Raw genomic sequence first — 144,179 nt, forward strand, 5'->3', positions numbered from 1 at the left:
AGGTCATGCCTGACCAACATGGCTGTCTTCTATGATGAGATAACTGGCTCTGTGGATATGGGGAAAGCGGCGGACGTGACGTACCTTGACTTTAGCAAAGCTTTTGATAAGTTCTCCCACAGTATTCTTGCCAGCAAGTTAAAAAAGTATGGATTGGATAAATGGATTATAAAGTGGATAGAAAGCTGGCTAGATCGTCAGGCTCAATGGGTAGTGATCAATGGCTCGATGTCTAGTTGGCAGCCAATATCAAGCAGAGTGCCCCAGGGGTCAGTCCTGGGGCCAGTTTTGTTCAACATCTTCATTAATGATCTGGATGATGGGATGGATTGCACCCTCAGCAAGTTCACAGATGACACTAAAATGGGGGGGAGAGGTAAATATGCTGGAGGGTAGGGATAGGGTCCAGAGTGAAGTAGACAAATTGGAGGTTTGGGCCAAATGAAATCTGATGAGGTTCAGCAAGGACAAGTGCAGAGTCCTGCACTTAGGATGGAAGAACAACATGCACTGCTACAGGACAGACTAGCTAAGTGGCAGTTCTTCAGAAAAGGATCTGGGGATTGGAGGAGAAGCTGGATATGAGTCAACAGTGTGCCCTTGTTGCCAAGAAGGCTAATGGCATGTAGGGCTGCATTAGTTGGTGCGCTGCCCTCAGATCGAGGGAAGTGATTATTCCCCTCTATTTGGTGCTGGTGAGGTGACATCTGGAGTATTGCATCCAGTTTTGGGCCCCCCACTCCAAAAGGATGTGGACAAGTTGGAGAGAGTCCAATGGAGGGCAACGAAAATTATCAGGGGGCTGGAGCACATGATTTACGAGGAGAGGCTGAGGGAACTGGGGTTATTTAGTCTGCAGAAGAGAAGTGAGGGGGGATTTGATAGCAGCCTTCAACTATCTGAAGGGAGGTTCCAAAGAGGATGGAGCTAGTCTGTTCTTAGTGAAGGTAGATGACAGAAGAAGGAGCAATGGCCTCAAGTTGCAGTGGGGGAGGTCTAGGCTGGATATTAGGAAAAAAACTATTTCACTAGGAGGGTGGTGAAACACTGGAATGGGTTACCTAGGGAGGTAGTAGAATCTCCATCCTTGGAGGTTTTTAAGGTCAGGCTTGACAAAGCCCTGGCTGGGATGATTTAGTTGGTGTTGGTCCTGCTTTGAACAGGGGGTTGAACTAGATGACCTCCTGAGGTGTCTTCCAACCCTAATCTTCTAAGATTCTATGATCCACTTGCATAGATCCAGCTGCAGGATCAGGGCCATAATGTGAAATTTACCCCAATGTAGATGGCTAGTAGAAGGCCAATGTACTGCTTAAAACCTACATAAGCCCACAAAGCAAGGCTTTTAAGTAGGATTTAATAGTGGGATATCAGAAGAAAGCAATAATGCTGTTTGTTTTACTTAATATCACAATATTATATCAAGAACAAGTTTCTAAAAATCAAAATAGTAGAAACAATGGCACGCTACCCTGCTAGCTGTTTTGCCTGGCCACAGGGGTCCATCCACCCAGTAGTCAATTATGATTCTGTTGGAAAGGTTACAGCAATAACCTGTTGCTCTATATTGAATTCAGTATAGAAGCTGATGCTTGCTGTGTGGATTGTATCTCCGCAGCCATTCCCCCTGTCCTGCATGCACTCTGACAGCATGACTCCATTAGAACTCTCCTGTTGGGGCTTCCCCAAACTGCTCCTGCTCCCGGACTTTGTGCAGAAGGACGGCAGAAGGAATGCTACAGTGAGGTCCAGGGAAGTTGGGGACAGAGCCACAGAGCTGGCTGACCCCTTATCTCTACATAGGCAGGGAATATCCACATGGAGGGACCTTCTGTGCCTTTACTACCAGCCAAACATTAGGTTCTTCATCTGTAAAATGGAGATGTTATTACCTGCCCACCTCTGTAGGTTGTGTGTCCCTACATCATTTAGCACTAGACTAACTTTAGCATCTGCCCTGTTCAGTCACAGTTCCTTCCCTCACCTGCCTTTGCTTCCAGGAAGGGCAAATTGCCTCACTCCTTACTCTGTTGTGGATGTGTGGCTGGCAGCCACTGCTCCTTCCACTCTCTATGCCTGTCTATCACCTTCCCCACTCTATCTGGTGGGATTATCGGCCCGTTCTCCTCCCTCTGCTGGTATTGCAGTCCAAAAAAGGCTGGGCAGGGGAGTTTACTCCCCTCTGCAGCTGAGGAAAGGCTGTGACAGTTCAGCCCATAAAGACTGTAAAGTATTTGGAGGCTGGTGGATGAAATGAGACCTATGTGAACAATTATTATTTATTATTAGATGAATAATAGTCAAACATTTTTAATTAATCATTTTTTATTTTAAAAATGTTAAAACACAGACAAAATCCACTTAGGGTGTCGCTAAGCAATAGTGGTGCAGAGAGCAAGTGTTCACTGCAATACATTTTCCAGGTGATGCATCTCTCATTTGGGAAAATGTAAATAAAGTCATTGTAATAGAATGATGTCACAGCATCCAGGTTTCTTGAAAATTAAGATCTTCAGTTCAGTTTCAATTTGACATTTCCCATTAATAGTGGTGATTTAGCAGCAGAGACCCATTTATGTCTCACATTCCATTCGTATTAGAATCTGAATCAGGAAAAGGTAGGGCTATAAAGGACCTCAGGAGGTCATCTAGTTCAGCCCCTGTGTGCTGAGGTTGGACCAAATATACCAAGAGCATCCCTGACAAGTGTTTGTCTAACCTGTTCTTAAAAACTTCCAATGAGGGTAATTCCACCACCTGCCTTGGTAACCCGTCCCAATGCTTTACTATCCTTATAGCTCTTGAAAAGATCCAAATAAAATTGGAAATGCTTGTTAACAAAGGCAACTAGTAGGCATCCTCCATACCATTGTGTCTAACACCCAGTAGTATCTGTGTTCACCATCACTAAACACTATACTGATGTGGATGAGGAGAACGGGCTAGTGTATAGTGCATCCTGCCAAGTGCATGATAGTTAATGCCACAGCATGAAACTTCAATCTACTCTGGATGACAATTAAGACAAAATCACCTTCTAATGATGATATGGTCTATTTTAGGTTTGATTTATTTAATTCGGATTAAGAAGATTCACTTAGTCCTGCCACTTGAACCAATCCCGCTCACACTGACCCTGCACCATTAAACACAGGTTTCAGAGTAGCAGCCGTGTTAGTCTGTATTCGCAAAAAGAAAAGGAGTACTTGTGGCACCTTAGAGACTAACAAATTTATTAGAGCATAAGCTTTCGTGAGCTACAGCTCACTTCATCGGATGCATCCGATGAAGTGAGCTGTAGCTCACGAAAGCTTATGCTCTAATAAATTTGTTAGTCTCTAAGGTGCCACAAGTACTCCTTTTCTTTTTGCACCATTAAAGTCATTGAGCGCTTTGTGGACACAAGATCAAGTCCATTAAACGCAATGGGATTTATGCCATTGCCTTCAATGGGAGCGAGATTGGGGTACTTATCTTTTAATGATTTGTTTGTAGTTTTTCCAATTCATTTTTGTTTTGAACCATATTGGCTGAGATCTTATGATGGACATCATATAGGAATGCAGATAAGGCATTAAGTAATTCCCTTTATTTGGTTATCCTTTCTCTGTCTATATTTAATCAACCCATAAAGCTTGAGGAGGAAAGTAAAGATCTCCCATAATGCACCTTGTTAACTAATCAGTTATGCATATTTGAGAGAGATTACTTCCTGTTCTCTGTAGGTCTTCATCCGCGTAGCTTGCAGAACTACATACATTAATATGGGTCTAAAATTATTCAGCTCTTTAAAAAACGGCTTATAAACTAGGCAGGAGAAAAGCTGAGCACCTGGTGCCTATCTAAACATGCTTTAATTAAACTTGTCTCATAGGTGTTCAGGCAGTAGATTAATTTGAAATCTTAGGAACATATCTGTCCATTCAATTAATTTCTTGATGCGTGCATTTAAAGATTTCAATCTTTATTTGCTATGGGGTTTTCTTTTACTTCATTTAATGCTGCATTATCCACTATCAGCTCCTTTTTACATAATTGGCTGTACATCTGCCTTTCTATCCATCCTTTTGGCTTTATATTTTCAATAGGCTTCCTCTTTCTATTTAACCCCTTTCAGAATCTTCATCATCTGCACAGGCTTTACTTCATTCCAATTTTTTTATTGCTATTATGCCCCCTCCTTTCCTGTCACCCACCTGCACCCTCCTTCTACAGCCTTCCTCTCTCTTATTTTAGGCAGCGCAATACAAGTGCCACGTTCTGCCAGGCCCTCCTGATCAGTGCCTTTCTTCTTGTCTGTTTTGCTTTCATTTTTGTCCTAATCCCAAATCTACTGCAGCAGCATTTGTCATCACTGTTTGGTAACTTCTTTTCTTCTTTTAATCTGTGTCTTCTCTCACACTCTCCATATTGTTTCAACACAGCTACACTTGTGTTAGTGGAAAGGCTCAGGGTTGAACCGTACTTGTATGTATGTGCTGGTCGATGAGGGGGAAAGAGTCTGGGAGACATTAGCTTCATCTTGAACTTTTAAAACCCATTGCTTCATCCCAAAATGTGAGGTCAGAAAAGTTTTCCATTAAAACCTTACCATTCAGGGGTGATTTGCTGTTTGTTTTCTTGAAAGTCTCCTCGTTTCAAGTAATTGATCATTCCACTGTCATTTCAGGTCATAGATTTTTATTTTAAATGGTGGTGGTTCTCACTGTGATGGAGCTTAATTTATTTTTCACACAAGTTGTCAAATGGGAGTAGGATGTTTTCAGTTTGTAAGGTTTGTTTTAGATAAGAATCAACTAAGGGTCATCAAAAGCCCATTGGAGTCAAATCACTGATTTCACTGAGCTTTGGCGCAGGATCTAATATGATAGAGAGCTAATGTACTTTATACCTTCATTTACAAAGTAGTTAGTAACTGCTGCCATTTAGGCCCCAATCCAGCCCAGCACTTAAGCACGTGCTTAATTGTAGGCGTGTTTATAGGGTACAAAATTAGTATGTGCTTAAGTTCTTTGCTAGGTCAGGGCCTTGCTAGTCACAGATTTACCATATTTTACAAAAATATTTATTTCATTTGTATTTATTTCAGTTTAATAGCCACTTTGGTGAGGAGCCAAGGCCTATATTCTCATGGGGGATTTAGGTGCCTAGCTGTCCTTTTAAGCACCTAATCCAATATTTAGGGCATGGCTGGCATTCCCAAAAACCCTGCTCAGCTGCCACCCAACCCTGTCGGTGCCTAAATTCCATTGGAAAAGTCTTCCAGATGCCTACATTTCTGTCAGTGGGTAAATGCACAGCCACCTAAGTCCTGACACTACTGAGCTGCTCAGTGCCTAATGCACACCGCAACCCTATCAGGATTCACAAACAAGGCATTTCCCCACCTATCTCAAGTGCTGGACACAAGCTACTTGGTGCGCTCAGAGCACATCTAACATGTGCAAAATTTGGTGACACTAGTGTCTCCCACTGGTTAAAGCACTTACACATGATGTGAGAGATGTAGGTTCAAATCTCCACTCCGCCAGAGCCCAGCTCCCTCCCTGCTACAGTGAGCACCTCAAGCAGTAGAATACTCTGAGGTGGTCCCCTCTCCTTGTTGAAGCAGTTCCAGTTTATGGGAAATACTTAAACATTAATTGAGCCAGAAAAGTGGTACCCTGCTCAGTATTCTGGCATCTGTGAATCCCTAACTCTCCCTATGCAGTGAGTGGGAAGCCTGGGCACCCAACTCAGAGTTGTGAATTCCACAAGGCAGCAAGGCACCTACAAGTTAGATGTTGCAATGCTGAGCAATTCAGTGTTCCTATGTCATAGAATATTAGGGTTGGAAGGGACCTCAGAAAGTCATCTAGTCCAACCCCCTGCTCAAAGCAGGATCAATCCCCAATTTTTGCCCCAGATCCCTAAATGGCCCTCTCAAGGATTGAACTCACAACCCTGGGTTTAGCTGGGTTTAGTGACATTAATGTCACTAAATTCCCCTTGTGAAACTAGCCCCACCTCTTCCTGTGTGTACAATACCTAGCACAATAGGGTCCTAGCCCTTACTTGCACCATTGGATGCTACTGCTGCATTTTAAGTCTCTGATCCTTCAGCTGCTAGCAACCAGGTGGCCTGCTGCACACACATGGAGCCACAGTAAAGCCAAGGGATAAAATCATAGAAGGACTGGTGTGCTGTCAGTTGCAGGACTGGGGCCTGTTTGTCATTATTAATGAGTGAAGTAGCTCCTTTCATCTTAGTTTTACCATGGTTTCAGCTCCTAACTAGGTGCTATGCTCTGCATTTACAGTAAGAGAATTCTGGAGATGTAGCCAAGGATTGCTTTAGACAAGGGCAAGCCCAACTTGACCCAGAAAAGATACAGGTCAAGATACTGCAGGTCCAGTGTGATGGTGAGTTTCAAGTGTTGAAAGTGGGTGGTTTGGTTTTTGGGTTTTTTAACAGATTTTTGTGTTATAATCAAATACAATAGACCCAAAAATAAAGGACACAGATACCCCAAGAAGCCCCCAAACCACTCTTTTTCTAATAATAATACCAGAATAATTTATAACAAGATCCCTCACCCTCTGGTATCGGTATCTTTAATCCAGGGGTTCTCAAACTGGGGATCAGGAGGTTATTATGTGGGGGGGTCACGAGCTGTCAGTCTCCACCCCAAAACCCACTTTGCCTCTAGCATTTATAATAGTGGTTAAATATATAAAAATGTGTTTTCAATATATACGGAGGTTCACACTCAGAGGCTTGCTATGTGAAAGGGGTCACCAGTACAAAAGTTTGAGAATCACTGCTTTAGTCCTTCTTAGACAGTATTATTTTCCCCCTCTAATTGCCCAGTCACAAATACCATTTAAGGCTTAAATTCCACTCTTTTTACAGGGGGGTATATTTCCCAGCATGCTCTGCTGGGGTAGCTGGCACTTTATATCCAGAAGAAAGGCTAAAATGGCAATTTTTATATTCCTGTAGCTGACTAGTATACCAAGTGTCAGAGGGGTAGCCATGTTAGTCTGTATTCACAAAAACAACGAGGAGTCTGGTGGCACCTTAAAGACTAATACATCTGAAGAAGTGGGGTTTTTACCCACAAAAGCTTTTGCCTAAATAAATCTGTTAGTCTTTAAGGTGCCACCGGACTCCTGACTACTATAGGTTCTAGCTCCTTTCTCTCCAAGTATAAGCAGAATGGCTTTTTTTTTTCTGGTTTCTTGCTATCTTTTCAGCAATGCTCATTCCTTTAAGAGTGAATGTATTACTCCATAAATTCACCATACACTATAATCCCCTCACTAACTCCTCTTTGTTCATGGCTAGTGAGGGGTGAGGGGAATGAAAGTGAGGGGAAAAGATAATAGAAGAGGATTTATGTATCAAGCAGAGAATAAAGAAGAATATCCAGCATTTCAAAAATCATCCTTGACGTAGAAGGAATGTACAAGAACATCTTGGGTAGGTATTTCGTTCAGCTAAATGGCACACCCTTAGAGGCAGGGAACTGGGCTAGTTTCAGCTGGTAGAAATTCTATAGGAAGAAGCGGGTGGGGATGTAGAGGATTCAGCCTTCTAAATCTGTGTCCATCTGCATGGATCCACTGTGGAAAACTAGCATTAGCCCATACAGTACAAGAGCTGCAAAAAGAAAAGGAGGACTTGTGGCAACTTAGAGACTAACAAATTTATTTGAGCATAAACTTTCGTGAGCCACAACTCACTTCATCAGATGCATTCTCACAAAAGCTTATGCTCAAATAAATTTGTTAGTCTCTAAGCTGGCACAAGTACTCCTTTTCTTTTTGCGGATACAGACTAACACGGCTGCTACTCTGAAACCAGTATAATAGCTGTGGATTGATTTGAGTTCATACCAGAGGACTGGACTCTGTCACCCATTTATTTCCTGTTTCAGTGGGATTATTTGCAGAGTAAAATACTGCTGATCCTGAGTAAGAGGGGCAGAATCTAGCCCTCTGACCTCACTGTGCCTCAACCCACCAGTTTTATGTAGAGTAAGATGGAAAGTTGCAACCCTGCTAGTCCCCAGACCTTCAAAGCCCAGGAAGCTCATACCTGCAAGAGATCTGCTGAGAGGTTTTTCATGGGACAAGGAAAGGGGGAGCAGATCAGACACTCATTCCTCTCCCATTTCTGTGCCTCTCGTTCCAGATGCTCTTGAAATGAGTTCCTTTGGTGCACAATGGAAGGAGTTCCGGCATATCTTTGAGTCTATTTTGGATCAACTTTATAAATGTTATCTGCATGCTTGTGAGCCAGACCTTGGAAGCATGTACATTTCAAGGACTATTCTACTGAGATGGTCCAAACAATATCGGTTTGTAGAATATTCATAGACCTTTGCATCAATCCATGTTGTATTTGTGCATTCCTGCTCACTGAGTGGGTTCCCTGTGGAATATGGAATCAGGTGTGGGTGAGTGATGCAAAATCCCAAGGCTGTTTATGCAGAGACCCAGCCTTTGAAGCTCTACCCCCTGGGGGAAAGGGGCCATGACAGGTTCTCTCTCTTCCAGGAAGACTGAGACCAAAAGTCCTAAAGAATATAGAAGTGTTAGCCTAAGCTGACAGAGGGGTATCCTTCTTGATCTGCAAACTGACATGAACCCTTAACCAAAGGGGCTAACCCAGCTCAAAGGGATATAAGGGCTGGAACTTGCCAGAGTTTCCATGTGGAAGATGGTTGACCTTAGGTAAGCCTAACTTGTTTAGACCTTTTTATTGGTTTTGATATGTTTTCTCTATATGGCTTTTGTCCTCAAACAAGGATACTTTGCTTTGCGAAAGCTGGTTGGTCGCTGAGATTCAGTGTCAGAGCTGTTGAGAGAGCAAACTGCAGGTGCAGAACTAGGTTCAAACCTGCTGGGATAAATCACAGTAAATTGCAGGGGAACTGCAGCCTAAATCTCTGGTCAGGAGGTAATGCGATGTAGTTCCCTGCCTACAGTGAGCTGACAGCTGAAGGCATGAGATCTAAGTGAGGCATCACTTGAGCAGACCACAGAGAGGTCAGAGCTGCAGTTACCCTGAAACTGTGGCCATGTACTTCACTAAAAATACATAGAATGCCCTATAAAACTACTCTGACTGCAAGGAGATCATAGAATATCAGGGTTGGAAGGGACCTCAGGAGGTCATCTAGTCCAACCCCCTGCTCAAAGCAGGGCCAATCCCCAACTAAATCATCCCAGCCAGGGCTTTGTCAAGCCTGACCTTTAAAACCTTTAAGGAAGGAGATTCTACCACCTCCCTAGGTAAACCCATTCTAGTGCTTCACTACCCTCCTAGTAAAAAAGTTTTTCCTAATATCCAACCTAAATCTGCCCCACTACAACTTGAAACCATTATTCCTCATTCTGTCATCTGGTACCACCGAGAACAGTCTAGATCCATCCTCTTTGGAACCCCTTTTCAGGTAGTTGAAAGCAGCTATCAAATCCCCCCTCATTCTTCTCTTCTGCAGACTAAATAATCCCAGTTCCCTCAGCCTCTCCTCATAAGTCATGTGCTCCAGCCTCCTAATCATTTTTTGTTGCCCTCCGCTGGACTCTTTCCAATTTTTCCACATCCCTTTTGTAGTGTGGGGCCCAAAACTGGACACAGTACTCCAGATGAGGCTTCACCAATGCCAAATAAAGGGGAATGATCACGTCCCTCGATTTGCTGACAATGCTCCTACTTATACAGCCCATTATGCCATTAGCCTTCTTGGCAACAAGGACACACTGTTGACTCATGTCCAGCTTCTCATCCACTGCGACCCCTAGGTCCTTTTCTGCAGAACTGTTGCCTAGCCGCTCGGTCCCTATTCTGTAGTAGTGCATGGGATTCTTCCGTCCTAAGTGCAGGACTCTGTACTTGTCCTTGTTAAACCTCATCAGATTTCGTTTGGCCCCCAATTCTCTAGTTTGTCTAGGTCCCTCTGTATCCTATCTCTACCTTCCAGCGTTTCTACCACTCCTCCCAGTTTAGTGTCATCTGCAAGCTTGCTGAGGGTGCAATCCATGCCTTCATCCAGATCATTAATGAAGATATTGAACAAAACCGGACTGACCCTTGGGGCATTCTGCTTGATACTGGCTGCCAACTGGACATGGAGCCATTGATCACTACTCATTGAGCCCGATGATCTAGCCAGCTTTTTATCCACCTTATAGTCCATTCATCCAGCCCATACTTCTTTAACTTGCTGGCAAGAATACTGTGGTAGACCATATCAAAAGCTTTGCTAAAGTCCAGGAATAACACATCCACTGCTTTCCCCTCATCCACAGAGCCAGTTATCTTGTCATAGAAGGAAATTAGATTAGTCAGGCATGACTTGCCCTTGATGAATCCATGCTGACTGTTCCTGATCACTTTCCTCTCCTCTAAGTGCTTCAGAATTGATTCCTTGAGGACCTGCTACATGATTTTTCCAGGGACTTAGGTGAGGCTGACTGGTCTGTAGTTCCTCAGATCCTCCTTCCCTTTTTAAAAGATGGGCACTATATTAGCCTTTTTCCAGTCATCTGGGACCTCCCCTGATCGCCATGAATTTTCAAATATAATGGCCAATGACTCTGCAATTACATCAGCCAACTCCTTTATCACTCACAGATGCAGCGCATCCAGCCCCATGGACTTGTGCTCATCCAGCTTTTCTAAATAGTCCTGAACCACTTCTTTCTCCACAGAGGGCTGGTCACCTCCTCCCCATACTGTGCAGCCCAGTGCAGTAGTCTGGGAACTGACCTTGTTCGTGAAGACAGAGGCAAAAAAAAGGATTGAGTACATTAGCTTTTTCCACATCCTCTGTCACTAGGTTACCTCCCTCATTCAGTAAGGGGCCCACACTTTCCTTGAGCTTCTTCTTGTTGCTAATATACCTGAAGAAACCCTTCTTGTTACTCTTAACATCACTTGCTAGCTGCAACTGCAAGTGTGATTTGGACTTTCTGATTTCACTCCTGCATGCCTGAGCAATATTTTTATACTTCTCCCTTATCATTTGTCCAATCTTCCACTTCTTGTTAGCTTCTTTTTTGTGTTTAAGATCAGCTAGGATTTCACTGTTAAGCCAAGCTAGTCGCCTGCCATATTTAATATTTTTCTACACATCAGGATGGTTTGTTCCTGCAACCTCAGTAAAGGATTCTTCTGAGATCATAATGCCAGACAATTTCCTCAGGCCTTCCTTGGAACATTTGCCTTCATGGACAGAGCTGAGCTATAGCCAGTTTTTAGGAATGGAATTTAGATTATTCTAGCACAATATCCATTGTCACTAATGAAAACACTGAGTTCATTATTTAAATAATTTAGATTAAATAATCTAATAACAAGCATATAAAAGATTACACTAAGTACAGAAACTAAAAGAAACAGTATATTCATGGAGCCATTATAAATTGGTTTTCTAATGTGATATATGCATCAGTCAACACGGGCACAGCCCTATTAGACTTGTAATTATTTAGTGAGCTCTGTCTTAGCCGTTATAATTTTTCACCTGTCATATTTTGAGGGTGGGGTGGTCTTTTTCCTATTTTTTAATTGAAAAGCAAAATTGGGGGGGGGAATCCTTTCTAAAACTTAGGATTTTAGAAGAAGACCCTGCTGAGGAAGTGTTCCAAATGCCAACTACTTTTTTACTTTAAAAAGGCAGATGAATACACTGTTTGTTATTTCAAAACGCAGTTGAACAGAGTTAAGAATTTACATTATGCCCTTGGAAATATTAGGATTTATTTATACGATGCTGTGTCCCAGTATAAGATAAAATTACATTCACTGCATTCCTAAGAAAAAGCAAGGTCAAATAATAACCTAAATCAAACCTTATTGATTTATTAAGTCTGTTTTCCCATGTATGGCTCTGCATGTAGCAAAGGGCAGGTGAGAGCTTAAATGAAAACTTAGTGCTGGAGCTTACTGAGAAGGCAAATGCCTTAAATGGATGCAAAAACAGTACACCTCTGTTCCTTCATTTGTCTCTTAAAAGCATAAATTGTACAGTTTGACACTACAGAATAACAGTTCTAAGCAAGAAAGACATTGCAAGAATTAGTAAAGCTGTATTACAAAAGAGCATATACACAAATATCAGGAAAAACCTACTGGTTCAGTGTATTGTTGCTGTGACTGGCTGGCAAGGTAGTTTCATATCAGCAAAACCAGAATAAATGCCAGTTTGCAAATGTTAAGATTTATTAAAGAAATGCTTTCCAGTAACTGAGACAGATTCAGAAAGACTCCGGCTGGCATACTTCATAGCATATTTGAAGCTATACTCATGGAACTTTATGCTTCCAATAAAATATTTGTATTTACAAGGCATATTCAACCGTAACAGGAACACAATCTTGATTCATCCCCAGAGCAGGTCCATTCTGTGCACTGAATGAGGCATGGGTCCTATGGGAAAAGATCTCATGTAATCATGTAACTAAAGACTGTATCATAATTCATACACACGAAGGGCCCAAGCTGGCATAGAAGACACAGTCTTAATTCTGGTATTTCCTAATTTTTTGAGTGCTTGGCTTTGCAATCTTAATGTATCACCACTGCTAAATATATAGATATAGATATAGTGACAGGGTCAGGCCAGATGGCTACAGGAGAGTAATAGAAGGCAGATATATTAGCCCCAGACTAAGTAGGTCCCTTTTCCCTGGGTAAGGTAACAGGGAAGGTTCCAGAACAATCAGGAACCTTCTGGAGATAATTAAGACAGGCTGATTAGAACACCCGCAGCCAATCAAGAACCTGCTAGAATCAATTAAGGAAGGCTAATCAGGGCACCTGGGTTTTAAAAAGTTTGTGGTGTGCATTTGAGGAGCTGGGAGCAAGAGGAACTAGGAGCTGAGAGCGAGAACGTGGACTGTTGGAGGACTGAGGTGTACAAGCATTATCAGACACCAGGAGGAAGGTCCTATAGTGAGGATAAAGAAGGGTTTGGGAGGAGGCCATGGGGAAGTAGCCCAGGGAGTTGTAGCTGTCGCACAGGAGGCACTCTAGACAGCTGCATTCCACAGTAGAACCCAGTAGAGGGCAGGCCTGGGTTCCCCCCAAATCCTCCCAACTCGTGGTCAGACACAGGAGGAGTCGACCTGGACTGTAAATTCAGAAAACCGGCCAAGCTGAGGGCTGCCGTGAAGCTCCAAGGCGAGCAAATCTGCCAATAATGCAAGACCCACCAAGGTAGAGCAGGAACTTTGTCACAATTATATATGTGTATATCTATATATACACACACACACACACATACATAATATGTATATATAGATATACACACACACCTGAAGATAAAAGAATCTGACCTTTGATATATGTTGACACTTGAAAGATTTGATAAATATTTTAGGTACTGTGTTATTTAGTAATCTGACCATCATATTAAAACCAGTTGTTCATGGATTAATAATGAAATGATGAACTTTATATGAGTTTGTGGAGTCCAGGTGGTTGCTGGGCAGTACAAGTGATACATTTCTGAGGGGCAAGTCTGAGACTGGGAGTTTGCTGGTGTTGCCCTGCAGTGTAATTACTGAGTGGCTGGCTATAGCACTCATACAGTATAGCTGGGAGTGATTTACATGCTGGAAGCTGTGTGTGAGCAGACCAGAAGTGGTTGTTCTCTCAGCGAAGCAAGGTAATAGGCACCCCAGCTGGGAAAATTAAAGGGACATAGCTTTCCATCTATCCAGATTGTATCCTGGGTAATGTCACAATAGGTTAATAGCACTTAGCTCTTGGAGGTTGACTCTATGTGTCATATACCTGCTAAGAAGCGCTACACATTTTGAGCACTCAGGCTGTATTTCATCTTGCTTTCTGTTCAGTGGGTCTAATTCTGCCCACTTTTAATCCCAATAAATTTCCTAAAGCCTTTAAAATGTTTAGATGGTCTAATGAGATTTTGTTCACAAGCTCACACTGTCTTTATTTTCAACTGCGGTATTCTACATGGGCTTGAGGTCTTTCCTCTGTTTTAGTCTGCTTTATGATTTTTCTGACAAGCACTGCTCCTTTTCCTTCCATCTGTGGTATCTTCAGACAGATTTGTCAGTTATTTCCCTTTATTTACTCTAATGCAGTTCTCAGTTGAGAAAGTTTGAAATTAGATTATCCAAGTGTTCCTGGATTACTGCTTTTCACAAAAAGAAAATGCATCCGATGAAGTGAGCTGTAGCTCACGAAAGCTTATGCTCTAATAAATTTGTTAGTCTCTAAGGTGCCACAAATACTCCTTTTCTTTTTGCGAATACAGACTAACACGGCTGCTACTCTGAAACCTGCTTTTCACAATATCTCCTCTTCTTCTTCGTCAAATATTCATTCCATACTCTGTTTCCACTGTACTTAGTTAAAATTTCATAACATCTTTTGCTGTCTACTTACCCTTTTTCTTCAAGTCCATTTTGTCAATTTCAATTGCTTTCCTTCTTCAGAACTATTGTATCATCTTGAATCTTGCTTCCAATTGGCACCTTTCATTAAGTTGATGTGTGTGTTTATATTATAGGCAGGTCTGGTAGCACCATCTATTATTTAGATTTACTGACACTTCCCATTATAAGACCCTATTTTCAATTGTTTATAACTTTGCCAGACTTTAACTCTTTGGGCTGAAATAGTCTATACCAGGTGGCTGCCTCAAACTGTTTTTAGAAAGCTTCAGCCAAAATGGTTCAGCTGTTTCTGAGAACAAGGGGAAAATACCTAATATTGCAAAATAATGTAAAGGAAATATCTGTATTTTGTTTTCTTAAAAAGGGGGCCAATCTTAAAAAAAAAATTAGCACCCCCATGCTTTGGAGAAGGGACTTGAAATTTGTCAGAAAGGAGGCTTTTGTATTATGGATATGGCTTTTGCTGTTCTTGTAAAAAGGCACATCAATTTGGACAAATTATAAGATTTGGAAAATATCTCAATTTGCACATGCTCAATAGATACTTCTTACAGTTTAGCAGCTAAAAATCTCCAAATCTCCAGCCTTCCTGGGCATACTTCATCTTCTCACAGCTACCTACATGCAAATGTGCAGTCTGGTCAGCAATTATCATAGAGCAACAGAACATATACTCCATCCCCTCACATCTCCTATGTGTAATTGGATGGGTGCCTGTGTCATCCCCAGAGTATGCTTGTATCCCCTGGGTGGAATCTGGCACTAGTCTTGAGAGCAGGGAACCTCTCTTTGTGCTCTCAATGCCAACCTCCACCCTTATTAACTCTCAGGAAGCCTGAAGGAGAAAGCTGCCAAACTTGAATGCAGATGGGACAACATCTGGACTGGGAAGGAAGGAAGGGAGTACAGCAGATTGAGACAAGGAGTCTGGTGAGAATGGAACTAGAAAAGTGAGGGGAGAAAAAAAAAACCCTGATGGATCTGGGGGAGTAGGACTGGGAGAAGACTTATTTACACACAAATACTTGCTTATATATTGTGTGAAATGATTATAATGGGCCAGATGTTCAAATTTCTCAGCACCCAGTAGCTGCCATAGTTCTTATGAGCTGTTAGGAGCTGACCACTTCTAAAAAATCTGGCTCTAATATTGCATTTCCCCATCTTCAGACATAACAGTCATAGGGTGGTGTCCCCTGATTGCAAAACAAATGGAAAACACTACATATATGTGCAGTATATGAATAGACTTACTGGTAAATATTTTGAGTTTCTAATCTTTTTTTACTCAGTTTCCACTGTCTTGCACATACTTGATGGAACAATCACATGGCTAGAGTAACATTTGAACTTTAAAATAACACTTACAAATGCATTAATCATTATACAAACATAGAAAATGCTTTACTCCCAATGATGGTACACTTATACAGTTGTCACCTTTGAGCTTTCTTCCCCACCACCTTTTTTATTTAGAACCTCCTCCCTATCCTGGTGCATCAAGCACTCTCATCACTAATACCCTTTCTTAAGAGATATATTTTCTGCCAAGCTCCTTAAGCAATAATCCACCAAAGAGCTGTGTTAAAAACAAATCTGGAAAAATGTTTTAAAAATAACTCTGTAAAAATTGCAAAATCCTCTCATTCCTTCCCTTTAAATTTGAATATTAATTTAGGCTGAAGTTACCCTGTGCTTGTTATGGCTCAAATCCTATAACTTGGATAAACCAGATAATGACTGTGAAGGACCAGACTTGGTTTATGTAACACTACTGGAAAAGTCTCAATAATCCAATTATTATATTTTATTTTGCAGATAAGATTGTGTGCCCTTGTTGTTTTGTGTAAAAGCCAGCCTCATTTCATCTAATTTATACAGAAATTGTCAGTCTGCACCTGAAATGCTAGATTAGCTCTTATTTCATTGTCCCTTTACTTGACACTTGCAGTCTCTAATGGTCTCTGCAATACAGAGTCTTGCCTGAATAACTCCCTGACTTAAATCAGTGACTGTATGTAGAATACTATGTCAAGTTAGTGGCTGACATCAATTCCCTGTCACTTCCTCCAATATGTCAGTTTGCAATAGTCTAATCATAGCATTAAATAGTCATGCTAGCTGCATTCAGTAGCACTGAAGGTTCCCCCCCATGGGCAATGGGTATCTAACTCCAGGGAAGGCTGAGCCTGCCCAAACAGCTTTGCATGGCCCCACCCACGCTCTGCCCCCTTGGCCCTTCCTGCTTCCCGGTGCTGTGCTATGCGGGGGCTCTTCTCCTGTGGCCAGGGACCCAGGCTGGGGCTAATACAGTAGTGCAAGTGGAATCCATTTCTCACTGATATGGAAGGAAGTACAGAGAGGCACACGACTTCCTCATGTGAGCCTCCATGTGACTCCTCCTCGCCCCAGCCCAGGGTCCCCATGCTCTCCCCAACCCCTTCCCATGATTTACCCCCCTTACCGGGGCGGGGGGGGGGGGGCTCTGTTCTCTTCCTGAGGTGCTGGAGACTTCGGAACCACAGTGGTGAAAGGAGCCGAACGTAGGGCTGCTGGGCAGCCCCATGCCCACAGCTCCTCTGGCGTGGCTGTACCACCCCAGCCGTTCCACGCAGGGTTTCTTCTGTCTGTACAGCAGCCAGCCCCACCAGAGGACAGGGCAGGGAGGGGATAGGTCTGGGACAGTACAGCCATGCTGGAGGAGCTGCCAGCGTGGGGCCGCCTGGTGGCCCCAGGTTCTGCTCCTTTCCCCACTGTGGTTCTCGGGAGAGCCCTGCAGTTCAGGGAGGCAGCAGCGGGGCAGCACCTGCAGAGCTACCTGGCCACTTCTACACCTTAGAGCCCGAGGGATATGCCAGTTGCTTCCAGGAGCCGCCCGAGGTAAGCGCCACCCAGCCAGAACCTAGACCCCTCCCACATCCCAACCCCCGCCCCAGCTCTGAGCCCCCTCCCACACCCAAGCTCCCTCCCAGAGCCCACACCCCTCACCCCCTCCTGCACCTCTGCCCCATCCCTGAGCCCTCTCCCACACCCAAACTCCCTCCCAGTCCCCACTCCCCCTCCTGCACCCCAACCCCCACCCCAGGCTCAGCCCAGAGCCCCCTGCCACACTCCAAATCCCTGCCCAAATCCTGAGGCTGTTACTGCTACACTTCTCTTTGCCTTCTCCTGGGTCTTCTTCCCCAACCTCTTCCAGCTACTGGTCCACCTGAATCCCAACATCCTCCCCATCTTCAAATCCATTTCCTGCTCTCAGAAGTCTTCTGAAAAAAGAAAAGGAGGACTTGTGGCACCTTAGAAATTTATTTATTTAAATTTATTTGAGCATAAGCTTTTGTGAGCCACAGCTCACTTCATCAGATACATTTGGTGGAAAATACAGTGGGGAGATTTATACACACACACACGCAACATGAAACAATGGGTTTTATCATACACACTGTAAGGAGAGTGATCACTTAGGATGAGCCATCACCAGCGGGGGGGGGGGGGGGGGGAGGAGGAAAACCTTTCATGGTGACAAGCAAGGTGGGCTATTTCAAGCAGTTAACAAGAACGTCTGAGGAATAATGGGGGGCGGGGTGGGGGGGAGGGGAGAAATAGTTTTACTTTGTGTAATGACTCATCCACTCCCAGTCTCTATTCAAGCCTAAATTAAATTGTATCCAGTTTGCAAATTAATTGAAGTCTTCTGGTTTACTAGTTGCAAGAACTCCCTTTGGTGGGGCAGGCTCCCCAGAGAACCCTTTGCCCCACCACTAGGCTTTGGAGACAGGCCCCTTCTCTCCTGCCCAGCCCTTGTGGACTGTCCTATGCTGCTCTCCATAACCACCCCTTGGTGGCCTTGCACAACTGAAACCAGTCCCAATTCTTCTTTCTGTCCTTCCTCCCTCCTTCTTCCTCAACTCCTTCTCTCCCCCCTCTCCGTTGAACAAGAGCCTTGCAGGAGGGAATCAGACCTTTCCTGCAAATCCCCTGGGTCTCCATGTTGGACCTGCAGAGTTGTCACAGAACATCCTGACTCAGCAACCATCTTTCCCCTCTCAGCCAAGTCCACAGCTGGCACTCTGAAGGAGTCTGAGGCCTAGCCTACCTGTCAGAAACTCTACAAGGGGGAATAAGGCAGTTCAAGTTCACCTGGGAGAAGTTAGATCTATATTATTCCAAGGTGCTTCCCTGCCTAATTAACTGCCTCCCAGTTATTCAGTGAGTTAAGGACCTCGGTTAGAGAGGGATTGTAGATAAAGGATCCTGCCACCAGCAGCCTGGTGGAAAACTGCCAGATGAACCAATGCTCCAAAGGAGGAATTATAGTTGGGTGGCAGCTACAGACTTTTCTGTCAAATTTGCTTTGCCATAAAAAAAGAACAATAGAAAAGAATGAGGGAAAAGTAGAGCAAGAGGCCGAGGAAGCTGACAGAGGTAAGAAGTAGCTCAGAGAGCAGCAAGGGACTGAGAAGAACTGGCTCCGATTGTTCCAGACAAGGAATCTGAGCTGGATCCAGTAAAAGGGGTGGTTCTGGGTTCCCCTACTGCTCCCCCCACCCCCCCAACTAAGAAGGGAAGCTTAGGTGTCAAAAAGGAAGCCAAGAATGGCAAGTGCCAGAGAGTGGCCTGAAGGTCATTAGATATTTGAGTTTCATATTTTCTGGACTTTTCTGTTAATCCCTAGAAGGAGAATGGTCTGAGCAGTGCCCTGGCTGGAGGGCTAGCTCACATATGTCCACAGTCCGTTGTGGCACCAGCATAATTAAAGAGGATGCTAGACTGAGAAACCCCCTGCAATCCCACACCCAAGCAGTGTGGAGGTGAAACAACAGAATCTCATGATGTTTGGGTTTCTTTTCTTAAAGCCCCAGTTACTGCAGTCTTGTGATTATGGGAGACTCCCTGCTTTCATTTTTTTAAGGAAAGCTTTTAGCCCTCATGATTGTAGGGAGAAGCTTTAAAAAGTGGGCCCCAGAGGCTCAAAAAGCAGAAAGTAAATGAAAAAAAGACCCAGAATCATAAGGTTTTGTTTATTTTTTTAATCTCATTTTGGGGGCAGCTGACCCATGGTTTTTGAATTCTTGGCACTAACAATAGCAGCCCCCTATCAGGGAGTAGAACCCCCACTGTAACTGTGGGGGTAGAGAACCAGCAACAGATTAGTCAATGGGGGGGACCACACAGTTTACTGACAAAGTACAAAATATATGATTATGCATGTCTTCTGGATAATCGTTCCTTGTGACCCTACAACGGGAGACACAGACCACCTGCTATGATAAAGAATTGGTCTGTCACTACCTGTGTATCTGGTGCCATGCATACCAGCTACAAAGCTGAAGGATTTTACCACACACAGATTAATTTTAGTGAGCTCTGAAAAGCATGGAAAGACTCGTTTTTTCTAGTACTCAACAGGGAACAATAGAATAGAGAAAACAGTATTAATCCTACACATTCTCTCTCTCTCTCTCCCCCCCCCCCCGGCCCCTCATTTCACTACAGAACTTCTGCATCCGATCTTCTCCAACCCCTCCTTCTGCCCTGGCTTCCTGCTGCAGCTTTAAAAAAAAAAAAAACAGTATACAGAGTCTGTCACCCTGCCTGTCCACTCACCAGCTCCAGTCCAGCCAAACATACATCCCGTCACACCTTCCACAACCTCTACAACTGGACACCACCCACCATCTAGAGACACCCATGCTTTTCCACCATGCCACAATTACATGATCTCTGTGGCAGGAAACAATGGGAAGTTTGGGGTGTTTATTGGCGATGTTCTTTGCCTTTAGAAACAAGAGTGAATACATTATTTTTATTTAAAGATGAACTAAACAATGAAATCCAGAGCCTCCTGTTCACCACAGCCTGAAGTTCATGCTGATCTCTCTGCAGCACAGAGCCCGTCTCCTGAGATGGAGAGTAACGTTCGGTTTCTACAACCTTTATATGTCAACTGCCACCTCCATGCACCATTTGAGAAATGATGGAGAAAGAGAGCCATGTCCTGCTGAAATTAATGTAATTTAGTCCCAAAGCAACTTCAGCTGCAAGTCTGAAATATCCCCCTCCCGCAGCATTGGTAGGAACATAACACCTAATAGTGTTTCAAAAGCACATCAAAAAGCTATGCCAATATAGTTGGATGGAAAGGCAGTTTAAAATCTAAAGTTCACAAAATTCCTTTCCCAGCTCTCACCCTTCAGATTTAAACATGTAGCTGTAACTGCATTTGCCAATGGCTCTTTAACTGTGTGCTGTTCCTCGTACAGTACAGTCATTGAATGTCTTGCTTTTATCCATATAATATAACACAAAATAGGAAAGAATGTTGATTCTTTGGGTTCAATGACCACCTAGGGGGGGTAAAGGCCCCCTTACTTCTACAGGTTACCTATATTGTCAGAAACTGGGAGGAGGAAAGGTGGAAAGAGCAACTATTTCTGGGCTGCTACTTCTCCTTCCTGTACCAGTGAGAAGCAAGTGGGTGGTGTGATGGTTCTTGAGGTACACAGGATGGGAGTCACCTTTTTATTCCCTGCCTCCAGCACGAGGGAATCTTGCCCATGGTGTCCGAGTGTCCGCTCCCTAATACCACCAGCCTTTCAGCCACTCAAACACTCTCCATCTTGGCTATGCCAGCCCTGACTTTGCCTTGCTGGTTAACAAAAGGGGCACCCCAGGCTCCAAGTCCCTTTGAATTTTTCCCCCTGATCTATCCAATCCCCAATGCTAGCTATGCAAGGAAATCCCAGCTCCTCTGCTCCCAAAGGAGCACTATAGTTTTGCCTTAAATCACCGCTTCTTTAAAATCACACTGCACTTGTGATAGAATAAAAGCTTTATTTAAGGAAGTACATAGATTCTACTCAAGACAAGTGGCTACAATTCAAAACAAAATAAAATGTGAACCTGGGTCTACACTTATTATTATGTAACTTTCCTATCTAATAAAATCACTTTCCCTTCCGAAGTTCAGTCTGCTGCAGAGCTGGCTGGCTGGCTTCACAGAAACCAGGGATCAATTTTTCAATATCTCCACTCCCAAAGCATCTCTTCAGTGAAAAATTGAAAACCATTTCCTCCCCTGTGTTATACTGAAATGGACTTTTGTTTCTATTCCTAGACACAGCAAAGCCTGGTCTTGTTGTAATGGTCCTTTTTTACCTGCAGATGGTTTTGATTGTTTGCAGCTGCTTCTGCTGTTTTTCCATTGATAGTCTATTGAGCAAAGCTGAACAATTAAGCCTTAAGTTGCATCACCAGCTACACAGGGTACAGTGACAAATCCCTCCTGCTTGAATGGGCCATCATTGAAACATATTATCCCCTAGTAACTAACTTTACTCCAAGTCCATAAAGCATACTTTCAATATAATTATATTATTCTTTGAATATTATCCATACACACATCTTGCCATGATTATGAATCTTTTCAAGTTAAAAGCTTTCTGTAGATACCTCACGTTACTCTCTATGAATAACTATCCTGCAAGATGTTTGGTGTAGTGAGTTTGTCAGGTCTGTGGTCAGAGTTGTTTGCCAATGGGCCTCAATAACACAGGGGAACAGAGGTATGGAGCTTGTTCCACTCTGCCAACATGCCACCCAAAGCAGCTGAGCTAAGGTGGTGCAGAGAGGAAGGTAAACTAGGTCAGGAAGAATGGTGATGCAGCTCCCCATGGATCAAAGGCAGTCCGTACTTGACTCCTGGGGCAATGAAACTATGTGCTGTCACATAATCAGGCTGGATAGCAAGCCCAGCCCTTTGTCATTACCACATTGGCACAAATTTTTGCCCTTTTCTTCCAGATTTTCCCCTTTCAATAATCTCTTGTCTCCAAGATACTGAACCACTTTAGCCCAGATCTTACATTCTTAACTCATGTAAAACTCCCATTGAAGAATCTGTGCATTAATGGTTTCAAAGAAGACTCTTGATTAAATAAAGAGTGCAGGATCAGTCCATTTCTCACTACAGTATAGTTTTCTTCAGAGTGAGCTTCTCTAAAGGAAGTTCCATAATCACCTTGAAAAAAAAAAAATTATTGCAAATGGGGGAGGGAGGAAAAGAGTGGGAAGCTTTGCAACTGGAACTTTTGTAATCTGTACAATGTGGTTCTGTAAGGCATGTACTTTATTCTCAATTGTCTAGAGGCCTGAGATGGTAAATCAATGTTAGATTTTATATGTATTTATAAAGCCTTCACTTTCTGGCCATGATGGTCTAATAATATATACGTTTGTAATGCATTGTTCCTTCCTTCAAATATTTTAGCAGACGGGGGCTCAGGATATTGTATAGATGATAGTAAGCATCAGACATTATTAGAACCTCTCCTCTGGTCAGTTCATGTTTAGAGTAAGCATCTGAAAACCATCTTTCTGGTTTAGGCCACCAATGGGAATTATTCCTTCTCCAGCTTTAAAAGCCACATGAAATATTCATCACTTCATACAATTGGCTTTGCCAAAGAATTTGCATTTTCTGGAGTAGGTTTATTTCTGCATGTTTGTTGGGGGAGAAGAGAGGAAGAACATATTTCAGTGTAATTGAAAACAATTGGTGAAAGGAAGAGTGAGTCTGATTCAATGAAAACATACCTTAGGGAGAAAAGGTGCAAAGACAATTTATTTCCACATCCACTTTTGCTAACTGACCGATATAATAGAAGTGTCACAGAAATGCTGTGTGATAGAAATTAAAACTAAGACAGCTCAACTGAGACTTCTGTGAGAAGGCCAAGAGAAATAGAAGAGAAAGCTTCCTTGAAAAGAACAGTTAATCTGAGGAACGGTGGGGTGGGGGGGAGAAATAACATGGGGAAATAGTTTTACTTTGTGTAATGACTCATCCATTCCCAGTCTCTATTCAAGCCTAAATTAATTGTATCCAGTTTGCAAATTAATTCCAATTCAGCAGTTCAACCCACCCCCCACTGTTCCTCAGATATTCTTGTTAACTGCTGGAAATAGCCTACCTTGCTTGTCACCATGAAAGGTTTTCCTCCTTTCCCCCACCCCCTGCTGCTGGTGATGGCTGATCTTAAGTGATCACTCTCCTTACAGTGTGTATGATAAACCCATTGTTTCATGTTCTCTGTGTGTGTATATCAATCTCCCCTCTGTTTTTTCCACCAAATGCATCCGATGAAGTGAGCTGTAGCTCACGAAAGCTTATGCTCTAATAAATTTGTTAGTCTCTAAGATGCCACAAGTACTCCTTTTCTTTTTGCGAATACAGACCAACACGGCTGCTACTGTGAAACCAGTTAATATGTTGATTGTGCTTGGAAAAAAAACACAGTCATGATAAAAGGCAGGCAGTACTGGCTGCCAGAACAGTGATTGGTTCTGAAGGCCTGAAGGTCAGGGGCAGCAAAAACGGGGCAGGAGCAGGATAAAAATAATTACTACTTTTTTGTTTAAAAAAAAAATCATATGGGAATAATACATCCTTTGCAAAGTGCTCTGAGATCTGTAGATGAAAAATGCTATAAAAGCTGTCTTAAGCTACAGTATATTAAGTAATAGTACTTAATAATACTTTCAAACAAAAAAACACACATTTAGGATCAGGCTGTCAGTGTAGCTGTCATCTTACAAATAATTGTGCCTGTAATTTTTTTTTTTTAAGCACATGCTGGATAAAAGGAGGCTGAATCAAGATCTCCTTGATATTAAATAACTTAACATTTTAAAATCAAATGCAGAGTCTGATTGAAACTACTGAAAGTTCAGAATGAAGGCTGAAGCTCAATCCATTGTGAGCTGAATTACAAAGATCTCTGAGTGGTTTGAGAAAGATTGTGATCAATATAGTCTTACATGTTAAAAAAAATCTTTATGCACTTAGACGAAAGTAAAATATTGTTAAGTAGGAGTATAAGAAATCTCCATATACATAGAGTGCGTAAAGTTCATTGAAAAAGAAAAGGAATAAAAGAAGTCCAACATGAAAGGGCCATACACAGGAGTAGATCAAGGGTATGACAGAAATTAGAGATAAAGGAAGACCTATTAGATCATCAAGTTCATCCTCTGCAAATGTTGGATCAGTCTTTACAGCATATTTATTAGTTCTGTGCAGTATGGTGTTAAATGTTCCCCATGGAGGGACTGCCATCACTTCTCTTGGGAGATGGTTCTGCAGACTAATTGATCTACAAATGCAGCCACCCAGCCCACTCATTCAAAAACACATGGCTGTTGCATTTGCTGACATATTTATGGATTTGCTATTACTCTATTTTGGTATTAAAGACACAGGTTCTTTTTACTTATGGAGGGAGGTAGTATCACAGACAGGATGAGCCCACCAGGATACCAATTCTAGTCAGATATGCAGCAACCTGGCTGTAGGGTGATGCCTAAGGAACAGCACCAACACAAACTTATGTAGTGATTCTTTTAGATGAGGTTAATATACTCAAGTACACCAGAATTTGGGTCAGCATGCACTTGGGAAAATAAATAGTGAAGCAGTTTCTTTAAAACACAACAGAGAGAGAGCAGTCCATGTGGAGTTCTGAACTTGGAATCATTGCTGCAAAGCTTTGCTATTACTTAAGGTGACCAGGAACTGTATTCATATAGTGTGACTAAAATAAGACTCAGGAAGCATATCCTCCTGAATCTTTCCAGTGATTTCTCACCCAGTGACGAATTAACTCACTAGAGTCTGTTTTCCCTGAGCAGTCTGAAGCTGTGAAATGCTAATTTAATTACCCAGGATTTCAGTCCCGAGCATTACATAATTATTACCTTGAAAAGTCAAGAAGGACAAGGAGCCAACATCTGGTGAGGTGAGTCTTGCTAAAACCCATAATGCTGTGATGTCCACCCCTCTCCCTACACAAGAGCTGACAAGGTTAAGGTGGCTAGGTGGGCCAATTAACTGCCCAGGCTGCACCTAAAGGAGGAGGAGGGAGCAGGGATTAATTAGATGAGGCTCAGCTGGACAGGAACAGACAGCACCTGTTTAAAGCCCCAGAGCTAAGAACAGCTGGGGGCTGTATGGAAGTAATCTGCAGTCATTATCTGGGATGAGGGTGTTTGGTCTGGCTAAACCCAGAGAGTTAGAAAGGCTCAGGGGAAGAACAGCAAGGTATAGGATAGCGTAGACCAAGCCACAAATCAGAGGATCCCTGAACTGGAACCCAGAGTAGAGGAAAAGCCTGGTTTCCCCTGCTAGCCATAGAGTTGCCAGGTATCTGGTTTTTGACTGGAATGCCTGGTCTAAAAGAGACCCAGGGGGCTCCGGTTGGCACTGCAGACTGGGCCGTTAAAAGTCCAGTTGGTGGCACAGTGGAGAGCCTGGGCTATGGCACGCTTCCTACTTGCCCTAGTTCTGTGTGGGTCCCAGAAACAGCTGCCAGGTCCCTGCAGTCCCTAGACACTTGTGTGGCCAGGGAGGCTCCGGGTGTTGCCCCTGCCCTGAGGATCAGGTCCATAGCTCCCATTAGCCAGGAACTGCGACCAATGGCACCTGTGGGCGTGAGAGCAGTGTGTGGAGCCTTCCTGGCTGCCTAAGTGTCTAGTGGCTGTAGGGACCTGGAAGCTGATTCCCAGGAGCCATGGTAACCACTGCTGGAACCCCACACCCTCTCCTGCACCCCTGCCCCAGCCTGGAGTCCCCTCCCACACCCAAACTCCCTCCCAGAGCCCGCAGCCACACACCCTCACACCGTGCCCAACCCCAGCCCTGAGTCCCTTCCTGCACCCAAGCCCCTCATCCCTGGCCACACCCCGGAGCCTGCACCTCAGCCAGAGCCCTGACCTCACCCTGCACCCTAACCTCCTGCCCAGGCCTGGTGAAAGTGAGTGAGGGTGAAGGAGAGCGAGTAGCGGAGAGAGGGGGGATGGAGTCAGTGGGGGAGGTTGCCTTGGGGAAGGGGCAGGGCCGTTCAGTTTTGTGCGATTAGAAAGTTGGCAACCCTAACCAACCACTGGGGAAGTAGCACAGAGCAGGCGCTGGATAGCAGACAGCCTGGGACAGTTCACTGTAGAAGACTTTGATATGCTGGAAGGGGAGGACTACAGTGACCTGGCTGGAGGGCAAAGTCATGAAGAGGAAGCTGGAGCAAGTGGGGCAGCGAGGAGGATGTGTGGAGATATCGGAGGAGGGCACGGCACCTGAAAGGAGCTAATCCCCAGAGTGGCCAGGAGGTCATAGAATATCAGGGTTAGAAGGGACCTCAGGAGGTCATCTAGTCCAACCCCCTGCTCAAAGCAGGACCAATCCCCAATTTTTGCCCCAGATCTCTAAATGGCCCCCTCAAGGATTGAGCTCACAATCCTGGGTTTAGTAGGTCAATGCTCAAACCACTGAACTATTCCTCCCCCACTGCACCCCTAGCAGCAAGTGTACTCTGTGACAGTTCCTATAATGATCTGCTACCTAAGTCACTGTCACTGCACCTTGACATATTTCTGGTTTAGCGGCGTTGTGAGTCAAGCACAGAACTGAGGATTGGAAGTTAACAATTCTGTTCCTGGCTCTGCCACAGAATTCCTGTCTAACGGTAGGCAAGTCATTCAAGATCTCTGTTGCTCAGTGTCCCACCTATACTAACACTTCCCTACCTTCCACAGGCATTGTGGTGTTTCATTAATGTTTGTAAAGTGCTTTGAGATTTCAGTCAGAAGTACAAAGTGTTACTGTAATCACTTGATTCCCCCCCACCCCGTTTTGAGCATTTCATTTTTACTTTTGTGGCACTAGCACAGTGTCCCTTAACCAGAGAATGAGAGTGTACTATATCCCATAATGCAGATCCTGCTACCAAATCAATCTCATTTTCTGTACACTGTATACTTCCACGCCCACACGCTACCAAGAAAAGATTAGGAAAAACAGCAGAATAACATGCCAAAACTTAAATTCCCAACATGTACAGTAGAACTTCAGAGTTGCAAACTGACTGATCAGTCACACACCTCATTTGGAACCAGAACTATGCAATCAGGCAGCAGCTGAGACCAAAAAAAAAAAAAAAAAAAGCAAATAGAGTACAGTACTCTGTTAAATGAAAACTACTAAAAATGAAGGGAAAGTTTAAACAGAGATTTGACAAGGAGAGGAAACTGTTTCTGTGCTTGTTTCATTTAAATTAAGATGGCTAAAAGCAGCATTTTTCTTTTGCATAGTAGAGTTTCAAACTTGTATTAAGTCAATGTTCAGTTGTAAACTTTTGAAAGAACCACCATAACGTTTTGTTCAGAGTTACGAACATTTCAGAGTTATGAACAGCCTCCATTCCTGAGGTGTTTGTAATTCTGAGTTTCTATTGTAGTTCTTTGTGATCTGAGGAGAAAACCTATTACTAATGCAGGCAACTTTTATGTATTGAAAATATTTTTACTTCTAGCAGATAGCACTGATCTTCTTCTGTGCCCTCAGAAGTAATCTGATTAAAGTAATTTTGTTTTGTTGTGATAAATTAGTCTTGATCTCTACCTTATGTAGCATGCAATTATTTTACAATAAGTTGATGCTAGTGGCTAATATGTTTCTAATTTTCATGTACTATATTTTTAGGAACAGCACTAAATATAGGGCTCCAGATTCTCATCTGATTTAAACAGGTGTAAATTGGGAGTAACTCCATTGAAGTTCATGAAACTGCACCAGTGCAAAAGAAGAATCAGACCGAAAGGGGTGAGTTCAGCAAGCAATCCCTTCCTATGTCTGTCTGAAGTATGCTGCATTACAAAAGCTTCCTGTGCCCCATACTGACATTAAATCAATACGTACAACATTGTCATTCCTAATTTGAGAAGATACTGAAGAAGACAAATACCCTTAAACATTTTTTGGTAGGATATTCTGGTGGTTTGGGAACGTGGTCCTTTAGAGCATTTCCCCTACAGCTAGTATTTGCTATATGGTATATTATAGACTGTATGTATTTAGTAAGTATTTGATAGTATAGATATGTATAATCTACTTAATGATTATGAAACTGACATATTTAATGACAATAAGAGGCAGCGCTTCCAGCCTCCACTAAGGTTGCCTGACTTCCCTTTATAAGACCTTGTTTTCAGTTGCTTATAAGTTGCCAAAATTTAATAATTTGGGCTGAGGATTCCAGGTCAGGTTCTGCCTCAGGCTGATTACTTTTGGAAAGTTTCAGCAACGTGGTTCACCCATTTAGGGGAAAATTCATTGTTTTGCCCATGTTAAATTCTTCACACTTTTTCTTTGAGCACCTCTGGGGACACACCATGATTTGGAACAGGGATGTGAAAGTTTGGCAGGGCGGTGGCCTTTGTGTCAATGATGTGCTTTTTGTGTGGTTCTTGGGCAAAATCCACCCAAATTTAGCTAAGATATAAGACTTTGCAAAATTGTAGTTCGCACATGTTCAGTAGAGATCTTCAGTTTTAGCAGTTAAATCTTGAAAGAGTCCACCCTCACTGAGCAATGCTTGGAGCTTTCACAGTTCCTAGTACTGACCAAACTGCATGCTTGCTCTGAGGAGGATGGCACCTGTGCATGCTCAGACTCAGAATAGGGTTGCCAACCCTCCCAGTTTCACTGAGAGTCTCCCAGAATTGGGCTCTATCTCCCAGAGGATACTGAAGCCAAACCAGGAGATTTTAGGTCGCACAGCTCCCAGAAGTGGCCATCACATCCCTGCAGCCCCTGTGGAGGGGCAGGGGGTCTCAGCGCACTGACCGCGCCCCGAATGTTGACTCCACAGCTCCCATTGGCTGGGAATTATGGCCAATGGGAGCTGCAGGGCTGGTGCCTGCAGGCAGGGGCAGCTCACAGAGCCCCGTGGTCCCCTCCCAGGGGCTACAGGGACATGCCGGCTGCTTCAGTGAGTGGCACGGGGCCAGGGCAGGCAGGGAGCTTGCCTTAGCCCTGCTGCACTGCCACACGAGGTAAGTGCTGCCTGGCCAGAGCCCTCACCCCCTCCCGCACCCCAACCCCCTGCCCCAGTCCCCTCCCACACCCAAACTCCCTCCCAGAGCTTGCACCTCGCACCCCCATTACACTCCAACCCATGCCCCAGGCTCAGCCTGGAGCCCACTCCCACACTCTAAACTCCTCAGCCCCAGCCCAGAGCCCCCCCGCCCCCCCCAGACCCCTGCCCCAGCTGGCTGAAAGTGAGTGAGGGTGGGGGAGAGTGAGGGATGGAGGGAGGGGGGATAGAGTGAGTGGGGTGGGGAAAGAGTGTTTGGGTTTGTGTGTTTAGGGACCCTAGCTACAGGGGTGGGGTGGGTGCAGGCACTGGACATGAGAACAGGGAACCTATTTCTTCTTTACTCTCAGCGACCTCCCTGCAGGTTCACAGAGTGTGGAGGAGGAGGCTGCCTGATTAGAATTTGAATTCTAGGAGTTTGGGGCAGAGCCTGAGACTAGCTGGGCAAGGAGACTGGAAGCAGGTGTGGCGGGGAGCTACATGGCTGGCTTGGAATGGGGAGTGCAGTACTGAGACTGAATAAGAATCTTGTGTGCGGAGACTGGGACTGGCCAGAGAGGGGGGAAACGAACCAATGAGCCAGGGAGGAGATGGGGAGAAGACTGAGCCAGGGAGCTGATGAGGAGACCAGAGAAGGAGACTAGGACTGAGAGTTAGTGGTGGGTGAAGTGACAGATCAGACGAGGAGCAGGGAACTGGGATTGGCTGGGCAAGGGAAGAAGGGTTGGGACTTGAACAGTGAGCCTGGTAGGGGAGAGTTGGACTGGCTGGGCAAAGCAGGTGGGACTGGGGAAAGAAGCCTCTGTAGTGGAGACTGGGACTGTGCAGGCAAAGAGACTAGGATTGGGGTAAGGAGCTAGGAGTACACAAGAGACAGGACTGGGTCAGAAAAAGTGGGAGGGGGAAGGGCAAAAGGGATTAAGTTTGGAGGAAATGGGCAGAAGAGCTTAAACACACTGGAGCGCACTCTCCTCCAAAGCCTAAAATGGAACCCAAAATTCCTGGGTCTCACCATTCCTCTGTTGTCAGCAAACATCTGTTAGACTCACTGGCAAAGCAGGTGTCTCCTCCCCCTTTAGCGCTGGTCTACATGAAGGATGACAACCTACTATCAACAAGCTGTCCTTTTAACATATAAAGTGCTATACAAGCCTATGTGTTCTGAAAAATCAGGTCTAGTAATTTCTAATTGGGCACCCAAAATTACTGGATAGTTTGACCTTAATCTCTCAGTGCCTCAGTACCCCAGCCATTAAATGGGTATAACACCATTTACCTCACCGGGGTTACTGTTTGTGAAGCACTCTGATACTAGAGTGATGCGCACCATAGGTTCATGGGCTTTTCTATCTACTCCTCCGTTGTCAGACGGAGTTGAATATTCTGTCTGGGAAAACAGTTTTAACCACACAAACCAAATTTGTGTTCTCCAGGTGTTTAAACTCCTGGAAAACAGAACTTGGAGTATACTGTTATTTTCTTTGTCCCTCAGTTCAAGCACAGTTAAACCTGAAGGCAATGTGCCATCAACTCTCTCTTTCTTAATGAGCTGATTATGCTATTGGCTAGTTGATATATGGATTTTATAGGCTTTGGAAATTCGTTTGGTGTCTGGTGATTTAAGAACTGTGGTGACTTCACCTTTAAGGCTGGAACATTTTGGACTGGAAGAGTTCAAGACTTGTAAATTGCAGCTGGAGTTGATTGGAAACAAAAGATCAGGTCTTTAGCTGATGGTGATCAGCGAATTCTGTTGATTTCAGTGGCTATACTGATTTATGCTATCTGAGGAGCTAGTTATGGACCTAAAAGGAACCATAGCTTTCAAATAAGAAATGCTATCGCTGTAGTAATTCAGATAATTTTTGATTGTTCTCATCACCTCATTTTGAAGTCATTTCAGCCAGGACATATAACAGTTTAGGCTGTCTGACTAGTAAAATGTAGACCTAAGTGCTTTAGTACCTCACCGTGGCATTTGGGAAGCAGCAGGTAGGGTAACCATTATTGAGGTACATCTATTTCAAAACTTCCAAACTCAGATTGTAGTTCTTTCTTTTGCAACTAACAATAATGCTTCTGCCCCATCCTTTCAAACTCAGCTACATAGCTCTTTAATAACGCAAACATTACTGACTAACTCAATCTGTCAGTGCATTGCACCTGCGCAGGAAACAGCGGATTGGAATAGTTTCAGCTTTCATAGGATGTGAAATGAAGACTTTAGGATTAGGGCAAACCAACAACAGTTCAACTCAGGTTTGTCTCTGCACCACAAAGTTTGGCAAACCTGAATTTGAATCCCGTTCAGGGGCAGATGTTTTTGGCCCAGCTGCTCGAGTAACTGCTGTTACCTCTGGCAGCCTTTTCTTCAAGATGAAAGATGGCATTCTCTGCAGTGCAGGCTGGAGGGATGGAGTCCTAAAACATGGGCTTTTCTGAGTCAGGCCTTCCCATGGACGCAGCCTTGCCTTACCACTCAGCGTATGGAGCATCTTGATGCTTTTGTTGCAGAGTTGTAACCAGAACGGTACAAATAACTGTTTCTTTTCTGGTTTGCTGGATGTTCCAAGCAAATCAGAAAAAATCATTTGGGGTCAAACGACATCTTTTTGTCACCCAAAACAAAACCTTTCATTTTTGAGTTGTTTTCAACATTTTAATTCTTAAATAAAACAGAAATAGATTTTGAAATGAAAAGTGGATTTTAAAATGTCAACATGAAACATTTTGATTTTTTAGGAATTTTTAAAGGTTTTTTTCCGACTGAAACAATTAGGTGAAATCAACAGGTTTCAGAGAAGCAGCCATGTTAGTCTGTATTCGCATCCGATGAAGTGAGCTGTAGCGCACGAAAACTTATGCTCAAATAAATTTGTTAATCTCTAAGGTGCCACAAGTACTCCTTTTCTTTTTGTGAAATCAACAGAAATTCACAAGTTTTCAGTCAACCTAAATCTGCATTTTTCGGTGAAAACATTTCCGGGCAAAAAATTTTGCCCAGCTATAGTTCTACCACAACACCATCAGATTATGATGCAGGCTTCTGCCAAACTAAGCCTTCAGAGCTCATTCAGCAGGCTCAAACGTAGCTAAATTGGAGCAAGTACATATTGCTACCTAAATCATTTACCTAGCTCTGTTCAGAATAGTCGGCATTGAAATCACATAATTCGATGCACTGGTATCCTAGAAACATAAGTGGTCTAATGATGTTAGTCACAGTTCAGGCTGGATCTTTCCATATAAAACCTACACAAATAATTTTTTATTTGCTATGTTCCCCAAGCCCCACATTACAAAGAAACTAGCTGTATAATGGCAATCTGATAAAGAGGGTCATGAGACTGATGCCAAAGACATAATTTCTTAAAATTAACTCAGCTTTGTACTGTGTGTGTGGGGGTGGGGTGGTTAATTTTCACTTTCTAATAAATCACTATTTTAAATTTCAGGCCATTGAGAAAGCATTGCTTTTAAATCTTTTAGCTTCAGTCTCACACATAAGCCCCACTAGGCTCAGTTCCTTATCTGTTTTCAAAGTGCACTTCACTAGCCTGATCTGGCTGGCACCTGCTGGCTCCTCTCCAGTCCTATACCGGATTCTGGAGTCAGAAGGTCACTATCCCAGCTGTCCAGGCTGTCATGAACTGTTGGGAGCTTGGTGAGGTACACAGCACCTGTGTCAAACCTCCTGTAATGATGGGGGAGATCCCAGAGGTGCAGTTTTCATCCCTGGCTTTCCAGCAATCATTCTTGAGCTGCTTAAATCACTCCCTGCACCAGTCTCTGGTCCGGTGAATCCAGTTTCTTCACTATTTCCTGGTACGTGTGGTCATGCCTGGAACTCTTGCTCACCTCACACCAGAAATAAACCAAAACCTAGCTGTGCTCCCTCAGCCAGACAGCAGTGCGCTTGGCAAAGGATGACTTCCTGTCAGTGGTCAGGAGAAGGTTCACTCTGCTTGCAGCTCAACAGTCTGAATAAAATGAAAGGGTTAAATGCCGAGCAGCTGTACTTGAACCGGGAGGGGGGGGGGGAGGGAGGGGTTGGGGGAAGGGATGCTTCTGTTTCCTGGAAGCTGGTTGGCTAGTCTTGGGATAGAAAGGACAGGGAACACTGATCCATAGGATTGTGGGATAGCATTGGAGGACTCTCAGGACTGAGTCTGGGCAACCCAAACCTGAGCTGTGTGTGCGCTGCCAAACCCAGACCTGAGCTGTGTCTCTTTTTGCAGTATAGACATACCCTGATGGTATTTCTACACTTCACCCTAAGACCAGGCTCTGACTCAGTTTTGAGCCCAAGCCCCCGCTTCCATTCACACACACATCAGTCTGACCTGGGATCTAGAGCCCTGATAGGGGTGCTGGCAAGAGCCCAAGACCCGCTGCAACTCAGGTTCAAGCCCTGTTCAAGATGCAGACCTGAGGCAGTAGGTCTGCATAGTGTAGTATGGACAAAGTAGCCTGACTGTGAAACCTGGGTCCAGCAATTGTAAACCCTGGTTTACAATGCATTGTGGATGTTCAGGCATGGGCTTGGAAACACAGAGTGCAATGTAGACGTACAGTGTGAGGGAGTGGTTCAGGCAGTTTGGAAATAGGCTGAGAGAGAGAGAGAGAGAGAGAGAGAGAGAGAGAGGTACTGGAGAAAGTGGAGGGAAACAGGAGACCTAAAAAATAATATATCTAGAGTAAGAGGAGTTTTCAGCTGCTGCCCCACCCCAATACTGTGGAGCAAGAGCAGGAAAGGGGAAGCCAGGTTACCCCACAGTACCATCCTGCTGAGGAGCAGATGTGATCATGAGGCGGAAGATTACATTTTTAAAAAATAATAGAACAACTTGCTAAGCAGTAGAACTGTGCAGATTGTTAATAACAGAGCCTGAAAACAGGAAAATTTCACTTAGTTTTAGGTTTCCTTAATAATTTGAGGTTTCAGAGTAGCAGCCGTATTAATCTGTATTCGCAAAAAGAAAAGGAGTACTGGTGGCACCTTAGAGACTAACAAATTTATTAGAGCATAAGCTCTAATGCATCCGATGAAGTGAGCTGTAGCTCACGAAAGCTTATGCTCTAATAAATTTGTTAGTCTCTAAGGTGCCACCAGTACTCCTTTTCTTTTTAATAATTTGAAACTCAGTCCAGGTTTAAAAACGCTTTACGCTCATCATGGCTTTGCCCCAGGTTATCTGAACCCAAATCCAAACCATCCCAGAAGTTCATTTTGAGTTGGAGTTCCAGTTCAAGCTCAAACCCAACTGGAAGTCAGAAATTGAGATAGTGAGCGCTTGTGTAATCATGTGAATTTCTGTACAATGAAGGCTGTAAAACAAGCTATGATTCCCAGTCATGGTACAAACTATGAGGAATTACCCACTGCATTATGATATGGATTGTGGTGTTAAACTTTCTTTCTGTTGTTTTCAGTAACATTTCTAAGTGGTGCTGTTCATATGTTTGCAACATACAAAAACTACTTTGCTTCAGATCTCATTACAAACTTGAGATTTAAACTAAATCCCTAGTCCTGAAAATTTATGTATGCATTTAACATCATGCTCTGTAGAGAGTCCCACCGAAGTTAATGGGATTACACGCTTTGTGTAAAATTAAGCTTGGTCATAAATCTTTGCAGAATTGGGGCCCAGCTTTGTCAAAATGTTAACTTTTTTCAGAGGGGAAAATTGTATGGGTTTCACAGGGTTTTAATACAGAGATATGTGTAATTGAGGCTTGCACTGAGTTTTGTTTCGAGATTTGGGGATATAAACCCATATGAATTGACAACAAAGGAAAACATCCCCAGAAACCATTGGGAAGTTAACCCACTCAATTTTGCACATCTCCGATGAGATCCTCACCCCTGCTCTGTCCCTTTCCTATGGGGTGAAAGAGCTGGATCAACATAAATGGACCCTAAAAGCCCCATATTTAGCCAGGGGCAAGGATTTCCCTGGTGCAAGCACAACAGAAGACAGCTGTAAGGCTGTCCTCTGAGAACCTGCTTGCAAGCCCTGGTCTGTGACATTTCTTGACTTCTGCTATTTTTCAGTTGCCCGCATCTTCCAGGTTTCAGAAGAACTTGACTTCCCAGGCAAAGAAAGATCTGATTACAATAGAACTTGTGAGATAATTGCATCTTATTGTCTAATAATGTTATAATCTGAGCATGAAAGAGTTTATTGCAAAAAGTCACAATTTTCCTTGCATAAATGTTGAAATCCTTTAGACACTGACATGTTTTCAGTACAGTGCTATTACATGTTTACTTGACAGGTTTCAGAGTAGCAGCCGTGTTAGTCTGTATTCGCAAAAAGAAAAGGAGTACTTGTGGCACCTTAGAGACTAACAAATTTATTAGAGCATGTTACCCAACTCGTAGTCACTATTGTTGGGAAATTCTGAAAAGCAAGATATCAACAAGAACTGTTTACAGTCTACCAGCACTAATCAAATGTGCAAGACTGAAGCATCAGAATTGTCAATGTCTGAAGCAGAGTTGGACATTTGGGGCTGTGTGATTGCAAGCATATATTCCAAGGTGATTTCATTTTCAGCACATGCAATTTTTAGTCCTCTGTGGAAAGGGCAATGCTGTGTGATGAGAATGCAGTGTTAAAGGCAGAGAAGGGAGAATGGGCAATACCTTCAGAAAATGTTCTGTAACAGGCAGGAATAAGAAGCATTGGCTCTGAAACCTGTCATTATGCAAGGCACTGAATTTAGCTGTATGGAATAGAAATCCATCAACTTCATGAAAAAACTCGTACAGATACAGACAGACATCATCTTCCTTTCCAAATGCATACCATCATACCAAAAGGACTAAAGGTAAAAAAATCCATTACAATCTACATATCACACAGACTATGCTAGGAGATTGTGCCACACACTCTCAAAGAAACTGCAAAACCACCTGATTAACATCCTTGTGATGGGGCAGAGTGGCCCCGCACTGGTACTGCAGGGGTTAACCCTTCTTTCCTGGAAGAGAGAGCCCCGTCCCGGAAGCCCTGCTGGGCATGCTCCAACTGGAGACTAGGTATAAAAGCCTGCAAAGGTGCTCAGTCTGGGCTGACACTGGAGGAGAAGGAGGCACACCGCTAGCTCCTGAGGATGGATAGCCAATGATCCAGGAGCCAGCCAAGCTGGGGGACACACGGCGTCCCAGACGGAGGTCTCGACAGGAGGGGATGGACCAGAGGACACCCCTCCCCACCCCCCAGAGTGGAGAACACAACATTGAGGGTAGGGAAACTTTAGAGACAAGCAACATTAGAGTGGCACTGACATTCGGCGTGTTGCGGGCTGATCCTCACTGAGCTAAGCGCGAGGGAAAACCCTGCCAATAGGAGAGCCCTGGGTCAGGACCTGGTGGAAAGGGCGGGCCCAGGTCCCCCTACCACTCCGACCACTGGGATACACTTCACCGCCTGAGAGGGGGAAGGGTATGGACTCTGGCCGCTGGGCCACACTGCTCTGATACGCGGGGCGAGTTGCATGGACTCTGGCCGCTGGGCCACACTGCCCTGATATGCAGGGCGAGTTGCATGGACTCTGGCCGCTGGGCCACACTGCCCTGGTACTCGGGGCGAGCTACATGAATTCTGGCCATTGGGCTACACTGCCCGGATATTCAGGGCGAGCTACATGGATTCTGGCTGTTGGGTCACGCTGCCCTATATTTGGGGTGCAACACATGGACTCAGACCATTAGATCCTGCCACCCCGACCTAGGGGCGAGCACGGGAAAACTGGCCATTGGGCCACATTGGAACGTCCGTAAAGGGACGGGCGTGGGAACTTAAGAGTGGAGAGGCCCCGACACCCCATCCACCCCTGCCACAAAGGGGCACTGTGGTGCCGGACCTGTCAATCCTATACAGCAAACAGGGAAAGATTAAGAATGAGCTCTCAAAACTGGATACTCTCATAAAAAAAACAACCTTCCATACAAACTTCCTCATGGATAGATTTTACAAAAACTAGATAATCCATTTACAACACAAACTTTGCTTCTCTACAAAGGAAAAAGGACACTAAACTATCTAAACTGCTACATGCCACAAGGAGCCACAACAGTAGTTCCTTTAACCCACCCAACAATATTGTTAATCTTTCCAGCTATACTCTTAGCCTAGCAGAAGAGTCTGTCCTATCTCAGGGCCTCTCCTTTTGTCCCTCCAGGCCCACGGACATAATACAGTTCTGTGGTAACTTAGAATCCTACTTTCGACATCTCTGACTCAAAGAATATTTCCAACACACCTTTGAACAACATACTAACCCACAGAATCCTTCCTACCAACACTACAAAAAGAAGGATTCTGCGTGGACTCCTCCTGAAGGTCGAAACAACAGACTGGACTTCTATATAGAGTGCTCCCATCGATGTGCACAGGCTGAAATTGTGGAAAAGCAGCATCACTTCCCCCATAACCTCAGCTGTGCTGAACGCAATGCCATCCACAGCCTCAGAAACAACTCTGACATCATAATCAAAAAGGCTGACAAAGGAGGTGCTGTCATCCTCATGAATAAGTTGGAATATGAACAAGAGGCTGCTAGGTAGCTCTCTAACTGCACATTCTACAGGCCATTATCCTTTGATCCCACTGAGGATTACATCTGCTCAAGAAACTCCCTGAAAAAGCATAGGTACAGATCTGTGCAGACACGTGCCTAGAACCCCGACCAGGGGTATTCTATCTGCTTCCCAAGATCCATAAACCTGGGAATCCTGGACACCCCATCATCTCAGGCATTGGCACCCTGACAGCAGGATTGTCTGGCTATGTGGACTCTCTCCTCAGGCCTTATGCTACCAGCACTCCCAGCTATCTTCTAGACACCACTGACTTCCTGAGGAAACTACAATCCATCGGTGATCTTCCAGAAAACACCATCCTGGATGTAGAAGCCCTCTATACCAACATTCCACACAAAGATGCACTACAAGCTATCGGGAATGGTATCCCTGATAAATGTCACGGCAAACCTGGTGGCTGACCTTTGTGACTTTGTCCTCACCCACAACTATTTCACATTTGGGACAATATATACCTTCAAGTTAACGGCACTATTATGGGTACCCGCATGGCCCCACAGTATGCTAACATTTTTAAGGCTGACTTAGAACAATGCTTCCTTAGCTCTCGTCCCCTAATGCCCCTACTCTACTTGCACTACATTGATGACATCTTCATCATCTGGACCCATGGAAAAGAAGCTCTTGAGGAATTCCACCATGATTTCAACAATTTCCATCACACCATCAATCTCAGCCTAGACCAATCCACACGAGCAATCCATTTCCTGGACACTACTGTGCTTATAAGTGATGGTCACATAAACACCACCCAATACCGGAAACCTACTGACCACTAAACTTACCTACGTGCCTCTAGCTTCCATCCAGGACACACCACACAATCCATTGTCTACAGCCAAGCTCTAAGATATAACCGCATTTGCTCCAATACCTCAGACAGGGACAAACACCTACAAATTCTCTATCAAGCATTCTTAAAACTACAATATCCACCTGCTGAAGTAAGAAAATAGATTGACAGAGCCAGAAGAGTACCCAAAAGTCACTTACTACAGGACAGGCCCAACAAAGAAAATAACAGAACGCCACTAGCTGTCAACTTCAGCCCCCAACTAAAACCACTCCAGTGCATCATCAAAGATCTACAACCTATCTTGAAAGACAATCCCTCACTCTCACAGATCTTGGGAGACAGACCAATCCTCGCTTACGGACAGCCCCCCAACCTGAAGCAAATACTCACCAGCAACCACACACCACACAACAAAAACACTAACCCAGGAACCTATCCTTGCAACAAAGCCCAGTGCCAGCTCTGTCTATATATTTATTCAAGTGATACCATCATAGGACCTAATCACATAAGCCAATCCATCAGGGGCTCGTTCACCTGCACATCTACCAATGTGATATATGCCATCATGTGCCAGTAATGCCCCTCTGCCATCTACATTGGCCAAACCGGACAGTCTCAACGCAAAAGAATAAATGGACACAAATCTGACATCAAGAAACATAACATTCAAACACCGGTAGGAGAACACTTCAACCTCTCTTGCCACTCAGTAAAAGATTTAAGGGTGGCAATTTTGCAACAGAAAAACTTCAAAAACAGACTCCAATGAGAAACTGCTGAGCTTGAATTAATATGCAAACTAGATACCATTAACTTGGGTTTGAATAGAGACTGGGAGTAGCTGGGTCATTACACATATTGAATCTATTTCCCTAAGATAAGTATCCTCACACCTTCTTGTCAACTGTCTAAATGGGCCATCTTGATTATCACTACAAAAGTTTTTTTTTTTCCTGCTGATAATAGCTCATCTTAACTAATTAGCCTCTCACGGTTTGTATGGCAACTTCAAACTTATCTGTATGTGTATATATTGTGACAAAGTTCCTCCTCTACCTTGGTGGGTCTTGCGCTTATTGGCGGATTTGCTCGCCTGGGAGCTTCACGGCAGCCCTCAGCTTGGCCGGTTTTCTGAACCCACAGTCCAGGTCGACAACTCCTGTGTCTGACCAGGAGTTGGGAGGATTTGGGAGGGAACCCAGGCCCGCCCTCTACTCCGGTTTCCAGCCCAGGACCCTGTGGAATGCAGCTGTCTAGAGTGCCTCCTGGAACAGCTGAGCGATAGCTACAACTCCCTGGGCTACTTCTCCATGGCCTCCTCCCAACACCTTCTTTATCCTCACTATAGGACCTTCCTCCTGGTGTCTGATAATGCTTGTACACCTCAGTCCTCCAACAGTCCGCGTTCTCACTCTCAGCTCCTAGTGCCTCTTGCTCCCAGCTGCTCACATGCACACACAAACTGAAGTGAACTCCTTTTTAAAACCCAGGTGCCCTGATTAGCCTGCCTTAATTGATTCTAGCAGCTTCTTGATTGGCTGCAGGTGTTCTACTCAGCCTGTCTGTCTTAATTGTCTCCAGAAGGTTTCTGATTGTTCTGGAACCTTCCCTGTTACGTTACCCAGGGAAAAAGGACCTACTTAGCCTGGGTCTATATATATCTGCCTTCTGTTACTCTCCTGTAGCCATCTGGCCCGACCCTGTCACAATATATATCTTCTTACTATATGTTCCATTCTATTCATCCACAGAAGTGGGCTGTAGCCCATGAAAGCTTATGCTCTAATAAATTTGTTAGTCTTTAAGGTGCCACAAGTACTCCTGTTCTTTTTGTGGATACAGACTAACATGGCTGCTACTCTGAAACCTGAATATTGAAAGAGCGACTCAAATCAGATTTCTTTTTGCAATAAACCACTACCAGATTTTACAAAATATAGAAAATGTGTCAAAATGTATTGGGACAATGAAAGAGATTTCCTTCCAAAACAGAATTGTGTATAATTTTCTTATAATCTGAATTATGATTATTGGATTTTTAAGGAAAGTTGCATTCCTTCTGGGCAGCCCAATGAGTCCACCAGAATGCCTCTAGGGGCTTACTTTGCTGAATAGTTCCTCTGCAGCTCTCCTCTTTAATGTGGGCTCTGTCTTAAAAGTTTTAGTATAGTCATTAATTTGTTTCCCTATGGAAAAGCCTGTTAACACACGTGTTAGCAAACAGCATCTTCTCTTCAAGAGCTTAGTCATCTGCATCAAGTGATTACTAAATTGATAGCCACTAACAGATGTCCATGCCACTCAGCACACAGTGATAACTTGATCAGCTCATAGATCTTCAGTGTTAAGATCCTCAGTGTTAATAGATCTACAGAGTTAAGTATATGCTCTCAAATATTGATGTGAATCCATTTTATTATGGATGGAATAATAATAATGTGGAAACTAACTTTCATTATTTAGATATTCAGATAATAGTTACACAGGCAAAGGTTTCTAAATTATTTAAGAATGTAAATGCAACACATCTGAGGCTAGGGATCACTGATCTTGAAAGGGGGAATGTTTTAAAAGATACCAGATAAATAGAATAGTTGTCAGTTGATGACTGCTGTGCAAAAAGTAGACATCATAGTTCCTGGTTGGATTTATCCTTTTTCAAGATGAGATACCCTCCCCAGTCCAATGGGTAGTATTGCATAATTGGCTTAGGAGCATGTGTGGGGCTTTCCCCTCTCTTGGAAGCCACTATTGGCATCTGACAGAAGTAGAATACTAGACTGGATGAATACTAGAATACATACTGATCTGGTATGGCACATTTCAGCGAACCAGCTGAGCGGCAGCGAACCAGCGGAGCAGCGGGGACAGCAGAGCAGCTCACAGCAGGAGTTTGCCTGGGACTGGTAAGTATCCGAGTGTGTGTGTTTGCTTGCTGAGGAAGTATCCGAGCGTGTGTTTGCTGGGAGGGAGCCTGAGTGAGTGTCTGATTGGCTGCTAGCCTGCAGGGGGCGGGCATTAGGGTGTCTGTGTGTTTGCGTCAGGGAAGCCTGGCTGTTTAAAAATAGCCAGAGCCTCGCGAACCAGCTGAGCAGCGGGGACAGCAGAGCAGCTCACAGCAGGAGTTTGCCTGGGAGTTCGCCTGGAGTGAGCCCAGTGAGGCTTACATCTTGCCAACGTCTCTGAGGAAGCTCATAGTAGGTAGGTGATATGGAAGGGGGGGGTTCAGCTGTTGTGACCTGCACTGGATGTGCCATGTTTGTCTTTCTTCCACAGGACAGAAGCGACTTTGTCTGTACAAAGTGCAAGCTGGTCTCCATATTGGAAGAGAAGATTGAAGGTCTGGAGCAACAGGTAACGACCCTGCGTTGTATACGAGAGACTGAGGATTTTCTGGACCAAACTCAGGATAGCCTTCTAGGGGCACAAAGCTCTAAAGATATAGAGCAGGTTGCACAGAGGAGCCGAGAGGCCAGTGAAGAAGCTTGGCAACATGTGACCTCCAGAAGAGGTAAGCGGAATGTCCGGGTTCCAGTAATACAGACACAGGTAACTAACCGCTTTCATGTTCTCTCCACAGGTACCATTGCGGAGAGTGGACCAGATGATATGTCTGGGGGGAGAAAGCAGAAGGAGACTCCGCTGGTTGGGAGGCATGAGATGCGATGTCCTGAGGTTGGGGGTTCCACGACCACCACTCCCAAGAGGAGAAGGCGGGTGGTGGTGGTCGGGGACTCTCTCCTCCGGGGGACTGAGTCATCTATCTGCCGCCCTGACCGGGAAAACCGAGAAGTCTGCTGCTTGCCAGGGGCTAAGATTCGTGATGTGACGGAGAGACTGCCGAGACTCATCAAGCCCTCGGATCGCTACCCCTTCCTGCTTCTCCACGTGGGCACCAATGATACTGCCAAGAATGACCTTGAGCGGATCACTGCGGACTACGTGGCTCTGGGAAGAAGGATAAAGGAGTTGGAGGCGCAAGTGGTGTTCTCGTCCATCCTCCCCGTGGAAGGAAAAGGCCTGGGTAGGGACCGTCGAATCGTGGAGGTCAACGAATGGCTACGCAGGTGGTGTCGGAGAGAAGGCTTTGGATTCTTTGACCATGGGATGGTGTTCCATGAAGGAGGAGTGCTGGGCAGAGACGGGCTCCATCTTACGAAGAGAGGGAAGAACATCTTTGCCAGCAGGCTGGCTAACCTAGTGAGGAGGGCTTTAAACTAGGTTCACCGGGGGAAGGAGACCAAAGCCCTGAGGTAAGTGGGAAAGCGGGATACCGGGAGGAAGCACAGGCAGGAAGGTCTGTGAGGGGAGGGCTCCTGCCTCATACTGGGAATGAGGGGCGATCAACAGGTTATCTCAAGTGCTTATATACAAATGCACAAAGCCTTGGAAACAAGCAGGGAGAACTGGAGGTCCTGGTGATGTCAAGGAATTATGACGTGATTGGAATAACAGAGACTTGGTGGGATAACTCACATGACTGGAGTACAGTCATGGATGGTTATAAACTGTTCAGGAAGGACAGGCAGGGCAGAAAAGGTGGGGGAGTAGCACTGTATGTAAGGGAGCAGTATGACTGCTCAGAGCTCCGGTACGAAACTGTGGAAAAACCTGAGTGTCTCTGGATTAAGTTTAGAAGTGTGTGCAACAAGAGTGATGTCATGGTGGGAGTCTGCTATAGACCACCGGACCAGGGGGATGAGGTGGATGAGGCTTTCTTCCGGCAACTCACGGAAGCTACTAGATCGCATGCCCTGATTCTCATGGGTGACTTTAATTTTCCTGATATCTGCTGGGAGAGCAATACAGCGGTGCATAGACAATCCAGGAAGTTTTTGGAAAGCGTAGGGGACAATTTCCTGGTGCAAGTGCTAGGGGAGCCAACTAGGGGGAGCGCTTTTCTTGACCTGCTGCTCACAAACCGGGTAGAATTAGTGGGGGAAGCAAAAGTGGATGGGAATCTGGGAGGCAGTGACCATGAGTTGGTTGAGTTCAGGATCCTGACGCAGGGAAGAAAGGTAAGCAGCAGGATACGGACCCTGGACTTCAGGAAAGCAGACTTTGACTCCCTCAGGGAACAGATGGCCAGGATCCCCTGGGGGACTAACATGAAAGGGAAGGGAGTCCAGGAGAGCTGGCTGTATTTCAAGGAATCCCTGTTGAGGTTACAGGGACAAACCATCCCGATGAGTCGAAAGAATAGTAAATATGGCAGGCGACCAGCTTGGCTTAATGGTGAAATCCTAGCGGATCTTAAACATAAAAAAGAAGCTTACAAGAAGTGGAAGGTTGGACATATGACCAGGGAAGAGTATAAAAATATTGCTCGGGCATGTAGGAAAGATATCAGGAGGGCCAAATCGCACCTGGAGCTGCAGCTAGCAAGAGATGTCAAGAGTAACAAGAAGGGTTTCTTCAGGTATGTTGGCAACAAGAAGAAAGCCAAGGAAAGTGTGGGCCCCTTACTGAATGAGGGAGGCAAGCTAGTGACAGAGGATGTGGAAAAAGCTAATGTACTCAATGCTTTTTTTGCTTCTGTTTTCACTAACAAGGTCAGCTCCCAGACTGCTGTGCTGGGCATCACAAAATGGGGAAGAGATGGCCAGCCCTCTGTAGAGATAGAGGTGGTTAGGGACTATTTAGAAAAGCTGGACGTGCACAAGTCCATGGGGCCGGACGAATTGCATCCGAGAGTGCTGAGGGAATTGGCGGCTGTGATTGCAGAGCCCTTGGCCATTATCTTTGAAAACTCGTGGCGAACGGGGGAAGTCCCGGATGACTGGAAAAAGGCTAATGTAGTGCCCATCTTTAAAAAAGGGAAGAAGGAGGATCCTGGGAACTACAGGCCGGTCAGCCTCACCTCAGTCCCTGGAAAAATCATGGAGCAGGTCCTCAAAGAATCAATCCTGAAGCACTTAGAGGAGAGGAAAGTGATCAGGAACAGTCAGCATGGATTCACCAAGGGAAGGTCATGCCTGACTAATCTAATCGCCTTTTATGATGAGATTACTGGTTCTGTGGATGAAGGGAAAGCAGTGGATGTATTGTTTCTTGACTTTAGCAAAGCTTTTGACACGGTCTCCCACAGCATTCTTGTCAGCAAGTTAAGGAAGTATGGGCTGGATGAATGCACTATAAGGTGGGTAGAAAGCTGGCTAGATTGTCGGGCTCAACGGGTAGTGATCAATGGCTCTATGTCTAGTTGGCAGCCGGTGTCAAGTGGAGTGCCCCAGGGGTCGGTCCTGGGGCCCGTTTTGTTCAATATCTTCATAAATGATCTGGAGGATGGTGTGGATTGCACTCTCAGCAAATTTGCGGATGATACTAAACTGGGAGGAGTGGTAGATACGCTGGAGGGGAGGGATAGGATACAGAAGGACCTAGACAAATTGGAGGATTGGGCCAAAAGAAATCTAATGAGGTTCAATAAGGATAAATGCAGGGTCCTGCACTTAGGATGGAAGAATCCAATGCACCGCTACAGACTAGGGACCGAATGGCTCGGCAGCAGTTCTGCGGAAAAGGACCTAGGGGTGACAGTGGACGAGAAGCTGGATATGAGTCAGCAGTGTGCCCTTGTTGCCAAGAAGGCCAATGGCATTTTGGGATGTATAAGTAGGGGCATAGCGAGCAGATCGAGGGACGTGATCGTTCCCCTCTATTCGACACTGGTGAGGCCTCATCTGGAGTACTGTGTCCAGTTTTGGGCCCCACACTACAGGAAGGATGTGGATAAATTGGAAAGAGTACAGCGAAGGGCAACAAAAATGATTAGGGGTCTAGAGCACATGACTTATGAGGAGAGGCTGAGGGAGCTGGGATTGTTTAGTCTGCAGAAGAGAAGAATGAGGGGGGATTTGATAGCTGCTTTCAACTACCTGAAAGGGGGTTTCAAAGAGGATGGCTCTAGACTGTTCTCAATGGTAGCAGATGACAGAACGAGGAGTAATGGTCTCAAGTTGCAATGGGGGAGGTTTAGATTGGATATTAGGAAAAACTTTTTCACTAAGAGGGTGGTGAAACACTGGAATGCGTTACCTAGGGAGGTGGTAGAATCTCCTTCCTTAGAGGTTTTTAAGGTCAGGCTTGACAAAGCCCTGGCTGGGATGATTTAACTGGGACTTGGTCCTGCTTTGAGCAGGGGGTTGGACTAGATGACCTTCTGGGGTCCCTTCCAACCCTGATATTCTATGATTCTATGATGATTCTATGATTTCATATTCCTAATAGCAACTTAAATTTGTAGATATAAAATAAAAATATAAAAATAGCTTAATAGGAAAAAAAGTACAATATAGCTTTCTAAAAGCAAGTGGTTTCCCATCATCTGACAAGTAGAAACATAAAAGTTCTCGCCTGACATAAATTAATTGTGAAGTTGCCACAAAACTTGGGCCTAGCAAATTAATTTTTGTGCTTTATAAAGAAGTCTGCTCCAGCAAACGTATGGATGAAAGGATTGTGCTGTCTCAAACAACCGTAAAGATTGGCTGATGCCTCACCAAGGACATACTGAATGTTAAATTACTTGGGCTTAACCAATCTTACCAACCAAGGTCTAACATGCTGCATTAACAGTTTGGATGTACCTTTAAATATCCATATTAAAACATGTTCAGTAAATGTCCCCCCAACAGTCTCCCTTTCCCTCTCTAGGTACTTATAAATTCTACTATCATGTACACTAGTGTAATGTCACCAATTTCAGTTACTGAATGCCAAGATAGAATTTGGTTCATATGTCCATAAGTAGAGATTTCCCTGAAGAGGTCTCGATGCAGCAACATACTTACTCATGTACCCTACTTTAAGCATGAGATTAGTCTCACTGACTTCAGTGGGGCTATTTATATGCTTAAAGTTGGGCACATGCCCAAGTACTTGGCTAAATCACGGCTATAGTTTATATATCAATTAAATAAAAACTTCCTGATAGAGCAGTGTATCTTGGCCTGTCTTATTCCCATTGTGATGATTCTTGGGGTACCCAGGACTCTGAGTCACATTATTACCCTGCTGACTCCAGCGAGATGGAGACTTGCTTGTGCTTAACTGGGTGTCAGTTTCCTGACTCCACACAAGCGCTCTCCTCTGGGCTAAGACAGCCCTTACTTTGCCCCCCAGTTCCCAAGTCCCTTTGAAGCTTTCCCCTGTAGTGTCCCAGCCCGTTTTTCATGGAACACTCACAGAAATACCAGGTCCGCTATCCCAGAGGGAGCTGTGTACATACCAGTTGAATGAGTCAACTTAGGATCAGTTCTTTGTATCACACCACAGCACTGAGATAGATTTATAGTGAAAACAACAATAAGTTTATTATCAAAGGTCTGAGATTCAAGAGATAGTGATTAAAGATAATGGAAACAAAAGGGTTATAAACAAAATCATAATACCATTGCTAGAGACTAGACTTAAAAGGATACCCTCTATCTAAAGAAGGTTAGCTCATCCCAAATGTCCTTTGAAGACTTCAACCAAGTCTGGTTGAGATCCCATTTTCAGGAATGTAAATGTCCCACCCATTTACTTCCTAGATGCAGGATAAAGGGGTGTCTCCGTGCCTTCCACTTATGTCCCCATAGTTCATTGTCTATCCTCAGGGGCAGTAAAAATCCTTGTTTATCCTGAGTGTGGCTTTCCCCCTGTTGATTTCACATCTCCATCTTGACTTCATATGTAAATGGAGCTTCCATTTATGTTGACTTACAATGCTTAACTTGCATGCCAACTGAGAGAGAAGTGAAGAAATATCTTTTGTCTGACAGAAAACCTGTGTGTCAACTGTGCTTTGATACAGACTTTAGGAACATATTTTTGGCATACATTCATAACTCCTCACATATTATCTGTATGTACATTTCACAACACTATTAATGACCAGCGTCACCCTGGATTCCATTTAAGACCTCGCATGACTTTCTTTGATGAACCTGAATGTACACACCAGGACCAGGATCTGCTTGTAACCCCCTTGACAGCTGACATTGAGGGATTCCTGGGTCACACCCATCCTCCTCTAGGCTATCCTGGAACTCAGCCCTGGAACATGCAGATCTAACACTATAATTCTTTCTCCTCTTTATGTGCCTGCCTTTCTGTTTTAATAAAACACCCATCTCCAGGTCATCTGGATGCTGGAATTATTATCCCTATTTTACAGATGAGGATGTTGAGGCACAGAGGAGTTGTAACTGGTTCAAGGTCAGTGGCAAACCTGGGAACAAAATCCAGATCTCTCTCTTTTTTTGGGTGGGGGGAAAGGTAGAGAAGATTAATAGTCTCTGAATCTTTAGTTGCTCCTGTTTTAACAACGAATGAAGATATGTGCTAAAACAAAGTAGCTTAGTTAGCACTGTTCAAAAGTTTCCCATCATGTGTGAAGTGCTGGGGTAGGTCAGAGCTGCAATTGTTGTACCCTTTGACAATAAAGCCTATGTAGGTTTTTATAATGGTGTCCATGACCTTATGATCTGAGCACCCCCCAAAAAAAGCACAGAGATGAAACTGGAAAATGAACTGAGAGTTGTGGGGGTGTGGGAAAGAAATATGCTGAGCTGCTAAGAATAAGCAGTGGAAGGGAGTAGGAAGGAGTTGACATGGAAGGAAGCAGTGAGAGAACTGATGGTGGAGAAGAGAGATGTTGTATGAGTGAGTTCTGGTAACCGAGAGGGATGTGAACCCACAAGGATAACCTAGCAATAAGGAGGAAAGGGTCAGAAGTGGCTGAGCTGGCCATGTCACAGGTATTTTGAAAAGGGAGCAGTGTGTCCCTGTATTCAGATTTGAAACATTATTAAATCAAAGCCAAGTACCTATTCAAAACCTAATATCATGCCCTTTATACCTGTCCATGTGTGTAGGCTTTAGATATCAGAGTGACAAGCACCTTAGAAATACCTACAAGAGAATGATAGGGAGGGAGGCTTAATTTTACCATCAGTTTAACAAGCAGAAAAGTTCAGCATAACCCATACAAACATTAAAGGGCAGAATTTAGGCCTGTGAGCTTGGCATTATCTACTGCCTCTCTTACTTATTGCCATGTACAGAAAATTGACACTGAAACTTTGGAAGAAGTTGTTCTTAAATACGAAGCATGAAGACAAGAAAGAAGGCTGATTTTTAGATTCCATTAAAATAATCAAAATCTCATTAGGCATATTTTGAGTAACATAAATATTTAAAAAGTGTCCCAAATCAATATAATATTAATTATGATTTTCACACTCAAATTTATAATCTTCCCCTTCTTAGCCTCCTCTCCCCCAAGAAACCCAACTGTTAAAGAAGAAAAAGTCTCTCTTCATGGCCTTTATTGTAAATGTGAAGTTTTATCAGTAACTGAGTAGCTCATGGCCAGGATATAAATATCTGAATTTAGAGAAATTGAATGCAAGTCGTTCTACAATCTTAACTACAGTGCCATCTGCTGATAAGCAGCAGAATCTTGAAGGTCACAAAGTCACACATTTGCAATTCACTTTCAAAGGGAAACTTGTAAATTTGCGCTCCAACTTAGCTACGTTTCAGTCCCTGATGCTCTATAGCATCATAACTAGCAAATGTATGCCCCCCCCCTTTTCAGGAAAGCACTTAAACACATGCTTAGGTTCATCCTGCACTTAAGGACGTGCTTAACTTTAAGTCCCAATGACTTCAATGAGACTTCAGCATATACCGAGGTGTTCTCCCCTGCTGCTGGTGATGGCTTATCTTAAGTGATCACTCTCCTTACAGTGTGTATGATAAACCCATTGTTTCATGTTCTCTGTGTGTGTGTATATAAATCTCTCCTCTGTTTTTTCCACCAAATGCATCCGATGAAGTGAGCTGTAGCTCACGAAAGCTTATGCTCTAATAAATTTGTTAGTCTCTAAGGTGTCACAAGTACTCCTTTTCTTTTCTCCTGAACAGGGATGCTTTCCAGAATCAGAGTCTAGCAAAAGTGAAATCCCCAAATGTGTGTGCAAGACTCAGGGCTTACCCATGAACATAGAATTCCCACCCCACAAGGATTCACCATCCTATCTATACTCATGTTCAAATACATGTTAGTTAAAATGTGTTAGCCAACATCTGTTCAAATGCAACCCGATTTCCTAGTTTAGGCAGCGGTCCTTAGGCATGTGCTTAACTTCAGTCACATGAGTAGCCCCATTAAAGTCAATGGGATAGATCCTGTGCTTTGAGTTAAGCACATGTGTAAGTGTTTGCAGGATTGGAGCCTTAGGCAGCACTGGTAAGGGGCAATTGAGGCTCTTACTTGTCTGAACTTTAAACAGGTTTTGTCATATTAGTGCTTGGACTGAATTTAAGATGGGTTCTTTATTCCCTGAACGCTTATGTGCTGCCTGACGGTGTTAAGCAGCTAAGCAATTGAGTTTTTCATATTTAATATATATGTATATATTAAAATTACACTGTTATGTGATAAAAATAGATTTCTAGTCACTCAGTCCATTGTGGGCTAAATTTTCAAAGAAACCTCAATCAGGCTTTGTTCACACTGATACCAGGGAGAACATAATGTTCTGGTCCTTAGTCAGAGAGGAGAAATAATAACACCAATCACACACCACAAATAGTCACAGTGAATATTGCAGAGTGAACATACTTGCACAAATCAAGGTCTAGTAAATAACTCGCTGAAAGGAAAAAGGTTGGATTTCAATTAAAATTGTTCACAACAAAAGTGTGATAGTTCTCACTTCAGCCCAGCCTAAATTTGTGTTTGCACTTGTCTTGCACACAAAATATTGAGGACTAATGTAGGTTTTGGGAGGTAATGGTGCCCAGATATGCTTGCATCTTTAAAATGTGTGACATTTTGTGACATTTGTGTGTCTGAATTTTACTGTCTCGTAAGCCCCAGTTCAGCAAACCACATACACATGCCTTAGTTCTTAAGTAACTTGTTGCATTGACCTTGTCTTCCCCTGGGTATAGCACTGTATACAAATGATAAATGTAAAAATAGTGCTCAGTAACATTAACTGGTGGTTAGACATCCCTAATTTAAAGCATTCCAACTTTTTTTTAATAGCTACTGAACACTTTAATACTAAAAAGCCAGATTTTCAAAGGTACTTAGACACCTAATGATGCAGATTAGTGGGATTTATTTGCCTCTTTGAAAATCCCATTAGCAGCCTATCTGCATCTTTAGGTGCCTAAGTACCTTTCATAATGACAGGTTTCAAAGTAGCAGCCGTGTTAGTCTGTATTCGCAAAAAGAAAAGGAGTACTTGTGGCACCTTAGAGACTAACACATTTATTTGAGCATGAGCTTTCGTGAGCTACAGCTCACTTCATTGGATGCATCAGATGAAGTGAGCTGTAGCTCACGAAAGCTCATGCTCAAATAAATTTGTTAGCCTCGAAGGTGCCACAAGTACTCCTTTTCTTTTTGTAAGTACCTTTACAAATCTAGTCCACAGAGCTTGTATAAATCACATCTTGAGTTACGAAAAGAGGGTGTGCATTTTGCCAGACTCTGCAGTGTTTTCAATATACAGAAGGATGTTCAGCAAAGAAAACTGTCACATTAATCAATTTACTGTGCATGATGGGTAGCAGAAATGTTACTGGTTACTTTAGGGATTATCAATCAACTGAATATATATTGATCATTAAAACAGGGCAATTTGACTGCAAAACAGGAGTACATTAGAACTGCTGCATTTTCATGAAGGCATATAAAGAAGAGAGAGAGAGTTGATCCTGCTTTTTCAGCCAACATGGTATTGCTGGCTTCTCCCACTCCTAGCAAAAAGGAATTACGTCCACTGGCTTCCTTTTGAAACATGTTCTAACTACTGTGTTGTTATTACAGAAATATCAACAAGAAAAGCCTATCTGCCAGTTTTGGCTCAGAAAATCCATGCAACAAAATTGTAAATGCAGCTGGTGGAGATAATGGAAACGTTAGGTCAGTAAACATAATCATGCATCTCTGAAATCTCACGGTACCTAATTCTATTTAAAAATCATTGCATTGTGAGAAAATAGGAGGAATGAGTGATAGTTCATAGAAAATTCAATCTTAAAATATAACCTATTTATATATCGCAAAAAAAAATTAGTCCAATTTTTCTAATGGAAAGTAGAGAAGTGTTTGCTATTTTTACTCCTGGACTGTAGGGGAAGAGTAGTCAACATGACGTATCTTGAAGAGTGAATAACAATACATTTCAGATCTATTTTTTACTGACTGAACAAACTAGTGCTAATGGTATAGCTAAAGAGCTATCAACCTTCTATGTGCCCTGTTCTTCAAAGTATTTAGAGCTAAATATTTTGCAATAAAAACATTTTACATTGTTTAATAATTAGTCGTTCAAACTCACGTTACACTAAGATTCTGCACTACGCTGAACATATAAAGATCCAAACATTCATAGAGGAGTCTGGTTCAGTAGGTTGCAAAGACAATGGACATGATTCTCCCTTGCAAAGATTTAACTCTGGAGTAATTCCACTGAAATTGGCACAAAGCGAACAAACCCTATTAATGCTACATTATAGTTACACTGGTAAAATATTTTAAAAGTCAGGAAATGGAAAATTAAAAGTTCTAACAGCAACATCAAATCACTGTACACCCTTTGCTTTATGGTATGTATTTTACATCATGAATTTTAATAATCTATGGGAAATATTTCACCAGAAAAAAACAAGAATAGAAAATCATAAATACCGTACCACTATGAACATGACATTGGTGCTGGAACCTTATATTTTAATTTGAACTTTAGACTTCATTTCCCCCTATTTTTTACTGACAACAAACTAGTGTTTTAGCAGCATCTGCACGAGTGCTAAAGGTATAGCTAAAGAGCTGTCAAGTATTTTGAGCTAAATATTTTAGCTTTGTCATGAGTTAAGGGCCCGATCAATGGAAAGACTTTCATCAGACCAGCCCCTAATTGCGTTGCACAATTACAATGGTGTAAAATTGACGTGAGAATAGCATCTGGCCTCAGACTGAAATTTACAGCAGCAAATAGTGATTATTAGATGCCTGAAATTTTGGGGTGCCGTACTTGAGATACTTTAAAGGGACCTGATTTCAGGTAGGTCTATGTATCTACTTGGGAGGAAGGATGGTCCAGTAGTTAAGGAAGTGGCCTGCACTTGGGAAACCCAGGTTCAATTTGCTGTTCTACCTCAGGCTTCCTGTGTGACCTGTCCAACTCAATTAGTCTCTCTGAGCCTCTGTTCCCAATCTGTAAAATGGGGATAATAGCACTGCCCTCCCTCACAGGGGTGCTGTGAGGATAAAGATTGTGAGGGTGTTTTGGTATTATGGTGATGGAGGCTGTGTAAAGAGAAATTGTCTCCAGCTGGTCATCTAAAAATTGAGGTAACGCAATAGTTATTATTGAAAATTAGGCCTTTGGTTTTTAAATGTACAACCTTTTTGTGCAGTCATGTCGGAATTTAATATCCTGGTTTTGGCTATAAAGGTCTGGGGGTATCCAGTTTGTGGCACTTGCAGGCTCTGTCAGCTTTACTTGTGCCGCTGTCTTATCAGTGTCGCTGTATTAACATTGGGCTAGTATTCCTACATTTTAAACCAGTGCATCATGGAAGGTAGAAGCCACAATAGGGGAGTTCTTCTAGAAGGAAAGTCTGGACTTACATCCACCTGGTGCCAACGGAAGCATCTCACAAACCATGCCCCAGGACTCCAAAGACACGGACTCCAAGCCCTGCACATATGGAGGCATCCAGGTTGTCAGGGGACAGCATGCAACAGATGGGCTGTTTCTTTTACTGCAACTCTGGAAATTCTTTTACTCCCTCTTGAAGTGGGGAACATGTCATTCATTATGGAGTGGACTGGCTTATAAAGATTTTGTTCTTTTCTGTTCAAGCATATAAAGATTCACTAGCACTTGCCTATTTATTAGATGGGAGGGATTATATCACACTATTGGGGACAAAAAGAAAAGGAGTACCGGTGGCACCTTAGAGACTAACAAATTTATTAGAGCATAAGCTTTCGTGAGCTACAGCTCACTTCATCGGATGCATTTGGTGGAAAAAACAGAGGAGAGATTTATATACACACACACAGAGAACATGAAACAATGGGTTTATCATACACACTGTAAGGAGAGTGATCACTTAAGATAAGCCATCACCAGCAGCAGGGGGGGGGAAAGGAGGAAAACCTTTCATGGTGACAAGCAAGGTAGGCTAATTCCAGCAGTTAACAAGAATATCAGAGGAACAGTGGGGGGTGGGGTGGGAGGGAGAAATACCATGGGGAAATAGTTTTACTTTGTGTAATGACTCATCCATTCCCAGTCTCTATTCAAGCCTAAGTTAATTGTATCCAGTTTGCAAATTAATTCCAATTCAGCAGTCTCTCGTTGGAGTCTGTTTTTGAAGCTTTTTTGTTGAAGTATAGCCACTCTAAGATCTGTGATCGAGTGACCAGAGAGATTGAAGTGTTCTCCAACTGGTTTTTGAATGTTATAATTCTTGACGTCTGATTTATGTCCATTCATTCTTTTACGTAGAGACTGTCCAGTTTGGCCAATGTACATGGCAGAGGGGCATTGCTGGCACATGATGGCATATATCACATTGGTAGATGCGCAGGTGAACGAGCCTCTGATAGTGTGGCTGATGTGATTAGGCCCTATGATGGTATCCCCTGAATAGATATGTGGACAGAGTTGGCAACGGGCTTTGTTGCAAGGATAGGTTCCTTGGTTAGTGGTTCTGTTGTGTGGTGTGTGGTTGCTGGTGAGTATTTGCTTCAGATTGGGGGGCTGTCTGTAAGCAAGGACTGGTCTGTCTCCCAAGATCTGTGAGAGTGATGGCTCGTCCTTCAGGATAGGTTGTAGATCCTTGATGATGCGTTGGAGAGGTTTTAATTGGGGGCTGAAGGTGATGGCTAGTGGCGTTCTGTTGTTTTCTTTGTTGGGCCTGTCCTGTAGTAGGTGACTTCTGGGTACTCTTCTGGCTCTGTCAATCTGTTTCTTCACTTCAGCAGGTGGGTATTGTAGTTGTAGGAATGCATGATAGAGATCTTGTAGGTGTTTGTCTCTGTCTGAGGGGTTGGAGCAAATGCGGTTATATCGTAGCGCTTGGCTGTAGACAATGGATCGAGTGGTATGATCTGGATGAAAGCTAGAGGCATGTAGGTAGGAATAGCGGTCAGTAGGTTTCCGATATAGGGTGGTGGTTATGTGACCATCGCTTATTAGCACCGTAGTGTCCAGGAAGTGGATCTCTTGTGTGGACTGGTCCAGGCTGAGGTTGATGGTGGGATGGAAATTGTTGAAATCATGGTGGAATTCCTCAAGAGCTTCTTTTCCATGGGTCCAGATCATAGAATCATAGAATCATAGAATATCAGGGTTGGAAGGGACCCCAGAAGGTCATCTAGTCCAACCCCCTGCTCAAAGCAGGACCAAGTCCCAGTTAAATCATCCTAGCCAGGGCTTTGTCAAGCCTGACCTTAAAAACCTCTAAGGAAGGAGATTCTACCACCTCCCTAGGTAACGCATTCCAGTGTTTCACCACCCTCTTAGTGAAAAAGTTTTTCCTAATATCCAATCTAAACCTCCCCCATTGCAACTTGAGACCATTACTCCTCGTTCTGTCATCTGCTACCATTGAGAACAGTCTAGAGCCATCCTCTTTGAAACCCCCTTTCAGGTAGTTGAAAGCAGCTATCAAATCCCCCCTCATTCTTCTCTTCTGCAGACTAAACAATCCCAGCTCCCTCAGCCTCTCCTCATAAGTCATGTGCTCTAGACCCCTAATCATTTTTGTTGCCCTTCGCTGTACTCTTTCCAATTTATCCACATCCTTCTTGTAGTGTGGGGCCCAAAACTGGACACAGTACTCCAGATGAGGCCTCACCAGTGTCGAATAGAGGGGAACGATCACGTCCCTCGATCTGCTCGCTATGCCCCTACTTATACATCCCAAAATGCCATTGGCCTTCTTGGCAACAAGGGCACACTGCTGACTCATATCCAGCTTCTCGTCCACTGTCACCCCTAGGTCCTTTTCCGCAGAACTGCTGCCGAGCCATTCGGTCCCTAGTCTGTAGCGGTGCATTGGATTCTTCCATCCTAAGTGCAGGACCCTGCACTTATCCTTATTGAACCTCATTAGATTTCTTTTGGCCCAATCTTCCAATTTGTCTAGGTCCTTCTGTATCCTATCCCTCCCCTCCAGCGTATCTACCACTCCTCCCAGTTTAGTATCATCCGCAAATTTGCTGAGAGTGCAATCCACACCATCCTCCAGATCATTTATGAAGATATTGAACAAAACGGGCCCCAGGACCGACCCCTGGGGCACTCCACTTGACACCGGCTGCCAACTAGACATGGAGCCATTGATCACTACCCGTTGAGCCCGACAATCTAGCCAGCTTTCTACCCACCTTATAGTGCATTCATCCAGCCTATACTTCCTTAACTTGCTGACAAGAATGCTGTGGGAGACCGTGTCAAAAGCTTTGCTAAAGTCAAGAAACAATACATCCACTGCTTTCCCTTCATCCACAGAACCAGTAATCTCATCATAAAAGGCGATTAGATTAGTCAGATTAGATGATGAAGATGTCATCAATGTAGCGCAAGTAGAGTAGGGGCATTAGGGGACGAGAGCTGAGGAAGCGTTGTTCTAAGTCAGCCATAAAAATGTTGGCATACTGTGGGGCCATGCGGGTACCCATCGCAGTGCCGCTGATTTGAAGGTATACATTGTCACCAAATGTGAAATAGTTATGGGTCAGGACAAAGTCACAAAGTTCAGCCACCAGGTTAGCCGTGACAGTATCGGGGATACTGTTCCTGACGGCTCTTTGTGCCGTCCATCTTTGTGTGGAATGTTGGTGTAGAGGGCTTCTACATCCATAGTGGCTAGGATGGTGTTTTTAGGAAGATCACCAATGGACTGTAGTTTCCTCAGGAAATCGGTGGTGTCTCGAAGATAGCTGGGAGTGCTGGTAACGAAGGGCCTGAGGAGGGAGTCTACATAGCCAGACAATCCTGCTGTCAGGGTGCCAATGCCTGAGATGATGGGGCGTCCAGGATTTCCAGGTTTATGGATCTTGGGTAGCAGATAGAATACCCCAGGTCGGGGCTCCAGGGGTGTGTCTGTGCGGATTTGTTCTTGTGCTTTTTCAGGGAGTTTCTTGAGCAAATGCTGTAGTTTCTTTTGGTAACTCTCAGTGGGATCAGAGGGTATTGGGGACAGTATAAGTAGCTAGAATGGAATAGTCCGAGACCCCTGGGTCCCCACTTGCTCAAAGCAATAAGGGAGGGTTTTTATTGCCAGGAAATGCCAACAGAGCTTTGGACAGTATTTTGCATGGCTCATTTGTCACAGAGTGCAAGCATGAATGTGCATTTCTGCAGGGTTAAGTCTAGGGAGAGGTTCTTCCCACAAAAGCCTTTCCGTTTTTGATAAAAGCACTTTAAAAACTCCTATTTTTGTCCTTGCAGTGAAGTGTATTTGTTACATTTTATACTCTAGCTTTAAATAACCAAACATCAAAGTTTTTAAGAGAAAACATTTTGAGATTGTAAAGTGAGACCTATTGAGGAATATTGATAATCTTTGTCAAGATACTCATCAGGGGGTTACATTTGCATGTTACAGATCCCCCTCTGTGCCAATCTGCAGAGGATAGAAGGCTGTTACAGCTCTCAGCCACAGAGCGTTGGTTCATTAGTTCAAGCTGTTGATGCTTTTAGCTCTGGAGATCCAGAGCCCAACTGTGGCCAAGAGGGTGGTCATCACACAAGTGGAACCATGACCCTGTAGTTGGGCGTTGTAACATCTCCTATCATCTGCAGATTGGCACAGAGGGGAATCTGTATAACACTCTCAACAGTGGGTTACACAAACACAAAATCAAATTAATTCTTGAAGTAACATCAATAGGATTGCACCAGGGAACTGTTAAGCCCAATCAATGGTTATTTCTTTAGACTTATTATGTTAGCTTCAATTAAACTTAAGCACAGACTTAAAGTTAATCATGTGCATAAGTGCATTGCAGAATCAGTGCCTCAGCTCCAGCTACAGAATCTATATAGAGCATTGCATAAGCCAGAGAGGTTACAGTGGAAAAAACACTTTCCTTGTTAAATTGAGCAGATTTGGTCCAAGTGTCACTAAGACATAATAAACATGGCATAATAAACTGTCATTTTACATAGTCACTTTTCAGGGTAGAACCTCACTTTTTAGCTAGTTACCCATTTCTCATATTGGCTTCTAAGCATCCAAACAATTAATATTTATAAATACAGTGCTCCAGTACATACACTTCTGAACTGTTTCTGTACATGGCATGCTACAGTTCATCTAATATTACAGTCTATGTCTGTGTACCGTCCATCTCCTCATGTGTATTCATAATACTAATACAGACACTCCCCAGGTTACGCAAGACCCAACTTATGCAAATCTGCACTTAAAAGTTCCGTAAACTAGAAATAGGAGGGGTTTGGGTTTTTGTTTTTTTTGCGTAATGGTCGGGTATACGTTTCCGACTTGCACAAAATTCGAGTTACGCAAGGTGTTCCGAAATGGAACGATTGTGTAAGTCAGGGAGCGACTGTACTTAACACTTAAATAATGTTTATATTTTCATAGCTGCACACTGCCAATTATCAATCTTTATCTATCATGTCATAAATGAGACCCTACACATAGCTTTATCACATACCTAAAAATTCTTCAAAGTCTAATTTGTCCTATATGACACCTTTGGGTTTCTCTGCTTTTCTATATCTTCATTTCTCATTGAATTTAAATGGATCTTGAATCTATAAATAACTATGTCAACCCTGAATGTTGCATTCAATTACTGAAAGTTTGCTGCTGTTCACATGTCACACATGCTGTGCTTTCATGCTGTTTGTCTCAGCAAATCTCTCCTTTCTAAAGCAGCACCACATATTCATCCTTCACTACTGAATTTGAGATATATATATATTTTAAATTCCTGCCAGTTCTCTGACACACCTCTAGTAGGATAATTTTTTTAATAGGTAGCTCTGATGATCTGTAGCTGTAATTCTTTTAAAGAAGACTCCATTCTACTGATTCTATTTTAGAAGGAAGGGTCTTCTTTAAAAGAATGATAGATCATTTGGATGTAACTATTAGAAATGGGGGTGAAAGCAAACTATAGTAAAAAAGATCTTGAAATTGTGACAGTAAGATCATGTGGTTACATAGGCACAAGCTGATGGCTCTCAGTGAAATAGGCCCAGATTGTGAACCTCTTTCACCTGGGAGTTGTTGTTTGCCATTGCAGATGACATTAGACTCAGTGGGAATACTGTTGGAAGTAACTGCCCACCAGTGTGCCTAATAGGTTCTCAGTCTGGCCCTTAGGTTGCAGGTCAGGAAGACAGGCAAGAAGGCCAAGAAGCCTTTCTTGTTGGAGACTCATGTTGGACACAGACCAGTCTTCTCTAGGAGCACAGATGGGCAGGGGAGGACAGTGGCACATGCAAATTAAGCTCCTGGAGTAAAACTAAAATGTAATTTCTGTTAGAAAAAGTGACACACTTTAAGGGATTCTGTATGTAACAAGAAGCATAATAAAAGGCAAAGGCTCGGCTATGCTGAGAGACGATGCTTTTAGGGACTCGATTAGGATCTCTCATTTTCTCCTTTATCCTTATCAATGGCCCCACTTTTTATCCAGATCCCTCCACAGCCAGATGTATGTATTTAATGTGGACATATGCCTAGGGTACACTTTAAGACCTACAAATTTGCCTCTTTTCAAGGGCAAAATAGGAATATAAAAGCATACAGTCACTGGGTGGGGACAGAGTAAGAGTCATCTGAGCTGCATTGATTTCAATGAACATTTTGCCTGAACAAGGACTTCATAACCTGGCTTGAAGGGTATATCTCAAACAGCTGATACTACTCCATGTGACTGATGCTCTCAAAGGATGAGCCCCTGTTTTTGAGGTCTTAAGTGGTGCATAGACTTTGTATCAATCCTCTCTCAATTTGATTGAAGTTCATCTCTGTGCAAAGAGGTGTGGGAATGGGCTAAATCAAAAAGCTTCATTGACATAACCCCTCTCCCCAAATAAAAATGAGAACAAGCAAATGTGCTATGAAGGGAATGCTTCGCAAGGGCACCTTTCCCATGATGGTTTATAAATCATTGACTAATTTAAGCCAAGAGTACCAGATGCCTACTAATAATATAAAAGATACTCTTTATTGTAATAATTAAACATACATAAGAATGAAAATAACAAACACACAAAAATAGTCTCAGTTGCTTCAGTTCACTAATAAATATAATCAACGAGTACTACAGCTAATAAGTAAACCAAACAAGGAGGGGGAAGGGAGTAAAAATCCAGACAAATTAAAGTACCTTTGTGTAAAAAGTGGCAGGTACTTTAAGTCTAAAACACACAAAATAATATATTGGTGAATCATATGTGCTTTAAAGAATTCAAGGATGTGTACACAATATCTAAGCTTATCAAGTGGGATGTTCGAAAAGCATCTAACCTAAACCTGTTAGGTGCCTAACTCCAGCTGACTTCCAGTGGGAGTGAAGTGCCTAACTCGCTTAGACCTTGCCTACATTTGCAGCAATGGGGGGAATATGTGGCTAGACGCTGCAGTGAAAGGAAGGCTGCACCACACTGTAGCTACACATGGCAGAGAACAGCTCAGACAAGGGAGAGGCAGCAGGGAGCTGTTGAAGCCTTTCCCAACTACCTCCACTCTGCCAGAGCCTTTTCTTCCTGCCAATGTCTTTCACTGCAGCAGGGAAAGGCTCTAGCAGTGGGGAGGCAGAGAAACACTACACTGCTAAAAATAGCAGTGTAGGCAGGGGGCACTGCTTGGGCCTGGAGATACCCTAGGGTTCAGGCATTCTACCCCACTCACCTAAGCAGTGCCTCACCATCTACACTGCTTTTTATACCTGTGCTAGCGAGGCATGCAGTATATGTACTCTACCTGCTGCTGTCAGTGTAGACCTACCTTAGGCTCTCTTGCAAATCCTACCCATAGTGATTATTGCATTGTCTTATATAATCCCAGCACCTCCTGTAACTAACTCACTCTTTCCTGCTACTAGTGTAGCAATGCATGGGAAGAGTGATCAGCTTCTTGGGTAGGGGAGAAGGTTGTGTCTTACATCACTTTGAAATGTTTCTCTTCAGGAAGCACAAGAGCAAAACTATCTGGCTGCACAGAGACCTCCAATGTAGGACTTTTGGAGGGTGGGGGCAGGAAAGGGATTTTAAGGGAGTCACTACAATGATGCCTCTCTTCAAATATTTTTAAAAAAATACACTTCTTTCTTTTGATTTATAGTCTACCTTACAGTGTGTTCTTTCCAGCTAAATGGGAACTTCAAACTAGACAGCAAACAATAACCACTTCCCACTTCCAAATGTAATGTAACCATTCCTTTCCATTCAGCACATCATATTTAAAATAAATTCCCTTGTATATCTAGGTCTGTTTTGTGTGACCAACAGATTTGTTTATTTAAAACTTGAGTATAAAATGCAAGAGAAATACTCTTCAGTGCAAGGACAAAAAATAGTGCAGCTCAGCTTTTACCAAAAATTATGTTTATTGAGAAACACAGGACATTCATAAGTGTTCCCAAATGCCTCTGTTTGCTCAGACCCCAGCATGTGTAGATGCAATAACTTTCAGCTGAAAGAGCACCCAGAATATTAACATACAAATGAATACACCAAGCTTCCCACTTCGCTTCAGGCTTCTAAGGGACATTGCTGCCACAATGTTGAATAGTGTTTTTCATCGAGGCGATGGGGCAGATCTTCACATCATGTAGATTGTCGTAGCTCCATTGGCTTCAATAGAGATGACAGTCTACACCACCTGAGGATCTGCCCCCAAATGTACAACCTATTTACTCTGTCACATAAGGAAAGAACAAGAGGACACCTGACATTTGAACTGGGTAATTTTTTTTAATTCAGTGTACTGTTAATTAGTGGATCTCCCTCTCACAGCATGGAGATGGAACTGTAAATCCCCATAACCTCTACAGTCTTTGGCTGTTAGGATAAATTGGGACCAGGTTTCAGCTTGCTCCTGATTTCAATTTACATCCTAGGAAAAAAAATTGATCATAAACTTGTAAAACCAAAACAGCATCCAATTTTTGCCCATTTCTAGATGTTACTGAGGCTAAGCTTATTCTTATTCTGCTAAACTCCTGTGCATTGACATATATCAATAGAAGCCTTGTTAGTTATATTTGCTAAGAGAAAGAAGAGCTGGGTAAAATGTGGTAGCTTCATTGTGCATGGGGTTCATGCTACCATTTTCTTGGTTTTTGATTTCTCTGTTTGCAACTGTTTGAGTTTAGCATTCAATTGATTCAAATGGATCCCCCAAGAAGCAAAGCAAGCTCAATCAAAGTAAGACAATTTCATGTTTCTCATCTTGAAGGCATTTGTCATTGGTTTCAGTACATGGCTAAGTTCTGCCCAAGTTTGTTCAAAACTAGGCCCAGCTTTGTATGAAAGGCCTAGGTACATTAGCCACCAATATTTTGACTAACTTGGTCCACGTTTAGAGTTTGGGGGCCTAATTCACTGCTGGGTTACTTGAGTTCTACACTGATTTCAGTAGAGTTACATCAAAATAAATCTGCTATGACTAAGAAAGAGAAAGTTGTTTCTGAGTAGATAATGTATGTTTAATGCAACTATTTGCAAATTGCAAGTCTGGAACTTTTCTAAATGAGGTGCATTCATTTGTAGATTGCACAGTGAGCCAAAGAACAACTTGCTATCTGAATGAGACAGAGCTTGTCAGGTGCCTGTTAAAATGCAAGTGCAATGGAAATAGCTTAGCAAAATATCTTAGAACTGGAAAATGCCATGCAATAAAGCGGCTATATAAAGTGTTTAGTAGCTCAGTAATGATGACTTTTCCAGACCCTAAATAGCTGTATTTGACAAACTTCACAATAGATCCCATTCAAAATTATCCAGTGGTATGCCCCACATCACCGCTATTGATATACTATATTTCTCCTCTCAACCAGTGCAACAGGAAGTCACAAGTTGGTTAGAAAAGTCCTACCAAAAAAAATCTCTGCAAAACTTTTCCTCCATTTAAAAAAATAAACCACAACTTGACATATGTAAACCCCTGATAAAACTATTGCTAAAATTCTTTACTCTAATTCAACCCATTTTGCTATGTGGGAGTAAAATCTAGGGTATAAATACCATTGCAGATGATACTGAATAAGATTAAAAAAATGACTAGAAAACCTGCACTTGCAGACAAGTTCTAGATGCACAAACAAATGCTTTCAGAAATAGCTGAGGAACAGAACTAGGACAACTCATTTTTAATTAAAAAAACAAAACCTCTCTCACTGGACTTTTGAAATCAAAATAATATATACTCTCTTTCTGACAAATGACTACGGCTGAGAGACTAGGTGAAAAGTAGAAATGGGACACGAATCCTATACTCTAATAGTACATTATACCAAAATCAAAACCAAACTAGCATCTATACTCCTAATTCAAGCAACCCTATATTGCTCCTGACACTAGACCAGTGGTTCCCAAACTTGTTCTGCCGCTCGTGCAGGGAAAGCCCTCGGCAGGCCAAGCCGGTTTGTCTACCTGCCATGTTGGCAGGTTCAGCCGATCGCAAGCGGCAGCCAGTATGTCCCTTGGCCCGCGCCACTTCCAGCAGCTCCCAATTGGCCTGGAGCAGCGAACCGTGGCCACTGGGAGCCGCGATTGGATGAACCTGCAGACGCAGCAGGTAAACAAACCGGCCCGGCCCGCCAGGGCCTTTCCCTGCACAAGCGATGGAACAAGTTTGGGAACCACTGCACTAGACCAAATGATAAACAGCATACAGTCTACTGGGAGAAAACAGCAAAACCAGCAAGCTATAGATCATGGCACAGAAGTTGAAATCTATTAGGCATCAACATATGAAAACAGCAGGTGGACTTTTAACAAGTACATCAAAGAATCAGTGATCACAGTGGAAACAGAAACTGGGAGAGAGGGTACAATGAAATTCCCTTAAGGTCTGGCTTTTTAATCAGTGTTTCAAGGGGGAAGTTGAATCTGAGGGACATTTCCCACTTTGTGTTTCAAAATATGAAAAATGAGAAAGTCAAAAAAAATTTTAAACTAAGAAGTGAAAAATAAAATTGTACATAACCTTGCTGCAGTCTCTTTCACTGCATCAACTGCCTCCTAATTTGTGGCAGCCTGACATTGAATCAGAATTGACCAATAATATGGAAAGATACACTGTAAACCCCATTACCAGTGTGAAAAGGGAACAGACACAGACACTTGCTGTATTAACTTTGGCAAACTTGTAATGTCAATAAAACTATTGACAATGATACACTAATTCAGTGGCTTATTCTTTTAACATGCAAGAGTTATGTCCCCTTGAGATGCTGCATTGTATGTGATCATGTTTTCCAAGTATGCTACAGTATTCCATTTTCCTGCTTTTTAGCATTTGCTGTTTTTGAAAGGTCTCTGTTATTTCCCTGCAACCGACTCTAAATTCCTTACACTCTTGAGCATCTTCAAAAAATAGTTGACATTTTTTCTCAGGCTTCCAACCAATTTGGCCTCACACTCAACATCAAGAAAACAAAAATATCCCACCAACAGGCTCCTGCTCTCATAATTCAGATCAATAAAGACACCCTGGAGAATGTTCAGCATTTCCTTCACCTCAGCAGCCATCTGTCACAGAAAGCTGATATTGACAAGGAAATTCAACATTGCCTCCAATGCACCTGTGCAGTTTTTGGATGCTTGAGAAAATGTCTTTGAAGATTGTGACATCAAGAATCAAACCAATGTACTAGGCCATTGTTATCCATGCTATACTGTATGGTGCTAAAACCTGGATCATGTGCACTAGACAGCTGAAGGTTCTTGAACAATACCATCAACAGTGCCTGCACAAGATCTTCCGTATCAAGTGAGTAACCGACACACCAACATCAGTGTTCTCTCCCAAGCCAAAACCTCCAGCACTGAAGCTGTGATCAACTGCCACCAATTCTGTTGGGCTGGTCATGTTCTTTGAATGTCAGACAATTGACTCCTGAAGTTTATGGAGGGAATGGTGTGATGGGACTACCTACAATGACATGTGGCCCATTGACCACTGCCAGTAGCAAAAATCTGCAACGGTTGGAGACGGGACACTAGATGGGGAGGGCTCCGAGTTACTACAGAGAATTGTTTCTCAGGTATCTGCCTGACAGATCTTGCCTACATTCTCAGGGTCTAACTCATTGCCATATTTGGGGTCGCGAAGGAATTTTCCCCTTGGTTTAAATTGGCAGAGATTGTGGAGAGGTTTCACCTTCCTCTGTAGCATGGGACACGAGTCACTTGCAGGTTTAAACTAATGTAAATGGTGAATTCTCTGTAACTTTAGTTCTCTGTAACTAAGTCTTTAAAGCATGATTTGAGGACTTCAGTAACTCAGCCAGAGGTTTTGGATCTATTAAAGGAGTGGGTGGCTGAGGTTCTGTGGCGTGCAATGTGCAGTAGATCAGACTAGGTGATCATGATGGTCCCTTCTGACCTTAAAGTTTACAAGTCTATCAGTCATGTTCTCACAAATGATCCATGGCCAACAAACAAGGGGCGGGCAAAAAAAAAAGCTCTTCAAAGATACTCTCAAAACCAACATGAAGAAGTTCCATATTGATATAAACTCATAGGAAACCCAAGTCCCCAACCAATCAAAATGGAAATGAACCCTGTGGCAAGGTTCCCAGTGGGATAGATTGCATCCTCAGCAAGTTTGCGGATGACACTAAGCTGGGGGGAGAGGTAGATATACTGGAGGATAGGGATAGGGTCCAGAGTGACTTAGACAAATTGGAGAATTAGGCCAAAAGAAATCTGATGAGGTTCAACAAGAACAAGTGCAGAGTCCTGCACTTAGGACAGAAGAATCACATGCATCGCTGCAGGCTGGGGACCGACTGTCTAAACAGCAGTTCTGTAGAAAAGGACCTGGGGATTACAGGTTTCAGAGTAGCAGCCGTGTTAGTCTGTATTCGCAAAAAGAAAAGGAGTACTTGTGGCACCTTAGAGACTAACAAATTTATTTGAGCATAAGCTTTCGTGAGCTACAGTCACTTCATCCGATGAAGTGAGCTGTAGCTCACGAAAGCTTATGCTCAAATAAATTTGTTAGTCTCTAAGGTGCCACAAGTACTCCTTTTCTTTCTGGGGATTACAGTGCATGAGAAGCTGGATATGAGTCAGTAGTGTGCCCTTGTTGCCAAGAAGGCTAATGGCATATTGGGCTGCATTAGTAGTAGCACTGCCAGCAGATCGAGGGAAGTGATGATTCCCCTCTATTCAGCACTGGTGAGGCCAGATCTGGAGTACTGCATCCAGTTTTGGGTCCCCCACTCCAGAAAGGATGAGCACAAATTGGAGAGAGTCCAGTGGAGGGCAACGAAAATGATCAGGGGGCTGGGGCACATAACTTACGAGGAGAGGCTGAGGGAACTGGCTTGTTTAGTCTGCAGAAGAGAAGAGTGAAGGGAGATTTGATAGCAGCCTTCAACTACGTGAAGGGAGGTTCCAAAGACCATGGAGCTCGGCTGATCTCTGTGGTGGCAGATGACCGAACAAGGAGCAATGGTCTCAAGTTGCAGTGGGCGAGGTCTAGCTTGCATATTAGGAAACACTTTTTGAACAATACCATCAACAGTGCCTGCACAAGATCTTCTGTATCAAGTGGGTAACCGACACACCAACATCAGTGTTCTGTCCCAAGCCAAAACCTCCAGCATTGAAGGAGGAGGGTGGTAAAGCACTGGAATGGGTTTCCTAGAGAGGTGATGGAATCTCCATCCTTAGAGGCTTTTAAGGCCCAGCTTGACAAAGCCCTGGCTGGGATGATTTAGTTGGTGTTGGTCTTGTTTGAGCAGGGGGCTGGACTAGATGACCTCCTGAGGTCTCTTCCAACCCTAATCTCTATGATTCTATGATTTCAAGATCCAACAAAGATAACAGAAACAGAGAAATGGGAAAGTAAGAAAGAATGAGCCAGAGCCTGACTCAACAATCCAGATCAACACTTTCCACTGGGAAATGTCTGCCTCAACTGTGACAAGATCCATGGATCCTGGATCAGTCTCATTAGCCACCTATGGATCCACTTTGATAACTAGCTATCATTTTATGGGAGACAATCATCCTCGACCTCTGAGGAATTGCCAGTGATTTTTAAAAGAAATTTACTATCTCAGCCATTTTAAGTCATTAATTTCTTCTCTTTCATTGACTTCAGTGGCACTACCTAGAGTTGGGAGTTACAATCAATGTAACAGAATTGGTCAAAAACAAATTCACCAAAAAACCCTTTGAATTTTTTTTTAATAGTTTTCTTAGTTCTTTGTGTTTGTCAAAATGCTGAAACATCAAGGAAAATGGACACTTAAAGCAAAAAAAAAAAATCCTTTTACGAAAAAGCTATTTTTCATCAAGAGACCTTTTTGAACCAAAAATGTTGACTAACCCTAATAAAAATCCGGCACTTAGGACACAGTCCTCAGCATCCTCGACTTCCATTGAATTGCAGTGAAGCCAGTGGAAGTTGCAGGCTCTCAGTGCTGTGTCTGAGGTGCTCAGAACATCACACAATGGGGCCTTTATTAACGAGTTTCCTCTCACTGCAGTATTGTCTCCTTGCTTTATCTGTGAATTACATTCTTATTCACTCTATTGCCTTTCAGTTGGCTTCAACTCAACTTGACATTTGCTGCCCTAATCATCCTCTCTCTGCAATTCTTGACTGACTGTAATCTTTTCCTGTTTGTTTCTTATATTGCCTCCTGCTTTCCCAGTTTCAGTCTGTGGTATTAAATTTTACCCTCTGACCTTTGAGCAATCATTCATGAATCCACATCAGCTGCTTTTTGTTCCTTGCATCATTCTTTTTCAGATAAACTGTCATCTCTTCAGTCATTTATCATTGCAAGCCACATCCTCAGTTGCTGTAAATCTGCATAGCTACATTGACTTTAGTGGAGCTGCTCTTATTTACACTAGCAGAGGATCTGGCCCACAATCTATAGAGGCCTCTGTGTAATCCCTCTGGAGCGGAACTGTTATCTGCTCTCTTCCTAAAAAGAAAAGGAGTACTTGTGGCACCTTAGAGACTAACAAATTTATTAGAGCATAAGCTTTCGTGAGCTACAGCTCACTTCATCGGATGCATTTGGTGGAAAAAACCTAATGCATCTGATGAAGTGAGCTGTAGCTCACGAAAGCTTATGCTCTAATAAATTTGTTAGTCTCTAAGGTGCCACAAATACTCCTTTTCTTTTTGCGAATACAGACTAACACGGCTGCTACTCTGAAACCTGCTCTCTTCCTGTTTGCTACCAATACTGTGCTTACTCACAGGTCTTCATATGTGACTCAGCTCCAAACTCTTGCTATAAGCAATGAGTCACAGCTCCCTATTGTAGTAGTAAAATACCTATTTTTACAGAGTGGCAAGTAATTTTGTATAAGAAAAAAGGGCCTTCTGTTTTTATAAGAGTGGGCAAATATATGAAACTTGTGGACCCCAATCTCTTGGGATCTTGCATTTGTATTTGGAGCAGCCCTATACAAGCTTTAGACTAGAGATAAAATCAAAATATTTATAGCTATTCTAATGTAACTCAAACACTCCTTACATCTTGGGAAATCAATAGATTGAACAGATTTGTCAGCTCACTGGAGCCCAGTTCTGGAGACAGCAGAATCTCTGCTGCTTGGTACATTTTTGCTGGGAAAATTACAGTGGAAATATTAAACACCACTAAGAATGAGCAATAAGGGCTTTTCACAAATGAGTTGAGAAACACTTTTGGGCCCTGGTGGGTTTTGCAATAAGCACAGGGCATTCAATGATTGCACTATCACTTCCCCACTTCTCTTCAGGCATGGAGAGCCAATTTCTCAATTTTGTTCACAGTGGATCAAAGGTAAAAACTTCTGGGTCAAGATAGTAGCCAACACCACTGTGTGTTTTAAAAAAAGGCAATGCTATAGCTTTGATTGGAAGACTGCACAGGGTTGTAAAAGGAGTAAGGAGTAATTTCCTCCTCCCCCTGTACACCTGCATAACTTCCCCCATTGTGAGCAGGTGGACTGGGAATGGCTGGTGACTTGACTTTGCCCCCTTAGTACTGGTCAGCCAGTGGAATAAGATGGAATATGGAGGAGAGGGGTTGCAATTAGCTGCTGGTATAGGCCAACATACATTAGGGAGAAAGGAGCAGCAGAGAAATATGGCTTCCTGAGTGGTGCAGTTTTTACTATGGGTTCTGTCCTTGGCACAGAATCTTGCCCTAAATGGTGGTGTGAGACACTTAGAATAGGTACTCTAATAGTTAGAAGTTTAGGGTTATAATCTAGACCGGGCCTGATCCAAGTAAAAGGAGTAAAAGGAGTGAAGTAAAAGGAAAGATGCCCATTAACTTAATAAACTTTAGATAAGGCCCCAAGTCACTTACTCAGTGTGACATTAGATGAGCAACTTTTCATCTTGATTTACTTGTCTATGGGCCTTTCTACACTGGAAACACTACAGCGGCATAGCTGCGCTGCTGTAGCACTTCAGTATAGACACTAGATGATGGGAGGGGTTCTCCTAACAGTGTAGGTACTCCACCTTCCTGAGAGGCAGTAGCTAGGGAAATAGAAGAATTCTTCCGTCAACCTAGCACTGTCTACCTGGGGGTTAGATTGCATTTTTCATACCCCTGAGTGACATATCTGGGTTGACCTAACTTTTTAGGCCTGTAAAATGGTAATGATGTTCACCCCACACTTGCCCTGAAATGGTTAATGTAGGCCAAGAAGAGGGCCACAGCTGAAGGGAATCAGGTGGTTTAAGTAATCCCCTGACTGAATGAGGGAGCCCAGGTGTGGAGGAACAAGCTGGGCTGGGTTTATAAAGGCAGGAAGCTGCTAGGATAGGGAACTGCAGGGAAGTAGTTTGAAGTCACTCCCTGGCTGAAGGGAAGTATGTTTGAGACTATAGAGTTTAGTCTATAGTTATTCCCTGGGAGGAGGGAGTTTGGGGGTGGGAGAGCCGGAAAGGATCAGGGGAAGAACAGCAAGGTATAGGATAGTGTAGACCTTGGCCACCGATCAGAGCGTCCCTGAGCTGGAACCTGCAGTAGAGGGCAGCCCAGGGTCCCTGCCAGTCACTGGAGAAGTGGCACTTACTGGACAGCGAATGGGAAGACTGCCTGAGCCCATTTGTGAGGAAAGACTCTGATATCCCGGAAGGGGGAAACACGTACAGTGACCTGGCTGGAGGGCCAAGTCATGAAGAGGAAGCTGCAGCTCCTGGAGCAAGAGGGGCTGCAGGGTGACAGAGAATGCTGGGTGGAGAGACTGTCAGAGGAGGGTGCAGTACCTGGAAGGAGCTAATCCCCAGAACACCGAGAAGGAGGCGCCTAGCAGTGAGTGGACCCTGTGACATTCTGATTCACAGGTACGTCCATGGATCCTGGAAAAGGGAGTCTTTAGTTTCTCTTGGATCTCTGGAGGCAGACCAGTCCTATGAGTCCTACATAAAACTCACTGTCTATTATGCAGGAGTGGGAATTCATGAGTAGTTATTTATTGCTTTGAATTGACTGTAGCAAAGTGACCACATCCCGATTTTTTGATATTTGTATCTTCATTATTTTCAGTGATAATATTGTACAGCTAGATTAATACAATAGCACAATACATTTATACTTTTTATCCAAGGATTTCAAAGCATTTTTTCTAAATATTCGTTATGCTTCACAATGTGGGGAGGGATAGCTCAGTGGTTTGAGCATTGGCCTGCTAAACCCAGGGTTGTGAGTTCAATCCTTGAGGGGGCCATTTAAAGATCTGGGGCAAAAATTGGGGATTGGTCCTGCTTTGAGCAGGGGGTTGGACTAGATGACCTCCTGAGGTCCCTTCCAACCCTGATATTCTATGATTCTATGATACACTCTATGATACAATACTCGTTTCAGGTCTTCATAAGACTGCCTGTCACTGTGGCACCGACCATGAGATTAACAGTGCAAAACCTCATTCATGAATATGTGTGTGTGGATGACACGAATATCACGTTTATCAACAGGAGTATATATTTTCCAGCAGTTTTTTGTTCAACTTCAACCAGGTTAATGACTGTGGTTTCCCTGCCATTTTTCATGGCATGATTTAAAACTTTCAGATACTATTACTAGTTTGTTTCTGCCATATTGTCTATTGTTTGGGTTGACAGTATGTTGTTCTCTGTGCAGAATGGGAATTGTTTCTGCAGGAGACTGCAGTTTGATGAATCACCAAAAAGAGCAATTCTCACACACATTTTTTCCCCTTACTGATCTTAACAACATTTTTTAATTGCCTTAGGTCCTGATCCTGCAAGATTTAGGCATATGCTTACCTTTGTGCAGTCTGAGTCATCTTATTTACTTCAGTGGGACTACTTACATACAAAAAAAGAAAAGGAGTACTTGTGGCACCTTAGAGACTAACAAATTTATTTGAGCATAAGCTTTTGTGAGCTACAGCTCACTTCATCGGATGCAACCTTAGAGACTAACAAATTTATTTGAGCATAAGCTTTCATGAGCTGTAGTTCATGAAAGCTTATGCTCAAATAAATTTGTTAGTCTCTAAGGTGCCACAAGTACTCCTTTTCTTTTTTGCGAATACAGACTAACACGGCTGCTACTCTGAAACCTGTTACTTACATACAGTGTGTAAAGTTAAACATGTGTGAAAGTCTTTCTGATTCAGGGCCTATGTTTAAAAATTTAAAGCTCACTCTTTAAAGGTTAATTCATCTTACCTTAATTAAGGAAACTGGAAAATACCAACTCCTGGTGTCAACGGACATTCATGACCAATCTCTTTTTGAATAGAGAAAATATATATTATTTAGGTGCTGAAATAATGCAGTGTACTTTAAAGACGCTTGTTAATATGTGGGCTAATTAACTAGTCATGGGTTTGTTTCACATCATTGAAAAGAAATCAAACCCTCGTCCCCTAATGCCCCTACTCTACTTGCGCTACATTGATGACATCTTCATCATCTGGACCCATGGAAAAGAAGCTCTTGAGGAATTCCACCATGATTTCAACAATTTCCATCCCACCATCAACCTCAGCCTGGACCAGTCCACACAAGAGATCCACTTCCTGGACACTACGGTGCTAATAAGCGATGGTCACATAAACACCACCCTATATCGGAAACCTACTGACCGCTATTCCTACCTACATGCCTCTAGCTTTCATCCAGATCATACCACTCGATCTATTGTCTACAGCCAAGCGCTACGATATAACCGCATTTGCTCCAACCCCTCAGACAGAGACAAACACCTACAAGATCTCTATCATGCATTCCTACAACTACAATACCCACCTGCTGAAGTGAAGAAACAGATTGACAGAGCCAGAAGAGTACCCAGAAGTCACCTACTACAGGACAGGCCCAACAAAGAAAACAACAGAACGCCACTAGCCATCACCTTCAGCCCCCAACTAAAACCTCTCCAACGCATCATCAAGGATCTACAACCTATCCTGAAGGACGAGCCATCACTCTCACAGATCTTGGGAGACAGACCAGTCCTTGCTTACAGACAGCCCCCCAATCTGAAGCAAATACTCACCAGCAACCACACACCACACAACAGAACCACTAACCCAGGAACCTATCCTTGCAACAAAGCCCGTTGCCAACTCTGTCCACATATCTATTCAGGGGATACCATCATAGGGCCTAATCACATCAGCCACACTATCAGAGGCTCGTTCACCTGCGCATCTACCAATGTGATATATGCCATCATGTGCCAGCAATGCCCCTCTGCCATGTACATTGGCCAAACTGGACAGTCTCTACGTAAAAGAATGAATGGACACAAATCAGACGTCAAGAATTATAACATTCAAAAATCAGTTGGAGAACACTTCAATCTCTCTGGTCACTCGATCACAGACCTAAGAGTGGCTATACTTCAACAAAAAAGCTTCAAAAACAGACTCCAACGAGAGACTGCTGAATTGGAATTAATTTGCAAACTGGATACAATTAACTTAGGCTTGAATAGAGTCTGGGAATGGATGAGTCATTACACAAAGTAAAACTATTTCCCCATGGTATTTCTCCCTCCCACCCCACCCCCCACTGTTCCTCTGATGTTCTTGTTAACTGCTGGAATTAGCCTACCTTGCTTGTCACCATGAAAGGTTTTCCTCCTTCCCCCCCCCCCCCCCCCCCCCCCGCTGCTGGTGATGGCTTATCTTAAGTGATCACTCTCCTTACAGTGTGTATGATAAACCCATTGTTTCATGTTCTCTGTGTGTGTGTATATAAATCTCTCCTCTGTTTTTTCCACCAAATGCATCCGATGAAGTGAGCTGTAGCTCACGAAAGCTTATGCTCTAATAAATTTGTTAGTCTCTAAGGTGCCACAAATACTCCTTTTCTTTCACTGTACAAAAAGGCATCTTTAAAATGACATAATTAAAGGAACTTGCCAGGGAAAGGTCAACTATTGTCTTGCTTTTTCATGTCCTAGATAACTAGTTGAGAAGTAACCTTGGTTGAGCTTGTTTGGAAAATACTTGTATTCATATAGAAAGGGAACTGAAAATGGTACAGGAATATACTGGGATATTAATTCTTTCTCTAGTCATGGGTTTGCTTTTTGGGAACTGCATCACTGTGAAAAATGAAATTTGAATGATACATTTTCTCATGTGCTTTTCACAGCTGTGGATTTAACAGCACAGCATTTCATTGAGCTAAGGGAAGGATCTTTGTGTCAACAGCTACCTAACTGTTATAGAGTGTGTACTCCTCTTCAAAAACAGACTCCAATGAGAGGCTGCTGAATTTGCAAACTGGATACAATTAACTTGGGCTTGAATAGAGACTGGGAGTGGATGGGTCATTACACAAAATAAAACTATTTCCCCATCTTATTTCTCCCCCCACCCCACCTCCCACTGTTCCTCAGACGTTCTTGTCAACTGCTGGAAATGGCCCGCCTTGAATATCACTACAAAAGGTTCCCCCTCGTCCCCCGCTCTCCTGCTGGTAATAGCTCATCTTAAGTGATCACTCTGGTTACAGTGTGTATGGTAACATTGTTTCATGTTCTCTATGTATATAAATATCCCCACTGTATTTTCCACTGAATGCATCCGATGAAGTGAGCTGTAGCTCCCGAAAGCTTATGCTCAAATAAATTTGTTAGTCTCTAAGGTGCCACAAGTACTCCTTTTCTTTTTGCAAATACAAACTAACACGGCTGCTACTCTGAAACCTACTCCTCTAGGGTTATCCAAACAAACAGCAGTAATCGAATAAGAACATTCAAAAGCACCTTTAACTGAGAAGTATATGTGCAGCTATAGGTGCTAGAACTAGAGGTGCTGGGGGTGCAGCAGCACCCCTTGACTTAAAGTGGTTTCCATCATATCCAGGGTCTACAGTTTTGTTCAATCGCTTTCAGCATCTCCACTATAAAAATTGTTCCAGAGCCCCTGCATGCAGCTGAGCAGTCCTTCAAGGGTTACAGTGCCCCACCTAAAATTTTGACCTAGAACTATCATTGATTATACCATAATATATAAGTAAGTATTTCTCTACTGCCTCCAGTGAAAGAATTCAGCACCTTTAGGTTGTCAGAATAATTCCTAGCATGACAACAAGTAAATGAATTCCAGAAATCAGAGACAAAATATTTACTCTGTCAATAGTTTTTCTGCTGTGCAAGATTGTCTCCTATCATATATTGACTAGTGTTTTGTTCATGTTTAGTAAATATTCTATTGGATATGTTTGTACAAATGTCTCATACAGACTAGCTTTCAGTGTATTTGAATGAAACAAGTAAAGTACTGTTCTACTTTTCTCTACCCCAGAAAGGCAATTATCCTGTTTTAACACTTCCCAAAGAAACTGCAAGAAACATATTTAAAACTAATAAAAGGAAAGAGTTTCCTTACAGAATTAGCCCATGGAATGCACTGCTGAAAAACAACAATCTTAAGAGGATTTCATTATTGTTCTGGGCCAAGGTGCTTGAAGCACCACAGGCCTGGCAAGAGTACTCTGAGAAAAACGAGCCTTACACACAGCTGTGAGTTATTGGCTTTATTGAAGTTTAGTGACCCACCCGCAATGGGGACTCCAAGCGTTGCCGTCATGGAGGCAGGGAACCCAGCACACTGAAGCTCTGCCTGGGACGGAGTCCAACGGAGGGGCAGACAGTCAGCGTTAATAAGCACCACACAAAAACAGCTCATGAATATAGAATTAGGTACTTCCCAAAGGGGGGCTTTCCACTACCTGGCAAAGGGCCATGCAAAGCAGCTGTGTCCTTCAGTAACTAGCTATGTCCTACAATAACCTCTCGGCTCAAGAAAGTGGAAATTTCCTAGCTAGGCCGTAACAAAGTCTTCCGCAGTCCCTTACAATTATTTATATGGATATTATTATTAATTGTTTATTATTTGTTTCTGGTTGAACCCAAATAGCATTTTTCAGTCATAACTGAATTAAGGCATATTCCTTGCTTGAGGCATTTAGAATCTAAAAGACAAAATAAACATACAAATAATCATAGAATAAAGGAAAGAGGTATAAAAGTGGTCATAGTGATAGCTGGCCATATTAGGTAATATAATTTATAAACACAATGAATTATTTTGTCAGATTATCCCCAAATACCCATAGCCTAGGCTTAATCCTTGGCTAATGTTGTGTGGGTTTTATGCTGGAATTAGATCTTCAAGAGAATAAAAACAAGAGTAGTTTTATAAACCAGTTCAGAAAAGACATGTGACAGTGGAGTGGAAGAAGACATGGAAATGTTTGTGGGAGCACCCAGCATTATTGGTAGAGTGAAGATGTTGGGGTTGATATGAAAAGTCACAAGAGTGGATAGACAGGGATGAATTACACAGGGCTTTAGAGAACAAGAAGGTTGAATTTAATGCTGTGGAAAAGGGAACTAGAGGACGGATTCAAAGAAGATGATGACATGGTCAAATTGTCAAACTAGGAAGATGACCTTGATGGCAGCATTCTGTAGGGACTAGAGGGGGTAGCATGGATGTCAGGGAGGCAAGATAAGAGGAAGTTACATTAATCAAAATGGGAGATGGCAGGTTTGGCAGTATGGATAGAGGGAAACTGACAGATCTTGTAAATGTTAGGCCTCAGTTGGAGTACTGTGTCCAGTTTTGGTCACCAATGTATAGACAGGATATAGAGAAACTGTTAAGGATCCAGAGGCAAGTGACAAAGACGATCAAAGGGATGGAATGCAAGTCATACAAGTAAAGGCTAAACTAAAGCTTTAGTTTAGCAAACTAAGCCAAATATTTACTTCAGAAAAGAGTTGATCAAGGGGGGACATGATAGCAGTCTTCAAAGACATGAGAGGCTGCCATAAAAGAAATGGAGAAAAATTTTTCCTCTCTTGCCACAGAGGGCAGGACAAGAGGCAATGGCTTGAAAGCACAGCATAGGAGATTTTGGCTAAATCTCAGGAAAACCTTCTATCTGTGAGGACAAATAAGCTGACTGCCTAGGGAGGTTGCAGAGGCTCCTTTGCTGGAGTTTTCAAAAGGAGGCTGGATAGCCATCTGTCCTGGATGGTTTAGACACAACGAATCCAGCATCTTGGTAAGGGGTTAAACTAGATGACCTTTGTAGTCCCTTCTAACCCTATGGCTCTATGCTTTGGAGGAAGCTGTGGCATAGTGCAGATACAGCTTTGATTTGTGGAGCAAGAGAGGAGGTAGAGTTAAAGATGACTCCCATTTATGGGGATGGGTGACAGGAAGGTTGATGGTATTGTCCACATTGACAGAGAACTGGAGAAGAAAAGGAGTTTAGTTGGGCCATATTAAGCTTGGGTTGATGGCAAGATATCCAGGAGGTGAGCAATCACATCTTAATGCCATAAATACCATTCTCAAAATAGCAAATAAGCATTGTTTGGATTGAAATGGCATGCTCTTCTACTGGCACTGTTGGTACTACCCCAGGGCAGAACTGTGCTTATTGGGCACAAGCTAGTCTTTAGATTGTAATGTAACTCCTCCCCACATTGCAGTTTGTCAGCTCCTGGGCCAACTTTGTAATCAGTGTTTCAAAGGGGGAAATGTAAATTGAGGACTATTTCCCACTTCATTTTTCATTCACATACAGTGCACTTTAAAAAAATAAATGGTTTTCCGGCTAATGTACCTAGATATGTGGAAAGCCTTAGGAATCCTGTAGCTGGCCTGTTTTGAGAATACACCTATTGTATTTTAAGTGTAAAAATTTCATTTCTATTACTTCTTCCACAGCGAGATTTTGCATTCCACTTGCATTGTCGTTGTCACGTCTGGTACATTTTGCCATGGGCCATCGTTATGTTGCTAAGAAACTCAGCTTACCGCAGTGCTCAGGACTCCGCACGCTTCACAGGTCTGTTAGGAATAAATCTTTTACGGGGATTATCTGCTTGATATAAGTGACACTGTATGTTTATCCAGCATTTGCTATCACTACCGTCATACAGTGCTTTGAGGTATAAATTCACAAGAATATTAGATTTGGTGAAAGGAACTGGGGATTTCCCTGCTCTGTCAATGGGGGAATCACCTGTAGAGAAATTTAAGTTTTCTTATGTTAGTAAGAATAAGACTAATCATAATGATAATGACAATAATGGCTCTGCTTTTACAGGTTGTGTCACTGGAGAGCCTAACTTTAGTTCACCTTTGAATTCATTCTAGAGGTTAGTGAATTCCTAATATTCAGTACTTTCCATGTGCTTTTACTAAAAGGATTGGAGTTTGTTTCGGTGTGGGTGCAGGGTTGGTTTTATCGTTTTGTTTTGTTTTTTTTTAAGTATTTAGGGTGGGAATCAAGTGTGTCTGAACATAAAAAGTTTGACTCATGGTATATGATTGCTGCTATTATTATAAGAATAATTATTATAATGTATAACAGCAAAATTATATATATTGACATAGCACCTTTTGTCCCAAAGCATTTTACTGACTTCGCTAGATTCTGGGTGGCCTGTTCAGGTGGTGTATGGGGGAAAGAGCTCTTCATTGCAGCCTTTGCAGAATCTAGTCTGAATGCTGACAGTAGCACTCCTTGAGTGCCAGAAAGGCTGCCTAGCAGACTTATCAGTGCTTCACAGTCCAAAAGATGGCTAGATGTGTTGGAGTGGCCAAGTCCTGGCCAGATTGCATGTGCTAGGATAGGAAGGTATTAACTGAGGGTCTGATATGCACTACAGTGCTCTTTTCAGAAGTAGGCATCAGGAGTATTATAATGCCTGTTTCTGTCCTGTACTGGCAGAATGCCTCAGAACACCTTAGTGAAAACAGCTTGCCACTTCCCTCCCTCAGACTGTTAACACTGGGACAAATCAAACCAGACAATCTTTGTGTAGCTCCTGGGGGAATAGGGTTCGCCAGAAACTACATACATTTGCAGTATGTATTCTGCTGTACTATTTTTATGCATGTTCTAGTCTCTTTGAGTGGGTGAAATAGAAAATATACAAATTCTTGTTCAGGTTAACACAAAATTCACCAAACCCGAAGCTGAACTGTCTTGCGTCACAATGCAATCTTCTTCACAACATATGGCATATAGCAGTGCCAGCTAAGAGGAAGCCATGGTTTGGGAGCTTATCCTGAGGGACAGATGTAAGAAGAGGGATGATTGAATTGGGAAGGGCCCGGTCTGTGGGAGTCCATCCCCAGCATGCAGAGAGAAGGGGTGTAAGGTGGGGCTTGTACCTCAATGGCCCCTTAAGTCAAGGGGGTGGGAGGTAACCCAGCCTCTCTACGCCCAAGTCCATGTTCTAAACCCCTCTGTAGTTAGCACCGTGTGGCCCAAGGCCCAGAGTCCATCTACTTCCCCTTCCCTAGTGGGATAATGCAGCCTAGTGGCCGGAGTCCATATGACATGCCCCTAGGGCAGTTCGATCCAATGGCCAGAGTTCAGCTAGTTCCCCTTCTCTAGTGGAGTAATGCGGCCTAGTGGCCGAAGTCTATACAACGCGCCCCTGGAGCAGCTCAGCCCAATGGCCAGAGTCCATCTAATTCCCCTCCTCTGGTGAGGTAATGCAGCCTATCGGGCAAAGTCCAACCAACTCACTGGGTGGGGCCACCTCCTTTCAAAGGTGGGTGGCTGAGGTAGGGGGACCCGGTCCCACCCCCGCCCTTTTGGTGGTGAGTCCTCCTCAGCAGAGGTTTGGCGGGGATCCTCCCGAAACACACCAGCCTGAACGGTCTTCGCACCGTTCCCCTTTAAGAACTCCCTGGGTCACTTCTTACCCTTTCCTCAGATTCAACCAGATCTGTAGTGTTCTTTGCTTCCCCTTTGCCATGGTGCCCAGTTCCTGAAGCCAGTCCCTCAAATGGAGGATATACTGGACCGAGCCTCTGACCCAAGTCTCCTGCTCCTTCCAAGTTTCTCTCAGGAAATTTAAGCTAAAAGACTACTGTGCAGACTAAGCTCTTTCAATCCTAGGAATATAGGGTAAAATCCTGTCCTCGTAATCCATGGGAGGTTTGCCATTGCAGTAGAGCTAGGATTTCACATGGAGACTTTAGAGATGGAAAGGAGAGCATCCAATTCTCCTGCAGCTTCAGGACCATTCCCTAAAGTACATTTTTTGTTTCTCTGGATTAGTTTTAAAAATCCCTAGGTGACTGGGTATCCATTTATTGGCTGAGGAGACTATTCTATAGGTTTATAGTTCTGACAAGCTGTTTTCCCAATATTCAGGTTATATTGTGTCTTAATTTGAACCCATTTCTCTTGTTTAGAATCCTGTGTACTACACAAGATAATTCCTGTCCCCTTTGTGTTAATACATCTCAAATACTCATCCCTCAGATGTCCCTTAGATAAGATACATACTTAGGATTTTATTTACCTCTAATCATTCCCTCCCGACCCTATTTGTTGCTATTGCCTGAAACCTCAACAATTTATCTCAATCTTTCTGCTAAAGTTGTGCCTGGGATTGAACACAACAGGCTAGATTCTTAGCTGGTGTAAATTAACATAGCTCCATTGACTTTTGACCCTATACTATTTAACATTTTTATCGTGACCCAGAAGAGAACATAAAACTATCACTGATAAAGTTTGCACATGACAAAGATTGGGAGAGTGGTAAATAACAAAGGGGACGGGTCAGTGATACAGAACAATCTGGAGTACTTGAAAAACTGGGCACAAGCAAACGATATGCATTTGAATACAGCTAAATATAAATGTGTACACCTACATGCACCACACTTATAAGATGGGGGACACTGTCTCGGAAACAGCAACTGAAAAAGATTTTGTGGGTTGTGGTGGATAATCAGCTGAACATGAGCTCCCAGGGTGGTGATGTGGTAAAATGGGCTAATGAGATCCTAGGATGTATAAAGAGTGGAACCTCGAGTAGGAGTAGAGAGGTATTTGGCACTGGTGCAATTGCTGCTGAAAGACTGTGTCCATGTCTGGTGTTAACAATTCAAGAAAGATGTTGATAAATTGGAGAAGGTTCAGAGAAGGCCTGGACAAGTCATTAAAGGATTAGGGAAAAAAATGTCTTATACTGATAGACTCAAGGAGCTCCATCTATTTAGTTTAGCAAAGAGAAGGATAAAGGGTGACTTGATCAAACTGTATTCTTACATAGGGAACAAAAATTGGATAACTGGCTCTTCACTCTAGTAGACAAAAGTATAACACAGTCTAATGGCTGGAAGGTGAAGCTAGATAAATTCAGACTGGAAATAAGGTATAAATTTTTTAATAGAAAGGGTAGTTAACCACTGGAACAATTTACCAAGAGTCAGGTGCATTCTCAATCACTCGGAATTTTTAAATCAAAATGTGCATTAGTTCAAAAGGAATAATTTTGAGGAAATTTTCTGGCCTGTGTTACATTGGAGGTCAGACTAGGAGATCACAGTGCTCCCTTCTGGCCTTGGAATCTATTGACATTAGTGAAGCCATGCCTATTTACATGAAGGATCAAGCCCAAGTTACTGGTGAAGTGTTGGCTCCATTGAAGTCAATGGAAGAACTTCCATTGACTTCAGTGGGGATGGGATTTCTCCTGGTGTTGTGGCAGTACAGCCATAGAAAGAGCAGAGTCTAGTTTCTCTGACATATGATACTTGGGCAATATGTAGCCCATTGCAGACATATCATGTTCTAAACTCATATCTAATTTGCTGTCCACAATCACTACTAAGTCTTTTTCAACAGTACTGCTTTGCAGGCTTTTTTATCCTCCTGAATTTATGGGTTTTAGCTTATTAGTGTTGAATTCAAAACAATAGAATTATACCCTTGCATGTTCTTTTCTTTAACAAATCCTTTTCATTTGAAAAATAGTTTAATGGATCTGCTTTGGCAAATGTCTAATATCTTCTATTTGAGACTAAGAATGGCATGTGATTCCACTGAAAATCACCATGGGAAGCTTTCATCTTCAAATCTCCAGTGACAGAATCATTTACTCTTAGTCACCATGATATAACAAAATATTGCTAAATCCTAAGCAACAAAAAATTTCCTTCCATTATGTTACAATACAAAATTCAGTTGTGATTTTAAAAAATAATAAATCACAGTAAGTCTATGGGATTGCATAAGGAGAAGATAGAAGTACAGCACTGAAAAAGTCTTTTAAATAACAGAAAAGGAAGAAATCTGATTTAAAATATAAAATTTATAAATACAGCTTGGAGTATACCATACTCAGTTGCCACCCATGGAGTGAGTAATCAACTCATTCCCTGAATTTACCCAACTCTTTTAAAAATGGATATCTGACAAAATATTTGAGATGCATACAAGCAAATGAATCTACAAAAGAAAATTATTTTCAGAAGCCTCTCATACTTATGCATTCAGCATCATCTCTATTTAATGAATAGATATGATAAATTATGCCAAATTATTAAGATTACAATTTATACTATGCTTGAAATGCTTTTAGCTGCACATGTCCTCTTCCTCTTTTGTGTGCCTGCATGTCTACGCACATCACATCTATTAAGCCAAATCCCCCTTTCACTTGCTGCTGATAACCTCACTATAGTCAATGGGGTTTGTGAGAGTAAATGTGAATTAGACCCATTAGATTTTAGTACTCATTCTGGGCCTTATTCTCCATTGCCTTGCACCTTGTATTGTCACTTACATATGTATAGGGCCCTACCAATTTCACTGCCATGAAAAATGCATCATGGACCGTGAAATCTGGTCCTCCCCCCATGAAATCTGGTGTCTTGTGCGCTTTTATCCTATACTTTACAGATTTCATGGGGGAGACCCACATTTCTCAAATTGGGGGTCCTGACCCAAAAGGGAGTTGCAGGGGGGGAGTCACAAGGTTATTTTAGGAGGGTTGCAGTATTGCCACCCTTACTTTTGTGCTGCCTTCAGAGCTGGGCGGCCAGAGAGCCATGGCTGTCGGCCAGGCGCCCAGCTCTGAAGGCAGCAAGGCAGAAGTAAGGATGGCAATACCACTTACTTCTGCGGTGCTGCCTTGAGAGCTGGGGCAGTCAGAGAATGGCGGCTGCTGACTGAAGGCCCAGCTCTGCAGGCAGCAGCACAGAAGTAAGTGTGCCTATACCATACCATGCCCTCCTTACTTCAGCATTGCTGCTGCCAGTGTCTCTGCCTTCAGAGTTGGGCTCCCAGCCAGCAACCACCACTCTCCAGCTGCCCAGCTCTGAGGGCAGCGCTGCCACCAGCAGTTGCACAGAAGTAAGGGTAGCAGTACCGCAACTCGCCCTACAATAAACTTGCAATCCCCCCCACCACAACTCCTTTTTGGGTCAGGACCCCTACAATTACAACACCATGAAATTTCAGATTTAAGTAACTGAAATCATGAAATTTACTGTTTTTAAAATCCTATGACCATGAAATTGACCAAAATGGACCATGAATTTGGTAGGGCGCTACGTATGTACAAGGTGATTCCAAGGCCTTAACAAGTTAGAATCATGGCTACCAGATCCAAATGGTAGTCTTTTACCTCTGCTTTACAAAGCTGTGACTGCACAAGATGCAAGGCAGTGAAGAAGCAGGCCCCCAACATTCAATCAGACAGCTGCCTTCCAAACAGATGTGCCGCTGAAACATCGTAAAGCACAACTGTGAATTATTATACATTTGTGAGCTCTCTTAGGGCTATTCTGTTTTACTGTATGTCATATATCCTTAGTCCGACGCTTTTAGAAGTTCTCTACACTATTCATGTTCTGAAGACTGACAGATTCAATCTGAAAACTAGTGGTTGGCTACAATTCACGACTTTCATCACACAGCAATGTGTCTCTCTCTATAAATATAATACATCTGAGGACAGGCTTGTAAATAGGGAAATATAGCAGTTAGTGCCATTCGGTATTCAATGTGTAAAATGCTATTACATCCTTGCTACTGCATTCAGTAATGTCAGTGAAAATTCAGTTTTCAAAAAAAAATTGTAAAAATGCCTCTATCTTAAAAGCCATTTGCCCATTAAGATGATGCTCTGACACAACTCTGAAATCACCTCTAAGTTCATGAGTTGAGTAAGTAACTCTGAACTGTAAAAAAACCCATTGTTTCATGTTCTCTGTATATATAAAATCTCCCCGCTGTATTTTCCACTGCATGCATCCGATGAAGTGAGCTGTAGCTCACGAAAGCTTATGCTCTAATAAATTTGTTAGTCTCTAAGGTGCCACAAGTACTCCTTTTCTTTTTGAGGATACAGACTAACACGGCTGCTACTCTGAAAAATGGTCCAGATAGTGGCCCAGTCCTCCAACTCTGGAGGGCAGCGTGTGGGTTCCCTTTCTTTCAGTCCCTTGCTTAATTCAGTAGACCAGACTGCCACCTTGGCACTAACAGTCACATAGATTGTTCAGCAGAGTCCCTGACTCCGGTAGGCAGTTTTGCTTGCTCCTAGCAATATCAGCAGTAGCCTGAGTTTACCCCAGTTTACATTTTCAGGGCTATCTTCTCAGGAAAAGGGTCAGGGATTTTTTTTTTAATGTATGCAGAGAAAAATCTCAGCTTTTTTGGGGCTTCCAAATTAGAGGGTGCTCATGGCTGAAGGCTTTGCTCGTCTGCAAATACTGGCTAGGACCACACGGGTCTCTCCATATAGAATACCCTCCCTGAACTACACCATAAGGCAGTGGTGGGCAACCCACCTCCTGCCAGTGGATCATCCTTACGGGCTGCATGCGGCCCACAGGTTGCCCACCACTGCCATAAAATCATTATCTTCTCTTCCTTCAAATTCTTTCTCAAGACTCACTCCTTGTGTGATGCCTACAAGTTGTTCAGTTTGAGGGGCAGTCAGCATCAGTCAATATTTTATTTAGTCTTAGTTTTTTTCAAATGAATCAGAATGATCAAGTTGTGCACAAAGAAATGTTCAGAGCAGTGTAGGGGACTTAGACACACTGTTCTGTGAACTTTAATGGAAGGTGTGCACTGCTTTAAAATCTCAGCCATTGTTAGCCTCTTTAACTATCTGATCTTATTACTGTTACCTTGTATTCCCCGCTCCTTCTACTTCTTGTTTGTCACAACCACTTGTTGCATCTTGTCATAGATTCCCCAAAACTGCAGTGTGTTGTGCAGGGGTAGACTGCTGTCTCAGCACAGAACATCTTTGACTTCCATAGCACTACCCATTGGCTCAGTAGTCTTCTCATGCAATATATGTTGCTGTGTTGGGGGGTTTTATTGTAGCCTTTTTGGGCCAGAAGCTGTCTCTTTCTGTAAGTTTGTATAGCACCTCCCAAAATGGGATTCAGATTCTGACTGGGGCCTTTTGGTACCATAATAATAATTCTGAAATGAAAAAAAAATTCACAGAATTTAACAAACTTGTTGCAGTTTTGTTTTGCATGATTTAATACATCTCTAACTTTTTCCTTTTGGTGACTTTTCTGTAAAATGGCTATTTTTCTTTACTTTAGAGGTAACATCACCAAAATATGCTCAGCTCACATTTTACTAAGCAAACTCAGGGGGCATTTTTTCAAAATGTCATTCCTGTAATCCATCTATGAGTTAATGGTTTTTGCCAGACTGGTTTCATGATTACCCCTAGATGCTTTATAACCTAAAACAACATTGACCTTGTCCATACACCTACTTGATCAATTTTTTCTGTCATCTGAAGTGATGATTCATCATTTTGAAAGTGCAATTGGAAAATTACAGCATAACACTTGAAAAAATGGGGTTCTGGCTATGGAAAAAAGCTCTCTTTTTCTTTCCTCTTGAAGCATGCCAATGAAATGCAAGACAAATCCTGACATCTATAGCTATGTGGCTCAAAAAATAGACAACTCTAGAGCAATATTAGTGACCCTCAGAATCTGGATTCTTTTAGAGGATGAAGTCTGAACACAGAGAATATTCCTACATGATTTTAAAATAATTGATTTGTTCCAATGTCTAATAGTGTTAATGGGATGGAACTGAGAATGTCCAGCTGTGCATATAAATAGGCTTTAATATTATCACAGATGAGACCCTGAGCAGGGAACACTGCTAAACAAAAGTGGAGTTTACAAAGACTTCTCTCCTCTGAGTTTCTTTAGAGATAGAGAAGTAGGATTCAAGCTGATTAGAGGTTTGTCCCTGGCATCCAGCATGAACTCAAAACCACAGGTGTTCTCTCAGTCATAGCAAATACAGCTTCCAAGTTCTAAGACATTGCAGAAAAGGAGAAAATAGATGTCAGTCACAGAATTTCATGATGCCAGAGCTAATATTACTCCATATTTTGGGCCCAGTACTCTGTGCATTACTCAGAGATAGCCCCTATTGACAGGCTAAGATGCATGGCTAGAAAGGATTAAACATCCTGCAAAATAAACAACTCAAATTCAACCCTTAAAGACATGTGGGAGGTAATGTTTGTGTTTTTGTGTATTTACATATGAGTAGGTTCAACAATATAATCAACAGTCCTTGCCTATGATGTATTCTGATCATTCAGAGATCAAAAGAACATCCCAACAATTAAATGAATGGTAAACATGGGATATCTCTGTATTCATCTCTCTTTGAAATGTATAGTGAATGGTGGAGGAACAGGCAATTGTCCTATGTTAATTCATATAGCTAAATACCGGTGATAGACTGCCTTATGTTAATCTGTGTGAATAAATAATGACGATGCTTAGGAAATAAGGGCCTATTGTTCCTCGAGGGACTCCAACTTGTCAAAGACCTTCAATTGTATAAAAGATCCTTGGACCTGATCCTTTTTATCTCAGATCTGCTTGATGCTTCATTGGGGAAGCTTAAGCCACCAGATTGGGATCCCAGTGCTGACTGTCCCCGCTGAATATGATATTGGACATTGGACTATAACCTATGAACTATATCTGAAAGAATTCTTTGCAACTACAAAGCTGACCTTCTCTGCTGTGTATCTGAACCTCAATAATTGAATTCATGTCTGTACGTATATTGATCTTTTAATCATATTCTCTCTGTTTTTTTTAATAAATTTTAGCTTAATTAATAAGAATTGCTGTATGCATGTATTTGGGTAAGATCTGGAATATTCATTAACATGGGAGGTAATGATCCTTAGAGATTGGTAGAACCTTTTATATGATGAAATAAGATTTACAAGAATCTTCATCCAGGTACCCAAGTCAAATATGATGGAGGCCTGAGGTTGGGAACTGTGTTATTGACTCCTGAATAACCAGTGAGGTAATTAAGAAGCTGGTTTAGGATGGCTTGGTAAATCTAAGTATTGGAATATCCACCAGCTCTGGGGGGTTTGTCTGCCCCTTGCTTTGCAGTTCACCCTGACTGAATGACCTCAGCTGGCCCCCCACTGGGACCCAGGTCACATAAGGCCTAGGAATTTTGCTCAATCAGGAAGTGCAGAATTGGCTTCCTTATCAGCAGGGATCCTAGTTTTCCATGATTAAAAAAAAATAAACTCCAATAAAAAAACACACAGAAATCCATGTTTTTCCACAATTGAAATGAAATGCTGAACTTTAGTTTCCCTAGCCACGATATAGATAGGTATCAGTTGTAAATATATCAATAAAACATTACGTTCAAGTTTCAAGCTGACAGTTGGAGCCCCGCCAACCAGGGCTAATAGGCAGAACCCCACTCATTCTCCTGATTATCTGATCTGGCCCCTGACCCAAATTAGATCAGATAATCAGGAATCCGCCGTATACATTTTTTTTTTTTCACAAAATGTAAAAACTAAAGATTCTCTGTAAAAACATTCTGTGGTGTTCAGGATTTCTAGGATCCCTGCTTATCAGTAGGTGTTTAGGGTTTCCTTGAACTTATTGTCTCAACCCTGCATAACAGCTCCACACTGAGGCAGCCCTAGGAAGGATTTTTGACTCAGTCCCAGTTCCTTACTTTCTGTTCTCCTCTTGCTCCAGAAGCAATGTGGAAAATAAGTTACAGCAGCTATTGAAAGGATACAGTTTACTCCCCCTCTCATGGCTAGCCAGCTCCTCTGGTGAGTGAGTAGGTGCTCCACCCATTCTCAAGCCCTCAGACCATCTACTTGTGCACAGTGGCAGGAGAGGAGGGTTTGCATCCTGCACCAACCCTGGACCCAAGATGTAGGTAGGCTGAGCAAAGGGATGGGGTGTGACATTATTGACATAAACTGTGACCGTATAGATCATTGTTGCAACCACTGTTATATATTTGCAGCAAATATTGTACATAGTTTGTTGTGTGAGGTGTCTATGACAAGGTTATAATTTGCAGGTTATGATTATGCTATCTGGATGCATGTGTCATTTTTGTATTTAAAGTTATAAAGTTGGCTCTATACTGTCTGTATTTCAAACTTGTGTTATGCTTCTGGGTGACATCCTAGACAATGTGGCGTCAGCACTGCCTAGCCTGCTTGGTGGCCCATTAAGGACCATCAGCTATACTATTGACCCATTGAGAGAAGGCAGATACACCTTGTGACTCGGCAAGGCATGCAGGGACATGCCTATGGACCGAACCCGAAGGTTTTTCCATGCCATGTGCTGGGTGGCTTGTGGCTGGAACAAAGAAAGCACAAGCCACATGGCAAAAGGACTATAAAAGGCAGCAGCAGTATCTCCATTTTGTCTTCAATCATGCTTCTGACCTCTGGAGGAACTGTGCCTGAAACTGAAGCTCTGAACAAAGGACTGAATGATCCATCCAAGCTGGGATGTTTGTACTCCAGACTTGATTTGAGCCTACAGTTTATTCCATCATGGCTACAAGTCTGAACCAAGAACTTTGCCATTACCCTTCCTTCAGCCAATTTTAGCTCTCATTTATATTTCTTTTTTTCTATAAATAAACCTTTAGATTTTAGATTCTAAAGGATTGGCAACAGCGTGATTTGTGGGTAAGATCTGACTTGTATATTGACCTGGGTCTGGGGCTTGGTCCTTTTGGCATCGGGAGAACCATTTTTCTTTTACTGGGGTATTAGTTTTCATAACCATTCGTCCCCATAACGAGTGGCACTGGGAAATAATACTGGGAAACTGGAGTGTCTAAGAGAATTCCTTGTCAGACTTATGATTAGCCAGTGAGGTAAAACCAAAATCCTCTGTTTAGCTTGTTTGGTGTGCCTCCTTAATAGTAAAGGAAACCCAGCCTTGGGCTGTAACTGCCCTGCTCTAAGCAATTTGTCCTGAATGATACTCATCCAGAACTTTCCCAGATGGAAACACTCTGTTTTTTTTTCTACAGCATTCTCCGCCAAAAGATTTTGATGCAGTTAAAAAGAGCTCAGACTAATTGCTAACTACATGTTGCAAATCGTGATATATTTGTCATCAGCATCAAAATTGCTATCAAAACTGTCAGTCAAAGAGCAATCAGGATCCTGTTAATATGGCTTTCAGAAATCTGAATAGTCCCTAACGTTAGGGTGTAAGAAAATGAAAACAATTTATTGGTAATCTCTAAGAGATGTTCAAAAGCATCTGATTGGCTCGATATATTTATTATGTTGTATCTTACACTAAGGTCCCTAAAACTTTGTTATGATGGGAAACAAGGAGCACAGTTTATTTTGTTATGTTTATTATAATGTAGTAAAATGAAAGGAGCTGGATCCAGGGCCTAATAAGACATGCTGCAATGCAGAGATGTACAAAGAGATTTCTTTTTTTTTTTTTTTCCAAGCATCCACTGAGCTTTTAAAAATGTGCACATCAAATGCTAAAGGAAAACCTGTTCTCCTCACTTCCTGGAAACTGTTACTTGCCAAACTCAGACAACAAATCTTGCAATAAATCCTACTTTCCATTAGTGTGTCATCCTACACTTTTACCATAGAACAGTGAATTTCCTACCATTATTTCTGGAGGAAATGCTCCATGGTGCCAGTGACAGATTGAGTTGTGAGAAGTGTAATGAGTTCAAAAGATTATGTTGAGATGTGCCAGACAGACATGAACTTTTGGGGAACCCCTGGAGTGGTTAATGCAGATTCCACTACTCTGGTTATGCAGCCCAAGCCCAAACAGCTACACCACAATTTTATAGCCCCAGACCGAGTTGGATGACACAGGACAACCGCAGGTGTTTAATTGCTGCGTAGTCATACCCAGTTTGGTGTAGAGGTACTGCAAGCCTAAACCCCCAGTCTGGGGGAGGAGAGACACAGGTCTCTGCCTGAGAGAAGTAATGCTGGAAATCTTAAGGGGATGCCCTGGAGGAAGATCTGGGGAGGAGGGATCAAAGGTTCAGTTAACCCTGAAACTGTGGCACTGTCATAACCTGTTGAGACCTTGCAGGCAGATATGAAATTAGTCAATGCATTGGCTGTAATTTTAATTCATACTTTAGTTTCCTAGTTACAAGGTGTTTCCTTCCTTTCCCACTCCAAAAGTCCTCTTCTTCCGTGAGTTAAATAAGAAGACACACATCTTTTAAGTAACTCGCATCTACTCTATCATTAGCCTGCTGGTACATGTATCTAGTGGCAGTGGTGTGCAGCTTGAGATGAGAAGAAAAGCCAAGAATCCTTTAAACTATCAAAGTAACATTCTCTTACCTATCAGCATTCCAAAAGCCCTATTGCTTCTCTCCAACACTAATAGAATGACTAGCACCAATATTATGTTGCCACTGACTGATCTACACTGATCGTTTGGGGAATCTGTACCGCTTCTGAACTCTGGTTGATCCTATGAAGTTGTTTTAATAAAATTGCCGTACTTTTGAATACTATTATGTGAATTCCATCCTCGTAGACAAAGGCTGAGTCCTGTCCTTCCTATTCCAGGTACAATGGGGGAGTCATTAGAATTCACCTATGAAGATGGAAACAACTGAATTACAAGGACTTGGCTGAGGTTCTTCAAAGCTTTCTCCAACTTCTACATCTTTGAATAAAGGTGGATCTCCAGAAGGGGATGCTAGGAGGGGAAAGGGGAGAGAGTGGAAAATACCCAGGACAAAGATACCAGGTGTTGATACTAGCTTTAAAAACCACAAAATAGAGGGAAGGCTTATCGAGCAACACGGGCCTTTTTAGCCAAAGAAGGGAAGAGATGACCAAACGTAGCAGGCATATTAGCTGCGGGACCAACCAAGGTCAAAGTAGGCTGACTTGGGAAGAGACGTAGAGAAGACATTGAGAAGACAAGCCATGTGCTGCAGCAGAAGGACTCTGGATGCTTCAGAGGACTTTGCTCCCAACCCAAGGAATGCTCTGGAGTGGTGAGGAAATTGAGACAGGGATGATTATTTTTGTCTAGATCTGTGTGTTCCTCATGTGATTAATCCAATGGTGGTTTAGAATCCTGCACAAAGTCTGTGGGTATGTGTGTTGTGTTGCAATCAGATGTCCTTGAAAAGTTTAACCTGTGATCCCAGAGCACCTACATGGCTGGAGTTCTAGGACAGGGTGTGTTTAAGCTATGGGGGATGGGGTCAGCACTGGCCCTGGGGTAGGCAGTTGGACTGGGAGGGCTCAGGGCTCAGAAGAGGATGTTTGACAGAGGAGCTACAACTCAAGAGTGTGCCTGGACTCTGTTCAGTCTGTGGAGGCTTAAAGCACACAGGGATTCATAGTTTCCCATCCCCTCACAGCAGTCTGGTGAGTGCCTGAGAGGAAGTATTTGACTAGACTCTGTCTTAGCACCCCTACAGGGTCCACAACACTGACAACATGACTAGCACCAACCTACTACACCAGCCACCTCCACATACCTCCTCAGCTCTGTGTAGAAGCCACAAAGATAGAAATACTGGCGATGAAAGCAGCAGTAACTTATGCTGCTTAATGCATCCTAAGTCCCATCATGTTGAATGGATAACACATAGCACTGAGGAGCTGTTCCTCAATTCTTCCTCTGGCCCCACTTCCCCCACTGTTCTCACTGAGCTATGTTTGTGCAATTAAATCATAAAGAACAGTTAAGTGGCTACACCGTGTAGGGATATGTTACCGCAATTCTGAAATGATTTTGATCCCTTATACATCACAAAAGGAAGTATCTAGACCTTTGAATAAAACTGAGTACCAGGAGGCATTTTTAGTCTATCACTTCTTTGTGTTTCATAGAAAAGGTGAATAATTAAAACTAGCTAGAGAAAGGCCCTTGGAAATATACCTTTTATGGAGTGTAGAAGAGTTTGAAATAAATTATCCACTGACTGAGCAAGAGGAAATTCAAATTAAAAAGCTTTTCAGTCTCACTCTCCACTTTAAAGTAGAGGTTCCCTACACAATTGATATGGATGTGAACTTTAGCAGTGTTTGGCAAACTGAATCTAATCAAATTTAGTCCAATAAACCAAAGAAAAATACTGTACATTTTATGTCTCCCAGAATAATCAGATAAGACTCAGAGATTCTTATGCAGCAATTATTACAAATTTTGTCTGTCTCTTAGGGAATAAAGGGTGCTCTTTGATACATTTTGTATGATCTTGCAGGCATATAGAGATTTCCTGTGTGTTTGCTAAGCTCCTCTTGCATAGTTCTCTTCAGACATTCATTTCGCTTATTTCAAGTCAGTTTTACTTGAGTGTTCAAAGAAGACTTCACCTGCATTTTTGTGCATTCTGTCTGTTTGAAGAACTCCACTTGTCTCCGCATATCTTGTTTACATTATTTAGAAACAAATAGACATTCCACTGCGCTTCATAATGGATTTGCTTGAAACTTGGCAGAAAATAAATTGTAAGTACTCGATTGCTAGTAATCATTTTGGAAAATATTAGTGAGAGCCAAGTCTTCTCAGCACTTGAACTAACAATATCAGAAATACTGCTCACATTGAAATACTAAAGACAGAATTATTCTTAGACAAACAAGTACTACTTTGATCTTATTTTGGCATTAGATGCTTCAAATATCTAAATTTAATCTCTCTCTCTCTGTACCCATGCAGCATAAGATGAAAGTAAAAGGACCGTTTATCTCCTGAGGGTGGTTGCTGGTTCAGACAAAAGACCGGGGAGTTTCATATTTACTGTGATATAACCTAGTTTCCGTCTTCACAAAACAGTTAGATTACTCTAATCCAGTGGTTCTCAGTTTATTACATATTGTGAGCCGCATGTGCGGCCCACAATGAGTTACCTGGGCCATAGGGGCCGGGTGGCAGGGCAGCCGCAGCCCAGACCTTGACCCCAATCCTGGACCCTGGACCCCTGCCCAGCTGGCTGCCCACCCTGGACCCCCGCTGCATGGCTGCCACAGACCCCGGACTCTGTCGGGCCAGCCGGTAGCCCAGACTCCCACCACGCAGGGTGGGCTGGCAGCTCCGACCCTGACTCCGTCGCACTCGGCGGCAGGGCAGCCCAGACCCCTATGCGCCTGGTAGCCAGGAACCCGGCGGACCCCGGCACACCAGCCAGCCTTTAGCACAGAGCTGAGCTGGCCACAGCCGTGTGCTAATTGGGCCGCCTGCGGGCTGTGGGTTGAGAACCACTGGTCTAATCCATCATGAACCATCCCCATATCCTGACAAAGCCAACAGCTGCTTCTAAAGTCAGACTGGTTGATTCAGTCAGGAAAGAGCATTACAAATTGAGCCTTAGCATGTCTCCTGTAAAATGGTTCCAGCTTTTGTTTGTCATAAGTGACATTGCCTAGACAACTGATTCAACAAGCCAAACGGGCTATGTTTGACTATTCTCCTTTAATATTATATCAGTTTATACAAATCATATTTAGTTTTACCATTTTACAAAATGCTTTTTTCTGTTTTATTCTGACTGCACAAAGATTCTCCACATACTTTTCAAAGGAAAACAAACCAGTAAATAATACATGAATGTAACATAAGGGTCCATGAGCGAAATGTAGAGACTATTGAAGTCTAGATTAAAAATAAATAAATAAAAGCAGTATTGGGAGTGGTATCATGTTATTCTAATAAAAGAGAGTCCCATAAAAAGGACACGATCCATTAAATTATAAATGTATTTGAAACCTTGGCACAACCCAAAGTTTTGCTATCACAGATCTCAAATACAGCTGGAAATATAATGCAGGAAGTCAAGCAATGAGTCAAATATGCTGAATCAAAACCATGAGACACTTTATGACAAAACAATTTTTTACCTTATGTAACTTTTAAACTTATGTACTCTTTAAATAAGAACATAAGAATGGCCATATTGGGTCAGACCAAAGGTCCATCCAGCCTAGTATCCTGTCTACCAACAGCGGCCAATGCCAGGTGTCCCAGATGGAGTGAACCTAACAGGTAATGATCAAGTGATCTCTCTCCTGCCATCCATCTTCACCATCTGACAAACGGAGGCTAGGGACACCATTCCTTACCCATCCTGGCTAATAGCCATTAATGGACTTAGCCTCCATGAATTTATCCAGTTCTCTTTTAAACCCTGTTATAGTCCTAGCCTTCACATCCTCCTCAGTCAAGGAGTTCCACAGGTTGATTGTGCTTGTGAAGAAGAATTTCCTTTTATTTGTTTTAAACCTGCTGCCCATTAATTTCATTTGGTGGCCCCTAGTTCTTATATTATGGGAACAAGTAAATAACTTTTCCTTATTCTCTTTCTCCACACCACTCATGATTTTATAGCCCTCTATCATATCCCCCCTTAGTCTCCTCTTTTCCAAGATGAAAAGTCCTAGCCTCTTTAATCTCTCCTCATATGGGACCCGTTCCAACCCCTAATCATTTTCGTTGTCCTTTTCTGAACCTGAAAGTGATGCAGAGTAGTGAATATTAAAAGGGCAAAATTTTAGTAAAAAATTCCTGTAGAGTCTGAAGCTAAGCACAACAGGTAGGCTGATCTGGCATAGATTTAAAGAAAGATTTTATACAGATGATCTAAATTGTATCTAAATGAGACCCTCAGCTGGTGTAACTCAGCATAGCTCTTCCCAAGTGAAACATGGTAAGCTGAACTGAAGTCTGTATCAGAGAGAAGAGAGAACTAAAGTGGAAGAGGAGAGAAGAGAACAGCAGAATAAACCTGTGAGCACCTCTTCACCCTCTGTGTAGGGATGTGTGAGAGAGAGGGGGTAGATGGGTGGGAGGTGGATTCCAGAGAGAGTTGGGACAGGATTGAACTAAAAAGCATCTGGGAGATAATGACAGAAGAAACGCCACAACAGATTTCTGTAAAATGTCACCAGCAAGAGAGAGACTGAGATTGAATGTGAAAGAGGATGATAGAAGGAGCTGAGAAATGAACAACTTTTGAAAACAAAATCCACCCAGCCCAAATCTATTTCATAATGAAACTTATTCTCGTTTTCTCAGACCTCTCAATAACATATTTAATGGCTTATCCATCATTTTCCATTCTTTTTTAGCACATCCTTGGCTACTAAACCTGGTGGTCATTTTTTTAAAACAAAGCATATGGTATTTGTCCTCAGGTTTCCCCAAATCTGAACGTGCAAAAGAAATATACTGGTGTGGGTTTATGCATCTGTGCCATATTAACTCAAGCTGAAAACATAATGTGAAAAAAATCCAAATCAGCACTTATATTATCCAAAGTGCTCCCTTTATAATACTGACAGACACTATATGGGGATCTAGCAGCACTTGCTGGCTTTCTTCTCTGTGAAACTACAACTAGAAGCCTTGTGCACAGTTTTGGATGTGTAGTGCAAGAATCATAAGGAAGAATTGGAAGAGAGGTGCGTACAGAATTCTTCAGGTTAAAGAGGAAGTAAACTTGAGGCAAGAATAAGATGTAAAATAAGCTTGCAAATAATGACACTAGAGAACATAAAAATTTAGAGAAAATGTTTGTACGTTCAGTGACTGCTGTGAGAAACTGACTATCAAAAGCGGCAACAGTGTTTGCACCTATGAATGTATTTATAGGAAAAGAATTTTGAATCTAAAGAACAAAAATACATTACTGTGTACAAACACTAGATGTGCCGCATAGGGCATAGTGCTCAGAGGCATGAAATCAATGGGATTTATAGATTTATAGACTGCTCTGGTTCTGGCCTTAAAAAAAATCTGCTTCAGTGAAATCAGAAGAGGTTTTAGTGGCATATTATCCACATCTCCAGTTCAGAAGCTCATTGGTGGGCTCTACTTCATACCCCAGCTTAAAGATTTGCCCCATATTGTTACTCTCACTTTAAAAAAAGAGGGGGGAGAGCTTTGGGGGTTGGACTAGATGACCTTCTGGGGTCCCTTCCAACCCTGATATTCTATGATTCTATGATTCTATCCAGATCTCAATATCTTTCATTGAAAACAAAATTGGGTGTTTATATGGAAATAGTACAAAAGTCTTAAATTTGCACTGTCCAGGTTCATAGATCCAAATGTTGACTCTCCTTTTCCTTCTCATATTATTTGCAGAAATATTACTGTTTCTAAATAATTTAATGGCCACATGATCTAAAGTCATCAACAGGGATAGAATTCATGACTTTCTGCTCCAGAATGAGAGGCAGCCATTACTTGAGGAGAATCTATACTAGCTATACCACTATTAGGATTTGTATCTAATGGTGGCTAGCTATAGCTGGATGACATGATGTGGGGCATGTCTGACATTCTATCCCTATATATCTTCATCATTTTCCTCAAATACTCAGTGTTAGCAACCTAATATTTATGAAGCACATTGTAATAACAAAGCACTGTTCTGTATGTGTTAGCAATAAAGATTTTTTTAAAAATTTAGAGAACAAATTTTAGTTTCAGGCTTTCAAAGAGTTATTCTGAACACAGTAGGATTTTTTAAGATGTAAAACACTTCAAAACTGATTCACCACCTTTACTATGGTCCTTTAACTCTGATTAGCCCCAATCACAGTTACTTTGGTGCAATGAAGAAAGAATAGACCCTATTTGACATTCTCATTTTCATACTAGTTGCACTGCAAGGTGCATTGAGGAAAAGCAGGAAATGTAATCATAGGCTTGAACATGTGATGATTCCTTAAATAATAACTAGTTCTTTTGTATGTGTTCTACCTTTTATTTCTTGTAAGGTTTTAGATTAAAGATTTACATTGGCTGATCTTTGCCAAATAGACATTATATTGATCATTTTTATTCTGCACTCAGAATTGGCAATGACCATTATTGTGCAGGAAACATTATATTTCTCTTTCTGCTTGTATTAGATGAGTCATGAAGGGTATAAGGAAATCAAATTCTTTCTCTGGAGCTCATAACTTGCCCCGCTGTTACCCACAATACTATAATTGCAAATGCTGTGGCATTGGGCATAGAACAAGAATTACTTTGTGCTTTGATTCAGTTTGGCATCCAAGGAAAATTACCTATAGAAATAGAGTGTTATTAGTTCCAAACTTAGAGTGAAATGAGAACTCTGTTGCTGAGGAAGAAATGAGTTTGGGGATTTTTTTAACTGAATTTCAAATGCAAATGTATTTCCTTTCTTTTTTACACATTATTCTAAACATCAGATAGGTGGCAAGGGTTGTGCATTGAAAGTTTGAAGACTTTTCTGTTGAAACTTGGCCTAAGAGTTATCAGCTCCGTTGTCTAGGTACATGTCTAGGTACAAAAAACACTAAGAATTGGGGGGTCAGGTTTTTTCAGTCAGAACGTGACAAAAGGTGGTGGGTGTTGAAACCACAGTTTGGGGATGCACAGAATGAGCAGGGGGTTATGAATCCTCCCCCAGAGGCTGCAGAGTGGCTGCAGCCCAAGACGCATCATGTCTGAAGTAGCACCTATGAGGCACTTACACAGCTTCCTTGCCTTCTAGTGGCTGGGGGCAGGAGGGTCTAGGGAGTAGTGGGTTCCCTGGCCCTATCTCTGCCCATGCCCCACCCTCTGTCCGGTCATTCACAGGGAAATATTCAGTATAGTCACTAGAACATTTCCCTATCGACACCCTGGAATTAGGCTATTAAAAAAGTGCATCTTTTTGTTTTGCCATCTGTTATTCAGACAAGTAGCTATGACATTGTGGGCTTTAAAAATCAGTCCTACATGCTGTACCCTGCACAGTCGATGAATACAACTTCTAGCTGCAAAATTGTCAAGACCATGACAACCTGCACAAAACCACCCACTACAATATTCATCCCAAGTGGACAAGTGCTAAGAAGACCAACGTCCATTATTATTCCACTTTCCTCAGATGTCATAGCAACAGATGGTGGACCAGGCATGACCCATACCCAGAGCTTCCGCCAGCTTCTACAAATGAATGCAACATCGTCTGTCAATAAATCAGTACCATTCACAACCTGATTGTGGATGAGAGTCCTGGCTTTTAATGCATTCGCAAGATGTGGCTGACTAAAATCACCAACCAAGTAATAACTCAGCTAATCCCTATATTATATCTACTGAATCCTGATTTTTGAGTGTTTCCTCCCTCAATCTGCAGCTAGGTTTTATTTGAACATAAGCTTTCATGAGCACTTCTTTCTTTTAGAGACATTACAAATCATTAAATAACAGAAAAAGGAGTTTCTGCTGATCATTGTTTTAACAGAAAGGACAATTCTAGTTAAAAATAAAAGATATTCCATTGTATGCAGCTTCGGCTTTTACAGTACATTAGCACACTCTGTTGGATTGTTCTGATAATGATCGTGCTCTGGAAATGGTCACATCATTCACAATATTTGAGTTCATTATTCATGACAAGGATCAAGCAGCCTGGTTCAGTGTAGATTAGGATTAGTCAATTAAATAAATATATCCCCAGGTATTAGATTCTGATACTTAACTCTTAAAATATTGAATGGAAAAGAGAAACATGAATTCTGATTAGCAGTCAAGGATGGTACATTGTCAGCATTTGCCAAAAGTCATGCTTGTGTGGTTTTGTGAAAACCTGAAAAAAATTATAGGTTTGCCTCAAAGTCTTTGTTGGCGACTACAAAATGAAGGGCAGTTTTCACAAATGAATCTTTTTTGTGCAATAAAAAGCTGTTGGAATTTTTTGGGGGGGTTTTAAAGCATTTTTCCTTCTGGAAAAAAGAAACTGAGGAGCTGAGCATGTCATAGAATCAGGCCAATTATCTAATTAATCCTAATACCCTGATTATTGAACAGCTTGGGAAACAGGAACAGAGAGGTTAACATATGGCTTGATCACAGAAGGCCAGTTTGTGAATCTCTTTCTTGTATTTGTGAGGAGTTACTCACTTGATTAGTCTCAGTGAGGTCCAGTTTCTGTTGCAGTTATGTTTGAATAAGGACTGCAGGATTTGGCCCATAATGAACAAAAGTATTAAGCACGGAAGTCCTTGGTCCTTAGTGGGAGCTGTAGGTACAGCGTACCATTAAGAATTAGGGCCCTTAATTAGACTTCGATAGTGCAATCCATATATAAAATCACATATGCATTACAAGAATAATAATTACAATGGTTACTTGGATCTGCAGTGGTCCAGTTTGGAAAATGTTTAAGTTTTTGCAAACACATTAGCTTCCACACTTAATGAAATTATAAACCTGCTCTTTAAAACAAAATTAGTCATTTTTTCAAAGCAGGGTAATTCAGTTGGTTCAGGGATAAATTCACTTCACTCAGATAAAGACTGAGTACTATATATATATATATATATATATATATATATATATAAAACACAGTAATCGTCCAGAATGTTAGCTGGTGTAAACTGGCATAGCTCCAATGAACCCAATGAAGCTATGTTGACTTACACCTATGCTAGGAAAATTAGCATTTTCTGTATCAGTGCATTGTTACAGATCATCTCTTTGGCTTACTTGAGTGGAGGGGGCTGAACTTGAGCGGAACATCTCTTGAGGCTATTAAAGGCTAGGGGTGTGATTTCCCTGGTAGTGTACATATACTTGCGCTAGCTCTCATCAAGCTAGCACAAGTATAAATAGCAGTGTCACCATGGTAGTACTGCTAGCTGCAGTGGAGGCACAGCTGAGCTGGGCCAAGAACATACCCACTGGTTTCAGGCGGGTTTGTGCTCAGCACAGCTCAGCCATACCTCCACTGCCACTATCAGTGCTACCGCAGCTGCACTGGAATTTGCACTCACGTGGGCTTGATGAGAGCTAGCACAAGTATGTGTACAAGAGCAGAGGAATCACACCCCGAGCCCATAGAGTAGCCATAGCCTTAGAAGTGCAGAAGAAAGAAATACTGCTTCTTCGGCATTGTCCGTCAACTCATGGAAGGCCCTGTTTGGCTGTATCATGACTGGCTTGTCGTGGGGTCCGGTCTTGTCCTGACCACCCAAACTATTCTGGTGGATGTTGCCCTCGCTGCCCAAGCTGGAAGATAACCCTGGTGTACACCTCTGGTAACTGTCAAATTAACGAATCAGGGAAGGCCACCTTCTACGATACCTAGAAGAAAAATGAGAGAAGGAAAGGGTAGGATCAGATTCCAGTTCCAGACACAGTAATAGAGAGCTCATGGGGGCAGGTGAGAATTTCCCAGGTATGTCTGTGAGCATACACCTATATTGGAGAGAGGACACTAGATGGGGAGGGCTCTAAGCTACTGTAGAAAATTCTCTCCCAGGGTCTTGCCCACAAGCTCAGGGTCTAACTGATCACCATATTTGGAGCTGGCAAGGAATCTTCCCCTGAGTCAGACTAGCAGAGACCCAGGGGAGTTTTCACCTTCCTCTGCTGCATGGGGCATGGGTCACTTGCAGGTTTAAACTACTGTAAATGGTGAATTCTCTGTAACTTGACGTCTTTAAATCATGATTTGAAGACTTCAGTAACTCAGCCAGAGGTTAGGAGTCTATTACAGGAGTGGGTGGGTGAGGTTCCGTGGCTGCAATGTGCAGGAGGTCAGACTAGATGATCATGATCATCCCTTCTGACCTTAAAGTCTATGAGTGTATGAGTAAAGAGGGGAGGTATGTGACAAATATAGGCTGCTCTTTTAAAATTATTAATAGTGCATCTGGAGCTGTCACTATGGTAGTGTTTCTGTACCATTTATGGGAATGGTTAGTCCAACCTAGGGCTCTCAATGGGTAGCAGAGCCTCACCCACCTAGTAAAAGAAGGAAGCCCATTCTAATAGTTGCCTAACTACTTACACAAAGGGTTATTAAGAGACAATGTCAGAGCAAATAGGCTTAATGGCTCACTAGCTGCTAGGGTTGCCAACTTTCTAGTTGCACAAAACTGAACACCCTTGCCCTTCCTCCTGCCCCGCCCTTCCTATGAGGCCCCACCCATGCCCTGCCCCTTCCGAGGCCCCACCCCCACTCACTCCATCCCCCCTCCCTCTGTCGCTTGCTCTCCCCACCCTCACTCACTCATGCATTTTCACTGGGCTGGATCAGGGGTCCAGGATGTGGAGGAGTGTGAGGGTTCTGGCTGGGGGTGTAGGCTCTGGGTTGGGCCTGGGAATGAGGGGTTTGGGGTGTAAGTGGGTGCTCCAGGCTGGGACCGAGGGGTTCGGAGGGCAGGAGGGCAATCAGGGCTGGGGCAGGTGGGGCTGGGTGGGGATAAGTGGTTTGGAGTGCAGGAGTGTGCTCCAGGCTGGTATTGAGGGGTTCAGAGGGCAGGAGGGGGATCAGGGCTGGAGCAGGGGGTTGGGGCCCTGGAGGGGGTCAGAGGTGCAGGCTCTTGGTGGTGCTTACCTCAAACAGCTTCTGGAAGCAGCAGCATGTACTCGCTCCAGCTCCTATGCAGAGGTGCCGCCAGGTGGCTCTGCGCACTGCCCCGTCTGCAGGTGCCACCCCCACAGCTCCCATTGGCCAGGCCACCCTTGCAGCTCCCATTGGCCGCAGTTCCTGGCCAATGGGAGCTGTGGGGGCAGCGCTTGGGATGGGGGCAGCGTGCAGAGCATCCTGGCTACCCCTATGCATAGGAGCAGGAGGAGGGACATGCCACTGCTTCCAGGAGCTGCATAGTGCAGAGGCTTGAAGGGAGCATGCCAGCCCTGCTGCATGGTGCCACCAACCAGACAGCCAACGGCCTGGTCAGGTTCTGACCAGAGCCACCAGGATCCCTTTTCGACCAGGTGTTCTGGTCGAAAACCAGACACCTGGTCAATCTGCTGCTGTCCTGAGGGAGCACCAAAACCAGTTTGAATAGGTTAGGTAAGAGGGAAGCAGAGTGAGAAAACCAAAGACACACAAGAGGATCTGGATTGCTAGAATATAAATTTGTTCAGTTCCTATAACTTAACAGGAAAGTTTAAGATTTGATTTAACTAAATGTTTGTATACTGTTGTAAAATTCATTTTTCTCTAATGTTTTACTCTAATTGCTAAATACAAATATATTATTTCAAGAAGACTGTTGTTCAGTGTCACAGGTTCCCTAAGGGAGGAAACACAGGGTAAACAAAGCCCATTCAGACGTGTTAGGTGATAAGTTGGTACACACCATGTAATGTCCCAAGATCCCAGTGAAAGGTGCAAGAATTGCAAGATTCCACCATGAGACAGGTAAAGGCAAGAGGCCAGTCACGTGAGGTGCGTGCACTTAGAGATACCAGTAAGGGAACTGAGGTGCAGCTATCACCATAATTGTGACATTCACCCTTAATAGTTTATGAGGGAAACTGGAGCCCTGTTTTTAGTAATTTAAAAAATGCTTCTCTCAAACTTTTGGGAGAAGTGTAGGAGCTAACCTCACAATTACCAAATCACATCTCCCATTATTGTGATGAAGATTGAAGTCAAGGCTGTCCTCAGAAAAGATGGCTGTCCCCTGGGCTCTGAGGCAAGGAAACTCAAAACAGGGAGGAGACAGTGGAGTGTGAGGTGTAAGGAGTGGGTGTGGGAAGCAAGAACCCAAAGGAAAAATACATCCAAACTGAAGATAATTTTTCTCATGGAGCTTTAGCATGATAAACGACCTATTAGATCACCTACTGCATCTCCCTGGATCAGGGTTAGATTGATCCCTTGAATGTATTTCTGAGGATTTTTGTCCAGTCTGAGTTTTGATGACTGAAGCACTGACACTGAGTATCGGCCTCACTGTTAGATATGTTTTCCTGTTCTTTGATCTATATTTTCTTTTGCTGGATTGCTCTCACTACCCCAAGTTTACTTCTTTTGGACCATCCTCGTTGCCCTGTTTAGTATTTGCACTCTAGAAACACTTGCATTTGGATACTATAAAGCAGTGGTTCTCAACTAGGTGTACTCATACCCAGGGGTATGCAGAGGTCTTCCAGGGGGTACATCAACTCTTCTAAATATTTGCCTAGTTTACAACAGGCTACATAAAAAACACTAATGAAGTCAGTACAAACTAAAATTTCATACCGACAATGACTTGTTTATACTGCTCTATATACTATGCACTGAAATGTAAGTACAATATTTATATTCCAATGTATTTATTTTATAACTATATGGTAAAAATGAGAAAGTCAGCAATTTTTCAGTAATAGTGTGCTGCGACACTTTTGTATTTTTATGTCTGATTTTGTAAGCAAGTATCAGAGGGGTAGCCATGTTAGTCTGGATCTGTAAAAGCAGCAGAGAGTCCTGTGGCATCTGTTAGTCTGTTAGTCTATAAGGTGCCACAGGACTCTTTGCCGATTTTGTAAGCAAGTAGTTTTTAAGTGAGGTGAAACTTAGGGATACGCAAGGCAAATCAGACTCCTGAAAGGGGTACAGTAATCTGGAAAGACTGAGAGCCACTGCTGTAAAAAACAAATGAACACTGTGCATGCTTCAGAGTAGCAGCCATGTTAGTCTGTATTCGCAAAAATAAAAGGAGTACTTGTGGCACCTTAGAGACTAACACATTTATTAGAGCATAAGCTTTCGTGAGCTACAGTTCACTTCATCAGATGCATTTGGTGGAAAATACAGAGGGGAGATTGATATACACACACAGAGAACATGAAACAATGGGTTCATCATACACACTGTAAGGAGAGTGATCGCTTAAGATAAGCCATCACCAGCAGCGGGGGGGGGGGGGAGGAAGGAGGAAAACCTTTCATGGTGACAAGCAAGGTAGGCTATTTCCAGCAGTTAACAAGAATATCTGAGGAACAGTGGGGGGTGGAGTGGGGGGGAGAAATAACATGGGGAAATAGTTTTACTTTGTGTAATGACTCATCCATTCCCAGTATCTATTCAAGCCTAAGTTAATTGTATCCAGTTTGCAAATTAATTCCAATTCAGCAGTCTCTCGTTGGAGTCTGTTTCTGAAGCTTTTTTGTTGAAGGATAGCCACTCTTAGGTCTGTAATCAAGTGACCAGAGAGATTGAAGTGTTCTCCAACTGGTTTTTGAATGTTATAATTCTTGACGTCTGATTTGTGTCCATTCATTCTTTTACGTAGAGACTGTCCAGTTTGACCAATGTACATGGCAGAGTGGCATTGCTGGCACATGATGGCATATATCACATTGGTAGATGCATGGTGAATGAGCCTCTGATAGTGTGGCTGATGTGATTAGGCCCTATGATTAGGCCCTGAATAGATATGTGGACACAGTTGGCAACAGGCTTTGTTACAAGGATAGGTTCCTGGGTTAGTGGTTCTGTTGTGTGGTGTGTGGTTGCTGGTGAGTATTTGCTTCAGATTGGGGGGCTGTCTGTAAGCAAGGACTGGCCTGTCTCCCAAGATCTGTGAGAGTGATGGGTCGTCCTTCAGGATAGGTTGTAGATCCTTGATGATGCGTTGGAGAGGTTTTAGTTGGGGGCTGAAGGTGATGGCTAGTGGCGTTCTGTTATTTTCTTTGTTGGGCCTGTCCTGTAGTAGGTGACTTCTGGGTACTCTTCTGGCTCTGTCAATCTGTTTCTTCACTTCAGGAGGTGGGTAATGTAGTTGTAAGAATACTTGATAGAGATCTTGTAGGTGTTTGTCGCTGTCTGAGGGGTTGGAGCAAATGCGGTTGTATCGTAGAGCTTGGCTGTAGACAATGGATCATGTGGTGTGATCTGGGTGAAAGCTGGAGGCATGCAGGTAGGAATAGCGGTCAGTAAGTTTCCGGTATAGGGTGGTGTTTATGTGACCATCGCTTATTAGCACCGTAGCGTCCAGGAAGTGGATCTCTTGTGTGGACTGGTCCAGGCTGAGGTTGATGGTGGGATGGAAATTGTTGAAATCATGGTGGAATTCCTCAAGGGCTTCTTTTCCATGGGTCCAGATGATGAGCATGCTGAGTCTCAAGAGAAGTGAGTTTATTGAACGTTTTCCCCCACAGTAGAACTTTTTATCAAAGATGTAGCCATATATCTTATAACAAAGCACAGCCTTTAAGATATGTAATGATACAATGCTATCAGTCTATTAGTGATATTGTACATTATGTAAAACTCATACAAATGAGCCAGAATTCTTAGCTTGGTATGATCTGGAGGACAGGGCTCTAAACTGTGAGTTGGAAGGCCTGAGTTCAATGTCCCCATATTCCACTGGTCTGATGTGTGACATAAGGCAAGTCACTTCACCTCTCTGTGCCTCGGTTTCCCCTGCTACCGTCTGTCTGTCTCACAAACTTGGATTAGACACTCTTTGGGGAAGGCACTATTTCTCATTGTGTGTATATGGTACCTAGAACAACAGGGTTTGATCTTGGTTAGTGCCTCCAGATGTTACTCTGATATACATAATTATAATAGCACTCCATTGCAACTTTATGTTTGAAAATATTGAGTTATAAATAGTCCAGTTTAATTTTAAATTGTTCATCTGTCCATACTCTCTCTGATTCTGCAGAGTATACAGATGTTCTGCCACATTAACTATCAAAAGAGTCAACGCAACTTTAAAGTTATTCTGGTGGCTTTAAAATATTGAATTTCTTATATTACTTCCTTCCTGTAAACCTTCATGGCTGCAGCTCCAGAACTTTATCATTTATATAGTAAACTTGCTTTTTCCACATCCTATTTTTTCAAGATTTTGTCATTTTTTAAATTCTGTAAGAAGTCTCGTGAAGATCTGTAAAAGCTGAAGATGAGCTCTGTGAAGCTTGTCTCTTTCACCAACAGCAGTTAATCCAATACAATATATTACTTCACCCACTTTGTCTCTCTAATATCCTGGGACCAACACAGATGCAACAACATTGCAAACAGTAAAAGCTGGGCAGACAACTGAGGACTGTTGATGGATTTTAGTCAACGAACTATAGCTTGAGTTGAAGCCTCCAATATGACTATTTTATATATGCAGAGAAGAATTCAATTCTCCAACCAGAAGAATAGGTATGTCAAGACAGGTTGCAAGACCTCTCTGTAAAACTGGTTTATTAACATTTCTGGTAGGTAAGGCTGCAGTATCTGGCACATGTTGTAATTTTCCACTATTGTTAATTATGGGCTAATACCTATCCACATATTAAAAGAAGGACTATTTCATAGCAGGTTTCAGAGTAGCAGCCGTGTTAGTCTGTATTCGCAAAAAGAAAAGGAGTACTTATAAATTTGTTAGTCTCTAAGGTGCCACAAGTACTCCTTTTCTTATTTCATAGCACTTGCTGATGCATCTGTGTTCTGTGAGAATTTTCTATACCACCTCTGCTCATGGAGTTTGAGTTATCACTAGCTGTTGCTGGATTTTGAGATTTTCTCTGTAGAGGTCAAAATGTACATGGGCTCATTTCCCAACCTCCTGTTCTGCCTTTTGGCAAAATGTTTATGAAGCGGAGCGCTAGCAGGTGAAATTGGTTTTTTGCCAGCATCATTTTTGGCATGTCATATTTTTGCATGTAAATTGAAGGTGGCTAATGAGATTTTTTTTTAAAATTCTAGGTTGGAAATTCATTCAAGAGGTTTGTTTTAAGAAGGTCCCAACATGGCTCCTGCTGTGATGAGATTAGTATGAAATTCACTGTCAGAAAAGTAAACATATTGACATTCATGCGGGTGCTTTCCCACCCCTCAGATACTGCTGCTCTTCTTCTGTTGGGCATCAGGAAATAAAGGCAGTTGCTTGCCACATGGCTGTGTTGAAATGGAATAAAAACTGTTCCAAGCAATATGACAAGGCATCTCCTATTACCCTCTCTTGTGCCTTGGCACCTATAATTCCAGAACAGGTGGAATCATTAACTTTCTGAGCAGCTGTGTAGCGTGTACAAGGTTCAGTATGATTGTTCTCAGATATATGTTCATGCATTAGAGTATTCTCTTCAAGTATCTTTGTTTGCTTGAAAGTCTGTGACCAATTTTTTTGTTTCTTTTTTGTTGTCACTAACTTTGATCAGATTCAAGCCCATTATTCCTACTGAACATGTCTGCCTCATTTCTCATTTCTGTTTACTGAATTAACTGCTGCTTATTCAATATCAGATGAAGAGGCTGTATACCAAACTTCTTTATGCACTAGAGTCCCTTGTGAACTTTCAAGAGAAACTTGCTAACAAAGACTGTGGCATTGTTCTGTGATGTTGTATCAGCAGCAGGCCTCTTGTGGCTACATTCATTCTGATGAGGAAACAAATCCACTGAAAGCTGTGTCCTGACTTCCCAGACTGTTTTGCAAGAACTGGGTCTCAGACTGTTGTCTGTCTTTTAAGATGACAGAATCTTTTGAAATTGGGTGGTGGATTTGGAGATACTCTCTGATGCAGTTAATAGAAACTCCATGGCCCCCTGGTGCAACAACTGGTTTTCTGCATATAAAAGCCAGGACCAGTGTTAGTGGGCAGCAAGCAGGGCAACTGCCCAGGGCCCCATGCAACAAGGGGGCACTTGAAGCTAAATTACTTGAGTTTCGGCTTCAGCTTCAGCCCCGGGTAGCAGGGCTTGGGGCTCCAGGCTTCAACCTCATGCAGTGAGGCTTCGGCTTTTTGCCCTGAGCCCCAGGAAGTCCAATGGTGGTCCTGCTTGATGGACCCCCTGAAACCTGCTCACCCCCCCCCAGGGGACTCTGGACCCCTGATTGAGAACCACGATCTTAAGGAATGTGTACAGGTTATATGATACGGCATCTGTCACTACCAGTTTCTACATGTATCTATAAGTCTGTATTTAGATATAGTCTGACCAGCCGGAGTCTTTGTATTACTTCTGAAGTATGTTTGTTTGCTGGAAAGTTTGTGACAGGGTTTGTTTTGTGTGTTTGTTTCAATCAGCTTCAATCTATTTTTTAAATTATTATTTGCACTATAGGAGCTCCAAGAAGGCCAATCAAGAAGTTTGGGAAGTTTAGACTTGAAATTAGACGAAAGTTTCTAACCATCAGAGGAGTGAAGTTTTGGAATAGCCTTCCAAGGGAAGCAGTGGGGGCAAAAGACCTATCTGGCTTTAAGATTAAACTCAATAAGTTTATGGAGGACATGGTATGATGGGATAACATGATTTTGGTAATTAATTGATCTTTAACTATTCATGGTAAATAGACCCAATGGCCTGTGATGGGATGGGATCTGAGTTACTACAGAAAATTCTTTCCTGGGTATCTGGCTTGTGAATCTTGCCCATATACTCAGGGTTTAGCTGATCACCATATTTGGGGTTGGGAAGGAATTTTTCTCCAGGGCAGACTGGAAGAGGCCCTGGAGGTTTTTCGCCTTCATCTGTAGCATGGGGCATGGGTCACTTGCTGGAGGATTCTCTGCTCCTTGCAGTCTTTAAACCACAATTTGAGGACTTCAACAGCTCAGACATAGGTGAGAGGTTTTTCGCAGGAGTGGGTGGGTGAGATTCTGTGGCCTGCGTTGTACAGGAGGTCGGACTAGATGATCATAATGGTCCCTCCTGACCTTAGTATCTATAAATCTAAGATCTGGGGATCTCTGTGCTAGGCATCTTCAGTGGGTCTTTCTCTTTAAAAACTTACAATCTAAAAAAGGACAGACAAAAGATTGGGAGTAGGATACAATATATGAAAAAGTGATTAGGGTGATGAGAGGCACTTCAGTGAATTCAGTCTCTCCCCCGAACAATTAACTTATGGAGGATTGGAGAGGAGAATACAATCACAATTTGTTCATCTTATCCTATACAATATATACATTTCATATATATATTTTTGTTAAGATCAGATATCCCCAATAGGCCCTCAGCCTTGATTATGTGTTTCTCTGATCTGTTTGTGTGTATGATTTTATATGATCCTATATATATATAGTATAGGATGAGACCAACTTGCTCCAAGAGTCTCAAATAGCAAGTATAGTCTTGTCATGTAACTTTTGATCTCTGCTATTGATTCTAGGCAGATGTTTATGCAAGCATTTATGTTGAGGAAGGGCTCGCCAAAGATTGGGCTTTGTCTTGATAGGGCTCTCCAGGCCATGTAATGAGGCCATGAGTGCTTTATTGTTTCCATTCTGAGAATACTATTGCTCGGCTTCTTTTAAGGTGCAAGAAATGAAGGAAACATCTCTGTCTTTTTTGTTCAAGATGCATAAGAACTGTCCCCAGGCCACATGATGAGGCATCTGCCACTGCCATTTCCTGCACACTGGAACAAGGGAAGTGGTTAGTTTTGTGAGAGGTTATTCCACTTGTATAAAACTGGGTATGAAATGTCAGATTTATTCTCATCTCCTGGAGATTTATTATTATTCCTGAAGTATCTGTCTTTGCTGGAAAGTCTGTTCCTCCCCTAAAGAGCTTACAATCTGAAAAGAAAAGGAACAGATAAAAGATTGGGAGCAGGAAACAAAATATGAGAGCGTGATCAGGGTGATGAAAGGCACATCAGGAGCATATTCCTTCCAGTGAATCATAAGATCAATAGACAGTTCTGTCCTATGTCCCCGGCCTCTTTTGCAAGACTTGCAGAGTCATAGGCTGATATTGTCTGCCTTTTGAGCTGCAATTATCTGTTGTGATTGGTAGTGGATTTGAGGATATTTGCTGTCACCAACTCAGTATGCAGTTGTATTCATATCTCAAAGTTGTGTTCTTTTTCAGAAAGTGTAATTACTGTTGTCAAAATCTATCTTGGCACACATAGTTGTGACCCAAGAATCCCTTAATACCAACTGGCAAGGGGGTTACAGGAATGTCCTCATTCTGGTATACACATTCTGGTTCACCAAAAAAATGTCATGTCTTAAATGTAAGCTGGAGTCACACTGGTCATTAATATTGTTGTGAAACATATATACAAATATAATGTAAGGAGTTATGTATATATGTTCAAAAGTCTGTCTCAAGCCATGAGTCACCAGCAGAGGTGAAAAAACAGGACAAAGCATCAGACAAGAGATGTTTATTTACCTCTCTCTGTGTTAGGCTGTAAATTAAGCACTGTAGGCTAACACAATGGATGCCATTTACATAAAAAGTCAATGAAAAGATGTGAAGTCAACAGGGAAGCAGCACATGGGGCAAAACAAGCTACGGGTGGTTATTCTGTTGCTGAATACAGGCAATGAACTTGTGGGGGTTAAATTAGAAAGCAAAGGAGATATCCCCTCATCCTTCACCTACCAAATAAACGACAGTGTGTTCAAGTTCATGAAAATGTGATATCAGCCAACCCTGGTTGAAGACGCTGCAAAAGATTTTGGGTGAGATAAACTTCATTAGACAGGAGGTTACCTGATAGTTAAGTTTAGTCCCTAGAAAGCATGTTATGATTTTGTTTTATTTGTAACTATTTGTTTCCAACACATTTACTCACGGTCGCAAATCTTTAGACTTTGATAATACGTTTTCACTACAAGTCTGTCTCAGTGCTATGATATTAAGTAAAGTGCCTGTCCTGAGTTGAGTCTTACAATATGGTGTGTATACTGTTCCTTTTGGAACAACAGATCTGTTAACTCTGTTAGTAGCCAGTGCCAGCATCTGGATATCACAGGGAAATGCGTCAATGGGATTCAAGAAGTGGAGTGCACCTAGTATTTATTTTTAGAAGTATTTATCCTTATCAATGATAGTAGTGAATAGGTACATAGTACACTCCACTATCCTTATCAATATCAATGGGGTATCCTTATCAATGGGATTCAGGTAGTGGAATGTACCTAGTATTTATTTTTAGAAGTATTTATCCTTCTGCATAGTTACATGGTTTGTAAAGGTTGGATGTACTTTTTTCAGTTGTATGCTCATCTGCCATCTCTTTTCTCCTGAAGTATTCTTAATGTCTGGAAAGTCTGCAATCAGATGGGGGGGGTGTCGTTTGTTGTTTTTTTTGTTTTAAATATATATATCAAAGTATAATCCAGTACTAGAACTGAGCATGTGTTCTTTATACTTGAGGTCTCTTTGACGAGTATCTTTTTTCCATGATGAGATGAAGAGGTCACATGCCACACTTCTCTCCGCACTGTGGTATCTCCTCAATTTTCAAAGGCAATTTTATTAGGAAACACTTTCAGCTTTCTGTCTTGTGGCATTAGAAGCAGATTTTCTAACAAGTTTCAATCCTTCATTCTTTCTCTTGCTCTTCCTCCCACATTTGTGCTGGATTCCCTGAGGCAGGTGCTGGGGGAACACCTAGCAAGCACTGTTCTCCTGTTCTATAAGTTAGGAAATTGTGGAGCACAGGTCTCCACAACTCTCCCAGTGCTCCCAAACACACTTGATAGAAATGAAAATGAAGTGTCCCTTGCTCTCTGAGCAATTCTTTTTGTTTGGGAGGAGGGAGTAGCTGCACTGGCTGGGTCATGAGCATTATGAGCCCATTCTCTAAATCCCCACAGCCCCCCTGCCATAGATGATTGGTGCCTGCCCATACTGGGGCAAGGGGGGTACACAATCGAAAGGGGAGGAAACTGCCCCACGTGTTTCTCCTGCTCAGTGACACACACCGCCCCCTGTGCCCAGCATGGGTCCGCTGTGCTCTCCACTCCCCACATTACCTATGAGGGGAGATCCTGTCCTTCTCTCCCTGCACCTCGCCCCCCAGCATGTTTTTCTGCTCTCCTTAGCAGCCAGGCCAGGAGCGGGACAGAGACGCTTCTGCCTGAGAGAGCCTGGTTGGGAGGCAGTGATGGCCCGCTCCCTGCCTGGGCTTAGCTGCCAGACGAGAGGGGGCTTCAGCTCGCTTGGCCCCTGTCCCCGCAGCAGAGCCTGGGAGAGGGGCGGCTTGATGCCACCCCAGCTGCCAGGGACAGGGGCCGAGCGAGCCAGAACCCCTTCCCGCCACTGGCATGAAGCAGTCCCCTCTCTTCCCCCCCGGCACATACACACACACATACACACACACACACACACACACAGAGCAGGATGTGAGGACTGAGCCTCTTTCTCTCTCTCTGCTTTGGGGTCTCTTAGGTGGAAACCCAGTGACTTGATGCCCCATCCAATAACTTCAGAGATCAGAGGGTGGGCCCTTTCTCTACCCCAGTGTGTCTCAGGGGCAGGCAGCAGACCAGTTCCCCATCTTCAGGGGACACTTGCTCCTCTCACTCACTCCTGCCAAAGCAAAGGTGAAGAGGGCCCTGTCCCTTCTGTCTCTTCCACAGAGGAGATCATGGATTTCACCCCCCATTCTGACCTTGGTGGCAGTGAGTTTGGGGTGGCTCCCATCCTCTGCCATTTGTCATCCTCCCACCACATGAAGTGCTTCTCACCCTCTCCCTAAAAGAGAGTGATTCCTCCTTTATTTCTTGAAGGGGAGAAGGTTCCTCTTTCTGCCATTCACTTCCGTGCCCCATAAGAAGAGTGAGGTACAGTGGCTTCTGCAAAGAGGTGATGGTTTTCCACTCCCTGTGTCTGCCTTGTGGGAAGAAGATAAAGAAGATGTCGCTTTTGGGGACTTGGCCTCCAAGTGATTCCTTGGACTTAGGTCCCTTGCTCACTTTCTCTGCTTTGCTGTGATGGAGGGATGGTTATCAACTCTGCTGTGTGTGACTTGAGCCTTTGCACAGATCTGTTGAGGGATGGGAGGGGCTGGGGTGAAGGGTTCCCACACAGATCAGTCCAATATTATTTACCTGATAACTCCAGGAAAAGGATGTGTCACTCACCATGGGCAGGAGTCTCTTTTCTTCTGGGTGATGCTCCCTCCAAGCCTCTATCAGGAACCTGCTGTCTCTGGTGCTACGAGAGCAGGTGACAGGGAAGTTACTTGACAAGCATGGTTGGCACTGCACAGCCTGAGCCCATCCTTCCTCATCTCAGCACTGTTCTGCTGGGAAAGAGAAGACACAAGGAGGACAGGAGGAAGAATAAACAAACCTACTGGGGATCCAGCAACTCACATGTGTCTCTTCACAGGATGAGGTGCTGCCACAAGAACAGGCCATTCAGACTGACACACGCTGACCCCTGCCTGCCTCAGCATCCTCACACAGAGCAGGAATCCACAGAAGTGAGTGATGGGCACATACACACACCTTCCCTGCCTCATGACCAGCTTTCTATGGGAAATCATGACATTTTATTGGGAACTGAATTGTGACAATCCTCCTGCCTTTTTTTTTCCTTTGGCCCGTGCACATCCAATGGCCAGGCAGAAGAGACTCCTGGGCCCTCAACATAAACTGGTAATGGGCCCTTCTTGGGTAAGGGTTTGGTCTCTTTTTCTGTAGACTCTCCTGAGCTTTTAACCTGGATTTCTCCCTTGCTCACTACCATAACCTGGATGCTGAGATATTAAGGGAACTTTCACCTCTTTGATCTAACCCCCACTTTTCCCCTCCTAATTCCCTCACCATTTCCATATAGCAACAGACAGATCACACCACACCACTGATTCCACAGCCACCTTCTCTGAAATGAACATCACTTCCTACTTGGCAGTCTGGCCTTTTAAGGAGCACCTGAGTAATCATCTCTATCGGCTTCTCTCCCCACAGACTGCTACCATCAACTGTTCCCTTCCACTACAGGTAAGCACTCGCATCAATGAAGAACACATGGTACCATTAACTCTAAGTGTTATTTTCACCTCAGCTTGAGTGACATTTGCTGCTTCTGGGATAACAGCATTCTCAGACAACCAAAAGTTCTGGAAGAAGGACAGAAAATAAATACATAAGGGAAAGCTCTGTTGTAGTATAACTACTAATTTTCACCCGAAACAGGTTTGGCTGTGAGCCACCTCATTCAACTACTGTAGTTGCAGTGGTGCTCTACATTGTAATATGAGACTCGGGTTCAAGGCTTCTCCGCAGTTCTCAGGAGCAGCACAATCAAATGAAATTACACCCATTTCTTGTTTATGTATAAGTGAAGTGAAATGAATACATCCTACTGCCCCTGTGGGATTTATCTTCTCACACAGTTCTCCCTGATTACAAAACTGAAGTGCAACGTTGAGTCTAACCTTTTGCTAATGGGTACTATAGAGTACAAAACAACAGTGATGAAGCAGTATTAACCATCATCTCCACCATCTTGATGCCATACATTATTAGCTCTCATTCTCTGCTAAATAGAGAAGGTATGCTTTCCTTCACCTTTCTCTGACTGTTTATGTATTTATAGAACATCTTATTGTCTCTTATGTCTCTTGCTAGCCATAACTCATTTTGTGCCTTAGTCTTTCTGATTTTTTTATCCTTACATGCTTGTGCTGTTCCCTTATACTCACCCTTAGCAATTTATCCATGTTTCCACTTTTTGTAGGTTTCCTCTTTGATAAAACTCTTTTTGTGTTTTCTCTTAGTAGGAATCATTTCATTCATCTGTTTGTATGGATTTATTTGATGGCAGCTTTCTTCCCCATTAGGAGAGGTACACTCTGACATGAGCTTGTCTTGTGTGGGTGGATTGTACTTCATGGAGCTGGGGATACAGAGGGAAGGGATTTAGGGCTTGGTCACAGGGCATATGGGGAAAAAGTCTCTTGCTGAAAGGCCAACTATGGGAAATGAGTCCAGATTCAGTTTTCAGTGACAGCATTATAATTCCATTGACTTTGGTGGCATTACTTCAGAAAAGTGGGGCAGTGTGTATGGAATTTGGCCCAATAATTTAATAGAAGAAATTTCCCAGGATGAGAGAAGAGTGGGGGTTTTTTTTGACAGGTCTCCTTCAGTTTTGATGATCAGAACAAGCACAGCCAGGAATGATCATGATATGATTTATTGTTTTATTTATATTGTGGGGAAGATTTCTGCTTCTGCAAGCATGGGGTATTGTTTATCATGTTCTCTAATAAAAACAGATTTTATATTTACACATGATGCAACACTCTCCCCTGTTTTTGAGGGAAGTTTTCAAACCAGCTCTTTCAGTTTCCATTTCCTGTTGGATTAGCATTGGCACTAGCATTTCCTAATTCTGCAGATCACTTTCAAACCCCCTGCAGCTCAGTGGCTGGAAAGCTTCTGTTGTTGCATTGACTTGCATTCTCCATGCCAGGTTGAAGAAAACCATGAGTCTAAGACAAACAGGATTCAGATAAGAAAGGATTTACAGTGAATGTGTTCCACCAACTTTCAGCCACTAGAGAGCACAAGCACAACTGTTGGATACATGCATGATGTGCAATTTGTACCTTTGACCATTAGACAGCACCTTCCTGCATCAGCCAGTTCTCAGGAGCAGACAAGGTGCTGTAGGATTAATTAATCCTGCCCTCAGACTCTTGGGAGAGACAAACAGGGTGACCTCAGAGTTACCATCTCTCATGCTTTTATCCACTCACTGCAGCTGGTTGGAGAGGCAACCCTTACTACACATGGCTGCCATCTCTCCCTGTTCTAATTAGGACTGAAGCCAAAGCTGGCCCTCTAGCCATTCTCTGGGTTCTAAGATTAAGAGACTGAAAACAGTGAGGAGAGAGTGGCGTGTGGGGAGCAAGAGAATATCCCAGTATGAGAGAACAGTACTCCTCAGACACTTGCAAGTTCTTTATTCTTTTAAAAATATTGAGTTAACAATAGTACAGTTTCAGCTTAAATTCTGTCTGTCCATTCTTCTGCAGCATGTGAGGATGTTCTGCTGCATATTTTGAAAAAGGGAGGCAACATAGCATTCTTCTGCACTGAATGTGCTCCTCAGATCACAACAAAGCAAACAGATGAAACTTTATTTCTAGTGAAGGTGAGACCAAATCGCTCTGAGGAGTTTCAGACAGCTGGTAAGCTCCTTGCCATGTCACTAGAAGAGCTTCCCTACAATGCAGTACATTGGCCCATTGACACGATGTGACAGGATCCTTTGCAGTCCTCCTATTCTGGGTGACAGCTTGCTCTAGTGCTGGTGAAATGCTGTAAGGAATTCTGAGGAGCACTGACTCACAAAGCATATAATGACAGGTTTCAGAGTAGCAGCCATGTTAGTCTGTATTCGCAAAAAGAAAAGGAGTACTTGTGGCACCTTAGAGACTAACAAATTTATTTGAGCATAAGCTTTCGTGAGCTACAGCTCATTTATAAATGTCCATTTTTGACCAACAGGATTGTCCAAAGACTTATTCAGTAATCTTAAAAGGAGCCCTAGGTTCTTAGATTTGGAATCTGATCCCTTGGTTAATCAGCTGAGGAACCTAGCAAAAGAGTGAGCAGGGAGGTGACACCCTGAGGGATGTAATCTATCAGGCAGGATGAGACAGGAGGTAGTGTTGGCTACACGCCACTCATATACCTCCAAATCTGCACTAGGGGTTTACACCATGACATTATGGGAATAATTGAGTAATTAACTATGTCTTGAAAGTGGGTTCCAATGTTCTGCTGTATATGAGCCTTATAAAGTTGAGCTGACTAGTGCTGGGAGCATCTTGTCTCTTGGCTTATTACCCCAGTATGTATGCAGTAACTCTTAGGGAAACCCAGTTCCTGGAACTTGGACTCTCAGTTGTGGTTTGTGGATATCTGCAGCAGGCTTAGCATGGAGGTGACTGTCAAAGGTAAACAGTGATGAGTGGAACAAGAACTTGTATTGGCTTTCCATTTACCTAAATTCTTCACCAGGCTCTGACCAGAATGTGCAGTACTTTGGGATTGGGTCAGGAGGAGGTGGAGCCAGAGCCTGATTATTCTCTGTGGCATCATCTGGAGTGATTCCATTCACATTTTAGCAGATACCCCATGGGAGTTAATGGTGTGAGTAAGTTATTAATTGCTGGATTTTGTTATGGTTTATTAATCAGCATTGTGTTCTGAAAGTGGTTTATAGTCTATCACATAAGAGCTCCCATATTGCCAGTGTCACACAAAATGGTCACCTCCAAGTGCATGTGCAGAGATAGCAGTTAGACATTTTATTTTCTAAAACATTTCTGATGTAATTCCTTGTGTTCAGTTGCTAGGACATTAAGGCTGCTTTGTGTCATTGGAGGATTCCCCCTGGATTAAAGCCACTTTTACAACCCACCTCCTCAGCTCCGCTGACCACTCCCCACTGACTGCTGAAGATATGGGCCACTGATTAGCTGGCTGAGCTGAGTGAAAGGTGATTTCTTTTAAAGAGGACCATGTTTCTCACATACTAATTGCCCCAATGATCATCTTTCTACAACTCACTTACATTGTCTTCTAATCACTTGAATATTGCTAGGACAGTGTAGGCAATGAGCCAACAAGACTGTATGTATTTTAAGATTACTTACAATAAACAAACACAGCATGATGGGAATGTTCCTCAGGGCTAGCTTTTTCATTAAGATGTATAAGCTAAAATATCTATTTCAAAGCCTGCTTACTAAAAACAACGTTGGAGGATATACCAGCATGAATTTTTAAAAATTACAGTGTCATGTACACTGGACTGTAAAAGAACTTGTGGATCTTTGCCCCTCTTTCACCTACAAAGGAACTGAGCACTTTGGACTTTGTGGGAGATCCTAAGTGGGTGGTCAGCCATCTTGCTGGAAGGTAGTGTTGTAAGACTTCAACCTTGAACCAGGTCTGTAGGTTTAAGTTTTATTCTTCAGAAAGTATCTTGCACTTTTGTTTGCTTTTAACCATTCCTAACTTTATCCTTCATACCTGAACTCACTTAAAACTCTATCTATTGTTGTTAATAAACTTGTTTAACTCTTAATCTAAACCAACCCAGGGCTGTGCTTGAATTGAAGTGATTGTTTACAGCAGTTAGAGTGACAAGCTGTGACGTTCATCCCTTTACAGGAGCAAACAAACCTTATTATTCCTCTGAATAGTCCAGCAAAGGGCAGGATATTGCAAAGCACATGGTTTGGGGAATACTTAGGGCTAAAGTGTGTTGGGGTCATCTTGCCAGGTACATCTATGGCTGGTGGAGACCAGAGTGTGGCAATAATGTAACAAACAGGCTGCTGAACTCAGAGCTGCTGGTCTAGGGCTGCTTATCACATAGACACTAAGGGCATGCTTGTATGCTGGCTAGGAGTATCCAGGCAAACAGCAGCAGAGCACTTTAAAGCATCCAAGGTTACAGGGCAGATTATGATACAACATGTCACTAGTCTGGATTGCACCCCAGAACATGACCTTGGGTATGTCTCCTTGGGCTGGGAGTTACACCACCAGTTCATAGTATAGACATACCCTCAACAATCCTGCTGAAGCTGTTCCATTTTGACCCAATAAATATTTAATTTACACAGAGAATGAAAGTGACTCAATAGCCCAATGGTTAGGGCACTCAGCTGGAAGGGAGAACACCCTGATTCCAGTTCCTGCTCCAAATTAGTATTTATTATCACCCACATGCAGGGTGAGTACTCTAACCCTGGGTTATTGGTTAAAAGGGGACATGGGCACCACCATCTCCTCCTCCGTTTTGTGTATGGCACCTGTAGTAGGAGGAGGCCCTGAAACATAAGGCCTTGTATTAGAGGCCCCATATGAGGCCGGGGCTAAAGTAATGATCAAAACTTGCTAATATAAAGAAAAAATAAATTGTGAGCAAGAGGCAGGCCCTGCTCACAGAATCTGGCAGGAACAGGGCTGATATTGCAGAAACACACATTCCTAAATAGTGCTAGGCAAAAGAATATATACACAACCACATTCCAGAAGGGCGGTACCAGAACACCTCGATACCAGCACATTCCCCAAACATAACAGGAACATACTGACCCATCCTAAAGATAAGATCAGGATGACAGCATGATGGATAGAGATGATTTGATCAAACCAACATGTACAAGGCAATGGGTGGCGTCCTACTAGTCAGGAGACCCCTAATACTCCTAATATGTCAGGGGTAATACATAATTTGTATTGTGTATAAAGATGTATCTCAGAGGGAGTGTCTTTGTCCAGCCAAGGGGGCAGTGGAAAGTCCTGCCACTGACTGAGCTGCGTCCATTGTCACGGGCATATATGTGCTAGTTTAACTGTAGACATTGGTCCAGGGAGCTAGGACCATGCTTTGCTGACAATAAACCTGACCAAGTGCCTTCGCACCTTAACGGATTTTGTGGCCATTGAGTGGTTCTCTCGAGATCTGTTGTGCCAGCTGTCTGTGCAGAGCTGGGACAGTACACAGGGAGAACACACACATAGCCAAACATCTGACAACAGCACCTACATCCCCTTGCAAATCTAGCCCCCCCAAAATGTCAAAGCAGTTCACTTAGACATTTCTGAATTTCCCTCCCTACTTCCCCCACCTCACCCCTTTATTTTCTGCCCAAAACCGAAAAGAAAAAGAAAAAAAACCTGTGAAATATTTTGGTTAACCTGAATCTGCATTTTGTTTGTTTGGAGAAAAAAAACTTTAGGCAAAGAATTTCAGCCAGCTCTAACTATTAAAGTGTGCTTGTCTAAAATTTAAATAACATAAAATCAGCCATATTTTGAAAATGCATTCATCTTTTTAGACACAAAACCATAAGAACAATAAACAGAGTCTGATGCACATTTATCATTAATCAGATGGTTATCTGCTACATCCTCACAATACAATAATGATTTCATTGCTTTGATTCTTATGAATATATCAGATGCTGTAGAAAGCAATCAGTCATTTCTACTGACAGCAGTGCAATTCAAGATGTGAAATTTTCACTTGTAATCATCATAAAGCAGTTATCTTGCTTTATTTTCTGCCCTAAACAGCACAAATTAGTTTTCATTACATATATTGTTTACTTGGGATTCGCTTCCTTAATACATCATGAAGCTACATTTAAAGCAATCTCAGGAAGAAGGAAGACTAATTTGTTTTCCTCGAGAATTTAACTCCTCTGACTTTCCGAAACAAAGATCTCACAACTGACAAGAGTAGCAAAAAATCTGATCTTCATGTGAGTGCAAAAAATCCCCTCCAAATTTCTCACGTTCACCTGAATGGATAGATCAAGGCTAAACACAGCCTGTGTCAGTCAGAAATGTCATGAAGTTAAATCACTTTCCAAGGAGTGGGGTATATCATATTGCTGGAAAAATGCTGTTGCTACTTCCACACCTCATCACAATGAATTATGGGCAGGAGTAGGGGATTTTCAAAACAAAGCATTGGCCTCATTCTGTTCCCATTTAAGTCAATCAGGTTTACCCACTGACTTCAGTAGGAGCAAAGTTAGGCCAAGGCTTAATGCTTTTAAATCTCACAGGGGTAATTACAAAAAAAATTACATGAGGACATAACTCAAATGATCACAGCCCAAATCCCTGCTTGTAAAAATCTAAATTAAACATCAAATGCTGCCTCAGTGGCTTTCTCTTGTTTTGTCACCTCACTATCTCCACTCCTGTTGATTTTATGCTTATCTGTATATAAGAAGTTGTAAGTGTCTTGGTGCATTTTTATTTACTTGTAAAGTGTCTTGAATGCCTATGATGCTTTGTAAGTAAAACAGGCAGGGCCCAGTTCAGCAAGGAACTTCAGCACATACATAACTAAGTATAAGCATTTCATTGACTTCAATGGTTAAAGTTAAGATTGTTCGTAAGAGCTTTGCTGAACTGGAATCTTGGGATCTGTCATCAGTGAAGTGAGTGAAAGTTTTGCCATCAATTTCAATAACTCAATCAATCCATTGAGGCCTTCAGACAGAGCCAGATCGTGATCGCTTTCCTCACCTTTGGTGAGCAGAGACTCCATGGTTTTAGTGGGATTAGTCACGGCAGGAATCACTTAACAAAGTGAGTAAGGGATTCTGTTTTTTCCACCAAATGCAACCGATGAAGTGAGCTGTAGCTCACGAAAGCTTATGCTCTAATAAATTTGTTAGTCTCTAAGGTGCCACAAGTACTGCTTTTCTTTTTGCGAATACAGACTAACACGGCTGCTACTCTGAAAACAGTCCACCCCATAACTCTTAGCATTATGGGGATGGTGTAAACTTTTGTCAACATGATTGCATTTCCACCAGTAGCAGGGCTTCTTGAAGTCCCCTTGTCAGCCCGCTTTGATCGTTAGCAGCAGGGACCAATGTCTTAGACTTTCCATTATTCACCAGCCAGGGGGTTCTGAACTTTGATTTTTAGTTCAAATGAAAATACTTCCCGTGATTTATACAATTTAATGGTGCTGTATTTCCTGTTAGACTTTCTCTGAATAATAGTAATAAAATTAACTTATTTTGGCTAGATTCCTTTCCTGAGACTAAGGAAGCATAGTAACAGAGGAGGCAACCATTAGCTGAGCAAGACTGCACACCTCGGTCTGCTAACAGCAGAAAAACTCTCTGCCCTGCTATTGCACAGAAGAGCTAAGGCACTAGGGATTTGATCCTATAAAGTACTGATCTCTCTGAATCCAACCCAACAAAGCATATAAATCAGACTTCTCACATGCTTGAAGTTAAGTACCTACTCAAGTGATTTGCTGGCTCTATAATAAGTGACAACCTTCATGCTCCACTTTGTGTTTGATCATACAGACCCTTACTCACAGATGGAGCTGTTGCTCACATGAGTAGTTGGTAAAGTCAATGAGATAACTCAAACAAGTGCAGACTAGTCCTGTGAATAGGATTTCTAGGATTGGGCCTTTTATTGTAGAACATATAGTTGGATTCCTCCCAGTTTCAAACACAATTTACTACCCAAACTAACATCACATATCTGAACAGCTCTGAACCTTGGAAATGTTAAGATCAGAATCTGAACTTTGCAACAAGGGTTTACTTCTTGTTGTTAGAGCCTTTTATAATCTGCCACATATCAGGCAAAGACTATTCAGACGGAACATTTATCATGATATTTTGAATGGAATACAGTTGGAACGCCTCATGAAATTGACTTGCATTTTGCTATGCATATGATTTTGCATATTCTCCAAAAAAAAGTTAGTTAAACAAATACAAAGACAAACAGTCTTTAAAAGATAAATAGGGACTGTGAACTATATTCAGTGGCAAGTCCCTTGTAAAATACGAGACCTTACTTTGAGCTTCATAAAACTTATTGGACCTCCTTAGGCTACGTCAAAATATAATGTTTCCAATATAATTGTGATTGGCACATGTAAGTCATTTTAATTCATTTCCCCTCTCTTTGTACTTCTAGGGAAAGCCATTACTCATGAGATAGAGCAAATTTACTGGAAATGTTTCAAAAATGCTTATAATATTTCCCAGAGGAAAGTGGAATAGTTGACTAGCAGGAAATTAGGATAAATAATTCTCTCATTCAATGAAAACTTCTTTCAAGTGGCCCTTGTGCAAAAATATCTTCAAAGAGGGCTAAACCTTGCCTCATCTCTCTCCCTGGAAGCACTCATTTACCTTTAAGAATAAAGAGCTCATTGGAAGAGCACTCTGCACTGGCAGCAATGATTTTGTCAGCAGCTCAATCTACATATGTGCAATGCAGTAAATGTAAATCTCATACTCATTCATTTTAATAGTGGATATCTTTCTGTGACATGAACAATAGCAATGGCTAATTAAAAATGCTGTAATAAACTCCTGTTCAGTAAAGAAGTCAACTGGTTGAGACTTACAGCAAGGAAATAAAACAGGTGAGTAAATGGGGTAAACTTTTGAGATATAAAACCGGGAAGGGTATTGTGAATACTGGGGTTTTGTGACTAGTCCTAAGTTACATTGTGTCCAGAAAACTTCTAATGTTCAACAGTAGGATAATCCACAATTCCAGGGCACAGCAGAAAACAAACAAACAAACAAACAAACAAACAAACAAACATTTAAGTCGAGAAAAAAAGGTCATCAAGTGACTCCAAAGAGAAGCTCTAAGATAACAAACAGCAGCATAAATCTCAAGCAACATAACAAATAAGAAGGAACAAATCTGGGAACCATATTTTAAGAAGTCAGAATCAGACTTTTTCAAACCTTGCAAAGAAGCACAGGAAGCCAATAATGTCTTTCTGCCAATTGTTATGAATATGAACTGAAGTCAGTGGTAACTCAATCACAAGCATCTCATCTGGAAGGCGTTACCTTCAAGCGTCCAGTAAGATGTATATAATCAAGTCCTACAGGACACATGCTTTTTAGACTAATATTAAGTCATGAATAAATATTTAACTGTAAACAAAATCAATTATTTTACAATATGTATCTCTTGGCTAGTTTAATGTTAATCTCACAGTAAGTGGTGCGTCACTTCTTCTTGAATGTTGAGTTTTCCAATAGGAGGAATGATTGTTTTAGGTAAAGTTGGTAGACTCCTGATGGTAGGACTGCACAGACAGGCATAATACTTGATAGTGTTCCCTTCTGTGTCTCACACATACCAACGTTGTCAAAGATTATTAATGATCTTGGGTGCCCAACTTGACACACCTTAAAGGGCCTGATTTTCAAAAATACTGAGTACCCACCAGAAGGCCCTTTGGAAGTTTGTCTAGTTGCTCACCCAAAAATTGAGCCACTCAAAATCACTAGTCACCTTTGAATATCTTGGTCTTTCCCTCTCCCTTTTAATGAAACTAGGCACAGACTAAGCCCAATCCTACAAGGACCCATACACACAAAATTCATACATACTTCAATAGAAGTGCACAGCTCTTGTATAATGGAGCCCATAGTACAGATTATGAGTAATGCTGCTATTAAGGTAAGTATGGGGACTGTTCATTCATTGCCCAAGGCATGCAAGCAGGTTTATAGAGTTTAGTACATCTATGAGGTACTGACATTTCTAATCAGCAAGGCTGTGAAATTGGCACTTAATGCAAGGCTGTCTCCCCAGGTGCAATTAACAAAATTTGCATTTGCAGACAGAATAAAGCCTCGGGAGCAAATATATTTTAAATTGGAAAGACAGCATTTACATAGGTATTCAGGGCTAGGATTGTGACAGGATGCAACCTGAACTGTGGGACCACTGAGCCGTCTGTCCCACCAACTTGGGGTGCCCCTCTCACCCTGTGATGCTGTGTCAAGCCACAAACCTCTGGCAGGTACTGCACTTACACAGACATCCACAGGCAGGGACACACCCAACTGAGTTACACGAATGATCTCCCAGCCACTCATAAACCAGCAACAGGTTTCAGCCAATTCCCCCCAGCTCCTCAGTCTTGCACCCCCGAACTCTACCATCTTGCACTGGTCAGAAGCCCGGCCAGTATAAGTTCATTACCCAGTCTGCCCCTCCCTCAGTGTGGAGAGACACACACTAGCCTTTATAAACTGACCTGAGATTTCCCAAGCATTTCAACCAAAACACACTGTTTTAGATAAAATATAAAACACGTTATTAACTACAGAAAGATAGATTTTAAGTGATTATAAGTAACAGGCACACAAATCAGAGTTGCTTACTTAAGAAACAAAAATAAATTTGCAGTCTGCATTCTACAAACTAAACAGGATTTGAATCAAGCAGTGTCTCACCCTATTAGATGTTGAATTATGTCTTGTGTCTTGCTTACAACACTCCTGCTAATACATCCCACAGTGATGTTCATTTTTTTTTTGCAACAGTGTTACACTGTTGACTCATATTTTAACTTGTCTTCCAGTATGACCTCCACATCCTTTTCTGCAATACTCCTTCCTAGGCAGTCATTTCCCATTTTGTGTGTGTAACTGATTGTTCCTTCCTAAGTGGAGTACTTTGCATTCATCCTTATTGAATTTCACCCTAGTTACTTCAGACCATTTCTCCAGTTTGTTAGATCATTTTGAATTTTAATCCTATCCTCCAAAGCACCTGCAACCCCTCCCATCCTGATATCATCTGTAAACTTTATAAGTGTATTCTCCATGCCATTATCAATAAGACACAGTATGCAGTGGATTTCAGAGTGTGATTCGTCCAGCTCTCAAGTGGTTTAAGCTGCTCTGCCTTCAGCCTCATGCCTTATCACATCCCCTGAAGTAGGCTACAGAGTAGCAGTAGTGTAAGTAAAATCCATTTCTTACCAGTGGGGAGGATGGCACCAGCTAAGGGGGGGCATGTGACCTTCCCACATGACCTTCCATGTGATTCCTCCCTGACCCATCCCCAGCCTGGGGCCCCAGTGCTCTCCCTGTCCCTTCCCCATGATCCATTCCATGTTACCTGGTGGGGCCCTGTCCTCCTCCTATTGCACCAGAGACTTCGGAACCACAGCCAGGAAAGGAGCCAAATGTGGGGCCTCCAGCGCAGCTCTACCACCTCCAGCCCCACCCCGCCCTCTGCTCTTCTATGCAGCTGCATCTCCTCCATCTGTACAGAGGTAGCCCTGCTGGAGGACAGGGCTGGGGGGGGGCAGTACAGCCGCCGGAGGAGCTGCCAGCGTTCTGCTACTTTCCCCACTGGGAACCACAGTGGGGAAAGGAGCAGAATGCCAGCAACTCCTCTGGTGGCTGTACCCCGAGCCCTGCCACCCACGCCTCCCAGCCCTGTCTTCCAGCGGGGCTGCTGCTGTACAGACAGAGGAGACGCAGCTCTGTGGTAGGGCAAGGTGCAGGGCTGTGGGCAGTACAGCCATGTCAGAGCAGCTGCTGACATGGGGCCATCAGCTCCTCCGGTGTCTTTCCAGTACACTGTACCGGCTATAAATATCTTGCTGGTATACACTTCTCCTCTATGGTACATGCCTTTATCAAAAATTTAACCTTCAGGTCACTATTTTCTGTGTGTAGTGTCTCAATGTAATGAATATGAATTGTTTGGTAAACTCTGTATAATAATACTATGCCAGTACCTTACTCTGTGTATATCTAGCATAGAAGAATAATGCACCCTTGTTTTAACCTGTTCACCAATAGAGAGCACACTGGTAGCAAGCACTTGTAAACCTTATTGACAGCTTTAGTTAGTATAGGGTTGTTTCTCCATAAACACAAGACAATTTTGAATAAATGCTGCAAGACTATTAATGACATGGAGCTTTAGTCCGGTGGTTGAGTGGACAGAACATGGCACTGGGATCCAGGAACATATGACTTCTAGTATTGGCTCCATCATATTGACTTGCTGTTTGACTTTGGCAGGTCAGTTACCGTCTCTGCCTGGTTACCCATCTGTGAAATGAAAATAATACTTCCATACAAAGTCTGTTCAGTGGTTCAAAGACATAGAACACAATGCAGTGATTGGCTTTTAAAAAATCCCTCACCATTTACACTACTATACAGTGGTATTTTTAAAAGGTTATGTTTGTCATGAATTCTGCTATAGAAAGGCTACAGCAAGGTTAATATTTAAAGTTATTTTACTTGTTATGCAGCCTCAATACTATTTTTTTAAGAATATTCCCATCAATGAATTAAGTCAAAAGAAAACTTTTCCTGTGGAAAGTAAATACAGTTTACACTTTATGCAGACTTAGTCTTGAGCCTGTTCCAACCCCCAGAATATGTTAACTCTCTCAAGTGTTTGAGTTACAGAATAGTATACATGTGGGAATGTGCAAATGGTGATTGGTTTTAACACAAGAATGTGATAATTAAATCTGATTTCCACTTTTCTTTTTATACTCTTCCAACAACAGAAAAAGAACAAAGGTGCAGAACAGCATTGAAGTGATTTTACCAAGTGTGATAACATGTTCTATCCAATTCATAAATATAGATTGTCAGATACCAGCATTAGTCTAGTCATGCCAGCATTTGTTTTGAACCCTGGCTCATTGTGTTCTGTGATACCTTTTAGATTTCATTAACAAGAAAAGGAAAGATCTGTAGCGTGAATTCTTTAAATGAAACTTTCAAAAGTTGGTTAGAATCACAGAAATGTAGGGTTAGACTGGACCAAGAGAAGTCATCATGTCCAGCCTCTAGTACAGAAGTAGGACCAATTAAACCTAGACCATCCCTGAGAGGTCTGACTTGTACTTAAAAACGTCCAATGATAGGGATTCCACAACCTTCCGTAGAAGCCTATTCCAGAGCTTAACTACCCTTATTGTTAGATAGTAGGAATAAATTTCTAACCTAAATCTCCCTTGCTGCAGACCAAGGACATTACTTCTTATCCTACCTTCAGTGGACATGGAAAACATTTGATCACTGTCCTCTTTATAGCAGCCCTTAACTTATTTGAAAACATATCAGGTCTTCCCTCTGTCTTCTTTTCTCAAGACTAAAAATGCCCAGGTTTTTTAACCTTTCCTCATAAATAAGGATTTCTAAATCTTTAATTGTTTTTGTTGCTCTCCTCTGGATTCTCTCATATTTGTCCCCATCTTTCCTAAAGTTTGGAGCCCAGAATTGGACAGAGTACTCCTTCTTGGCACTGATGAGGCCTCAGCAGAGTGGGACAACTATTTCCTGTGTATTACATACAACATTCCTTTTAGTACACTCAGGAATATTAGCCTTTTTTGCAACTGTATCACAATTTACTTATGTTCAATTTGTGATCCACTATACCGCCCCCCGAGATTCTCTGCAGAAGTATACCATCTAGCTAGCTATTCCCCATTTTATAGTTGTGCATTTGATTTTTTTCCCTTCCTACATGAAGTACTTTGCGCTTGTCTGTATTGAATTTCATCCTTATTGGATTTCATCTTTTTGATTTTCAGACTAATTCTCCAATATCTAAAGGTTGTTTTGAATTCTAATCCTGTTCTCCAAAGTACTAACAATCCCTCCCAGCTTGGTGTCATCTGCAAATTTTATAAGCATACTCTCCATTCTGTTATCCAAGTAATTAATGAAAATATTAACTAATACTAGACCTAAGACTGACCTCTGTGGGACCCCACTAGAAACATCCCCCCAGTTTGACAGCAAATCACTTATAACTACTCTCTGAGCAAGGTCTTTCAAACAGTTGTGCACCAACCTTATAGTAACTTCACCTAGACCACTTTTCCCTAGTTTGCTTATGAGAATGTCCTGTGGGACTATGCCAAAAGCATTACTAAAAATCAAGTTTTCATGTGTACAGCTTCCCCCGCATCCACTAGATCAGTAACCCCGTCAGCAAAGGAAATTAGGTTGGTTTGGCCTGCTTTGTTCTTGACAAATCCATGTTGGTTATTCTTTTAAACACTATTATCCTCTAGATGCTTACAAACTGATAGTTGAATCCCTGTTGTAAGCATATCAATAAAGGTTCTTGATATGGTTTGGGTTTTTTAAAATGTAAACAGTTATATTGAACCCACATTCTATCAAAGTCCATGCTTAGGCTTCAATCCTGAATATGAATTCAGTGGAGTTACACTCCATTTGTAAACTTAAGCATGTGCATATGTCTTTGCTGGAACGGAGGCTTGCTCTATATTCTACACTTGCTCTCATCTTTAATAAGAAAGAGCAATTCATTAAATCTTCTGGAAGCAAATGCTTCTATTGAGAAAATATCAGTCGATGCTCAGTTGGATCAATTATCATTTCCAGAAATGAAACATTAATATTTCCCAATCCAGTGGATACATTGGCCTGCTGCTTTGTTATATTTCTTATAACTCTTGATATTGCATTTATTATCTTTTCAATAGCACAAAGAGATATTCTTCCTTTTCTGTACCAGAGGTTGGATTTTTCCAAGAACAAAATACTACCTCTTCATGATTGAATATTTAGTAACAGGAATGAATTTCGATTAGTTGGCAACAAGGGTGATGGTACAAGTAGCAGAAAGTACAGATATTGTCCTTAGTGATCTACCGAGTATTCAGACTGTAAATGAGTCAGTATTTATTTCAGTTGCGACAAATACTTTCATCTCCATTCTTGAAACAGTAACCTGCTAATTAAAGATAATTTTAGAATCTCTTGAGGCATTAGATCACACAGCCTGATGTTCTGAAAGCATAGTTCAAAGCAGTCAGCTGCATGTTACATACAACTGAGTGCTTATTTATTTGGCAATATCCCAAGAACAGTAAGTCTTTATCCTCCCCCCACGTATACAGATAAGTTTTTTCTATCACTGTCCCAGATCTGAGCCCAGTTCCTAGAACCTGTATTGTACAGAATATAACCTGTTGGTACTGATACCAGCACATGTACTTGAGGTTGAAAGAAGCTGATAAATTAGTGTCCCTCTTCCTAACATAATCAGTTCTTTTACTCAGCCTTATTTGGCCACTGCAGCATGTAGGATGACCAGATGTCCCAATTTTATAGGGCTTGTCTCGATATTTGGGGCTTTGTCTTATATAGGTGCCTATTACCCCTCAGCCACTGTCCCGATTTTTCACACTTGCTGTCTGATCACCAAAAAGAAAAGGAGTACTTGTGGCACCATAGAGACTAACAAAATTATTTGAGCATAAGCTTTCGTGAGCTACAGCTCACTTCATCGGATGCATTTTTTTAAATTTCTTCTCTTGGCCTGCCCTAATCTCTTTTGAATGAAGGACCATGTGTTTCCTCATCTTTGTGAAATGCTTTCAGATCTATAGCTAAAATATGCTGTGTAGATGCTAAATAGTGTAGTCTTCTATACCAAGCAAAGTTAATCTAGGGGGAAAACTAACCATTCACTATATATGCTTATAAAAATTAAAAATCTTTAAAACAACTTAAAGAATCTGTATTATACTGACTGACACAGAGTTTTATGGAAAAAGCAAATATTAATCAATATCCTGTTGTCTCCTTAAACAATTTCCAAGTAATCCCATCAGCACCTTCCTACATGTAATGCTTGTAGTGCTTTGTTCAAAATCCATTATCCTGTATAGTACAAATACAATATACAGCTTGTCTATAGTGATGGGGAAGACCACAGTGTGTTTGAGTCATTGTATGCTAAAATGTCAAAGGAACTTGTGCTAATCCATCATATTAAGGAACTATGGGATGGAATTTAAAATCCCAAACTTGAGGATAGGAGTTGGACTCTAAGCCTTGATCTGACTTCTGTGGTGATTTATCTCTGTAATAATAAATGCAACCAAACCCTTGCCTTTCTACAGAAGTCCTATGGAACCTAATAGGGATGGAACTAAGACTTTTTTTTTTAAATTAATTTCTAGAGAGCCTTATAGAACTCTTTTCTTTTAATCTTTGTAAGCTTTCTATAAGCTTTGGAATCATCCTGTGGTATTCTGTAGCTGAATTCTCCTTGTAAGCTGGTATAAATGGTTATCCCTTTGTTTGCTACAGGCACTTCCATGAGCGTGGACCTGAAAATCCCTGAGTAACTTTGTTTTTGCTCCTAGTCATGTAAACTGCATCAACTGATCCTTATCCTTTATGCAACTTATCCTTTATGCAATGGAGTGTTAGGGGTGGGTGCAATGGGTGTAACTGAATTTGGCTCAAAATGAGTTCTCTTTACAAGAGACAAGAATTAACACTAGACAATGTTGGCTGTTATATAGGGGATCTGTCTATTTTACAAATGCAGAGTTTCAGACAACTTCCTGTGTATGATTTGGAGCTAATAGTTGTGTACTGCAAGCTGCAGGACTCTTGTGTAACCGATTGTAAAGCTCTAGTCTTTGCTGTAACCTTTTGGGAGGCTCCTAGATCTCAAGCAGTCCTGATCCTTTACTCACTTGATTGAACAAATAAGTTTGTCCTAGTCCAATCCAGTTTTGTGATCTCTACATATATGAATATGGTGGATAGGTTGGAGATGGGAGTTGTACAATAAGCTGTTCTCTCTGTGTATTTCTACTCTTCAACTAAAAACCTGTGGCTGGCCTGTGCCAGGTGGCTTGAGCTTGCAGGACTGTTGTGTAGACATTAAGGCCTGGGCTCTGGGATCCTCCTACAGTCTCACCCAGGGCACTAAATGCCTCAACAACTATGTCGGTGAAACCATACAAGAATTATATTCTCAAACTCTCTCAGAAAAACAATAGAAAACCACAATATCACCTGTGGGTGAACACTCCCCCCCATGCTATCATAGACTCTTAGATATTAAGAGACTTGAGAGTGGCTCTCCTTCAACAAAAAAGAACTTCAAAAACAGACTCCAACGAGAGGCTGCTGAATTAGAATTAATTTGCATACTGGATACAATTAACTTAGGCTTGAATAGAGACTGGGAGTGGATGAGTCATTACATAAAGTAAAACTCTTTCCCCATGTTGTTTCTCCCCCTACTGTTCCTCAGACTTTCTTGTTAACTGCTGGAAATGGCCCACCTTGATTATCACCACAAAAGGTTTTTCCTCCTTCCTCCCCTCCCCCTGATGGTAATAGCTCATCTTAAGTGATCACTCTCCTTACAGTGTGTATAATAAAACCCATTGTTTCATGTTCTCTCTCTCTCTCTCTCTCTCTGTGTATATATAAATCTCCCCACTGTATTTTCCACCGAATGCATCCAATGAAGTGAACTGTAGCTCACAAAAGTTTATGCTCAAATAAATTTTAGTCTCTAAGGTGCCACAAGTACTCCTTTTCTTTTTTGTGAATACAGACTAACACGGCTATTACTCTGAAACCCGTCATAGATATTAAGATCAGAAGGGACTATTATGATCATCTAGTCTGACCTCCTGCACAATGCAGGCCACAGAACCTCACCACCCACTCCTGCAATAAACCTCTCACCTATGTCTGAGCTATTGAAGTCCTCAAATCCTAATTTAAAGACTTCAAGGTGCAGAGAATCCTCCAGCAAGTGACCCGTGCCTCATGCTACAGAGGAAGGCAAAAAAAAACCCAGCGCCTCTTCCAATCTACCCTGGAGGAAAATTCCTTCCTGACCCCCAAATATGGCAATCAGCTGAACCCTGAGCATGTGGGCAAGATTCACCAGCCAGATACCCAGAAAGAATTCTCTGTAGTAACTCAGATCCCACCCCATCTAACATCCCATCACAGGCCATTGGGCATATTTAACATGAATAATTAAAGATCAATTAATTGCCAAAATCATGTTATGCCACCATACCATCTCCTCCATAAACTTACTGAGTTTAATCTTGAAACCAGATAAATCTTTTGCCTCCACTGCTTCCCTTGGAAGGGTTCCAGAACTTCACTCCTTTGGTTAGAAACCTTCATCTAATTTCATGTCTAAACTTCCCGATGGTCAGTTTGGTACTGAGCTTAAATAATGCCTCTCCCTGTCTGGTATTCATCCCTCTGATATATTTATAGAGAGCAATCATATCTCAACCTTCTTTTGGTTAGGCTAAACAAGCCAAGCTCCTTGAGTCTCCTTTCATAAGACAAATTTTCCATTCCTCAGATCATCCTAGTAGCCCTTCTCTTTACCTGTTCCAGTTTGAATTCATCCTTCTTAAACATGGGAGACCAGAACTGCACATGGTATTCCAGGTGAGGTCTCACCAGTGCCTTGTATAACTGTACTAACACCTCCTTATCTCTACTGGCAATACCTCTCCTGATGCATCTCAAGACCACATTAGCTTTTTTCATGGCCATATCACACTGTCAGCTCATAGTCCTCCTGTGGTCAACTAATACTCCAAGGTCCTCCTTCTCCTCCTCCGTTACTTCTAATTGATGCATCCCCAGCTTATAACTAAAATTCTTGTTGTTAATCCCTAAATGCATGACCTTACACTTCTCATTATTAAATTTCATCATGTTACTAGTACTCCAGTTTACAAGGTCATCCAGATCCTCCTGTAGGGTATCCCAGGCCTTCTCTAAATTGGCAATACCTTCCAGCTTTGTATCCTCTTCAAACTTTATTAGCACTGTCAAGATTCCTTCCCCACTTTGAACTCTAGGGTACAGATGTGTGGACCTGCATGAAAGACCCCCTAAGCTTATTCTTACCAGCTTAGGTTAAAAACTTCCCCAAGGTACAAACTTTGCCTTGTCCTTGAACCGTATGCTGCCACCACCAAGCATGTTAAACAAAGAACAGGAAAGAGCCCACTTGGAGATGGCTTCCTCCAAAATATACCCTCTCCAAGCCCTACACCCCCTTTCCTGGGGAAGGCTTGATAAGAATCCTCACCAATTTGTACAGGTGAACACAGACCCAAACCCTTGGATCTTAAGATCAATGAAAAATCAATCAGGTTCTTAAAAGAAGAATTTTAATTTAAAGAAATTAAAAGAATCACCTCTGTAAAAGGATGGCAAATACCTTACAGGGTAATCAGATTCAAAACATAGAGAATTCCTCTAGGCAAAACCTTAAGTTACAAAAAGACACACAAGCTGGAATATACATTCCATTCAGCACAGCTTATTTTACGAGCTATTAAACAAAAGGAAATCTAAAGAATTACTAGCTAGATTACTTATTAACTAATGGGTTGTGAGGCTGCATTCCTGATTTCCCGCCCCCCCCCGGCAAAAGCATCAAATAGACACAGACCCTTTGTTCCTTGCCCCCCCCCACTCCAGATTTGAAAGTATCTTGTCCTCTCATTGGTCATTTTGGGTTAAGGTGCCAGCTAGGTTACCTTAGCTTCTTAACCCTTTACAGGGGAAAGGATTTTGCCTCTGGCCAGGAGGGATTTTATAGTACTGTATACAGAAAGGTGGTTACCCTTCCCTTTATATTGATGACAAGCACACTCCCACTTTTTGTGCTGATGTCAGTAATAAAAAAATTGGTCCCAAAGCTGATCCTTGAGGAACTCCACTTGTAACCTCCCTCCAGCCTGACAGTTCACCTTTCAGTATGAACCGCTGTAGTCTCCCCTTTACCCAATTCCTTATCCACCTTTCAATTTTCATATTGATCCCCATCTTTCCAATTTAACTAATTCCCCATGTGGCACCGTATCAAACACCTTACTGAAATCTAGGTAAATTAGATCCACTGCATTTCCTTTGTCTAAAAAAATCTGTTCTCTTCTCAGAGAAGATCAGGTTAGTTTGGCATGATCTACCTTTTGTAAAACCATGTTGTATTTTGTCTCATTGACCTCCATGTCCTTAACTACTTTCTCCTTCAAAATTTTTTGCAAGACCTTGCATATTACAGATGTCAAACTAACAGGCCTGTAGTTACCCAGATCACTTTTTTTTTCTCCCTTTCTTAAAAATAGGAACTATGTTAGCAATTCTCCAGTCATGGTACAACAATGGTACAACAATGTTTACAGATTCATTAAAAATTCTTGCTAATGGGCTTGTAATTTCATGTGCCAATTCCTTTAATGTTCTTGGATGAAGATTATCTGGGCCCTTAGATTTAGTCCCATTAAGATGTTTGAGTTTTGCTTCTACCTCAGATATGGTAATATCTACCTCCATATCCTATTCCCATTTGTCATGCTACCATTATCCAGAAGATCCTCATTAGCTCTAATAAAGACTGAGGCAAAGTATTTGTTTAGATATTGGGCCATGCCTAGATTATCCTTGACCTCCACTCCATCCTCAGTGTTTAGCGGCCCCACTATCATTCCTCATCCTTGAAAGAAACCTGCATAACACCTTCAAAAGACAAGCCTGGGAGTTTAAATTCATAAATGTGCTAGACACCGTAGCACAGCAGGCCATCTTACTTCTATTATATTCACTGCTTTGCATTATAAAGCAGAATATTATATTCAGCAGTAATGCAAGGAACCTACAGGCTTGTATCCTGTAAGACATTGGCCTCAGCAGTTATGAGGCTGGAGGCCTATGAACTTTGGCATTCTTAAGTAATTCATAAGTTTTTTTGGGGAACTGGAAGTGGGGTGGGATTTTGTCCACAATGACATCAGTTGACCACAGAACATGAACTGACACCAGCATCTGGAAGGCTTTGGACAGAACATTTGACTGCAAGAGTGCCATGACAATGAATTGATGTGTATATGATGATGGGGTGAAATCATAAATGTACTAACCTTAACCTTGGTAAGGGGAAGAATTACAAATATTCAAGAGGGGAGAAATCCCTATTGAATATGCATTAGACATGGTAACAGCAGTTTAACATATTATAGAAGTGGCATCCCAGGGCAGTAAGGAAGAGATATAGCCATTAGGAGGGGCCAGAATGATGGCCACTGGTGAAGGTGATAGCCATTATCTTACACCATCCCTTGCAGGACAACCTGAAATGTTAGTGATGAGGAAGTATGGATGTTCAGATGTACTTTCTGTATTATCTCTCTCTTACATTTTAGCAAAGACACACACAAACTCAGTATTAATATCTTATTTGTAAATATAAGAGTTCCTACAGTGAGTGTTGCACCTGTGCACATTGGGGTTCCCAACTATATAATTTGAATAATACTGGGCTTGATCTTGGGACAAGAACCTGTCAACCCTCAAAGTGATAGCAGGGAATTTTATTCATGATCTATAGATCCGGCTACAACACTAAAAATCAGAGACCCTAGATTTAAGGCTTATCCTTCTTTTTTTGTTTGTCTTTTTTTTTGTCCTATCATAGAATATCAGGGTTGGAAGGGACCTCAGGAGGTCATCTAGTCCAACCCCCCTGCTCAAAGCAGGACCAATCCCCAACTAAATCATCCCAGCCAAGGCTTTGTCAAGCCTGACCTTAACCTCTAATGAAGGAGATTCCACCACCTCCCTAGGTAACCCATTCCAGTGCTTCATCACCCTCCTAGTGAAAAAACTTTTTCCTAATATCCAACCTAAACCTTCCCCACTGCAACTTGAGACCATTACTCCTTGTTCTGTCATCTGCTACCACTGAGAACAGTCTAGATCCATCTTCTTTGGAACCCCCTTTCAGGTAGGTGAAAGCAGCTGTCAAATCCCTCATTCTTCTCTTCTGCAGACTAAACAATCCCAGTTCCCTCAGCCTCTCCTCATAAGTCATGTGTTCCAATCCCCTAATCACTTTTGTTGCACTCTGCTGCACACTTTCCAATTTTTCCACATCCTTCTGTAGTGTGGGGGCCCAAAACTGGACACAGTACTCCAGATGAGGCATCACCAAAGTTGAATAGAGGGGAATGATCACGTCCCTCGATCTGCTGGCAATGCCCCTACTTGTACAGCCCAAAATCCCATTGGCCTTCTTGGCAACAATGGCACACTGACTCGTATCGAGCTTCTCATCCACTGTAACTCCAGGTCTTTTTCTGCAGAATTGCTGTTGAGCCATTCGGTACCTAGTCTGTAGGGGTGCATGGGATTCTTCCGTCCGAAGTGCAGGACTCTGCACTTGTCCTTGTTGAACCTCATCAGATTTCTTTTGGCCAAATTCTTTAATTTGTCTAGGGCCCTCTGTATCCTATCCCTACCCTCCAGCGTATCAACCTCTCCTCCCAGTTTAGTGTCATCTACAAACTTGCTGAGGGTGCAATGTACACCACCCTCCAGATCATTAAGGAAGATATTGAACAAAACTGGCCCAAGGACCGACCTTTGGGGCACTCCACTTGATACTGGCTGCCAACTAGACATGGAGCCATTGATCACTACCCAACTGTGGAGCCATTGATCACTACCTGACTATGACTGCAGAGATGTTAACAGGCCACTCTACCTTGAATAGCCCCTTTAGAATTTGTGTTGCGTTTGGGTACTCAGAGCATCACAGCTAAAGAGCTCTGTGTGGCTCAAAAGCTTCTCACCAACAGAGGGTTGTCCAATAAAAGGTTACCTCACCCACTTGGTCTCTGCAATAGTGATGCTAATCAATCCTACATAGGTAAATGCAGATTCATTTAATCCATGTACAGCTGTTTTAATTACCACTTCTTCCAAGTGTGACACCCTATTATTAGGATGCCATGTGATGTTTTGACCTGCAGTTTTCTTGGTAGGACTTGTTCAGAGAATACTAATGTCTTTCAACAGTTATCAGAGTAGCAGCCGTGTTAGTCTGTATTCACAAAAAGAAAAAGAGTACTTGTGGCACCTTAGAGACTAACACATTTATTTGAGCGTAAGCTTTCGTGAGCTACAGCTCACTTCATCGGATGCCTCCGATGAAGTGAGCTGTAGCTCACGAAAGTTTATGCTCAAATAAATTTTAATCTCTAAGGTGCCACAAGTACTCCTTTTCTTTTTTTCAACAGTTAGGAAATCTGCACTACAGCGTTGCTCAGAGAGGGTATTGCAACAGCAACAAAGAGCTGGCTAAGCCTGCCACAATGTTAATTACCTGCTGTAGGGAAGTACTAATTCAGTGTACCATCTGAATAAAAGCTTTAGCTCTTATTCCACTGTTTGGTGTTATCAGACAATGGAGATCTAACAAACAGACTTAAAAAAAATATTAGCAGTGATTATAGAAAGGAAACTCTGCATGCTGGAGTTCAGATGCTGATAAAGATACAAAAGGACTAAATATTGGGGTGTGAGAGAAGAGGAACTCCAAATTTTAATAGGAGTATATTAAAGATTATGGCGTATAGGCTGATGCAACCTGCAGGGAAGAGAACTGACAAGATCAGTTAATCACAGCACCACCTCTTTAAGAATCTTAAAAGTGACAGGCATAGTGACATGAAAAATTAGTTTTACAGAAGCGGCAGGGGAAATGTTCTGGGTACAGCATGATGAAACAAAGCCAGAATACATTCTCTGGAATGTAATTACAGTCCCAAGACAATACTACTATAAATCTGACATGCATTATGGATGATAAAGAAATCCATTAATCCTCAATGTATTAATTGCTGAAGCAGGTGTGGATTTAGAAGTGCTGTTTACAAACTAATTGATGTGGGCAGCATGAGGTTATGGGAACATGGGCCTAAATGGCTGATCTACACACAACTAACAATTTAATCCTGTTCCTCTGTCTGAGCTTCCCCTCTGTGGACTGATGTTATACCTGTCCAAATTGGAGTTGGGTGGGGAATAGTTTCCCTTTCCACATATTTATTTCAAGATTTCTGTAACTGTTCCCATCCCCCATGAAGATGAAAATGAGACCTTTCAAAATTTGAGACCCCCACACCACAGAGGGTTGCCAACTTGGTAATTGATGGAGTCCTGGAACCTCTCCTGCCCTGCATCCCTGTTCGCTCCTCTTCTCCCTCCCCTGTGGCTAGTGGCTTTTCCCCTCTGCCTGGATCCAGAGGGACTCGCCTGCAGAGGCAGGGCTGGGGAGCTTCAGCTACCTGATGTAGTGGCCCTGGCTGAGTAGGGATTGAGGTGGGTGATGACTTGGCACCTCCCCTGCCTGCAGTAACCATACTTTAGGTGTTAGTTCAGTAGATCTGACTGAACACTGTCAGGTCCCCTTTTGGCTGGACTTTCTGATCAAACTGGACACTGTAACTCCAAATAGCGAATAGCCTGGTGGTTAGGGCACTCACCTGAGATTTGGGAGACCCAGGTGCAACTCTGTAGAATTTGGAGCTAGCACGTCAACCTCTGACTCCCACATCCCAGCTGAGTGTCCTAACTCCTGAGCTATTCTGGGGTGGATCTATTGCTCTGGTTTTGAGCAGAAATTCCATCCTGGACCTGAGAAATCTTTCCTGGCAGAAGTTATTACTAGTGCATTCCTTCAAAAAGTTCTGGTTTTGAAGAACTGGCATTTTCTGACCAACCCATGTGCTTCAAAAATTCCTGACCACTTCAAGTCCAAATGTACTGCATAATTAGTACTCATCAATAAGCAGTCTTTTAAAAGTATGGCTATAGAAGAGCTTGTACTATGTGGGTCTTGCTCAACTAGTTTAATCAGACTCCACTTCACTGAAGGGAATACTCTCTCTAAGAAACTGGAAACTGTGCAATCAATAGTATTAAAGATTCACCAGAATTCTGGATTGTTTGCATTCTTCACTCATTAGGCATGTAAATTCCCTTACAAGCACACAGACTTGAGTTAGTAAAATTATTGCAAAAGAGTATGAAACTCTATCGGGTCCTCCAGAACCACTTATTTTCAGTTAGGCAAGTGCCACCTAATTTGTGTGACAGTGTAACTCTTGTATTCTCCTACTAGTTCTGGTGTATGACTGTACTTCAAACAAATACATTGATAACAAACTTTAGTTACCAGATTTAGAGAGAATCTCTCAATTCTCACCAGAAACAGTTAACAAACTATAGTTTTGGGTGAACAGTGGTGGACTATCTGTTTAGTAGTTTTAAATAGTGTTAATGCGCCTAACTTCTCAAACAAAGGGCAAATTTCACAATGACTTACTCGGGGCGCTAAGCTCTAGCACTGAGTATATTCTGAGAAACTTGGAGTTAACCTTAAGTTAGGTGCCACTGAGGCAAGGGACAGTTTGCTCAATGATCTTATGGGCCTGACTTCCAGAAGTACTGACCTCCCACAACACTCGAATCAAAGGGAACCATAGTTACTCAGCATGTTTTCAATGTCCACATGTTTATATGTTAAAAGCTCTTATTTTGAGATTTTATTCACATGGCCAGTAGAGGGCAATATCTTTCTATAGTTAAAATCTTGGTCTTTAACCAAATTCTGATAGTTTGAGCTCATGTGATAAAGTTGTTTTTATTTAATTAAAAAAAAGTGAAATTTAGCACATAAGTTGAAATGTATTTTGTCTATACTCTAGTGTACAGTATTGTGGGAAGCTGAGCTGCTTTGCTTTCATTTTAGGGTCCCCCCCCCAGTTTCTAAATGCTGCAGAATGACTTCTTTAAAAGATTTCAGAGTAGCAGCCGTGTTAGTCTGTATTCGCAAAAAGAAAAGGAGTACTTGTGGCACCTTAGAGACTAACAAATTTATTAGAGCATAAGCTTTCGTGAGCTACAGCTCACTTCATCGGATGCATTTGGTGGAAATCTGTTTTTTCCACAAATGCATCCGATGAAGTGAGCTGTAGCTCACGAAAGCTTATGCTTTAATAAATTCGTTAGTCTCTAAGGTGCCACAAGTACTCCTTTTCTTTTTTCTTTAAAAGAGTCACCCAAACGACTTTAAAGAAGCATAATATCTATACAACATATTGTACAAGAAGACAGAATGATAGAAATGGAGGCTTGAAGGGACCTTGAAGTCATCTAGTCTAGCCCCTTGCACTGAGACAGGACCAAGTACACCTAGAACATCCCTGACCAGTGTTTGTCCAGCCTGTTCTTAAAATCTCCACAACCTCCTTTGGGAGCCTATTCCAGAGCTTGACTATCCTTACTGAGGAAATCCTTTCCTAGAATCTCACCTAAATCTTCCTTGCTGCAGATTAAGCCCATTACTACTTTTCCTGCCTTCAGGGGATAGGGCAAACAACTGATTAGTCCTTCTTCAAATCCATTAAAGGGCTATCAGTCTCCCACTCAGTCATCTTTTCTGGAGACTAAACATGACCAGTTATTTAACCATTAATCAGAGGTCAGGTTTTCTAAACTTGTCATTTTTGTTGCTCTGCTCTGGATTTCCTAGTTTATCCACATCTTAAAGCATGGCACCCAGAACTGAACGCATTACTCCAGCTGAGCCAAGCCACCAGGGCTGAGTAAAGCAGTACAATTGTCCCACTGTCTTGCATACAATAGTCCTGTTAATATACCCGAGAATAATAGCCTTTTGCACAATGACTCGTATTCAATTTGTGATCTACTATAAACCCTAGATCGTCTTTGGCAGTATTCTGCCTAGCCAGTTACAGTCTCCATTTTGTAGCTATGCATTTGGTGGGATTTTATTTTTGTTTTTCCTGTGCAAAGTACTTTGCATTCCACCTGCTTTCTCCTTGAAAAGTTGCAGAACTGGTCTGAAAAGTAACAAGATGAAATTCAGTAGAGACAAGTGCAATTAGCTAATGTTGGTGTACCCTCCTGCAGTAGAAGGCATGGAAGGGAGGTGGCTGAGGGGTGCATAGGCACAATCCCCAAACGCACAGATTTGCAGAATCAGGAGCGAGGGGGGAAGCGGCATCAACACTACTAGCACCTTCAAGGTACTGGCCAAGTTTCTCTCTTCCTCCTGGGAGCATGGCAGCCACTCGCACCTGGGCAGGACCCCATCTTCTGCATGCAGAGAACTACAAAGAGCAGCATTAGCTCCTGCATGCATTGCCACTGCATTGTGAGGAGCACGTAATGGTTTGTCCCAGCTTAATCCTTCTCACCAACAGCAAGGCCTTTGGAGCTAGAAATGAGAAATTGGCATGTGTTTCCATGGGCTCTGGAGAAATAGACAAGCCATTGACCAGAGTCAAAACTCTGTTTGCTTGTCTTTGCTCATATAACATCTCAGTGAGGGTGACAATATTTGGAACTTGGCTGAGGTATAACATTACTGTTCTGGCAAAATCTACCACTGGCTTTTTTATGTTGCCTTAAAAGATAGCTACTTCTAGTAGCACAGTGCCCCTTAACACAGTACTGGAGCACTGGTTCAGTACTGACACAGAAGAGTCATCTACTAAATAGCGAACTTCACTTCTGCAGCACCTTAGCCTTCTGGAAGCTTTGCTGTCAAACGCTGACTCTGCCAAACCCTGCTTAACATGTAAGATCTAATAAGAGCTCAGGCCAGAGTGTTAACATATGACTGCAGCTCACTGAAAACACAATGGCATGGAGCTAGCAGGGTTCCACAGCTACGTCAGTGAAAATAAGCTGTGGCTGGACAATAGGATTCCCCCCAAGACAAGGGTAAAACATTTTTGGGGCAGGAGGGGGTAAAATCAGTCTCAGACTCCTCCAGTCTGTCTGGCCATACAAGGGCAATTCAGGAAGACCTCCATGACAGTGCCTCCCATGGGTAATCAAAGTGAACCTAAAAGGTTGACTATGGAATACACGTCAGTCTTCTCCAGCTCCAGACCTTTATTCCTACTAAAGGTTCAGTACAAGTGCACTAAAGATTCCTAATAGGAGCTTAACAGTTTGGAGTCTGCACACTGTTCCTTATCTGTACATAATTGGCCCATTATCTGTCTCCATGTGCCCCACATCAAAGAAGTGGGGCCTTATTTTTATTTAACTTATAGGGGAGTAATATTTAGTAATCTCATGCCTGCATGAGCAATTAATTAACAACTCTTAGGATATGGTTAATTTAGGAACTCTGTTTTTGGAGCCCACACTCTTCAAAAAGAACTAGCAGCAAAGTGAGGCTTAAATTGTCACTCATCAAAAAGATAATGATGCTTTGGCAAGGCTGTGTCATTTGATCACTAGTCCTTGTATTAGCCAAAGAAGTACTTAGAGGCACTAAAGTGTCAGGTTTAGCAAACAATGTGCAATTTAAGCCTCACAAATAGATTGTACAGGAATGCACACCAACTAATCAAGTCTGGAACAATAAGGAAAAAATAGTCTTGACCGAGTGTTTGATTTCAACCACATATCACTAATGCAGTCTTTGTTCTGTAGATTAGGAATATTTACATATATACTCTGCTAAAACTGGGATGTGATAAACTATCACATCACTAGCTCTGAATGTTTAACTTCTTTGGTTAAATGTATTTTTCTGCATCTTGGGTTTTGGTTTGGAACTATCCGAAACATCTGTTCGGAGACCAGCTGATTTTATGTTGCTTTTAGAAGTCAGTGAGAAGGGCTTGTCTTAGTGGACATGCTTATTATTAGAAGTGTGTCCATTAGTATCCTACCAGTGGACCCCATCTTCTGAGAAGGTAGGGTCCACTGATAGGATATTAATGGACATACCTAACAATAATTAATAAATACCTAGCTCTTGCATATCTAGTGACAGTGCTGTCAAAGCACTTTACAAAGAAGGCTCAGTATCAGTAACCCCACTTTACAGATGGGGAAATTATGGCACAGAGGAGAAAGTGACTTGCCTAAGGTCACTCGGACTAGTGGAAAAGCTAGGAATAGACTGAGGTTCAGGAGACCTCAGTTCAAGTGCTTTATCTAGTAGAACATGTCCTTGCCTGTTCCTGAGAACATCATGTTTCTAGTCCTGTAGACTCTACCTCCTCATACTCTGATTCAAACAAAGCCTTTTCATACACACTTCAAAGGTTTTTATGCATTTAAGATAGACACATCTCGGCCTTCTGAGAATATAGGCACTTGGCTTGCAGACAGGCATTGTGAAAACTCTGTACAGAAGTGCACTGTCTAATACAATCTTCTTTGTACCAGATCAGCCAAGGAATGACTAAATGGGCCATACTGGGATTATCACAAGCATTCAGGGATAACTGACAGTGAAAGCTATTCTGAGAAGCTGATACTTAAATGTCTATTTATATTCTTGGTCCAAAATCCTGCTATGAATACCAATAAATAGGCATGTGACTTAAGAGCTGAATTGTCACAGCTTTGTAAGTCATGTAGAACTAGGCTCTCTCTGCCACCCCAAAATTGTTAGTGGTGGGTTAAATTTTCCATGAACATGTTGGGGACTCTATTTTAAATTGCAGGGGGGTTTTCAACTGAACCTTTTCTGGCAAAACATGCAAATTTGGCAACAGGAAAAATTTTATTTCAACTTTGTGCTGCTTTTTGCTGAATTGTTTCAGAAGAGATTTTAAATAAACACCCCCAAAATCATTGTTTTGTTCTGACATCTTTAAAGTTTCATTCCATTTTCTTTTTTTAATTATTTGACCCAAATCACTGAATTGGTGGGGGGGGAGTCAAGGTCAATTTTCCGGAACTGACATCACTTAAAATTATTTAATCCCTCAGCTCTATTCTGCATCCCCTGGATCATTCCTGCCATTTAGATAGCTGAGCCATAGGCCCCAGCTACCTGGTTAGGTGGAAAATGACTACCAGACAGCCATTGGCTTTGTTTTAGGAACAAAGCCTCCTTGGCATACTAACACAACACAAGCAGTCCCCACTGGTTTCTGTATGGCTCATTAAATATGTACAATGATTAGCATTTGGCCCTTGGCTGCCAGCAATTTTTCTTAAAAACTTGCTTAAAGCCCCAGTGACTTCCCATGAAAGCTTTCATGAACAGGCTATTTTGAGACCTTCCTGGGTACCCCCCTAGCTCTACTAGGAATGGATGCATGAAAGCAACATAGAATCCTTTTCAGTGTCAATCTGTCCTTCCTGTTTATGCCACACCTGAAGCTAAATTGCTAGCTGTATTACAGCTGTTAATGTAGAAGTGACTGTCAAATGGTGATAACCTCCTATGAAGGACAATTGGTGCCTACAGCTGATACTTTTAGTCACCAAAGAACCTGACTTCATGCAAGTTACCTTACAAATAAAACCTGAGCATGCGTTCTAAAACAAAATTACAGGAAAGCAATGGTAATGCAAGATCAGTCTTAATTTCTTTTACCAGGAGTAGTCAACAGTTCAAGAAATAAAGTTGGCTGATGTTCAAGGCAGTTTGTCATACCACTATACTATCCCCTTTTAAATTCCACCTTAAACTTACCTCTGCTGTGGTGCTTGCAAAACTCTTGACAATGGCTAGGCAGTTGGTGGGTGCTGTTCCTGCAGTTTGTTGTACTAAACTGACTGTTTCACTCTTCCCTTGTGCTCTTCCTCCCCCAGTAAGGTGTATACACCCTGCTTTTCCTCTTTGAGTAGGATTGTAAATTTTATATGGGGTTGTGGGCTGTCCCTTTTTTTACATATTTCTACAGTTTTGAGATGCAGCTCCTACATATCCATATTCACAGCTGTTATATGGACAGTCTCTTGCACATTCAGTACAAACAACAGTGGCCCACCTTTGCAGTGACCTTCCAGCCTTGGATCTTAAGGACAACAAGCTTGGTGATTCTGGAGCTTTCGGGCCAACTTAGTCTCTTTCCATCTGAGGTGGACTCTGGTGGGGTTGGATCTTCAGGGTTGGCATAGACCCTGACAATCTGGCTGTTTCCATAGTCGCACTGAGAAAAGGCTGCATAAACTGATCCCAGTCAGGGAATAGGATTAGGTGATAAAGTGCTTTCTATTGGACACATAGCAAGCATCTGGCCAAAAACTGGGACGGGCACCCTATCTGCTCTCTTCTTACTTGGCTCTCTTAACTAACTCGCAACCTTGTTGTCTACCTGTCCACTTTCAGCAGTGAGCACCAACAGAAGAATCCTCACTGGA

The 144,179-nt window shown here is 42.5% G+C and overlaps 3 long non-coding RNA genes across 3 annotated transcripts in view; 2 read left to right on the plus strand and 1 right to left on the minus strand.

Moving 5' to 3' along the window:
- Positions 1–58,153: 58,153 nt before the first annotated feature.
- Positions 58,154–76,237, minus strand: LOC122457931. Its single transcript, XR_006277690.1, has 3 exons — positions 76,227–76,237; positions 75,798–75,803; positions 58,154–58,360 (listed from the first exon to the last, which is right to left on the minus strand). It is a non-coding gene; the product is annotated as an uncharacterized LOC122457931 (long non-coding RNA).
- On the plus strand, positions 69,749–92,553 carry LOC119849343. Its single transcript, XR_006277688.1, has 3 exons — positions 69,749–70,312; positions 77,579–77,630; positions 90,177–92,553. It is a non-coding gene; the product is annotated as an uncharacterized LOC119849343 (long non-coding RNA).
- Positions 92,554–135,295: 42,742 nt separating this feature from the next.
- LOC122457599 overlaps positions 135,296–144,179 on the plus strand; it is a 16,682-nt gene continuing 7,798 nt past the window's right edge. Inside the window, exons 1-2 of the long non-coding RNA XR_006277229.1 lie at positions 135,296–135,455; positions 136,685–136,689. This is a non-coding gene — a long non-coding RNA (uncharacterized LOC122457599). The remainder of the gene's footprint in view (positions 135,456–136,684; positions 136,690–144,179) is intronic.

Source organism: Dermochelys coriacea, chromosome 1 (assembly GCF_009764565.3).
Source record: "Dermochelys coriacea isolate rDerCor1 chromosome 1, rDerCor1.pri.v4, whole genome shotgun sequence".
Classification (NCBI taxonomy): Eukaryota; Metazoa; Chordata; order Testudines; family Dermochelyidae; genus Dermochelys; species Dermochelys coriacea.